We start from the raw sequence: 132,234 nt of genomic DNA, 5'->3' as shown, positions 1-132,234 counted from the left end.
ATAATAATAAAGAAAGCGTGAGGCTTATCCCCCCCCCCATCTCCTTTATGGTGTCTCTGCAACGGAAGCTCCTAACATGGCGTGTGTACAAGCTTGTCCTTCAGCACCCCGGGGGCACTTGGCAAGCTTTGCTTTTAAAGAATCTTGCCACCCCGAGGTCAGAAAGACACTCCGCCCGCCCGCCTTTTACATTTCATTCTTTTACCCTTTGGAAACTGAGAAAGGAATGCCGTCTCTTCCTCCTTCACTCCCCTCCTTTCTTTCCTGTGTGGATAAGCCAGGCGCCCTGGCCCTCCTCCTTGGGCACCCTCCCTTCTCTTCCCCTCCCCCTCCCCTGTTACAGAGGCGGCACTGTAAGGGAGCCCGGCCGGGGTCTGCTCCTCTGGTTCCTTTGTTTCTGTCGTGGCAGAATCCGCACTGTAACAAAACCACCACATTTTCCAGGTGCTCGCGGTCAGCTGTGCAGCAAATAGGCCCTGCATCTTATTTCCCTTTGAGTTTTGACATCTTTGCTTGTTCGTGTTTTATAATCATCTTGTCAGAACCCCTAAAAAATAATAATAATAAAACAAGACAATCTTTGGGGTTATTTTTACTGGAATCTATTGTATCTTGGTAGAGAACAGACATCTCTCTTGATATTTTATTTTCTATCCATGAATATATATTCTTTCATTTATTTATATCTTCTTTAATGTCTTTCAATAAATTTTTATAATCTCCTCCAACTATATCTTGCATATTTCCTTGCGATGTATTCCTTGGTGCCAGATACCTTTTACTGCTGCTGTAAATGTCTTTCTTCCCCTAACTATTTGTTGCTGTTATGGAATGTAATTGATTTCTGCACGCTGCTCTATTTCCTTCGTCTGTCTTGCTAAACTCCTATTATTTCTAATAATTTGTCTATAGATACTGAATTTTTACACAGACAATCATATCATCTCCAAATAGTGCCAATCCCATTGTTTTCCCATCTTTATGCCTCTGATTTCCTGTTCTCACTCTGCTGCAGGGACCGTCCCTAAGACGTCTAGTGTAATTGGCGTTCGTTTCAGTGATATAGCAACCCCCTGTCTTACTCCCGCTCTCCAAAGTTCAGGATTTCACCATTAAAAAACAGCATTCAGTGTGGGGATTTTTTGATAATGTCCCTAATCAGCCTAAGGACACGGCGAACTCTTTCCTGTGACAAGGGCTTCTGATTGTGAATGCGTGTGGAATTTTACCAGATGCTCTCTGCGTTTGTGAGGGAGCCTTTGAATCTGGGGATGTGGTGAGCGCAGTGATGGGTTTCTCTGTCGCCACCACTTAAACCCGACATAGACATGGCAAGTTGTCTTTGCTATATCGGGTGGCACTTTACTAGCTGGCATTTTATGTAAGGATTTCAGCAGCCATACCCCCCCCCACAAGAGATCCCTCTCCCAGGCTCTCTTTCATGTTTCTTTGTCACTCTGTCCTCCAGTGGCTTTAGGGTCTTTACCCTCCAAGTGTCCCTTCCAAAGAAGCAGGGCAGGCCTGTGGAAACCTTGGCAACCTGTCCACTTAGATCATTCAGGCAGGTTCAACCGGTGACCCACTCACTGGCTTCCCATGGCCAAAAGTAGTTATGAATGCCATACAACACAAAATCATCATTTGCTTTTAAAATATTATGAAATTCTTTAAAAATGAGTGTGTGTGTGTGTGTGCGCGCGCGCAGACATACGCATGTCATGGTTCACGTGCAGAGACGGCACGCAGGAGTCGGTATTCTTCTGCCTTGTCTCTGAAGCGGGTCTCTCTTGCTTTCGCTACACACTAAGTACCCAGGCTAGCCGGCCCCTGAGCTTCTGTCTAGGAGACCCCCCCATCTCAGCCTCTCATGGCATCGTAAAGAAGTATCCCACCTTAGGGGTGCTGGAATGACAGATGCTCACCACACACAGCCACCCTGGTCCTGAGGCTCTTACGCCTTTCCAACTCCTTTTCTGTGACATCCCCTGTGTTATATATAGAGGTCCCAGTTGGTTGCTGGACACCCTGAAGTCGCCTATTTTCTGCATTTTGAGTCATTTTGGATCTCTCTAGCAACCTCTGCCTTGCTGCAAAGGGAAGCTTCCTTGGTAAGGAGCGCTTATCTCTGAGAAGAAAAGGTGTTTTAGGAGGCAATGTTAAGAATGTTGCTATATTAATATAAGAACGCAGAGGCAGTGTTTTCTCCTCTGGGATCTAAGCCCTCTCCAGCTACAGGTTTTTAGTGAGATTTACAGTAACAGGCATGAGTTCCTTCTAACTGAAAGGGCTTTAGGTCAAATAAGACAGTTGTTGGTTACCCCCAAGACGTAAGAACCACTATTGCACCAATGGGGATCTCTTTCCAGTCTTGTTTTGCATCTGGTGTTCTTATGTGGGTTCCAGAGACCAAACTCAGATCATCAAGTTTGTGCAACTAGTGCTACCACCTGCTGAGACATCCCTGCATCCCAAGAATCATGGAAGAATTGGAAGGGGAGAGGGGGGATGGAAAGGATGAAAATAAAGTGTACTCACGCATGAAATCCCCAAATAAAAGTTTTTAAAAGCTGGATGTGGTAGTGAGCATCTGTCATTCCAGCACCCCTAAAGTGGAATACTCCATTATGATGCCATGAGAGGCTGAGATGGCGGGATCTCCTAGAAGCACAGAAGCCAGCTAGCCTGGGTACACAATGTGCATCACATGTCAATATAACACACACATTTGCACAGTTCTCAAGCATGAGCTTTGTGGATGACTCATGTGTTGCAGTGCCAAAAGGTTGGACATACCAGAAAGTTTTGTGGATGCTGACGATGCCAGACATTCATTAGCGAGTCAATTTCCCACCACTCTTTACTCTTTCTCCTCTGACCTTCTTGCAACCACACTTTGCCTTTTGCTATCGGTTTGTGGAGTGACTCTAGGCACCCTGGTATTTCTGTAGGTTGATGGGGTGGCCCCAGACATCAGGGGATGACTACAGGTTGGTGGAGTAATGTCAGGGATTGGGGCATCCCATGAGAGAAGTCACTGAGTTGAGAATCTGCTAGCAGGCTTTGCTGATGTGTTCGGCATCCACTCCTAGCACGTGCTGAATCTGGAAGTCAAGACTGGCTGCCTCCCCATCATCATGCTAAGACGGCACCAAGGAACTCAACCTCCGGTTCTGGGCAATAGAACCGTGGTTGGTAGAACGGAGATGGCCAGGAATACTGACGTGGAAGGCAGTGTGTGTGAAGTCTCTGCTCAAAGCTTTCCACTGCTGGTGAGAGAAACTACACCATAGCTTTGCAGAATGTGACGACGAGCCTACCTACCACGGGCACCACACCGTAATGAGTTGTGTCTTAGAGAGCTTTCCCAATCGCCAATAACAACTAAGTATTTTAGGCTGGGTGACTCTGATCCAAGATGGATCTAATTTGTTAGACTGAATGCCAGGTGTGAGTGTTTGTTTAAATGTGCCTTCTTTCTGGTGAGAGGGCTACCCACCAAACTGAACCAACCTGAGGAAGCTTTATAGCTCCCACGTCTGCCCTTGGTCGTAAGACCCAGACCAAATGACAGGTTGTTCCTTCCACTACCTCTTGGGAATCACACTGAGGGACTCTATGTCTGATCTCTGGTGGAGGTTATCTATAAAGATGCTGTGGCCTTCTCGGGTGGTGATGGCGCATGCCTTTAATCCCAGCACTCAGGAGGCAGGGGCAGGCGGATCTCTGAGTTTGAGGTCAGCCTGGTCTACAGAATGAGCTCCAGGACAGCCAGGGATACACAGAGGAGAAATCTTGTCCTGAATGCATGCATCCCTTAGCATGTTTTTGTTTGTGTTTTCGTGGGGTAAGAGGGATATTTACAAGCACCCTCCCAGCTCTTTAGCAGCTCTAGGATGATTTAGAATAGCTGTAGACAGATATTACTCACCAGCTGTATTTCCGATCGCACTTGGTCTCCAGGGTAGCCCTCCCTTCTCCCCCGTGCTACTGCCCTCCCCCCCCTCCTCTTCCCCCCTCTTCTCCCATCTCTGTTCCTTCTGTTTGTTTTTGGTTGAGTCAGAGAACCAACACAGAGCCCATTCCTTCGCTCTTCAAAAATGTGTTTCCTGCTTTATTGCTCTCTGATTTTCGCTCTTATTATCTTTTTCATTTCCACTACCTTTGCTGTACTCTCCTTTCCCAACTCTTTATATTGGATGATAATTGTCAGCCTTCCTCCTTGCGAACATAAGTACCTCAGCCCACAGGCTCACTTGAAAGCGCCACTCTCCGCGGGCTCTGTATCCCACAAGTGTTGGTGAATGCTGACTTCCTTCCAGGATCTGCCCTTATGTTCTTCAGATGTTGATTTTTTCATTGATACTCTTTGTGTCTTGGGCATATTTTTTTCATTCCAAAGCACAGAAGAATTTTCCAATGTTTAATTTTTTTCATTATTGTATGTGTATTTGTGTTTTGCCCACACATATGTACATGCACCACATGTTCACCTGGTGCCCATGGAGGCCAGAAGAGAGCATCTGGTCCCCTGGAACTAGAGTTACTGATGGTTGTGAACTGCCATATTGGTTCTAGAAACCAAGCCAGTGTTATCAGAAAGAGGGGCTCTTAACTACTGAGCCCACTCATGTAAAAAAAAATTAAAAATATCTTCCTTACTGACTTTTCATTGGCTTATACTGTGACCAGAAAGGCATCCTGCATGAATCTACCAAGTCTTCAAGACTCACTTTATGGCCTTTCCGGGGTTGTAAATATTGCACAGTTTCAAATGTAGGAAAGCTATGCGTATTCTGAGTACTGGGCACTGAGACACACGTGCCTGCCTGGGTGTATTGTTCCAGCTTTTTTTCCCTTGTTGTCCTGATAAACAAACTATCCTAGCAGAAGCAAGTTAGGGAAAAAAGGGCATCTATAGGAAGCAGGTCCAGGTTACATACAGTCTGTCAAGGGAAGGAGGTGTGGCAACGGGAGCTCGCAGCAGCTGGTCACATTGTGTCCTCAGTCAGGGAGCTGAGATGGACGCTTGCCTTCTCCTTTCAGCTCAGCCTGGGGAGTGGCCCCGCCCACGGTGGGAGAGTGCTCTCGCTTCGGTTAACCTGATCAGTACAGTCACTGGTGGACTTTCACAGGTGCACCTGCGGGCTGACCGCCTAGGAGACTGCGGACGCTGTCAAGTTGGGAATCAACACTGGCCATCAGGCTTGCACAACACATGGAGATGTGTCCACAGACACGTAATGGAGCAGATTATTCTTTTCTCACGTTTTAACACCCTTTGTGCCGTTTTCAGTCTTTTGCCTACTGATGTGTACACAACCGAGAAGCTAGCCTTGTGGAGACTCGGTGCCTGGTTTGTGTGAAGCCCCAGGTTCAATCCTCTGCCTCAGACTAAAGACGTGTCCTGCAGTCTTCCTTCAGAGTGACGATGAGTTAAGACCTCCCTAGGCCTGCCGCGATCTTCGCGCCTTGTGTGTCCCCATACTCCCTGTGACTTTATCTTCCTGGTAGATTGGACCTTTGGTACAGACACCACCGCGTGCCCAGTAAAGCTTTCGGTTGTACATCTTACTTCTGACGTTGATGCAGCCATCGTTTCCCCCCTTATTAGTGTGCAGTGTGTTTCTTTACTTTCTGCCATTCTGGGTCTCCCCGTCTCAAGAGTGTCTGCTGAAAATATCACAGAACTGGCGTGGGGAGGAGAGTGAATCCAATTTCTTCATCTCCTTAATAGGTGATCAGACCCAGTCCCATTTATCTGATTTGTTTCCAAACAGCCTTTATTTTCTGCAGATTGTACTTCATAGATTTACATCTCTCTCCGGGTTCTAGGGGTCACCTCTCCAACCCTCTTTTGACCTTTTGTTTTGAGACGAGGTCCCACTAAATTGTTCAAACTGACCCCAAACTCCTTCTATACCTCAGGCTGACCTTGAGCCCACAATCCTCCTGCCTCACCTTCCCAAGCAGCTGGGATGATAGGTTGGATCTTTCAGGATCAGCGTGAATGGCTCTTTCCTTTTCTTTCTTTTTTCTTCTTCTCTTTTATTTTATTTTTACTTTTTGTAATATTTGGGGGCTGGTCTCATCGTCCCTACTCTTTTTGTTTGTTTCTCTGAGTTCTGGGGATCTAACTGAAGGCCGCATGCATACACAGGACGTACTTGACCACTAAGCTGTATCTCTGGATTCTTTTTACGGTTTGTTTTGAGACAAGATCTCACCAAGTTGCTCATGCCAGTCTTGAATTTTCTGTCCCCTGCCATTACCTCCTAAGTGCCTAAGACAGCAGGTCCAGCGCCCACACTGCTGGAACTGTCCTTTCTCTTTCCGTCTTCTGATTTGGGGTGACACAATGCTTGTGTGTAGCTTGTGCCTTGTTCTGTTTTGTTTTGAACATGGTGTCACTGTGTAACCCTGGCTGACCTACGGCTTTCTACGTGGACCAGGCTGGCCTAGAATTCCCAGAGATTGCCCCTTCCTGAGTGCTGGAATTAAAGTCATGCACCACTACACCCTGATGATTTACAACATTTTAACATTATTTACCCATTCTTCTGCTTTAAAAATCAATATTTTCACTATACTCTAGTTCTCTTCTCTTAAAAGCCTACCCCACAGCCCCTTATTAATTTTCTGGCCTCGATGGTATTCCAAATGGCACACACACATCTGAAGATTCACAGATGACTCCCACATAGGAGACAAAATAAATGACATGTGTCTCTCTGAGTCCGAATTCTGTCACTCAGAATGACTGTCTCCAAACCCATCTGTTTACCTGTGTTTTTCACACTTTTGTATTTATTGTTTCTATTTTTAGACTTTTTAATTTTATTCTATGTGTACAAATGTTTTTGATGGGGGAGGTCCTTCTGTATACTGTGAATATATGTTTCTCTAATTGGTTGATGAATAAAGATGTTTTGGCCAATGGACAGGCAGGATGTAGCCAAGCAGGAAGTATAGGCAGGACTACCAGACTGGGAGAATGCCGGGAAGAGATAGGCAGAGAGTGAGTCGCCAGGGAGACATCATGTAGCCACCAAAGAAATAATTAGCGGGAACATAATGGTTAAGCCACAGCCTCATGGCAAAACATAGTTTAATAAAAATGAGTTAATAATTAAGAGAGAGATAGGCAATAAGAAAGAAGCCTTAGTCATTGGCCAAAGAGTCTATAATTAGTATAAGTCTATAATTAGTATAAGTTTATGTGGGTCTCAGCAGCAGTGGGACTGGGCAGGACAGAAACCTCCAGAAGCATGTTTTGTGCACATGCGTATTTGTGTGCCATTGCGTGCCTGGTGCCCGCAGAGGTCAGAACGAGAGTGCTGTATCCCTGAGACTAAAGTTACAGATGGTTTCCAGCCATGGAGTGGGTGCTGGCAATGAAACCCGGGTCCTCAACAAGAGGCAGTACTCTTAATTCCTGAGCCATTTCTGCAGCCCCGATTTTGTTGTCCTTAATGCCTGGAACATTTTCATAATAACCACATTTTCATTGCCCTCTCGCCTGCTTCCAGTTTCTAGCCATTATGAATAGAGCAACAACAAACACGGATGAGCAAGGGTCCCTGTAGTGAGATGCAGAATCCTTTGGACACAGGCTCAGGAGGAGTGGCAGAGCTGGATTTTGAGGTGGGTCTGTTCCCAGTGTTTTGAGAAACCGCCACACTGGCTTCCAGTCTGCACTCACTCCAGCAGAGGACACACGTCCCCGTTCCCCATAGCCACCCCAGACTTGGTCAACACTTGCTTGAGGGAGGTTATTTTGTTTGTTTGTTGTTTTGTTTTGTTTTTATCTTAGCCATTCTGACTGGGGGAAGATGAAATCTCAAAGCAGTTTTATTTTGCATTTCCCTGAGGATGACAGACATGTTTTGAAGTGCTCCTCAGCCATTTGTATTCCATCTCTTGAGAACCCTCTCTTTAGACCTATGCCCCATTTTTAATTGTGTTGTTTTCATGATTTCAAGTGTTTGATTTCTTTGTGTATTCTAGGTACTAACCCTCTGCCAGACGTAAATGTAAAGATTTTTTCTTCCACATTCTGTAAGCTGACTCTTCACTTGAATGATGGTGCCGTTTGCTATATATACAAAAGCTTTTTCGTTTCATGAGGTACCATTTGTTAATTGTTGGTTTTAACACCTATGTTATTGTGTCCTATTCAGAAAATGCTTTCCTGTGCCAAGGAGCTCAGGCATATTCCTGCTTTCTCCTCCATCAGGTTCGGGGCTTCTTGACCCGTTTGGAGTTCAGTTGGATCCAGTTCCATTCTCCTACGTGTAGCTAAAGGTCGGAGGGGAATGATGGATCGGAAAGGGTTAAACTGGGTGGTGAATAGGAGGCCATGGTAGAGTGGTAGAGGAGGAAATATGGAGAGGGATAAATAGCCCAGAAAACCTTTCTGAAAATTTGTACAAGAACCTATTCCTGCAGAAGCTTCCTAAAATACATACATGTATTATATATATATGTATATGCATATGTATATATATATATATATATATATATATATACACGTATAATAAGAGCTAAAACAGGGTTACCATGATATGGTGCAGCAATAACCCTACCAGAAAACACAGACTAACAAATAAAAAGCCCAGGGCTAGGAAGGAGTTACCTCCTTTGGAGCTGTTGACTTGGTGAGGTCCCATAGAATCCCAAACATTTCAGACTATTGCCAATGCTCCTGGTTGCCCTCCAGAAGTTGATGATAAGGACCCTATTGATGAAGGCACCACCATGTGTTTGAGTCACAAGAACATGAATGTATCAAGCTGGTTCTGACCTGAAAGCGTCATCCCGACTAGCTAGCTGTCATAGGTTGTAAGGTCAAGTGTGTTGCGCAAGACACCAGAGGAGAAAAGGAGTCACCAGCTTGATCCAGCTATGAACCTTGTGAACTACAATAATGACCAGCCTGGCAAGACATAGCCATCTGTGCAACAGTGGCACAGACATCATAGGCACAACCACCCACTTTCTAATTGGTTTTAAGCCCTGTTCCACAAGTTTAAGCCCATACCTGGCACCACTACTCAACCAAGAACCCGTGACCTAAACAAGCCATAGGTCCTAACAGAGAAGCTACTACTATAATTCTGGTAAGTGAAAAACATTAAGTTGACTCATAATTACTTACTGTTGTGTCCAGAGATCAGGGCATTCATTGCTCAACCCACATCAGAAAAGCCACTATTTGCAGTAGGGTGGCAATTAACACAGACTTCTGCAACTTGTCAAGGGGCAGAAAATGCTAGCCTGTGGCATGCTCATCCCTAAGTGGGACACCTGTGTCACACCTTCTCCACCCGAGGCTAAGGTATCATAGCAGAAGAGGGAGTGGAAAGTGTGGAAAGGGCATTAAGAGCCAGAGGCAGTTGTGACAGCATGCACAAGACCTGTGCAAACTCCAGTCAGACCAAGTCCCAGCATGGAAAAGGGGGTGGGGCACAAAGTCCCAGCCCTATCTGAGGAGCTATTGGCAACTGACAGTTGCTGGTGGAGGGAGAGTTGGTTTTCTTTGAGAGTCTCCCCTTAATAAAAGTTGATCACAGTTCAGTGAAAGGCCACGCATCTGAGAGTATATGAACAGCACAAATTGAATTCAATAGGTTTATTAGACAAAAAAAAAAAGAGGACACAGAATTGGGTGGGTATGGAAGAGAGGGGTAGATCTGAGAAGATCTGGGGGAGGGATGATTGTGATCAACACACATTGTACAAAATTTGTGAATAACTAAAATATTTTTGAAAAGAAAGCACACTGTCTTGGGGTTTCTGTGGCTGTGAAGAGAAACATTTAATTGGGATGACTTACACTTATAGAGGTATAGTCCATTATCACCATGGTGTGACATGGCAGCCTGCAGGCAGATATGGTGCTGGAGAAGGAGCTGAGAGATCTACATCTTGATCTGCAGGCAACAGGAAGTGAACTGTGTACCACACTGAGTGTAGCTTGAACATAGGAGACCTCAAAGCCCATCCCCACAGTGACACACTTCCTCCAACAAGGCCATGCCTAATCCAACAAAGCCACACCTCCTAATAGTGCTACTCCCTCTGGGGGCCATTTTCTTCCAAACCACCGCATACATACACCTACACACACACACACACACACACACACACACACACACACACACACAAAATACATCCACACAAAAAACTGTAATAAGGTAAAGGACAATCATTGAAGACACTTGACATCAACCTGTGGTCTCCACACATGTCCTCCTACCCCCCAACCCACCACACAAAGTCAGACCATTCACAGCAGGCATGGTTGTGCGCGCCTGTTGTAATCTTACCATTTGAGAGACGAAGGCAAGAGGAGTGCACTCAAGGTCAGTCTCAGTTACACAGGCTGGATGCCAGCCTGACAAAAGAAAGAAGAAAGAAAAAAAAGGAAGAGAGAGAGGGGGGAGGGAGGGGGAGGAGGTTTTTAAAATCTTAAATCAGACTTTTCTTCTTGTTAACTTTCCTCCTTCATGAATTCCTTTGACTAGAGTAGCAATTTTCAACCCATGGTATGTGACCTCTTTGGGGATGATGACCCTTTTACAGGGGCGGCATATCAGATATTCTGTATGTCAGATATTTACATGATGATTCATAGCAGTAGCAAAGTCACAGTTATTAAATAGCCACAAAATAATTTTATGGTTTGGGGGGTCCCCTTGCAGGGTGTCAGCATCAGGAAGGCTGAGAATCGAAGGCCTAGAGGTGAGGTGGTAGGTTCTTGTTGATTGGAAATTTTCCCTGTTTTGGCCCCTGCCCTTGGGAATTGTTTTAGTGGGCATGCAAGTCTGTGAAAAATTATCTGCTTCTTCCTCTTGTTTTTGGTGTTCTGCAGGCTCAAGTATTGATTTCTTTTCATTAGTCTTGCTTGGTGCTCACTGCACCAGTGGCTTGGTGTCCTTTGTCACTGTCCTTTGCCATTTTGAGAATTTATCAGACTTTCCCCTCCTTCCCTTCTGAGAGGCATTGCTTAGTCTTTCTCAAGGAGCATCCTTTGTCTTTCATCCCTCTTTGTTTAATTTCCTGTCCTTCTATTTCTTTTCTGGCTTTAAGGCCATTTCTTTATAGCGGTCTCCTGTTTTAATGATCTCCTTTCAATGGTATCTAATCTGTTGCAGAGGGCAGTTACATTTTTATTTTGACAACTATACTTTTACTTATGACGTCGTTGGGGGTTTTTCATATTTTCTTAGTGATTTTTTTAGGCTTGTGTTACTTGCTCAGCTTTCAAGTTTTCATATCTCATTTCATTAGGAGTATCATACATATCTGTATGTATTCTGTGACATAGAATTCCAGTAGCTGGTGCTCTTTGGATGTGTGCCTTTTGTTTCTGGTAACCTTTGCTCTACATGAGATGTTGACCTGTGTCTTTGGTGATCCTAAATTGAAAACTCACATTTTCGTAGAAAATCTTGAACTCTAAAATGGTGGTGCCTCCCTAAGAGGCCACTCATGTTTGCTTCTTCCAGGAGCCAAGGGCACTGGGCACCTAAGACTGGTCTAGCCCTGTAGCCCGTCATCACAGCATTTCCATTTACCACCCCCAGCAGCGTTTTCACAGCTCCCATTTCAGGGTTCTTTGGGGTCCAGAGTGTTGCAATGATTCCCCTCTCTTTAAAAGAGTTGTTTAGATTGTGTTTAACCGTGGGACATTGAGTCCCTCTGAATATTCAGATCACGTTTGCAGAGACAGAATGCCAACTCACACTACTCAGTGCTCTAAGAGAATAAATTACAGGTGCCTGTGTGTGCGCGTGTGGGGAAAGCAAGAGGCCGTTGCAACCCTTCAGCTGGGTCACAATAGGGGCCTGAGTGAGAGCGGTGTCTGGAAAGATACGCAGAGGAATAGGCCCCAAGAGAAACAAAGCAGCTGCTTTATTTTTATGTTTATGAACTGCTGCCCTTACTTAGCTGTAGACACAGAACAAAATGTACGACTAACCAGGGGCTGTAATTTCTTTTCGCCCTCATCTGTTAGATTGGCAGACATCTAAGCATTGTTTTGGAATGCGATGGCACATGCCTGTTATCCCAGGGAGCTAAGGCAGGAAGATAGTGAGTTCGAGCCCAGCCTCAGAAACCCACTAAAGTCTTATTTCAAAAATAGGTATGCATCACATTTGCATTCGACGGTCTCTGATGTGGCCAGAGGTGCGTTTATGTAGCTATGCTCACACATCTCCAGTGGAGAAGAAACCAAAGCAGCGTTCCAGGAAGACAATGTGGCCACAATTACTAATGTCCATCATACATACAGCTTCTTTGTGAGGAGGAGAATTACGACACACACAAACTGTTACCCCAAGAAACGCTGAGGAGGCGATCCAACATATTGTTCTTCATAATAGGAAAAAAGCAAGAGCCAGAAGTAGGAATGGCCCACAGTCTAACAGCCACCAACAGAGGAACAGTTCGTTAAGTCAAGATTCCTCCAGATGTTATGATTTTGTGCCTCTTCCACAGAGAGATGAGTCTAAAATGAAAGGCTGTCTCTGATAATTTAAGTGTAAAGAGCAAAGGGTAGAACTATATGTATGAAAAGATTGCATGCATAAAACTATTTTAATAGCCAAATAAAACACACACATACACACACACATATATATAGGCAGGGATGGGCAGAGAGCTGTTTTTCTGAGAGGACAAATGAGAAACCATGAACGTGATTCACTGTACGCACTGTCAGGGGCCTTCGGGGAGAGGCTCGATGCATGACGTTCACTTTAAACCTATTGCCTTGAAATTCCACTGCACTGCAGAGCACACTCGGCTTTTGTTTGGGGCGTCCGAGCCGTGTTTATAGGGCTCTTCTTGGTGAGGGTTCCTGCTTCCCTCAGCCGCTCTATCCCCCATCTCTGCTTCTTCATTAGCTCAGATTCATCCACTACTGCCATAAACAAATATTCATTAGTCCCTCTACCTAAAAACAAATTTAAATAAATAAAATGAGAACCTCTGCAAAGATCTCTAAAAATCTGTTATTAGACTAAGACAATGGGTCTCAGAGTGATCCATCTTATACAGACTTTTATGAGTGCATTGTATGTGTATAAAAAAAAGAAAAGACTAAAAAGGTTTATTCATTCAATGAAAGCAAATGGCTCAGTTTCCAAGATTGTCACTACGGAAACAGGGCTCAGAGATGGCCGGACACCCTTGCCACAGGCTCTGCCAGGGAGCAGGCCCACTTGCTATTTTTTTTTTTTTTTTGCCTATATTTTCTGATTGCCCTGATATGGGCACAAAATAGCTTCAGTGAAAATAACAAGCCACAGAACACAATGTTCTTTTCCTGTGCCTCTGCTCTGGTCTGGCTCCTCTGTCTCCCAGGTCACTACATCCCTCACCTATGCACATTTGGGACAACAAGGCCAGAAGGTTTTCCAGTCGGGCTGAAGTAAACGGCCCGCGTGTCACCTGCAGTCCACTTATCAAAGTGCTTCCTCTTCCTTTCTCCATTTCTTGACGATCTCGCCGCCCTTCAGGGTTTCCAGCTGAGGGAAGATGTCCCCAGCTGCTCCGCCACACTCTGTTCTCACCCGTGTGTGTCTGGGGACAAGGTCCAGTCCCCAGCCTGTGCCTCCTCAAGTAGCACATCCCCCAAAACAGAACTTGTTCCAAGCTCATCTGAGGAACAGCACCCCGTGATCCCTGGCTAAGGAAGCATGTGCACCCCACACTACTCGTTGGGTTGTTTTCCTGTCTGCAGCCTCTGCCTCTCTGTCCTGTGATGGCCTGGACCCCAACAGATAGACCACGTCATCTTTAACACGAGCAGCAGGGCCTCAGAGCCCTGGCCTCCAACCACCTGTGGCTGTGGACAAGCAAACCAATTTGATCTTCTCTGATCATTGCTGTCCTAAAATGAAATCAACATTTCTCTTCCAATCAAAGAGCTCATTCTCACTTAACTTATTTTTAAAAAATAATCTATCAGTCTCCACCTTCACTTCGTCCTAAAACCACCCCAGGCTGGATGTGGTGGTTAACAAATGGAGTCGAAACAGACAAGAAAGTAATCAAATGCACAGTGTCCATCTGGTCCCCTGGAGTCATAGCGGTTTGCACGACACACGCCTGTGCCCGCGCGCACGCGCGCACACACACACACACACACACACACACACACACACAGGCATTCACATACACCATGGGCACAATGTCCTTTAGAACACAAGATGTTTGAGAACACACTGATCTTCCCCTACTGGCAGCTTCCCTGCCCTGGACACTCCAGAGCCTGGACCCCCAGCAGCCCCTCGTCTCTGTGCCCTCCCCATGACAACACCCACAGCTGTGCCCAGCTCAGGACTAATTACATGCTCCTCCGTTCCTGTGTTCTTCACACCTTCCTGCCACCCTCACAGCTCTGCCCAGAGAGCCCATTACCTGCTCCTCCATCTGTCAAGCTGTTCCCGTTTACGTAAGACCCTGAAGGGACAAGCAGTCACTGAATCCAGACCCACAGAACGCCTTCTCTGCCTCCTTTCGGCAAACTGGGCATGCACGAGGCAGGATGCTCCAAGACAATGGTCCGCCGCCTGACAGTGGTTCACCACCTGACTAGGAACCCTGACAGAAGCATGTCCACTATGTTGTAGACACACACACACAACTGAAGCCCATGGGTAGCAAGCACAAGTGGCTGTGGTTCCCAGTGGCCTGGATTTGAGGTAGGACCTTTCTGTTGACATTGTCATGAAAAGAGCCAGGTCTCATGAGACTCTGCTTTCTGACCTGTCAGCTGGTGGCAGACAGAGTGGGTAAGTCAACTGGGGCCGTGCAGAGCAGCACTTTATAGAAACGGGCGCCATTTTGTTCCGATGACAACTGTCCCGTCCCTGATTACTGATCCCCCTTGGTTATCCAATCGTCGCATGATGTCTCCTTAGCCAACCCTGAGCTCTACTGCCCAGGATGACAACCATCCAGAGTCACAAGGGAAGGCAGAGTGAAAGCCTTGCTTATTGAATATTTAGGAAGCCAATGTATTTCCCAGTACCATGTCTACAACATTTAAGCCAATATTTGTGTCTTCGGGATTCTATTTGTATGGTAATTTAAAAAACAAGGTTCAGACACTCTCCTGAAATTGAAAAGTGTATTAATCTTCTAGATGGTAAAATAATACCATAATTAAATATTACTATTTCTCTTTAAAAAATCTTGTGACTCCTAACAAAATGGGTTTTTCAAGCATAATTTAGGTTTTCCCACAAGTTCGTACTCTAGGGATATTCTTTATTTTGAATATATGAAAGAGACCACGAACTTAATCTCAACACAATGCAAGAAAATTTGATTTGCTAGAATCACCATAATTTCCTTGCATTTTAATTTTCTGTGCTTTCTGACTCAAAGTCCTCCAACCCCATCTTCTACGCATCTTTGGGGGAAAGACTCGAGGACGGGAGATGTTTTGTTTCACTGTTTATGGAACTTGCTGAGTGTTCTTTCTTGTTTCATTTGTGGCTTTTGTTCTGAGTTGCCCGTGAGTCTGGAAGAAGACAAGGCTGGGTAATTCCATTAACCATCCCCTCCAATCTCAAAGTATGTCCTCAGTGCATTCCATATGATGACCCTTAGCGTGGGAGAGAGCATGAACCCCAACACTGGTCTTCCATAGGTCTTACCCAAAGTCTGGGAGGAAGCCAGGGAGGCTTATGGTCCTCGGCCCTTGGCCAACTCTGGAAGAGGCGAGTTCTGGGTTTCCACCCAGACTCCCAACTACCCCAACTGAAGCTCAAGAGGTCCCCCTTGTGGGGACTCCCAAGAACAGCCCAGCCTATGGCATGTTTCCCCCAACGCTGGGGCGGCTCTCTGTCACCCCCTATGTCTTTGAGAGCTCTCTGGACCCAAGATGCCTCATGAAGACCTCCAATCTCCATATTCTCATGAAGACCTCCAACCTTCTAAATATTTCTGGTAGACAAGAAGGTTCTTGGTCCTTTAGGAGAAGACCAGATGGCCACCAAGTTCCCGAGTCTTTAAGAAGAACTCCAATCTTAGAGTTGCTTGTCCAAGGATCCTTCTGAAACACTCATTCATGGTTCATTGGGAAGCCTTCACCACCATCCACTCAGATAGATGTCTTATTTCTTATGGAATACACCACAACCTTGTGACATTCATGCCAAAATCCTTTTCTACAGAATAACAAAACTTGGCTCTTCTGCCAAGAAATCCAAAAAGGATTTGTTGGTGCAATGAAGACTTCCAGACATAGATCTATTCAACAAACACTGTTTCAGAGCTACATCCTTCAGGGCAGACAAGACAGTGTCCATCAAGCATGGCCATCCAGAACTAACCAATCACTTAGAACCATCTCCACCTGCCCCCCCCATGTCCATGCTGAATGTCCATGGTTTAGGGTAGCATGGATTATGAGTAAAGACCTACCTAGAGGTTGGAAATGTGGCACTGAGGAGGCAAAGGAAGCCAGGCTGACAAGGCTTTGTCTGCAAGACTCCACATCTGGTGGTGAGGGAAAAGCTCCCATCAGTCACCCTGATGCCTGGGCTATTTTGAAACAGCTGGGCTTTGGCTAGAATTTTCCAGTTTTCATCTGGGGGAAGCCCCAGCCCAGAGCAGAGTAATTAGCATTACCATGGGGCCAAGGGAGAATTTTGATGGGAAGGTTTTGTACTGAAACGTTCTTAAAAAAAAACAAACAGAAAAACCTGGCGGTTGGGCTGGCTGAGTGGGCCAAATCTTGTCTCCCCAAGTCCCTCATTCCTTTCCCATCCCAGGAGCCATGAGCTTCCTTTTCCCTTAGCAGGAAATGCTAAACACGGGAAAGATGTCCCAACGGCAACCCTCTCCCCTTGACGAGGGACTTCCCACGCACAGGAGCTCATGGCCACAGAGTATCACCAATGATGAGGCCAAGCTCCATCACTGAGGCCTGAGTTCTGGGGTGCGTTAAAGCTGGGCAGACATGGGGGAGCCACGCTGCTGCTGGCTAGCCTTCTGATAGGGGCCTCCATGCCAAGCCCTCCCCCTCCCCCATGCCTCTTCTGTCTGGGAATCAAGGCTGCTGCAGGTGTCCCGATCCTCCCGAGGTCCTCAGGGCAGCCGTCCGCTCTGAGGTCACCCAGCAGAGAAGGACGCATTCCAAAAGGCCTGAGAAACTGCCAGGAGTGGGAAGAGGGGGCTTGCTCATTCTAGGACAACATTATTTCTGAGTTTCCCAGGGTTGAAACTCTCTCTCTCTCTCTCTCTCTCTCTCTCTCTCTCTCTCTCTCTCTCTCTCTCTCTCTCTCTCTCTCCCCCTAAGCACAGAGGCCTTGGATTCGATGGATAACAAAGTTCCAAGATTATGGCCAAATGAGAGACATGTGAGGTGGCTGAATGGGAGCCAAGCCCGGCAGAGGGGCCCACAGGCTCTGGGGCGTCCAATTTTGTCTTCGTTCTCCTGCGATTGTTGGAGTTGTCATTACATGCCAATCTTAAGACCTTCTCCGGGGACATCTGTTGGATGCTCTTCATGCCTGTGTGTGGTGATCTCATCCCAAAGCACAAGGTTTCCGTGGCCACGGTGGGGGCTGCCCCGCAACAGCCAGTTTCTGGGGCTTTCTGAGCATCAGCTGCCGGCACGTCCCAGTGCGCACAGGCGGGCCTCCTCTAATCAAGAGCTTATTGCTTGGGTGGGACCCGTTGTTGACACTCTTATTTAAAATGTGCGCACACTTCCAAGCCCAAGCATTCCAGGTGAATGACCTCAGACTGAGGGTTTGAAAGAAACCAGAGATGTTCTGACTTTCTGTTGGTTTCCTTTTTAATCAAGTACTTAAAAAAAAAAAAAAAAGCAAATCAGCACTTAGGAGGTGGAGGCAGGAGGATTAGCAGTTCAAGATCATCCTTGGCTTCATAGTGAGTTCAAGGTCAGCCTGAGATACATCAGACCCTGCTTCAAAAAAAAGAAAAAAAGGAAGGAAGGAAGGAAGGAAGGAAGGAAGGAAGGAAAGAAGTCTGATTTATACACAACACAGGGTAGACTGCTGAGCCGAAGTCTAAGAAAGAGACTAGACCCCATCATTGAACCCCCCTGTTGCCCAAAGATGACCCACATTCCATGCCTAGCTGAGGTTCTGTCCCGTGCAGGAGCCCACCCATCATTGGCATGTGACCAACCTAAATCCAATGGAGTTGTTGACTGTGAAATACATACCACCCAACTTTGAAGTCCTGCTGTGAAATCTATACAAAGGGTGCACATCAAATGTCTCCTTCATCATTTGTATGTAATGTTGGAGGCTGGGTAAAGGTGCTAAAATTAATTTCACCTATTTCTTTTTAGCTTTTTGACTGTGGCTCTTAGAGGGCATTGCTGCACCCATGATGTTGTATGGGTGACCTTACACGTGTGGTGTGGAGGCATTTGGTGAGCCACACAGTGGGGCTATAGGACACTAACCGAGAGAGGTTGGCTTCAGGTTGGAGGCTGCTTACGCCAGGGCACATTCCTAGGTACAGCAGGCTCCAATGCTAGCAGTGGGCGTTGGGCTTGGAGACAGATGCAGCCCTTGGCCTGATCCAATGCTCGAATGTCATCTCCGTCCAATTGCCTCTTTTCCCTCTCGGCTTGCCTGGGTCCCAGATCCTGGGAATGCTATCTGCCCTTTCCCACCAGCCTTATCAAAAATCCCAACAGCTGCAAATCTACCTCCAGTCTGGCCCTGACAGCCACTTCCTGAGCAGGGGGAGAGAGGTGGCCACAAGGCAGTGGTGCTGGGGGCGGTGCTCACAGAGTGCACGGTCACTCCTGCACTTAACTAAGAGGAGGCATGGGAAGGAGAACTTAGGGAGTGTTGTTCTAAGAACTTTCCAGGATTATTTTTAGGACATAGACCAGGCTTTGCTCAGGAAGGGACACGAAGAGCAAAAAAAAGAGAACCTGGTCCTAGTGGGGCAGGCAGACTAACATAGAGACTCTGTAGGAGGGAGGGAGGGGGAGAAAAGGAAGGTGGGAGAAAGAAGGAAAAAATAAAGGAAGAAGAGAAGGAATGAGGAAAAAGAGGGAAGGGAGGGGGTCTCGGAAGAAATGAAAGGAAGAGAAAGGAGTCCAGCAAAGAGGGAAAGTGAGGGATGGGGGAGGGGAGAGGGAGGGGTAAGCACTGAGCCCATGTGACTCCCACCAACAGTGAGCGCCCAGCCCCTGACCCTGATGTCCTCACATTTTCCATTAAAAGAGCATAAGGGCCGAGTCTAAGAAGACTCAAAGTGAATCCAGAAGATCTTTTGCCACCTGGGAAAAGTTATAAAACACCCAGAACCACACACACACACACACACACACACACACACACACACACACACACACCGAGAAGGCGTGCGGAGCAAATGTTAGAGACGAACCACAGACACACTCAATGTCCAAACCAGTGGGAATTTGGGGGGGAAAAACCAATGAAAACTAACATCCCTCCTTGGGGGTAGGTGTGAGTAAACAGCCGTACCGTCACATGGAGAAGGGACAGTTCTTCCTGGCGGCACAAGCCCAGTCCATAAACTCACAACAGGCAGTGGCCTCCCAGAGGACATCCCGAGACACACAGGGCAGGACTTACTAGAGTGGATTGACAACAAAGGCAAGGATGTCCCCGGGTCTCCATGACGATTTCCAGGAGGCCTTGAGGCCATGATATAACCACCAAGACAACCTCCTCATCCTAGTCCTGCCTCCACAGTAGGGAAGCCAGGAAGGCACGGTAATGAAGTTCCAACGCCTCACAGAGTGAACCGAAGTTAGTCATTACAGGTCAAACACAATCATAGGAAACTCTAGTCCCAGACAAAGAGACTATATGAAACACTGGCCAGTGTTCTCCAAAAGCGTCAAGGTTGGGAAAAGATAAAACCGAAGACTTGAAGAAGAGATGTGGCAATTAACTGCTTTGACCCAGAACTGTCATAAACAAGACAGTGGGCGGACCTCAGGCAGGCTGTTGACTACATTCTACTTCCTGGTTTTGATCTTCGTTGGGGGTCCGAGTAAATGACAACCTCAGAGAGGCCAGCCAGAGGGTGTACCAGGGCCCTAGTCCTTCGGCAATTCTCTAAAATTGCTCCAAAATGGAAAATCAAAACACAAAAGTAAATAGAAAGCAGGTAAATAATTGCAGGTGCTCAAGGGCTGAACAGGAGCGAAGAGCAGGACAGAGAGCAGAGGGCTGGGCCAGGCAAGGTGCTTCCTGGAGGTGTGGGCGGAGTCACAGGGTCAGCCTGTGGGCGGAGTCACAGGGTCAGCCTGTGGGCGGAGTCACAGGGTCAGCCTGTGGGTGGAGTCCCAGTGTCCGCCTGTGGACCAGCACCAGAGCCAGGTGACAGACCAGGCACTGTGACAACCCTTTGGGAATACCCTGAGAGTGGTGGGTGAGAGAAGAAAGGGAAGAAAGGATGGGCTGACAAGGACACTGGGGAAGCCTGGGAGGTTAGGAGCCATTGGTGTCGTGTTCCTTGAAGACCCTCAGGATCATGGCAGCTCTGTGTAACTGGTATCAGCATCTCCAAGAGGGAACTCTAACTCTCTTGGGAAGTCTTATAAATCTAGAGCCTGCAACTCTGTACGTGTGTGTGTGTGTGTGTGTGTGTGTGTGTGTGTGTGTGTGTGTGTGGTGTGTGAGAGAGAGAGAGACAGAGAGTGAGAGTTGTGTGTGTGTGTGTGTGAGAGAGAGAGAGACACGTGCACATGGGGCGTGCGTGTCTGCGAATGTCTGTGTGTGACTGCATGTGCCCACACTCATGACGAGCAGGACGCCAGCTCTCTTCCTCGATGGCGCTCCACTTGATTCCCTTGAGAAATGGTCTCACTGAGCACAAAGCTCACTCAAGTTTTACTAGACTGACTGGCCAGTGAACTCAAATCAACTTCCTGTCTCCAACCCCCCCTCCTGCCCCCCAGCACTGGGTTTACAGAAGCACCAAGCCACATCTGGCTTTCCACATTGTTCTGGGGGCCCAAACTCACAGCTTTAAGTGTGCTTAGCTCACTGAGCCCCCTCTTCACTCCCCACATTTTCCTTTCTGATCATTAGGCAGCCAGAGCAGAGAGGGTCCCTGCCCTCCTGGGAGCTCCTGTAAACACACACACACATGCATGCACACACAGGCATGCACACACGCACGTGATGCACACATGCACACGTGCGTGCACAAACACACGTGCACACATGCACGCATACACATGCATGCACACACGCACACACAGGCACGTGATGCATACACACATGCACACACGTGCACACAGGCACACACACGCGCGCACACACATGCGCACACACACATATGCATGCATGCACACACACGCACACATGCATGCACACATACACACACACACACACCATCTCCCTGCTCTCCAGGAAGGACTCCAGTCTCAGGGCTGGGCTTGCAGGCTCCCTAGACACCTCCGCTGCGTATCTGCCCAGTGACCTTGGGTCCTCGGGATGACGTTGGGTTGGTGAGAAACAGGCGAGCACAGTGAATTCCATCCATGGGAAACATATGGACAAGGTCCATCTATAGTAACAGTGAGACTGCAGCTGCAGGCTCTGAGCGAAGGGGCGTGGCAAACGTTGAATGCAAGCTTCCTTACATGGTGACTGGATATTCTGGAAACCAGACAGAGATTATGGCTGCCTGGTGTTGGGATTATTCTAAATGCCACTCAATGGTGCACTCATGAAAAATGCCTGAAGGGATAAAGCTGAAGTGAGCTGTTTGTTCACGGAGACAGAGTCTCACTACATAGTCCAGGCTGGCCTTGAACTTGTGAAGAGACGTGCACACGCCACTGTGCCTAACCCTGATTATGGCCGTAGATACGTTTTACTGCATTTTTTAAAAGCTTGTCTAATTCCTTAGCACCTTAGCACCCATGTTTTTAAAAAGAGAGTTCAGCTACTTGGTGAATTCCAAGCTATGAGACATGCCAAAAAAACAAAACGAAAAACAAAAACAAAATGAACAATGACTAAAGAATTACAGCCAGGGTTCCCTCTGCCCTCCACACGTATGTCCTTTACGCTTGTCCACACACATGGAAGAGCTGCCTTTCAAACACGCATCTACCCTCCCAGCACTTGGGAGACAGAAGGAGGAAGATGGTGAGTTCCAGGTTAGCCATGGCTCCAGGGGAAAACCCTACCCCAAAACCCCCACAAAAAATGGCCGGGGTTACAGCTCAAATGGAGCCCTTGCCTGGCGTACGTGAGTTGGCACTGCGTTCAGTTCTTGTCACCACAGCCAACAAGGTTCTTTAGGAGATGACATCCTGGGAGTGACAACAGCTAAGTCCCTCCACCCCTCTGAGTCTCTGGTTCTTCAACTGTAGGATGTGGATGGAGCTGAACTCCAGATGGCCATGCAGATTTCAATCGGCAGTCCCCAGAAATGGCCAGGCAGAGGATGATGTGCCCCCAGGGCACTGAGTCTGTAGATGTGGGAGCCCAAGTGCCTCTCTAGAACCCCACAATTGGGGTCCGGCAAGCATCCACACTCCCCGAGGCCACAAACATGCCCCAGATGGTGTTTGTGGAAGTGGCCCGTCCCCGGTGCTCTGACTCCTGCTAACACATCAGGTTGTGGCAGATCATATTTTCAGCTATGGGAGCCTGGTCTGAGCAGTTGGGTACTCTAAATTTAATTCTGCAGGTAATTTGAACGATGCTATCTAATTTCAAATGTCCCTACACTTATGAGTGCGAAAGCAGCATAATTTTTAATTAGTGGGTAAACAGTAAATACTGAACGGCAGTAAAGTGGACAGCACTGTTAATTAAAAATCCATGGTTGATAAAAATCAATTTGGTCCTTGCATTCAGGTCCCTGCAAAGAGTTGCATGACCCAGCCATGGCCCCATCTGCCGGCAGTGGTTCATCTAGTTAAGGCTTTCCTGGGAGGGGGGGAAGAAAGCGGGTAGAAGAAAGAAAAGAAAATCGAGGTCTGTCCCAAAGCTGTGAGGGGGCAACATCATGAGACTATTTCTAACTATTAAGTTGGGTTGGTTGCTGATTTTTTTTTCAAACAACCTTTACATTGAGGTTATGGGAAGACGGCACGGCGGGGCCCTGGGGCTTGCTTTTCTTTCTTTTTTCTTAAGAAGGTCTTATTCGTGCTGGGCTCTGTGTGCATGTGTTCGTGTTCTGAAGACAAAGAGGCCTGACTGTGTCTCACAGTCTCCTAACGTAATTAAATCCTAATTTCTCACAGAAAACAACATAAACCAAAACACACTTAGGGGCAAATAACATCTGAGGCTTCGTGACAGAGCGTGACATCTCTTCTCGGTGCCTTCAGGGAGGGGTGCATGGAACAAAACGATGACTTCCTTCCCAACAGAGAGAACATCTCTTCAAGAGCCAGAGACTCTAATTTTCAGAGCCCGGTGCTATTTCACTGTGAAATGGAAGCTTCATTTCCCAACCAGGCAAATAAGGCTGACCCTTCCTCATTCTTCTTTGCTCCCATCTGTTCACCAAATCAACACTTTGTGACAGGTTTCATTGACACTGGTGATGTTCAAATTAACCTGCAGAATTGAATCCAGAGAATCCAGCAGCTTCGGACCACAACGGTGGCTCAGAGGAACCAGAATGTGTTCAGGTTGACAGCGTAGGAGAGTCTTGTCTCCGCTCAGGGAGCATGGGCTCGGCGTGGATACCCATGTGCCCACCGTAGTGACCTGGCTCGGGTTCCTTTGGCTTACTGGACGTTGTACCAGATTAATTCTGAAAAACCCACCTTCTGTCTTGCAAGTCTTTCATCAGCCTTGCTACCCCGGTGACAGTGTCCGTGTTAAGACTCCCTGTCCTGGTTAGCTGTTGAATTCTGTTCCTCTTACTTGTCTGACCGCGGTCAGCCTATCCGTCGACCAGCGGGACCAAGGGCCACACTCATATCTTCACCCAGTCACTCTTAATTTGTGTCTTACACTCTGTTCTATACTCTGTCTGTGCTCCAAATTAGTCCCTGGTGTTCTCAGTGGTGACCCAAACAAGCCATCGTCAATGCTGGGCTTGAATGCCAGCATCCTAGGCTCTGCTAGCTCTTGCTTTTCTTGACAAGTGCCACAAACCCATGGAGCTGAGTCATCAAGCCACAACCAACTCCTAGGGTGGCTGCCAAGATCGCAGGGTACACCCCAACGCCACCTGCGTCCCTTACTTGACTGACGACACCATCATCACCAGCTACACCACTCATCTAGTCACAGGGTCCCCAGGGACCCTGCGTGTTACCCCGAATCCCAGAAATGTAAGCTTTCCCGAGAGATCACTGGGCAAAGAGAGTCTGAGGTCTAAGTATGAACCAGCTAGAGCCGAGAGGCAAAATGGGATCCCCCGCGGCCTCCCCGCACGCCCAGCTGGGAACGAGTGAGCCAGCAGCGGGGAAGGGATGGGAATATGGCGTGGGAGTTTCTCCACTCCGTCCACAGCCTTCCCTGGAGGCCCTGGCTGGCCAGAGCTCTCTGAGGCCCTCCTGACCCACTTCAGCCTCAGCCTCAGTGGGAAGGGCTGGGTAGGCAAGCCTGATGCAGTGGCTCACAGCCGGGGTCAGGGGCCACTCTGAGGACAGTGTCTGCTGTGAAGCTTGGACGTTGCTCGCACTCGCTAGCATCCTGCCATCTGGGCTGTGTCAGCTGTCCTTCTGAGTGGGGTGAGGGCTCTGAGGGGATTACAGTTCCTCAGCAGCTGAAGGTTTGTTTTTTTTTTTTCTACTCAATCTCAATTCTGAGCAGCAGCTGGGAGCTGAAGGGAGTTGTCCCACGCCCTTGCCAGCCTATCCTGGGCCGAGCGAAGAGGGCCAGGCAGGATGTGGTCTACGTGGCTGGTCTCCTGCTCGGGCTCTAGGTACCCACCATGCACTCAGTGAACAGTGACGGCCGAGTGCTGTGTGCTAGACTCTGGTATGTGTCCCATGTCCAGAGGAGGGGACAGTGGCAAGGCTGCTGTGTGCAGTCAGCAAGCATCTGGGTGCTCTGGAGCCTGAGGTGAGCCGTGTAGCCTGCCCGAGGCCCTGGCATGGGAAGATCGCATGGGTCAGGCAGTATGCATGAAGCCTGTGGATCTCTGAATGGATTATTGCGCCTCTGCAGCTAGCATCATAGAAACAGGTGGAATTTCAGGAGGTGGCCATCTACGCTGGGATCCCCAATGCCGACAGTCGGTGCCTAGTGGTATGCCCATCACTATGGTCCCTGGATCTCCACTGGATAGGTAAGACTGCTGGGCTGGGAGATGTCTCCCTCTGAGTCCCAGCATCGACCTCAATGAGGTTAGGACAATGCTCCCAGGCCCCCGGAGGCTGCCTGCCAGACTCAGGGCTTGCTTTCTCCCCTCTGGAAGAGGCATCTGGAGCAGAAAACCGTCAGGCATCGCATCCAACCAACATGGCTAAGCTGAACGATGCACACTGTGGAGGCCCGTGGCGGACATTCAGGCCTCCCTCTTGCAAGCTAGCGCTCAGGACGTGCGCTAAACAGGCAAACAGGGAAGTGTGTGATGCAGATTTGGCACTAAACTGAGCTGCAAAGAGAAAACTCACAGAGTGGTAACAAATGTCCTGGAAGGTTCCTGGAGATGCTGACATTCTGAGCTGCAGAGGAAGAGTCAGGCAGTAGGCAGGGATTGGCCGGCCAGAGAGCATCTGTGTCCCCACCCAGTCCTCCTGACCTTGCAGACACACCCATCTCACTGCGGGGGTGGGGGGCTGGTCTGCACCCCTCCTCTGTGGCAGCCTTCGGGTCTCTCTTCCTCCCAGGGTGGGAGGGAGCAGAGGGGGAGTTATGACTTCCTCCCTCACTTATCCCCTCAGGTCTCCTCGTCAGCCCATTCCGTTCCAAGGTCAAGGACTGAAGTTTCCATGTGTGTCCTTCATGTGTCTCTTGAGCTCGTGGAGAAATCTGCCTGCCAAACATCTGCTAGAGCTTTGGTTGCTGGGAGGGGGCAGGGCGCACGCGCCCTCTCAAAATCGCCTGTAGCACTTTTCCCAGGCTCCGGGCCTGCAGCCCTACCTCCTTCAGTCCAACTGGGACCCGGGCGGGGTCACTGAATGCTCACAGGGGGACACTGAGCCGTGAGGCTCCTTCCTCCAGCAACAACACTCTGGAGCAGTTCTAAGAAATTTCTAGAACTTTCCTTCCTAGAAAGTTCCCACTGTACTTGCTGCTTTCTGAGAGGAGTGTAGAAGAAGGGTCAGTAGTCTGGAACTGTGGGATGACACCCTGAATGCCCTGGAAAAGCCATTTTGTGCTGCAGGACTGTCTGAGGCCGTCGGGTACACAGGCTACCTTTCCTTATTCTAGCCGAGGCCTGGCCTGTTAGCCACTTACTGTTTTCCTTCAGACCAACTTACTCCTGTTTACTTAAACACATTCATGCATTTTTACAGCCTTATTGGGGGTATAATTGGCATACAGTGAACGGCACACATTTAGAGGGTGTCATATAATTATTTTTTAAAGACGCCTAACACAGCTCCGTGCACAGAACAGCCACTCGCCATAAATAAGAAGTAGCTGCGGGGAGACTCGGTGAAACAAAACCCCATAATTGGGTTCTCTCCAGATTCACGGCCCATCTCAGGCTCGGCGTCCGCTCTCTCTGGGAGAAAAGGAGCTGAGGCTTAAGACTCATTAGCTCTCAGCCAAGGGTTTCTCCTTCATGTTAGCGGAGAGCCTGGAGGGGAAAAAGGGAGCCCTTTCTGCTCGGATGATAGCAACCTAAGTACAAAATACACATTAAGGTGGCAATCCAGGTGGGCACCAGGGAACGAGGGGGCATCCCCCGCCCCCCCGCCACAATGAGCACTCCACAGGGATGGCTTCCACCTTTGCCCATGACTGTGGGGCCAGGAGCCATTCTTTTCCCTTCTGTACACGCCCTGGACATGTTTACATTGCTAACAGACTAGATCCTGGAGGCCAGGCCAGCTGACTGTATGCGTGTGTAGAGGTGGATGTGAGTGTCTTCCTCAATTGCTCTCCACCTTATTTTTTTTTTGAAGTAGAGTCTCTTACCTAAGAATCTCCATCAGGCCTTAAAGATGCCCCTGCCTCTACCAGAGCTAGGGTTACAGGCACACGCCACAATTGCTTTTTCTTATTTGGATACTGGAGATCAAACTGGGGGGGGGGGGGACATCATGCTTGTGTGGCAAACACCCACTTGGCCTATCTTCCCAGTCTGGCTTGGGTGCAGCCATTCTCCCCCATGACGATGCAAGAGAACCACTAACCAGCCTTCAACCCACAAAGTATGCGTTGTTCAACCCCTTTCCAAAAGCAGCTTGCTATTATCTGAAGAAACCAGGGAAAGGAAACAGCTCACTGAAGGGGAGACACTTGAGAGATGTCTCTCTGCTCTCCTTTCTCTACCTCCCCTTCGTTCAGCAGGATGTCCAGGACGGAGCAACAGGGTCCTAGAACTCATTGGGGGACGAGGCCAGGCTTCCTCGGAAACTAAGAATACAGAGTGGTAGATGGTGGCAACATTCCCCGTTAGGACCACGGGGTTGACCAGAAGGAGAACAGGAGAGCTTTTATGAAGGTCACAAGATTGAGAACTTTTGTGAAGTTCACAAGAGCTTTTATGAAGATCACAAGCTGGGGAAACAGGCGTGGGGCCCAGGCCTGAGTGAAGGAGGCTGGAGACATGGGAGCCCAGCCCAGAGGGAAAGGGACACCGAGGTAGGTTTTCATTTCTCTGTTCATAACCCATCTCCTCCAAGCATCTGTGAGGTACATCCAGGACCAGAATTCCTCACCCACTCCTACACCTTCTACTCCAAACGCTTCTTCTGAACCTACCAGTTCTAATACAGGGACCCCGCTGCCAGGAGCCTGCCCACTCGTTGCTTACCAAGGGCAAAATCCGTCTGCATCAGGCCTCCTGGATCACCCAGGGTGCCGCTGAGGCCGACTACCATCTTCATAAGGTGGGCATAATCTTTCAAGACACCATGCATGCCCTGCTTGGCATTGCCAGGCCCAGGCTAGCCAGCACTGTACAGGATGGCTACCCCCGGTCCAGGCCTGGATGCTGGGGACATTGTATGAGCTGCTGAGCTCCCAGGTACCAGGTGACTGCATGCCAACACTGGGCTTCAACATGCAGGAACCCGGTCTACTGCGCCTGCAGCGTCACATGCAACAGCAGCCTGGGGTGGTACCCCATGTAGTCAAGGAGTTGTTCGTTCCTTGGGACAGGCAGAGAGGCGGTACTGTGGTCCCACTGGATACCAGTGCCCCTTGCAAAGTGTTCTGGTGAGTGTGGGCCTCTCTGGGCGTGTTCTGGCGTCCAACCCAGCGGGTGCTTTAGAATCTGGTCCTGCTGAGGGTCTCTGGCCTATGCTTCTCGATGCCTTCAGCTCTGGCCAGCTAACCTCAGGGCATTAGCGCGCTCTATCATGTCTGCCTGTGCCGTCCTTTCTCAGCTTTTGAGACTGGACAGTATTTTTGTAGAGAATGACATAGTTCACCCTCCCCAGCCTAGTCATTCTCAGCATGCATCCTCTAGATTTGGGCTTCATGATTCTTGTAAGACCCATACCTGTCCCTGCAGGGCACAATGGCTCTGGCTGGTTCCCCCCACTCTCTCCTTGGTTCTCAATTTTCCTGGTTCCTCTATCTGCCACTCTACACACCCAGCACACAATGCTGTTAGGAAGCCCGCCTGTTACCTCCCGAGTTGGGCGCCAAGCACTCCATCAGGGGAGGTCTTTGGCATCACCCAACATGGAGTCTGGCACGTGGCTAAAGTCAGCATAATGTTGGCACATGCGATGGGAACACTCTGCTGGGACTGCAGTGCCCCCCTTAATGACCAGGGAACAAACCACCGATGCACGTGTGCGCACATGCTGATGTTATAATGTGCTGCATCAAACCCCGAGAACATTATGGAGCTGGCATAATGAACCAAGATGGCATGAGCACTAACTGTCCCTACTTAAAGCTCGGTGGAAACAAAGGACTCTGTTAGGGCCTGAGCCTCTGTGGCCACGCGGGGCTAGGGCGGGGCCTACACTCCTCATTTCTAACATGTGCCCTGGTGGTCTATGAGCTGTTTCCCCAGAGGCTCCAAGCACAGTGCACTGCCCCTCCATGAAACTCCAAAGGGACCCTCATGGGAGCTGCACACAACCTTAGCTGTGAAGGAAGCAAGGATACTGTCCCTACGCTATGAAAGGGTGGGGTGGGTGGTGCTGAGGAGGCCCTGTCTGATAGCTGGTAATGCACAAGCGCACCTCCTCAGAAAAACGTTGAGGAAAAAAAACGGAAGACATAAAAGGCATTAGCTTTAAGTGGAAGCCAACCCCACTTACACAGCCTGAAAATGTGAAGCTGTGACAAGGATGGCTGAGAGCAGGGACTCTTTCTTCACCCTCAAGTCCGAGCAATGCTCCCAGTGTCTGGGGCACTGTCAGTGGGACAGGGGTGACACACAGGGACAGTGATGCTGGCACTTGCTGCTTGTTGTAAATGGAGAAGAAAGTGGGTTAGGACTCTGGGTTAGGAACTTTCTGGCCAGTGAACCCCATATAAATGTCCTGAAAAATCAAGCTGAGCATGGTAGCTCCCATCTGTAACCCTAGCACTTTGGAGACAGAGCCAGGGAGATTTTTGAGTTTGAGGCTAGTCTCAAAAACCAACAAAGCAGCAAAGAACGAAAAGGCATATTGAGAGAAGAAGGAATAAGTTCTACCATCCTTTTCAAGTTCTGTTTGAACCTTGGTCCATCCTCCCGTCATGCAGCATGTATTGAGTGCCTACAGTGTACTGTACACTCAAGCAAAGTCAAATGGGGCAGCTTCTGATCTCTGGTAGCAGCTGCTTCCCAGAATTCCAAGGGGTGGGCACTGGTGATAGACCACACCCATTTGCCTGCCTTACACTTTTCAACTGTCCCCAAAACTCAACATCTGGGAGGCAGAGGAGGAACATGCCAAGGTTCTCCTAGGAAGGGTCTTCCTTGTTTCCTTCCTTCCTCCCTTCCTCCTTCCTCCCTCCCTCCTTCCTTCCTTCCTTGCTTCTTTCATTTTTTTTTTATTTTTTTCCAAGACAGAGTATCTCTGTGTAGCCTTGACTGTCCTGGAATTCCCTCTGTAGACCAGGCTGGCCTTGAACTCACAGAGATCCGCCTGCCTCTGCCTCCCCAGTGCTGGGATTAAAGGTGTGCAGCACCACCGCTCCTCAGGGTTCTTTTTAAATGATCTCAAAATAGATCCCTTTGAGGACTGTCTGTGATGCTCAGGACTTTGATCCTGAGGAAGGCCATACAGGGTGAGTTGATTACAGCGCACACCTTGTTCCAAGGGACACCACAAGGGCTGACAGCACCCTCTCTCCTGGGCAGAGCTCAGAGGCCACTATCCCTTCCCTTCTTGCCACGCAGCCAGCTCTGGTGGCCTACGCAGGCTGGAAAAGTGATTGAGAAACAAGACACACAGAAGCCTGTCATTGTAGACCAGTGCCAGATGTACAGACATTAAATTAAAGGTCTGCTCAGCAACTCCCCTCTTGGGGAGAGGGAGGAAGATTGTTTGAGAAAAGGAAATGCTGCAGTCAAATCCCTAAATAGCACATCGTTCCTTACCTTCTGCTCTCGGGGCCTGAGCCTTGCCCGTAACCCAAACCAGATGGTAAACACGAACGTTTTTAGAAGTTAATTTAAAACCTATTTGGTCCCCAAATTTATTGCCCGGATATAGAATATTAATCAATCAGTGCGTTCTCCACCACAGTCATCTAGAAAGGCATCACCTCTGGGACTTAATTAGAAACTGGTACGTGCCATGGAAGAAATGGTTTGGTGAAATAGGCTCATGTCAGCCTGAAGTTGGCAAGTCTGAGTCTAGGGGCTTTGTCTAGTAACACAAGGGTCTCTGGTCTCTGTTGGGGGCACTCTGGAGGTGTTTCATGGGGGCAGGAGCTTTGTGTCACCTCCTTGAACTGTCCCTGAGTGAGAAATGCCCTTTCTGTCCCCTCAACCACCTTTAAAGTTCTGCTATGCCCCCAGACCACTTGCCCCAAATGACAAGTCAGCTCCTGTAATGTCCCTGTGCACAGGGGATCATGCACACGTGAGGCCATGAGTGTGTGTGTGTGTGTGTGTGTGTGTGTGTGTGTGTGTGTAGGGAAAGAGCCACTCTGGGACTATTTCAATGCTGTGCATTTGGTCCTGTCAATACACATTAGTGTGAACATAGTTCAGAATGTGGGTTAAAAGGCCTAAATTAGAGGGAACTCTTATCAGCCGGACGCCCAATTACTGACACTCTAGCTAACTGCCATTGCTCCCTCCATCACAAACAAGTCTGCCGCCATTTACCGGCGTTTCAAAGCGCCTTCCAGTTCTCCAGCTCAGAATCCCCAAACAGCAAGGCATCATAGTACTTGCCTGTTATCTGAGTCCTTTGGATGCTGGGGCGAAACGGATTGTCTGGAGTTTGAACCCAGCCTTGGCTATACAGCACGACTCTCACTCTCTCTCTCTCTCAAAATAATAATGCTCATAAGAATAATATCCAGAAATAAAACATGATATAGGGTCATGTGCTGTAGAAATAGAAGTCCAGCTTCCTCACAGGAATAAATATTAATAGCAAGAGCTTTAAAAGTATGACAATCCAAACAAAAGAAAAAAGTACCCCCCTCCCACTGCCTATTCTGCTTGGGCTTCAGTTCCCAAGTTTCCCTCAGGAACGGCGGGAACAGGGTTGTCTGCTGGCTCTCAGTCAGTACTGAACAGTGGCTATTCCAAGGCCATCACGTTTGCCGAAAAGAAGGCTCTGTGTTGTGGCAGCAACTCCCTTTAAGGAAAGGAAGAGAAGTGGGTAGGGAAGGGAAGAGGGGAAGGGGGGATGGGAGTCTATGTCTAGCCCTTTTCTGACCTCTTCTAGATGTTTTCACTCCAAAATGTAGACCAATTAGATTCCATGTCTGTTTCCTGTTGTTGGCTTTTACTCACCTTAGCAAAGTCGAACCTGGGACGGTTTCTAGCAATCCAAAGCCGGAAGACACCAGTGCACACCCTGCGGCAGCAGAGGGGTCCTGCAAGCCCCATGACTCTGGGGCAGCTGGTTTTGTCTGTTATAATTAATGCTGGAGGCTGGGCGGGGTGCTACATGCTCACGGTGCTAGCACCTTAGAGCTGTAGAAGAAGGAGAATCAGGAGCACAAGGCCTGTCCAAGCCGAAAGGGAGCTCGAGTTTCGTTTGGACTACATAGAAGACGTTTATCTCAAAAGAAGGCCAGGGTGGGAGAGGGTTGGGCAGAAGCTCACTGTTCCATGCAATTTCAGAGGAAGATCGAGGACTGGAGTCTGGGTTCCCAGATGTCGCTTACATGCTGGGCGGGTGTGGCAGCCTGTCTGTAATTTCAACATTCAGAAAGCAGCGGCAAGGGGAGCCCAGGGCTAGCCGGCTAGGAAGATTAACCCTATTGCAAGTTTGAGTTCAACTGAGAGGCTGTGCCTCATAGAATAAAGTGGAGAGTGGTCCTTTGTTGACCTCCAACCTCTACGTGTGCCTGCACACACAGGAACACACCTCCACACCCACACCTGCCCCCAACACACACACACACACACACACACACACACACACACACGCACGCACACACCACATGTACAAAGCAAAAATAACCATCGCAGCCTCGCAGAGAACGATCACCCCGCACTGAGGCTTTGGGACAAGCTCTGCAGGGCTGTGTTGAACTATGGACAGCTGTGGCAGGCTGCCTGGCCTCTGAGTTTCACTGTCCTTGGTTGAACAGTTGCAGGAGAGGGGTCAACACAGCCCCCAGCATGTGAGGAAGCTTCGAGAGAGAAGGGACAACAGTGGCAAGCCAGGAAGGTAAACTGGGCGGGGCTTCTTCTAAATCAGGGGACCTAAGACCCCGCCCACTTCAGCCCATTTCTCAGTCATTCCACAAGTGAGTGTTTGCTGGGAGCCTGGGCTTGGTAAAGGTCAGGGCCACAGCCTAGAAAGCTCTTGCTACTTCTAGTCTGATGCAGATGTGAAGGCAGGGAGGGAGGGAGGGAGGGAGGGAGAGAGGGAGAGAGGGAGGGAGGGAGGGAGGGAGGGAGGGAGGGAGGGAGGGAGGGAGGCAGGGAGAGACGGAGGGAGGGAGGGAGGGAGGTCTAGGAGGAAGTGATGGGACAGGCCTTGAGTCTGCTTTGTAAGTCCCAGGCCTATACTGGACTGAGGCCCAGAGGAGGAAGGAGCCTGGACCTTCCTCATGACAGGTGCAGAGGCTGGGGGAGGACGTGCCTTTTCTTCTAAACCCCAGGACATCCAGGAGGCCACCTGCTGGAGGATAAGAGGGCAAAGAGGGCTGAGCCACCGGAAGGGGGGGTCTCACCTGACTACTCATGGGTTCCCCCTGCCTTGGGAGTCTATTCCAGCTCCGGGACTGGCTCTGCCTGGCGCCCAACCACTCCACTTGAGTTTGGCAATACCGCACTTGTCCCTGCCCGGCTTGCAGGCTCATGGCCCACTCGGACAAGCACCACCCACCTGTGCTGCCTTCCCAGCAGCCCTGCTGCTGCTCCTGGGGGGCCACTGGGTCTGCGAGGCAAGGCCAGCTGTGCCGTTCCTCACTCGACTCTCCACCTTCGATGACCGAAAAGGTTCCTGGGAAGGGCATTACCCCGTCCCCCAGAGTCCATGGCGGCGCTGAGCTGATGTTTGAGGTTACACGGGCCTATGTGACCCCCCCACACCATGGACCAGGTCACTACAGTCATACTCAGCTTCTCCAAGCCAAGCAGCTGTGGAGGCCCAGGGGTCTGGTCAGTAGGTACTGAGACGGTTGGTGCCCACTGTTGGGTATCAGGCTCGCACATGCAGAGTATGAGCTGTTCAAAATGGAGCACGGCGCCGGTGGGCAGAGCCTGGTCTTCATTGGGCAGAGGCCCACAGATGGGTCCAGTCCTGATAATCCCGAGAAAACCCCCCACCTCCTTCCAGGCACCCCTGGTGCTCTGTAAGAGATGGACCCTCACAGCGCAGGCCTCCAGTGCAGAACCCCCCTCCCATTGGGGTGGACCCCCGTTCCTACCCATTATTCCTCTCCCCATATTACTCCTGGTTCAAGGATTGGTCCCCTTTGAATGGCTGTGACATCGGGCTTTGGCTTCCAGGTGGCTTCCTTGGACACTATGTAGCCCTGCAGATGTCCACCAAGCTCTGCGCTATGGCACCACCATGGCGAAAGAAGGGACAGCCCCGCACCGCCGCTGTCTTGAATGGACACATGGCCCTGCCACCTCTGGTTCAGCCCGTATCCCACGGGACTCAGCAGCACTACAACGCCAGGGGTTCCCAGACCACGGGGCAGGATGTAGCCACAAAACATGTCGCGTTTCTAAAACCCTACTGCTAGTTTCAATTCTGCCACTGTGGTTAGTGTGAGTCTACTTGCCCTTCCTGGCCTGGGATATTGAGACAGAGAGGACAGGCTAGTATGCTGCCCAAGGGTGCTTCCTGCCGTCCGGCCAGGTTCGGGGCTGCGGTGTAGAGATCATTAATTTGAATTTAGCAATACAAGCTCAGCCAGGGCATGAATTAAAGATGCCGCTTGGGCTTTCAGTGCTTCTCCGCTCTCTGGCAGAGGGCTCGTCTCTCTGGAGGCAGTCGGCTTTTCTTGAGTTCTGCCTGTTGGCATCTTTGGGCATCTTGCCTCTCTGTAAGTCAGACTTCAAGCTGGCAACACAGCACACGGATAAATCCAGTCCTCCAGGGCCACAGAGCACGAAAAGAGGGCTCGATCTGAGCCGAGACCTTGGCCTTTCCCCCCCACAAGCTGCGGCCTCTGAGTCTCCCGCGCCCACGCACAGAGCCCACAAGCTTAGGGCTAGCCAAGCGGGGCATGGTCCATGGAGGGAAGAGCATTTCTGCCTTTGGAAACTAATTAATACTAATGATAGCTGCAGCACGCTGTGCTCTGTAATTAGCCCTGAATATTCTTCCAGAATCACTGCTGTCAACAGAAGGGGATGAGGAGGCCACCAGGATGCACAGCAGCATCTGGGGGCAGGACCCAGCAAGCCTGGCCTCCCCAAGTCCCCACACTGGGACACTAATATGTTGAGTTCTCATCTGCTCAGGGGCGCTGTCATCACAATGGGGACCCTGCTCGCAGGCCTAGAGCCTCATCTGCACACTGAGAGATTAACTGGTGTCCTGATGGGCTCAAGGGTTTTCAGGACTGTGAGTGACTGGTTCTCAGCTCCTTCCTCCTCCTCCCGCCGTGTCTCTTATCACAGATCTTGAACAATCCTATATGAGGCTAATGACGCTCGCAGAGGAAAGCCCTTGGCCTCCCTGAGACTGTGTGGGGTTCAATCAGTCCAAGGAGATTGCTCTAACTTATTATCCATTCTTCTAAAAAAAAAAAGCACCAAGTTAATATTCTCCGTGGGTTTCAGACAGCTATGAGTGTTCCTGGCATATTTACCAAAGTACAAGAAATAATTAGATTATTTACAGTCATGGACTACTTGGCAGTGGGGAGAGAGGGTAACATGTAGGGATGACAGTAGGTGTCAAGAATACAGCCATGGCTGAGAAACCCTTGTATCTGAGGCTTGGAGCAGCCATGCCAATGTTCATAATCAAATTTAAATCAGTTAATAAAGTTAAACAGCCTGAAAAATGTTCTTATTGGTTATTAAAATCAACCAGCGGGATTATAGTTCCAAAGAAAAGATGCATATGAGGAGAATAAATCAGAGAGGCAAACTCAGCCCTCCGGACCCTCCCGATGCCCTGCCCCCTCCGCCCTCCATAGTGCCCGCTGTGCTCAGAGCACCCCAGCTCTGGCTTAATGTTGTCTGCGGGGCTCATCTGGGGCTCCCCACACCCTGGAGACACCGGCTCTAGGTCACACTGAGCGGTTCCGTCTGGGGGCCTTCGCCACCCGTCCACCCCCAGACCAGGAAAAGAGCTGAGTGACAACTTGTCACTCAGATCTCAGACTGAACATCACATGCTCAGGAAGGCCCACCACGGGCACCGTCCCCAAAGGACCAGTCTTCTCTCTTCCATCCGCCATTGTGGCACATGGTGGCCAAGGTTGGAAAGGGTTTCACTCTGTATTTATCTCCTGGCTCCTCCAGAGAACGTAAGCTCTCAGGGAATCCACAGGACCATCTATCTCTACATCTTCCCATGGGGTCAGAGTACCTGGTGGGAGGGGCCTCAGTACATGGATGTCTCTCAAAGGCACGGAAAAAAAAAAACGGTGAAAGCCACAGGGCACGTGTGTCATCCCTGGGAGGGGAAAGACCGAATCAGAGATGAGTTGACCCCTCCATCTTCTACATGGAGACATGGAGGCACAGAGAGGGGGGGCTAGGCATGGGGTCATGCAGTAAATGAAGCCTTGGATCCAAATGGGAACAGCTAGACCCGGAGGAAGCCAGAGGCACATGGGGGATGGGGAGGGGGCTCGTTGCTCAGCAAGTCGCGGGCTGCCTGGTTAGGTAGCTGCGTCAGAGAGCTGCTTTGGCTGGGCTGGGCTGAGCGAGGCCCCCTTTGATAGAAGAAAGCTAAATAACCCTCTCTTTCAGGGAGGAGAGGAGGGCTAGGCAGAGGCCAGGGCCTCAGAAACCCCCAGGCCCTTCCACCCTTCCAGAGACCCAAGAGTACTCTCCTTAGCAGAAGAGCAGAGCCTACTCTTGGCTGTGAGCAAAACAAAACAAAATTAATGCTTCCACCGTATGCGCAGTCACGTTGAAAGGGGGGGCAAAGCTCGTGCGGTTGATAATTTCACAGTGCAAGTCCCAGGAGAGCAAAGGAGCTTTTTTTTTCCCTTTTTAATAAAAAGTTTAGATTGTACACAGCTCTCGGAGGCCCATTAACTACCAGGCACTGCTTATCAGAAGTTATTTCTTTGCTTTTCTCTAAGCGAATGTGTTTAATCTCCCAGCGGTACCACCGAGCTGAGAAGCAGCCTGTGCTGGTGACGAGGCCCCTCTCTCTGTGTGTCCTCTCCTGGGAGCCAGGGTGACTCAGGCGTTGGCTGGAGCCTCTGACGCAGGTGGGGTTGCATTAGGGCCCTGGCAGGGGCAGATGCACAGGCATTAGTGTCACTGAAGGGGGGAGGGGAGTTGCTCCCACACACAAAGGTGGGATTGGAGCAGCAACCGTCTGCAAAGGCCAACACTGCAGAACTCTCTTAATGTCCAGGCAGCCATTTCCTCCCTGCTGGCCACTCTGTGGTCATCGCCCCCCACCCCCCACCCCCGCAGTCAGCGTTCAACCCACCCCATCTCCTCTAGCCTTTGCCCAGTTGGACACCCCCTTCCCCCATCCTCATCTCTACTTCATCAGCAACATCCTGTTTATTGACATCCTCTTCAGACCCAGCTTCAGAGCCCCAGGCCTCCGGTCAGGGTCCCTGCTGGGCCTCCAGTATGCAGGGCCACCTGGCCCAGTGGGAGCGTAATAAACACTGGCTGCGTGGATAAATGACTGTGTCCTGTTTGGGGGGCGGGGGGGGGGAGTTCAGAATGCAGCCAGTAAGTGTCAGCTACGCCCTCCCCATGCTGGCTCCAAGCACATGTGCTATTGCTTTTGCCAATAAGGTGGGCAGAGCCGAACTCAAGACGTGGGCACTGGAGGACACTGTGCTCTCTCTGGACAGTTGTTTCTATGGCGTCAAGAGGAAGTTCTGCCTCTGAACAGGTCACAGGGCCTAGCACTGTCCCAGACACACGTCAAACTTCTCATACCTCAAGGGTACTGAGAGAAATGCCCTGAGCCCCATGAAGGAGTCATAAGCCACACCTCCAGCCCCCCCCCCGTAGCTCCACCCTACTGTTTCTTAATGGTGGTGACTGGGGGGGGGTGTGGAACACTCTGGGCCATCTACCCTGAGTTTGTGTCCTAGAAGGCAGCCACTGTACATAGACTCGTTGAGGGGGGTCTCCTCCTCCCGGTGCTGTGGCACCTCCTGGGGGCATTTTAATGGATACCTCTTAGTCCTATATATGTGGTATCTCTTTAATGCTTTAGATGAAGGAAAAAGGTAAGGAGCGAAGGTAGTTGCCTCATCTGTTAAAACTAATTAGGCTGCTTTTGTGAAGAAATGTCAAGTGCCTGAGGAGGAAGGGCTGGCTCTCAGACTCTGAGCTGAAGAGAGTCACGACTATGTTCCTTTCCTTCCACTTCTTCCAGAAATTCTGATAAATTATGGGGAAATAATTAAAAGGGACAGAGTCTCACAGATAACTAGAAAAGGAGAGGAGAATGTGGCCAGCAAGAGGGAGCCTGTGGTGGACTGGCAGCAGGCCTCAGAGTAGGACGTTTTCACTTCAATCTCTTGTCACCACACCGGGTGGTCAGGGTGAGGCTCAGAAGTAAGCTTGTGCCACAGGTCTGGGCTTAGAGATCTGGTCACCTGGTCAGCTCAGGAGGCAACAGAGCAGAGGAGCTGAACTAGGTGCTTCCAAGTTTGTAAAAGGGGCTGTAACCACTCAAGACACTCCCTCACCCAGAAAAGAACCGAAAGTTCAGCCCAGGAATCTTTGACTTCACTAACAGCCAGGAGCAGAGTTATCATGCTGGAAAAAATATGGGCTGTGCATAAAACCCTGCGTGTTAAGTGGTGAGTGCAAGCCTCCTGCTGTCCTTGGCTTCCACAGAGGCAGTGGCCAAGAGCTGCCAGGTGGCAGATGTAAGATTAACCTTTTAAATACTGCACAGCTCTGTTAGACCACAAAAAACAAAACAAAACAAAAACAAAAACAACAAAACAAAATCGTGTGGCCCTTAGCACCACAGAAAACAGACCAAAGCCTACCTTTCCCCAACTCCTCTGTCAGGAAGAAAAAAAAGTAACAAAGAACTATTATGTCTCTAGTGGGAGAAAAAAACTACATCTGTTAATTATAGTGATGAGGCAAGAGTTCAAGACCAACCTTAGGCACATAGTGAGCTGGAGATCACCCAAACACCACACACACACACACACACAAACACACACACATGCGCGCGCGCGTGCACACACACACACACACACACACACACACACACACACTATAAACACAGAGGCAGGTGGGTTTCTGTGAGTTTGAGACCAGCTTGATGTATATAGAGTTCCAGGTCAACCAGAGTTACATAGTGAGTGAATGAGTGAGTGAGACTTATCTCAAAAAAAAAAAAAAAAAAAAAGCAGAAAAGTCAAAACATTGGAAATTAAAGTTGAAAACTTCCCCAGAATTTTGGGTGGCCTTGGATTTTAAGGGGACCATTAGAAATGAAGTGATGTTTTCAGAGTCCTCACAGGCACTTTTAGAAGGTCTTTTTATACCCAATACAACTATCCAATTAAGTGGGGAGGACAGACTAGGACAATTTCGGGCTCCCTCAGAAAATTTATGTTCTGTATGTGCCTTTCTCAAAGACCTGCTAAGGGATGTGCTTGTTCAAAAAGAAGCAAAATAAGCAAGGCAGGCCTAGGCATTCCACTGCTTGGCATTTACACAAAGAACTCCACATCCTACCACGGGGATATCTGCACAGCCATGTTTTCCCTTCCCTGTTTGCTACAGCAAAGAAATGGAATCAACTTAGATGTCTGTCAACAGAGGAATGGATAAGAAACGCGTGGTGCACACACACACAATGTTCAGCTTAAAGGGAAATGAAGTTGTGGAATCTGCAGGAAAATGGGTGAGCCTGGAAAGCATATTAAGCAAGGTGAAAGAGAGAAATGCATGCCCTGCCTCATATGCAAACCTAACCTAAATCATACACACGTGTGTGTATGTAAACGGGTGCAAGTATGAGCACAGATGGAAGGTGGATGAAGAGACACATGACAGGCTCTAAAGCTCATTTCCTTTTTCCCCTGGTTCCAATTCATCCATGAGTGCTCTGTCTAAGTGAAGCTGTGACTTTAGAACGGCTACTGTTCCCCGAGGACTGTAAAGAAGTTTCAGGAGAAGCGCCTAGGTTGGTTGGGGCTGAGGTGTGCGAAGGGTCTTTAACCCTGCTGGCCTCTGTTTTCATTTGTGAGTTAATTAGAATAAAGGGATTAAAAATACCCTAAGGAAATAAATAAATAAATCCATCAAAAGAGGAAGATGTAAAAGAGAACCCCCCCCCAAAAAAACAGAGCAGAGGAGACCTGACAGTGGCAGGAAACCAAGGGCACATGCCACAAGCAGCACGGGGAGGGGGAGGGGGTGGGAGAAGGGGAGGGGTAGGGGAGGGGGAGGGGGCAAGGACCTCTGTAGACACCTGTGGAAATCATCCATGTACTCCAGGGTGGAGACTTACCTTGTCAGGGTTTGGTGCTGAGCTCATCACACAGTGAAACCTCAACCAGAAAGACTCCAGGGAGAGGCATGGGTTATGAACAGGAGGCTGTCAAGAGTCCTGTCAACTGCCAACACTCAGTCATGGGGACAGGACAGAGACAAACCAACTCTAGGGCCTAGTTCTGTGAAAGGGAAGGGAAGCTGTGCTTGGGACAGGGTTGAGAGTCTTCGACTCCATATCTTTCCTAGGAGGAAATCAGTCAGTGAGATCTAGGCTCAAAGACCATGCACAGGAGCATGTCACTTGGAACTGGGAATGGGAGCATCAGAAGCAAGGGCTCCCTGGCTACCCGAGGGCCATGGAAGCCAGGGTGACACTAGCTGTTGAGTTTCACTGTGAGGTCATCACTAGCTGTTGATTTTCACTGTGAGGTCATCACTAGCTGTTGATTTTCACTGTGAGGTCATCACTAGTTGTTGATTTTCATTGTGAGGTCATCACTAGCTGTTGAGTTTCACTGTGAGGTCATCACTAGCTGTTGAGTTTCACTGTGAGGTCATCACTAGCTGTTGAGTTTCACTGTGAGGTCATCACTAGCTGTTGAGTTTCACTGTGAGGTCATCGCTAGCTGTTGAGTTTCACTGTGAGGTCATCACTAGCTGTTGAGTTTCACTGTGAGGTCATCACTAGCTGTTGAGTTTCACTCTGAGGTCATCACTAGCTGTTGAGTTTCATTGTGAGGTCATCACTAGCTGTTGAGTTTCATTGTGAGGTCATCACTAGCTGTTGAGTTTCATTGTGAGGTCATCACTAGTTGTTGATTTTCACTGTGAGGTCATCACTAGCTGTTGATTTTCATTGTGAGGTCATCACTAGCTGTTGAGTTTCACTGTGAGGTCATCACTAGCTGTTGAGTTTCACTGTGAGGTCATCACTAGCTGTTGAGTTTCACTGTGAGGTCATCACTAGCTGTTGAGTTTCACTGTGAGGTCATCACTAGCTGTTGAGTTTCACTGTGAGGTCATCACTAGCTGTTGAGTTTCACTGTGAGGTCATCACTAGCTGTTGAGTTTCACTCTGAGGTCATCACTAGCTGTTGAGTTTCACTGTGAGGTCATCACTAGCTGTTGAGTTTCACTGTGAGGTCATCACTAGCTGTTGAGTTTCATTGTGAGGTCATCACTAGCTGTTGAGTTTCATTGTGAGGTCATCACTAGCTGTTGAGTTTCATTGTGAGGTCATCACTAGTTGTTGATTTTCACTGTGAGGTCATCACTAGCTGTTGATTTTCATTGTGAGGTCATCACTAGCTGTTGAGTTTCATTGTGAGGTCATCACTAGCTGTTGATTTTCATTGTGAGGTCACCAGGCAACCTAAGCTTTTTGTATTATGTATACAAAAGGCCTTGGCAGTCTATCTTTACACGTGTGTGTATGTCATCCCAGTTGCTTCCAATGATGCAAAGGGTAGACTCTGGTGACAGGGATTTCGAATGCTCTGAAGGAAGCCAGACAATAGGCTCATGGTTTGCAGAGAAGGAATCCTGCAAAAGGGACGTGGCCTCCGCCCTGAGTTTATGGGAAACACAAGAGAAAGGAAAAAAAAATGGGCCAAGGACAGGAACCTGGCCCTGGGCCACCAGCCCTTCCTCAAAGGTTGGCTGGCTCAATATTGGTAGCTGGTTTTATCATTACTAATGGAAAATACTTCCTGTGGTCAGGAGCCACCCTTTGGAGCAGCCACGTGACTGCAGGGAGGGGTAAAGACAGTGGGACTTGGCTTTGAAAAGCTTCCTGCCTTCCTACACATTTTTAAGGTTTTTGAAGTAGCAGAAAGGTCCATTTTTCAAAAAGCCCATAACACGGACTTTGTGTTTCTCCAAATTTTTTCCTCTTTCTTTTCTTCTTTGAAGTGATTTTAGTGGTCAAACACTGCTGAGAAAAACAAAAAGAGAAGTTCTACTTGAAAAAAGAAAGCCTGGATCGTAAGTGCCATTCTGTGTTTTCTGTGTCTGATGGGCACCTCACTCCCATTAGAGAGCGCGCTCAGTGAGTCTGAGGGCAGCAGCTTCATCTACAGCACCAACAAAAGATCCTGAGAGCCGGGATGGTGACTCATGCAGGATAGCTTTACTCCCCAGCTCCTATCCTGTCAGGACCCCACCAGCAGCCTTCAATTCCCAATCTTACTCAACACCATGGGGAAAAAGACCCAAAGTGACATGGGGACATGCATGCACACGCGCACACACACACACACACACACACACACACACACCTATGCCCTGGTATGCAGTCTTCCTGTGAGAATAATGAACACTTCTTTCTACAGTCACAGGCTGCTTGTATAGATGACGTCTGTTCTCCTTCCTTCAACCTGGCCTCACTGCTGGTCTTCATGCGCTGGCATGTCCTGTTTACTCATAGGCACCCCAGGCACAGGTGACCCCAACCCACCGAGTGCACAGAGAGTCGTATGCACAGCTGTGTGACCCTGTGTCCTCATCTGCACCCATGCACCCACGCACCCACGCACGTGTGTGTCTTGATGCAGATGTACCTGGTTGGTGAGAACCAATCACTGCTGGTTGTGACTGCAGAGAGACCGCAGCAGCAGTGTCTTCCTGGAGGTGGTGGGGCCCAAATCCAAAATACAGGCTTCCTTGTCCATTTTTACCTGCTAGGGGCTGACCCCATGGTATCAGGGGCTCACTTGCACAGATGTGTATGGTGGCAAGGGCAGAAACTGCTTCAAGACACCTCAGCTGGCTGAATTCTGAGTGTCCTAGACCGAGGGAAAGTGCCGAGCAATGACAGCAATGCCGTGTACACTGACACAAAATGGTCTCCAGGACACAGTTCCAAGAGGCCAGCCACATGACAGGGCAGGTGGAAAAAAGTTCATACTGTCTCCAGAGGAAGGGGGCTTAACTGCCTTGGCACGGTATCCTGCGGTCCGGTGTGACAGCTTAGCTTTTGCCTGTGAGCCAGAGAACTGTCCATCAGGACTTAAGAAAGACAGGCCAGCTCATCTAAGCTGGTACAGGCACACTGCAGACCAGTGCCACTGGCCTCCTGCCAACAGGAAACCCTGAGAATGCCTGAGGACCCTGTGTAGGACTCCCACCCTCAACCCCTCCACTCTCGGGTGAAAGTTCCTCAGTGGCAAAATGAGGATATTGACCTAACTCATCTTTAAGTCTGGTTTCTGGTGTGAAGACCCAGATTTTCATTTAATCCAATTTCCTCCTGCTAAGCAGCACAGGGAGCAAAGAAATGATTCTTGGTACATTCTCCGCAGCGCATAAAACACTCTCAAGTCATCCATTCAAAATAAATGTCACACAGAAGCATCCTTTAAATATACTCAGAGCACAGAATTTATTGAACGTTCTACAGAGACAGCTCACATGAAAATTTATACCCCAGCAGGGAAGGTTTCATCAGACCAACACAGAACACATGAGAACTCGCTGTGAATGGCTCTTTCAGTCTGGACACTGCAGAAATACGTTTCCTTCCGTCTGGGAAACATGAAGTCAGCTGTAAAACCAGGATCTATCGCAAAGAGTCCTTTCCTGCTTCGACTTTGTAAATGAGTTCCATATTAGAACAGGAAACACAGATTAAGTGAATAAAGGAGAGATCATGAAAACAAGGACACTCTGAAACACCTCTCAAAATACTCAGTCCCTAAAATGCTGACGTGCACTGGAGTCGGGATGAACACACACAGTCACGGGCTACAGAGGTCTGTGAGAACGGGTGTGAGGCCTGATGGGAACAGCATGCATTGCAGCGGCTGTTTCTCAGGTGGGGAGGAGGGGGCCGTGACGGGAACATTATCTTGTGTTTGTTATGGGAAATTCCAAATACCAGAAGTTCATACATTGCCTTTAAGAGACAAAACATAACAGCAGCAAAAGAAACGCCAGTCACAGAAACGAGGCCCGTTGCATTTTGCATTTTTCTACATAAGAGCAAAGACCACCACACTTAGCAGTGAAACACAGCCAAATGATTCCTGCAGATCAGTTCCCCGGCACCTCTTCCGGGGCAGAAAATAGAGAATGCACTTTGGAGACGTCTGCTATACGGGTCACAAAAGAAGACAGCTCCATGCACGCGTTTCAGTATCACAGACAGTAAACTCTGACCTTTGAAGCCATGTAAGAGACTCAGTGAGAAAGGACTTTTTTTTCTGAAAAATAAATGTTGAACTAACAGGCTAGCAGCTGAATTTAGTATACGTCTAAGAAGCAAAGAGGCGGGAATGCAGGCAGCTGTCCACACACAGGGACGGAGGCCTTGTTGTTTTAAAGTAGGAACTGGTGGGTCGATGTGTGGAGCGTGCGTGCTAATTCATCGTCTTCGTAAGTCATGTAAGTTCTACATTCTTGTTAGCAAGGAGCCTTTAATGAGATTGTGTTAAAAGATCTGATTTGTCTCCCGGAGTTGGTGTTTTCTGAAGGGAGACGGGAAAGTAACATGTAATCTGCTTTATTTCAGCCAGACGTGGCTTTTGAGCATTAGGGAAACGGAACCATGGCTGCAGCTCCACTGTGCAATGGCCCTGCCAGCCCCCGGAGGCTCATCAGGATGCAGGCAGTGTGCATCCATCCTACACCCACATCCATTAGCGAGATGATTAAACCCGCATCAGCCCCTTGCTGCAATACAGCAACTGTAATAGGGCATTGTTACAGGATCAGTGCTTCCTGGTTCAAAATAAACGTGAGCATTTATACCGCGGGGGAACTTGGTGGCCCCGCAGCTGTGTCTTCTTCCCAGTGACATCTTTTCATCAGTGTAATCCACACTGTGGCAACATTCCAAGGCATCATAGCTGCAAATATCATCTGTGGCAAGTTGGATAATGGCTACGCTTCTGTTGCTACCTTTCCTTCCTCTTTTGAAGAGTGGATGCATACATATTCTAATAAATTAATCCCATTAAGGAGGAAAAAAAGATATCTAAGGTAATTACTGCATTCATTCCCTCCACCTTCCCCCAGATCTCTCTTAACCATAACACACAGATGCTTGTATGTGATGTCCCTTTGGAATTTTTACATATACCTCTGTAACAGGAATAAATGAACTGGGGTGAAAACTACATACACACAGCTGTGGAAATGGCTATAACAACCCCCCCGCCCCTTGGGGGGTCTGGCTCCCTCATGTATCCCAAGCAGTGGATATTCTTGGTGTCTGATCCTCAGGTGCTGAGCGTGCAATGGCCATCGCAGGGCGGGGAGCCGGGCGGCAATGCACTCACAGCTCCCGAGCTACCTGCACCAATGCTCCTGTGCAGGTCGGGTCACATCTGTCACTTGCTCATGTGTTTCTCCACAGGTTCAGAGAGAACCCAGACACCAGCTCGGCTGCTTTCAAACCTCAATAGGCCACTTCTATGACGCCAGTTTTAATGAACCTCACTCACATTTAATTTACTAGGTGTAAGGAGCCTCCAGATAAAGCAACCCTACCTAGCTGAGATACAGTGGTAATTTTCTTTCTACAGCGCCCAGTTCATCCCCCAGGCACACGGGCAGTGAGAGGAATGGAAACAGCCACATGTATTCATCATGTGGGAATGCGTTCAGGCCATGCCGGAGCCCTGGATCTCCTGGGCTCAGCCTCGAGACGCCGGCTGGGCCAGGGTGGCAGACGAGACACCACCGGTGAGCTGAGGTGCCCGGCAGCAAATACCCCCCTCCACCTTGTTCCCACCATTGGTCCCCAGACCTCAAGCGAGCAGTGCCTTAGCATGCACGAGCAGGCTAGGGTTCATTCAGCTCAAAAGGAAAAGGCTGCCCAGCTTTAAGGTACTAGAGCTTCCGCACCCCTGTGTGCAGGGCAGAGCCTAGTGTGAGGGTTTTGGGGGGGGGGGCTCTGCAGCCAGGATGGTGTTGACAAAGGTTCCTATCTCAGTAGCTCCACATCCAATCAGGCCGGGGAACCCTGGGGGAGCAGTGATCTCAGAGCTACCCTTTGTGTTCCCAGAGTGATGGCGGGGGCCTGGCCGCCCTGCAAACAGCACTCATCCATCCGTGCTCTACGGGGGACTTTTAAACACAATTGCATTTCTGCTTGCTTGGAAAGGCACTCATTCTCAGTTACAGCCAACACGGCCAAGTGTAATTAGGATGGGTCTGGTGCCTTCCGGTTACTTGCAAAGTTTTACTCTTCCTCTCAGTGACAGGAGACAGGCTCCGAGAGACACAACAGGCAAAGGACCACTGACCTCTGTCCTGGAGGAGGTCTGGGAGACAGAACGTCACTCCGGTACACAGGATGACCTAAGTCACAGAACGACCTCTCTGTGTCCCTGTCTCTCCCTTACAAATAAGGGTTTAGCAAGCTATAACCAGAGATTTGCACTTGGGCCAGTTATTTTGAGGAACTGAAAATGACAAATGGCACCGCATTTTGGCAAGGAATCTGAGTTTGAAAACACCAAGATTTGTGTGCAAAAAAAAAAAAAAAAACCCCAAGAAACCTCCACAGGCACCATTTGGGAACTGTCAAGCTGCTACACATGGCGCACATGCCACACACAAGCACACGCGTGCACATACAGGGCTTGTTTTCAAATTAATCTGAAGAGTTACTTAGTTCTGAGCCCTCGCCGCGTTCAGTTCTGACTGACTCAACACAGCCTGCAGGCTGGGTACTGCTATCTTCACACAGCACTGCTGTTCCTAGGATTTGTTTGAAAGCAGTTAGGTTTTCACGGCTCACTGGAGGCTCTTCATTCCCCTTTCTGTGTTATGTAGGTATAAGCCGTCTCTCTAGGCATAAACTGTCCACTGGTAAAAAAATCAATTTTGATTTTATCAGTATTTATTACTGCTGGTGCCAGCAGCTTAAAAGACCAGAGAGGGAAAACATGCAAACTAGGAGGAGAAAAAAAATTAAAGCCAGGGTCTCACACCGACAGATAATAGTGCCTGCTGTCTTTAAGAGCTGCTCTGTATCACTGCAAGCTTAAATTATCAACTTAGAAATTCAATCAATAGCAATTGACGGGACTCTGCTACTGAGTCCATCTGTGAGCACTGTGGCGGTGCTTGCAAAGCCAGGACGCCTAGCGAGGAGGGGCAGCGGGCCCAGAAACTACAAAGGGCCATCCCACCGGGCTTCAGCTTTATCCCTCCCAGAGCATTTGACCCCCTTGGAACCTGCAGACTCCTGGGACAGAGAGAGCCACTCATCTCCATTTGGCCTTACTTTTTTTTTTCTGAAAATTTGAGAAAAGACACCCCTAAATGTGCACACCTCTCCTCAGGGGCCCTAATATAACACCTCTCTTCCAGTGCAGTCTTTACTGATGGGTGACTCGGAGAATTTCCCAGGTGTGCCTTGCTAACCTCCCTACAGCCCCACCAACTGCCATGCCCAGACAGTCCTCCAAATCTCCCCAAAGAAGGGCTTCCAGGGGCAATGCAGAGGAGGAACATCTGTGTATCCTGAGACATGTTGCTACTACAGCAAAAGTGTCTGCAACCGCTGGCCAGCTAAAGCATTCTCACCGCACACAAACAATCGCCTTCCACGGCCCACACAGTGGCAGCTCCCGGACAAGCTTTAATCTCGGCATCTGGCCGTGCCTCTGAAGAATTTTTTCCAGCACACACAGGCGTCCCTTAAGAACATGTGCAGACCCTGGCTTTCGTGTCATGGATCTAGACGACCCCCTCAGGTCCTGTTGGAGTAACTCTGCTCTCAAAGCCTCAGTCCACCATGGAAGGTCAGGTGGCAGGTCAGACTGCTCAGCTCGGTCTGACCTCCCTTCCTTGGGTACTTGGAAAGGATCCCAGAGACTCACTGATGGATGGTGAGACCCGGGCTTCTGGGCGTTTCCCGAGAACACCCAGGGTCACTCAAGAGATAGGAAGCTAGATGCTCAGGGCACTCAGACTCCCCTAACTGTCTCAGGGCTCCGGCTGGCCAGTCAGGCACAGCAGCAGTGTGGCTCGCCTGTCCTGTCAGACCCAGGCCTGCCACTGAAGGTCACGGGAGAGAAAGGACAGCAGGCCTGAGATGGCAGCAGTTTTATTTTCTGTACCGCTAGCTGAAGCTAACCAAAGCTGTAATAATAAAAGTAATAGTAATATATGTGTGTGTGTGTACACAGATGTGTGTACAGTCAAATCATTAAACATGTGTTTCCCACTGATAGAGCTCATTTTAAAATCAACCTTCCATAGCATACTAACGATGATTAATAACAATAATCCCACACACAGCAAATGTGACAAAATGACAAAAGAACTCTTAATTTGGGGCTTTATTTTAATTTCTTTGTTTAAGATGCTACATAGTCGAGCAGAACTGGATTGGTCTTTTACGGCATGAAATTACTTCACAGTCAAGACTCTTCATTACCAGCGGATGGGCGTGCGGAGGCTCGCTCCCTCCCCACCTGTGCCCCTCACCCTCCTGCAGCCTGACTCATTCGTCCTGAGAAGGGCAGGTCAGACATGCCCTGTGTTCTACAAGGATGAGGAGTAGCGGAGAGTAAGGAAAGAACAATCTAGAAGACTGGGTAACCAGAGCTGACTGTCACTGCAAAGGCTGTCCCTCCTCAGGACAGCTGTTACTGACCTACAGCAAAACACTTCCTGGCAGCTGTCTCCTCACTCAGACCCTCCCCACCCCTGGGGCCTCCGGAGACAAGCAGCCACAGCAGCGCCACCTGGTCGGTACTCCGCAACACGGGTGAGGTGACGTGCAGGCCGCAGCACTGCCTACACCCTGGTGACGGTGGGGACGCATGAGATGAAACACTTTAAGTAAGTTCGATAGGCATTGCACATCCCTGGTGACAGCTCAGGGTCACTGCATGAACCAACAGTAATTGAGCTTGGTCCCTTTGAGAGAACAGAGCACAGGCTTGATTTCTAAGTGTTGAGTCAGTCAGTCAGCCTGTGGGTCTCCCCCATGGCCTACGGGTGCACTAGAAGTGGCCACCATGCAATGCTTTGGCTTCTGCAGCTCTGCATGCCTGAGGAGCCGGTGGCTAGGACAGAGCAGCAGGTCTGGGGACGCTGCCTGGGTGAAAGAGGCAGCGCAGAGGGCTGTGGAGGGGACAGCACACCCCACCTCGCAGGACTCCCGCTGACACAGACCAGCCCCAACGCGTGAGGAAGGGCTTCGTGCTTTAGGAGAGGTGATCTAGGAACATGTGCCAAGGCCTACCCCAGTTTAACGTGACAGCTACACTATGCCACTGTGGTTAATCGTGATGTCCCTCAGTAACAGACCGTTCTCCCCCATCCACTTACTATACAATTTTTCACTTTCTAAAAGATCATTATATTATGCTATATTTGTGTGTGCATTTGTGTGTGCATGGGGAGGGGTATTTAAAGGCAAGACCTGTGAGATGTCATCATACATTAATTTCTTTTTACGCATGGTTATGATAAATTTAAATCCCATGATGTGGTGGATCCATCAATCCAATCTGCCATCCTTCGCATGCGGCCTCTACAAGGCAATCTTCCCTATAATGACACCGACGATAAAGAATAAAACCACCAGAGCCAGCAGCCGGGCGCTGAGGCCTTCCTCCTTCCCGGTGGCAGCCAGAGCCGCCATGGGACTGTTGCTCTGCAGCGCCTTCCGCACCCGGAGCCCGTCTTCTTCCTGGGGGGAGTAAGCGCACATTTCAGAAGTGCATCATGGCTTGGCAGACATGACCCGGCCGCAGCGCAAAGGCACATGGAAGGCCTGCAGAGAAGCCACTGCCAGGGCCCTCCTGGCCTCGGCGCTTCTCCTACAGAGCTGCCGGCTCTCTCTCTTAACACCAACCTGAAGTGCACCCTCAGCTTCCCATGAACCACAGGAAAAGCCCTTGGGGGGGTAGGAGAATGGGCTCTCTGGCTATGTCTTGACCTCACCTCTGCCTACCTCCAGATCTGACGTCTGCCCTGTCTGAACCTACAAGCACATCCAGTCCAGTCACCTCATCACTGCCTGAAATCCCAGGGACTTCCCAAGACACAAACCACAACCAGCTATGTGGGGACCTGTGTAGCCGGGGCTCCGAGAGACCCAGGCCCACCACCGAATCAAATAGCCCTTGGAAACTGAAACACGCACTATGTCACCCGCTGCCACAGCTGGCAAAGGGAGGACCTCCACTCGCCCCCACTCGCTCCTTCTGATAGTTCCTGGCCTCTCACTTCCAAAGAGAGCTCCAGCCACACCCACCACACCCCGAAGACAGGTCTGGGGTGTCTGTCTTCCACCTCCCCTGCCTGAAGGACCTGCAGGCTCCTCCAGTGCCCTTCCCCGGGCCCCACGACTACACAGGGCCAGGGCCCCATTCTGAGGCCTCCCACGGAGCCGACTCTCTCCATCCTTCCTGCCAAGTGCCAAGGGCAGTCTTCCCATGATCTGCAGCTCTCTGTGGGCCCACTAAGGACACGGGCTGTAACCATCACTGTCTCGTCTCTCCCTCAGCCCCAGTAACAGGAAGCTCCCCAGGGCAGCCCTCTCATGGCTGAGCCCACAACGCCTGGCACACGGCAGATCTCACTGAACAAGAAGCCAATGCCTGGCAGGATAAGGCATGCCGCCCTGTCGAGATGGCTCTGATATTATTTTAGAGCTATCCCGCTCATGGGCAAGGCCGGCCCCGCAGCATGGTGATGAACGAGCTGCAGCGTTCGATTAACTTTTAAAAAATGGGCACAGCAAAAGACAGCATTTATTTTATTGGGTTTACATAGAAGCCACCCCGACCTATAGATCACTGTAAATGGTGCAGAGCTCTATTTCTGAGGAGAGTTGCACTCAAAGAAGAGCTTTTGCAAAGGAAGATGCCGAGGCCACTTCCAAAGTATCACCTCCTACGTCTACCTCAGAGCTGCGATGCAGGGGAGTTGGCTTAAGCGAGTGGGCTGTGTACGTCTGCTGCCTCAGCAGACAACGAGGGGAAACCTATTACATGCTTGGCTGGCGTCATCAAGATTAAGAACAAATAGGCCTCAAAATTCAAGCTGCAACAAAAGCTTCTATAATCAGATGTTCAGGTATACCCACATCCAAGACAGACAGATCCACAGTTCTCGAGCTAGAAGGCAGCCAGCCAGATGCTCAACAAAGAGGCCCGAGAAATGGCCTGGGGTGGACAAGACTGCAGGCACACTGCATGGCTGGCCGGCAGCATGGCTTGTTAGGCTGATGGTGCCTCTGCCTCCCCAGCAAGGCCTGGCCAGACGCCCTGAGCGAGGCCCTGGCCTCTCCTTCACACCTCCCCTCTCTATGGGGCTGACACAGCTTTCTTCTCACCACCCCAGGAGCAGCCTGAGGAGCTTCTACTGCCCCGACCCACATCAGAGCTTTAAAACTCATTCGCCTGTGGTAAAAACAGTACGGGCAGGGATAGGCCCAGTGGGGCCCAGCAGTGCATATTAAAGAGCTGGCTCAACTTAGACGGGCGGGCGGGCAGAGAGGGGAGTGGGGGTGGGTTTGGCTCCTTAGGAGGAGAACAACAGTTGGGCAGGGACATCCCATCCCAACACCCTGTCAAGAGCCCCAGAAGAAAGCGTTGCAGGTGGGTGCCCCGGGGAGCAAGAGCGAGCTAATGCAAAGAAACAAACCAAACCCACACTGCCCAGCGCAGGTGCTCAGCAAGGGCGGGGCGCGGGCGGGGTGCGGCGGGCGGGCGGGCGGGCGGGCACGGCCTTACCTTGCGCTGCCTGCCCTCCTCCCGCAGCCTCTGCACCTCCCCCTGCAGCCGCTTGCACTCCTCCATCACCTTCTTCACCTCGCTGTCGTCCAGGGACGATGTCAGGGACTTAGCAGCTGCCGGCGCTTCTGGCTTGGATGCACTTGTAGGTATAATTTTATTTATTTCTACATCATGCTGTTCAGAAATAAACGAAAGCCCAAGGGTCACCAACTGTGTGAGGAAGGGTTTTATGCAAAGCAGTTCTCAGTACACACTACATGAGGCAGCGTTCATCCACAGTGTAAAATGTCACATTTATTTTTTAAATGTATCACTTTATCTAGTATCTTGATAATCTAAAGCTACCAGGCCCTAGGAATTATGAATAAGGGCAAATAATGAAGTTGGGCTGAAGCTAATACTTCAAGGAGGAGAAAAAGGGCTGTGCATATTGCACGATCAAATTCCTGCCATGCAAAAATTAGCATACTGCAATTGTGCAAGCTCAGGAATTACCAGCTGCAAATTACCTTTGCAGGAGAGCTGAGCATCCCAGGCCGCTGGGGGGTGGGGGGAGCAGGAGGCCCAGAGAGGACTACACATGGACCACCTTACAAGCAGGGGTGAGGAGGAACAAGCTCCTGTGTTCCCCTGCATAAAGGGGTCATGGTACCCCCTCGGAGGATGAGCCAGGCAGTGGAAGCGAGGCCAGGAGCACTCAGAATGGTGGCCTGCGGTTCTGGGTGGCAACCTGAAAATCAGACATCTAGCTCCAGCCTCCTTCACCTTCCACAGAAGAGAGAGCCCTGGAAGCCAGAGCCCAATTATCATGGGGCTGGGGTCGCGATCCATGTCTCCCCGCTTCTAAGTTAACTTTCCTACAGCAGGATGATGCTCTCTCTATATTCAAAGAACCAGGATGGCAGCAGCTAATGACGGGCAGAAGAAACCAGACAGTTCTGACAGCAATCTACAGCATCCGGGGCTCCTCACAGTCCTGTGTAGCGACACTGCGTCCCTTGCCCGCTCCATCCGTCACTGCACAGGCCTCAGATCGAGCATGCATGCGGGGCTTTTGCTTCTTGGCACAATTTTACCTTTTCTGGCTACTCTGAAGGCAAGTGTACATCAGTATTTGAAAAGTCGTCTCCTGTCCCCAGTGAGGGCCCAGAGCCGGGCAGATGTACAACAACGCCTATGAAAAACTGGGGTACTGCTGGTGTCTAGGGAGCGGGGTCTGGGACGGCGGGTGCTCGATACTCAGTACCCCATGGAGCACGGGGTGCGTGCACACGCTAACAGCAGTGAGGCCAAGAGAGCCTCACCTCAAGGCAGACCGGCACTGAGGGATGGGTGGGGCCGGGTGAGTAGGGAGCGGGTGCTGAAGACAGCACTGACAGGCTGCTCTGAGAGTTTGCCACCTCTCCGAGCGAGCGCCATGACAAAGGGCCCACCATCCCATTTTGGTCTCCCCACTTCACCAAGCAAAGGCTCCCTGGGATTCATGGCTGCAGCTGCCAACAGGTTACTCTGCTCAAGGGGAAACTACTTCAACTGGCCGTTCTCTGCAGGTCTTTGCCAAGGTTGATGCTATAATACTAGCTTATCTGTTGACTTCAGCTGATTTTTTTCTTCATACATTAGAGGGAGGAAAATAATTTGCCAGCTTAAATCTTTGTTTCACAGGAGATGGCATGCAAATGAGTATCTGCCTGCAATGTTCGATTACTGTTAACTGGAGGCATACTTACTGGTTTAGCATTATCCGCTTGCAACATTCGATTACTGTTAACTGGAGGCATACTTACTGGTTTAGCGTTTTCTGCTGGTAATTCAAACACACATCTAAGTTTTGAATCCATAAGGTCTTCTGGTTTTGCCTCCTTCCACTAAAACAATTTAAATTTAATAATCAGGGTATTATCAAGCTGCTGGAAGAATAATTCTCCTCCTATAACTGACAATCTCAGAAAAATACTCTTAATGAGAAAGCCCTGATGTATATCAAATAAAGAACTTAGGTCTGCTGAGACTTCAATATTTTTAACATGACAAGATTAAATGCATTCGCTCTCCTGAATATTTATCACACTTTGCAAACCCTGCAGTCTCGCTGCCTGGCTCCTTAGAGCCGCCTGCTCAAGCTTGCCCATTTCTACTTCACGGGCAGCCCAGGCCCAGGAGGCATGGCTGAACAAAGGTGGCCCCTTCCCCAAAAGCAACCTCAGTTCTCCTTAAGGACCCAGAAGCCACAGGACAGGCCGCACACTCCCGGGAGAGCTGCAGGATGAGGACTGAGCTTCCCCCTGCCAACCACCCGTGGGGCACATCCACCACAGAGCCCAGTGTAGCTGCCTCAGGATGGCCCCGCCCAAGCCACCCCACGCACCAGTGAGGGGTGTGCTCCTCACTGATACCCCCGCTAGACACGGGGGCGGGTTGAGAATGGCAGGTCAGCAAGGCAGAGAGGTAACAACTGAGAAAGGGAGCCACCCGCCCCCACCCTTCTCAACCACGCAGAGCAGCCAGGGCAACCAGTTTCTCTGGCACCAGAGCACCGTCACCCTAACCAACCACGGCAGAAGAGGTCGACAAGACGGCACCCTGGCTCTCACGGGACACCTGAGAGCAGTGCGCTACCCAGAAACACACCAGTGCTGCTCTGTGCACGTGTGCCCATGTGTGAGTCACAGAGGATCATGCAAGGACCAGGTCGGGGCTCTTAATGCTGGGGACCACAGAACACTCAAGTCGTCTCTGAGAACTGCCTACAAGCCATAGGGCAGACAGACTTCCGCAGCACCTGCGCCGGCTCATCAAACCGCACCAAGAACAGGACTAGCCAGCAAGCAGTAGCACCACCTGACTATGGCCATTCTTGTCCCCCAAACCTGAATCCGAGCTTTATGGTGGCGACCTGAGAGGTGAGGTTCCCCCTCCAAGCCGCACGACCTGGGCCCTAAAGCCATCAAACCCAAGGTCCTGAGGAAAGGGCCACTCTGGAGTACTTAGAGCCCTCCGTAGGCTACTGACAAGCCCAGCTCACTGCATACGGCACTGTGTCAGTGAAGAGCGCCCATGCTCTGCCGGGCTCGGGGTACTCAGTGACCTTCCTCCTACAGGCAGCTAGCACAGGGAAGTCTGTGGCAGCTCAGTAGCAAATGCTCACACAGGACATCAGGGCCAAGGTGACGAGGCCCTGCTCTCAGCTTCCTGCACACTGTCAGCTCAAGGGCAACACAGGCTCTCTCTCCTACTAGTCAGACCCGGTGTGGGAGAACTGGTAGTCATCTCCAAACAACTCAGCTCTCACTCAGGGGGCATGTCCACAGTGCCCGACTCAATGTGCTGCCCAAACACTTACAACAGTTAGAAAAACAACCTGCGAGAGACAGAAGGCCCCTTTGTTACGCTGCGGCAGCGTCTGCCCATAATTACTCAGGTGAAGTGTCAAGACATGAGCACTCTCTCCTCAAAACTCTATTCCCAAGTCACAGGTGGCTAAAACCTCAGGAGGAATCAACACCACCTGCCCAAGGCAGACCACAACGTTAGTGAAGGCTCTGCTTCAGGTCAGGCAGCCAAGGCCCTGCCCTGCCTCCCGGTATGCCACAGCAGAAGCCAGACCAAAGGCACGGCCTGTGGACGTCCACCTTCAGTGCCTGTCACGTGCTCCCTTTATTACACAGACTCACACAACAAAGTCAGGAAGTGAAAGGGCAGAGGAACGTCTCCAGGGTCAGTCTTATGACAAGGTCTTGCTCCGGCTCAACGTGCGACTTAACCTTCTCTTTCTGCCCCCAAGCTGCAGGCACCAAAGAAGGCAGCTGGCTCTGCTTTCCCAAGCCCAAAGCAAAGCTACGTGGTCACAAGGGCAGGAGACAAGCTTGGCACAGCACATCCTGATACCATCACCACTCTGGGTTGGCCAGATCCTGAGGACCACTGCCTGTTGGGCGGCAGCTGTCAATAGGCAGCAGTACCTTTGGGGAGACTCGCCACTCTAATCTCTCTTCTTCCAGAAAATCAATACTATAAAACACTGTTTATTTATAAAAACAGGGGCATCTTAATTTTACCAAGATTCGAGACACTGTCACACATGTACTCATATAGGGGAAATGATGGTGAAAATGGAGGCAATTAGAAAACATGGTGTGAAGGGGCTGCGGGTGTGAACCAGGCTGTGGGTGTGAACCAGGCTGTGGGTGTGAAGGGGCTGTGGGTGTGAACCAGGTTGTGGGTGTGAACCAGGCTGTGGGTGTGAAGGGGCTGTGGGTGTGAGCCAGGCTGTGGGTGTGAGCCAGGCTGTGGGTGTGAACCAGGCTGCGGGTGTGAACCAGGCTGTGGGTGTGAACCAGGCTGTGGGTGTGAACCAGGCTGCGGGTGTGAACCAGGCTGCGGGTGTGAACCAGGCTGCGGGTGTGAACCAGGCTGTGGGTGTGAACCGGCTGTGGGTGTAGCTCAGAGACAGAGCAGCAGCTTAGTGTGAGCGAGAACAGAATTCAATCCTCAGAACCCAAGTAACTATCAACCAGAAGCAAGCGGAAGAGGAAGGCAACACGGGAGTGTCACTGGGAAGGAGGGGGATAGTATTCAACACAAGCACACCCTTTTGGGTTTGAGGGGCGGCAGACAGGTCAGGGAGCACTCTCCTGTAGTGCAGGAGGGAGGGAGGGGCCCACGAGAGCAGAGAATTGCAGCAAGTGCAGTTCATCGAGTCAGAAAAGGAACAGCCGCGCAAATGTTAAAGCTATTCATCAAAGTTAGGGAAGCCGCACAGGGATCAGAGTGCACACCTCCCTGGCAGCACGCTCCCGTCAACAGTGGAGAGGCATGCACACTGGAGAGGTTTGTACCCGCCATGCCTGCCCTAGCGGGCTGGGGAGAAGAAGAAGCGTTCGTACTTACTACTGCCTCCATGTCAGAAGTGTCAGGCGGAGCAAACATAGACTGAACCATAAACTTGTGTTTACTTTTCTCATTGGGGTCATAATCGAAAGGCTGTAGCATCACTGAGAAAGAAAATAGTTCATTAGGAGGGTCAGAGTGTGGCCATCCGTCGTCCGTCACGCTAACATACTCTGTAGTAAGGACTTCCCAGTCCTCCCATCTGGACCCTGTGGAAGGACATGAGCCAGCAGGACGGACGGTCTTTCCACGACTCCGCAGGTCAGCAGCTAAGACCAGAAAGCTGGGCCTGCGACAGCCTGACGGTGGGTGCTGGCTGAGCTCGGGGCTGTGCTGAGGACTTGGTGCCTATGTCCTGACGACCCAGGTCAGCACTCCCACAAAGCCGCCCCAACCTGTCCTACTGCCCTGACTGAAGACACAAAACGGGAGAAACGCCAAAGACCTATTTTTTTCAGGAAAATGTTGCCAAATGACCCTTTCCAGAAGGAAAACAGAGTAACTCAAGATGTTTCCAGAAGAAAACCAGAGTAACTCAAGATGTTTCCAGAAGGGAAACAGTAACTCAAGATGTTTCAGGGTGGCTTTTGCTTCTCCCCACCCCATTCCCCACGCAGCTCATCAAGGTAAGGCCTGAAATATGATTCTGCCAACAGAATCCTGGAGATGGCTTATAAGCTGCATTTCCCACAGCAGGAAAAAACAATTCCACCTCCTGCTCCAGCCCCCACCCAGAACCCGAGGAAAGCTCACCCAAGGACCCAAGTCTTCCATTCTGATTCGTTCCCTTGGACCTATTCCCAGATGACCCAGGCCAAACCCTGTTACCTGAGGGTTGCTCTGCAATGCCCTCTTTGCTGCACAGCTTTAATAACCCTCACACTGAGTGACCTTCCCTGAAACTAAATTCACAAGCAGGGCAGCCCTCGGAGAGTCAATGTGGGCCTCATAGTCCATGGGCCAGAAACCGGGCTGCGCTCTTGAGCACCGTCCTTACCTCACTCAATCTGAGGGTGGTAAGGGCTGCTGGGGAGGGGTTACTATTCAGTTGTCTGTCTTCCAGATGAGAAAACTAGAAACAGCAGCTGGCTTGCCTCACGTCACAAAGGCTCACACACTCAAACCCAATGGGGTCTCCTTCACAGTCCCTACTCTCAACACATCAAGGGACGCCAGCCCTGCCCTCACAGTCTGCCTCCACCTTCTAGATGGGAAGGCAAAGGCTATGGGTGGCTCTGACTCTAGGCTTACACAGTTCCACACTATGGTTCCTCCCAAATCTGCCTATAGATGATGGCTCATGCCTTTAATCCTAGTGCTCTGAAGGCAGAGGCAGGTGGATCTCAATGTGAGGCCAGCCTGGTCTACGGGGCATGTGCAAAGCCTGGGTCAACCCTGGCACAGAAGAAAATGAAATGAAACAAAGAAACCCTACTTGTCTGCCACAGAGCTATCCAAAGACTCTATTAACTTCCTGTCTGGGTGACACATCCACCAACACAGCACTACAACACGCTGAGTGAGGCAGACATGAGAATTTAGTCTATTAAGATGTCAATTCTGCAGGAGCTGTCAACAATCCGAGCCTTCTAATTTCTGGAGAATAGCTACTTCCATAAAAAAAATATTACCGCAAACATGTAATTGCTGGATCGTAATTTTTAAAGAAATTAGTCATTTTTGAATTTGTACTGCAATAAATATCACTACAGCTCACAAAGACCCACCCTCTTGGGGTCTTCAACTGTCAGTAACACAAGTTCAGAGACCACACGCACGAGGACCCACCGTGCCCACTGCCTTCCTGGCCCTGCCCAGAGACGGCGATTCTTGAGACAATGGAAAGAGCGAAGAGCTGGCTTTGCCACGCTGGAACCTAAAGCCAGCACTGCGGATGGAGGTCCCTTCTCCTCTGAGCAAGCACACACAGCCATCACCAGCCCCACTCCTGGCTATGGCACCCCACCTGCTCGGCCCCGGCGGAGACCTGAAAGAGTCACCTGATGGGCAGGACACACAGGGCAGGGGCTAGTGGCGGCCAATCACACCTCTGTGTGTCCAGGGCCCTGGTGGGGCTGACCAGAGAACCCACCCCGGGCAGGAATGGGGGCCATGGCCTCTGGGAGGGGGTCGTCTGGGAAGCTCTGGGCATAACGTGGGGGCCTGGCCCTCCTCCACTGCAGGAACCAGTGGAGAAGCAGCTGCCTGCCTCCCGACGGCTGTCCTTTGTGCGCACGGCACTCCACACACCCGCGGCACACCTGCTTCACACAGCCCCTCACGTACTCGGCCGAGTTCCTGTCCCTCAGCTGCCACCGTCTCACACGTCAAATTCAGTTTCAGCTGACACTTTATGAGAACATGACGGAATAAATGGTGGTCAGCGCTAGTTCATTGCAAAGTGTGGCACAAATTATGTACTTTTTCCATGACAGGCTATAAAAGAGCTTCCCATTAACTTAATTTATTTCATTTAAATACCAGAGACACTGATGATAAAACCCTGAGTGAACCGTCCCTCCTTTCAGAACGCATCTGCTGACAGAACACTAAAGAAGCCTGTTACCAGGAGACGACCTGGGCGCAGTCACCCCTCACCCACACCGAGCTCCTGACACAGAGCCTGCTGCATTAGACACAAAAGAGGGGCCCTGGTGAAGAACTTCAGGTCAGGAAGCACCATCGATCAGGCCAGACTTCCTTCAAAGGAAGAAAACACGCAGCTGAGAACACACACTGGCTTGGAAAATGGCTACCCAACCAAAGGGGCACAAAAGCCACTTCCGGGCACTAGACAAACGCAGACCATTCTCATCCGCACCACGGCGAGAGGGGCGAATGGGGAGTCTAGAGAGCAACCCTGCTCAGCGACAGTTCCCATCTGGAAACGTCTCCATCCATGGTCAGCTCACACACTCACTCGCTCACTCACTCACTCATTCACTCACTCACTCATTCACTCACTCACTCATTCACTCACTCATCACTCACTCATTCACTCACTCATTCACTCATTCACTCACTCATTCACTCACTCATTCACTCACTCACTCATTCACTCACTCACTCACTCATTCACACTCATTCACTCACTCACTCTCTCTCTTCCTCCCAACCAAAGGCTCTGCCAACTTTCTCCCTGTCTCTTTCCCACTGGATTAGCCTGTGCACTAGTCCCTTCTAGACCCAGGAAGGCACGCCACAAGCCCCCCACAGCACTCAGATCACAGCCACCTGTAACAGCAGCTACTGCCCAAGCAGAGGACGGCCAGCCCGTCAGTACCTCCCTCATACCCCTGGGCTGTCTTTCTGCAGGTTCTGGACCAGCAGGCATGCATCGAGCTTCATGTCCTATACCATGTTCTCCACCATTCCCAAAACCTACCCTCAGTCCTGTGGTGCCCCTCACCATACTTATATCCTAGATGCCCTTCGAAGGAAGGTCAGCCACTTTTGGCATGTACCAGAATTGCAAAGGAGCCAATCAAAGAGAATCTGCTGGAGGGGGTCCCGCTGAGAACCTGTCCCTGGAGAACTGGGCTGTACTCTTTTCCGAAAGCCACGGCATGGTTGGAAAGCATCATGCCTGTGTCCCTGCCAAGGGACCCTCACTCACCAAAGCCACTTTCTACAAACCCCATGTGCACCTGCTTGCCCACTGCCTCCCCTAGTTTCAGTGAGCCAAGGACTGAATGTCTGTGGAGCCTACTCAGGCGATCATGCGCTCCCACCGGCTGGTGGTGTGAACCCTCGTCCCCCCTAACTTCAAAGCACCCTACAACACACTCCCTTTAGAAACGTTTGAGGGAGCTCAGCGGTGGTCACACACGCCTTTCGTCCCAGTAACTGGGAGGCAGAGCAACTGAGTTCAAGACCCAAGACCAACCCGGTCCACAGGGCCAGTTCCAGGACAGCCAGAGCTACACGAGAGAAGCTTTGTCCTGAAAACCCCAAAATAACACCAACAGTAGTATTAATAATAATAAGTAAATAGAAGCGCTCAAAGGAAGAGACGGCCCTGCCCTCACCCAACAGGCTCTCTTCCCTGCTCTCCCTTCCTCCTGTCTCTTCTTGATGCCTGCTCCCTCCTTTCACAGTCTGCTGGCTCGTCAGAAGACCAAGGTTTAGCTACCACACTGCATCTAGGGGATCACTGAGGGCGCCACTGCTCTGCTTTAAAGAACCAAGACAGACACGAGGCTCCCGTCAGCTGAAGGGACGGGCAGGTGGGGCTGTCAACAGTTGGGACTCCAGCCTGAAACACAGGAGCGGACACTGCGGCTGACCCGAGCCCTCACCATGAGTATGTCCATCGTCTCCTTCAGGGCTCTCAGAACGCTGACCTGCGACTCCTTTTCCTGCGCCTCTACTACCCAAGTCTAGCAGGTGGAAAATTAATTTCTCCTGCTTATAAGAGTGCTGCCGATCTAACTCTGCATCCCCCATGGGCCTCTCGGCTCAGGGAGCAAGCACCTGCCAGCCTGCTCCGCAGGGCACACGCCACCCTTTCTTCAGGACCAACAGAAAGGAGGTATGCAGCAGGCTGTTTGGGCCACACCAAGGCTCACTCACCCCTCATTATTATGAAGGCTTTCTCAGCGGCCTTCCTGTGCTGTAACTAACAGCAGGACACAGGCTTTAGGCCTCCCAGTGTAACTGTATACCCGTCACCTACATGGCCTCTCCAATAAGACCTGTGCGCCTAACCTCTGCGGGCTGACCATCTGAAACACGTCTCTTTGACCTGCTCTCTGCGCGCTCACGACCACTCTACAGGTACTCTTGATACCTCCTTGTCCAAGGCTGTCTCTCAAGTCTCTGCCCTGCCTTCTGCAATGAGCTAGAGACCAGAATGGAGTCGTGAGGTTACAAAGAGCAGGGTGGGGCTTCGAGGGGAGCAAAGGCATCCCCGGAAGGACCAGACTGGTGAAGCATTTACACTGCACTCCTGAATCACCTTGCATCGGGAAAAGGTACCCACCAGCTGAGTATCCCCTGCCCAGTGTTCTGGGTCCTACCCCTTTGATCACATCCATAAAGATGGGGACAGTCTTCCTAAGAAACCTGCATCCTATAGAAACCTTCAAAAGGTTTTAAGCCCAATTAAGCTGAATTTTATTGGTAAAATTTTTTAGGCCATAACCTAATCTGGTGAAAAGATTAGGGATTTATCTTAAGCAGCAGTGTAGGCTGTTCCTATTTCAGCGTAGAGAAGACTTCTCATTAAAAGTCACACTTATCAGAGCCTTATGGAGCAAAGATGGGTCCAAGGTAAAGCCCCATGGCAGCCTCTCCTGTGCAGCAGGCTCCTTTGTCAGCAGGCTGGGCGCACCTTTTCCCCCCGAGGCTCAGCGCCCAAACGCTGCAGCCCACAGCTGGCTAGTCCAATGCCAGTAAACAGCAATATCCACCCAAGCCAGGACCATCTTAAACGGCTTAATAATCAATTCCAATACTACCCAATTACATTAATTGACCAATGTCTCCAACCCAGGAGATGCTGATGTCCGTTCCGTTACTGGAAGAACTTTATGGTTTCAATGGGATTAAAGAGTCCTGAAGGGGCTGTCAGAAATCTACGCTGCCCCTCTGGCTCTGGATTTCAGTTTAGAATACAGACTCAGACACTGGGAGACCTATGTTTGGCTCTAACCCACCTTCAACCCCAGGGTACACTGAGTAAAGAGAGTCTGTACCTAAAGGCTGGCGTCCGTAGTGACTCTATCCACACCCGCCATGGACGCTCTGCCTGTGTAACGCACTTGGCACAGGGGCGGGCAAGGGGGTAACTGAGCTGCAAATGAGAGCTCTCACCACTTTGTGGGATTAGAATTCACAGAGGTTATACAAATACTAAACTTAACGTCGTATTACAGCAAGCCTAAGTATTTTTGATGGGCTCATAATTCTACCACTTCACCTGCTGAACGTGCTGGCAAACACGGTTTGGAATATTAATGGAAAAGTCCCTCATTACTAAACTGCAGCATTAAAAACAAAATCTGCCACCGCTAACAGCCTTCCACAAAGACATCTTCAGAAATCACACACGTTAAAAATATTTCCCTACCATACAGCTTGAGAGATAGATAGTTCTGTAAAGCTAGAAGGGGCCTCTCCCACGGGCTCCAGACTGGTGATGAAGGCAAAGGCCCTGCCCTCCCTGTGCCTACAGTCTCTGGGAACAACTCAATCCCCCTCTAGCAAGCCCATCTCCACATGCCTGGGCTGCCAAGGTACAGGGTCACGTGTGCAAGCCCAGACCACAGGGTCAGGGTTCACCAGGAACGCATGTTCAAACTCAGGCACTCCGGGAGTGGCCGCCAGCCGTGCTGCACATCACTGCAAGCAGACTGCGGAGTTCCACAGGCGTGGAGACAAAGGAAGCTCCAGGGCACCTCTATGGCGATGTCCACGTGGCACACTCCCTGAACACAGAACCTTGGGGGCTACGCCTCTGCCCAACTGTGACTCGGCTGCCCCGGCTAAGGGAAGGAACCTCATGCACGTGGGTTCACTGTGCTCTGGAGAGAGCAATGTGGCAGGTCAGGGCCCGAGCTTCTGAAGCATGACGTAAGGTCCCTTGAACGTCAGGTTCATTGGGAAGGCAAGCACGGCAGCACAGGGTGTGCCTGGGGACCACTGCCCATGCCTGTCGCAGCCAAGATGCAAGATGTAAAACCTGTTAAGTCCCAGCCCTACCATCACCACCCCCACCCCTCCAACTCACTCTCTCTCTCTGCTCCTCTCCTCCCCATCCCTCCCCCCTTTTTTACAGGATGATTTATAGCCTCCTCTAATAACTAGGGCCTCCCAAGGGTCTTAAGAAAGGGAGGGGTACACTAGCCGTGTCCTTTCCAGATGTCCTGTGACGTTCTGGGTGCTAGGTAGGACCATGGTGGCAGGTTTAAGTTCATTTGATGGTCACCATTTTGTAAACTGCAGGTGAAAATTCACTCATAAACGTGTGTTTTATAAGAATTCAGGAGGGCCACACGCGCATGAAATGCAGAGAATTCCTTGCTTTCTTAAGGCAATGCGAATAATGTACAATTCGTCTCCACCCAAGCCTGGCTGGTTTCACACTTACAGGGGCAACACCGGTGTGTACAGAGGAGACCAGGCTGACAAATGTCAGTCACAGGCACAAGGACAGACCATGTGAGGCAACAAGCAGGCGAGAGCACACTGAGGACAGCGGTCTGCCCGCGGACCTGCCTTCTCTCGGGACTCACTCACCATGCTGAAACCCCAGTTCTCCTCAAGGACCCAGGCCTGGACCAGAACAGTGCTTCTCCACCCAAGATGTGCATCCGTAACCTAAGGTATGGGTGTCTCAAGTGTGACATGTGCACACCCAAAACCCAAGACATGCATTCTAAAGTGTGACATGTGCACACCCAGAACCCAAGACATGCATTCTAAAGTGTGACATGTGCACACCCAGAACCTAAGACATACATTCTAAAGTGTGACATGTGCACACCCAAAACCCAAGACATGCATTCTAAAGTGTGACATGTGCACACCCAGAATCTAAGGTGTACGTGTCTAAAGTGTGACATTTGCACACCCAGAACCTAAGGTGTGCATGTCTAAAGTGTGACATGTGCACACCCAAAACCCAAGACATGCATTCTAAAGTGTGACATTTGTACATACAGAACCTAAGACATGTAGGTCTAAAGTGTGACATGTGCACACCCAGAACCTAAGACATACATTCTAAAGTGTGACATGTGCACACCCAGAATCTAAGGTGTACGTGTCTAAAGTGTGACATTTGCACACCCAGAACCTAAGGTGTGCATGTCTAAAGTGTGACATGTGCACACCCAAAACCCAAGACATGCATTCTAAAGTGTGACATTTGTACATACAGAACCTAAGACATGTAGGTCTCAAGTGTGACATTTGCACACCCAGAACCTAAGATGTGCATGTCTAAAGTGTGACATTTGCACAGACAGCACGGACTGTATGGCTTTCCTGGCCCTCAGGCCACCACCAAGGACAGACAGCAGGGTTTCCACAGAAACTTCTGTCATGGGCCACCCTATCTCACAGGGGAAAGCTGCAAATGTCTCCTTATTCAACCAATCCTCCTGTTCTCCCACCCCCTACGATGGGTCACATCTCAGATTCGTGCTCCAGCAGCCACCCCTGACCTGGTGAGGCAGCAGCATAGCACTTGGCAGGCACGTGACAGGGAAGGGTCACATCCATGCCGGTTTCTTACTTCCTGATCTGCAGAGGAAGACACAGCAACAAAAGCAGCCTTCCCTGAGGAACCTGAGGACTCTCAGAACACTCCCGAGACTGGGAAGGACTTGCTCCTGGTGAAAGGCACGCACACCTATAACATCAGCAGGCACGCCTACACTACCTATCTGCTGAGGTTACTTTACTCAGAAAACCAGGCTGCTGTTTTCCTATGAAAATTGGCGATTTTCATCTACTGATAAACTCAAAATTTTCTAAGCTGTGTTATGGATAAGGAAATTATGGGATGGAGGTAAAGAAAGGGACAGGGTTTAGACAGCTCACCGACACAAGGCCCTCTGGCAGCACACAAAACAGGGACAGGACACAAGAATCCAGCTGCGCTGATCTCAGCAAAATGTTAAGACACATGGAGGAAGCAGAGATCACACCCTGACCATTCCCTCCTGCTAGCACACCAGTCTCAGAGCACTGGCTCTGCCGCAGAGCAGCTTCAGGACAGGGAATGGACAGGGGATGGACACGCCACTGCACCCCGCACAGTGCAGATGATGGCAGTGTGTAAGCTCTGCAGTGGGAACCCTTCCACCAGCGCTGGCTGCCAGCTAACTGCTCCTGACCGAAGATCTGACTCAGGAGTCCAGACCAGGCCCTGCACACTCAAAGGGGAACACGCAGGGGAGCCGGGGGTGGGCGCTCTATGATGAGAGGCACCTACGGAGGCGAGGAATCAGAGTCCGAGATAATGAAACACCTTGTATCTTTCCAAAGAGGTGAGTCATTTTCTCTTAGGTGTCAAATGAATACCCAAACGCATCACAATCAAAACCTATCACGGAAAAAGCCAGACAGGTGCCCGCTTCCAATGAGAGAGAAGTGGCCTCTATCGATGCTGAAGCTGGGGACACTGAGTCATGGTGTCTAAAGGGCACATCCTCCCCCATAGCCCTCTGAGCATCACCGGTTCTAATGAGCTGCAAACCCACCATTCTCTAGTCTAAACTCTATAGCTCACACCTCAATTCTGAAAAGCAGCTCTCAATTTGGGCACTTCATCAGCCTCTTTCCAGAAGCTGGGCTTTGGAAAATATGTGCCCTGATTGGGGTGGGGGGGCATCAGAACACACAGGGCCCACAGCCATGACTATATCCTTCAGCAGATAGAGTGCACCTCCAATACTAGACATGAGCACCGTCGGAAATCCTTTAGCATAAAGAAAATAACTCCTATCTTGTATTCTCCCACAAAGTAAAATTAAGTTTACTTAGTTCCTTTCTACTTATTGTCAAAATGCAGATTTAGCCTCCAGGAGCAACTCAAGGCAGGTCTACGGCCACCGCTTTGACTCTGCTCCGCCTCTAAGGCGTAGGCACTGCAAACATTAAAACAAACAGACGTGGGTTACGGAGAGCCGGAGGTGGTGTCAACCAAGCCTTCACCCAGAGTGGGATGGGAGCGGTGGAGGAAGTCTGCGACCTCCTGCACTGTCCTGAACACACCTGCTCTGACAAAGCCTGAGGCACGGGGACCTCTGGAACCCACCCGTGGCCCCCTGAGCCAGCACTTACCAGACACATTGAGAGAGGCCCCGGCATCAATGACCCCGCTGTTAGGCCGCACGCAGTACCTGCGCGGTGCTGTGGTCTTCACTTTAAAGCACACGTTTCTGTCTGTCGGGTTGCCAAGCTTTAGGCTGGTGGTGACGACATCAGTGAAGGGACCTGTGTGGACAGACGGACAGCTGACTGGGGTCCTGTGAGGGACGTGTAGGAGACAGACTGGTCTGGTGGCGGGGATAACAGACAGGGTGCGGGAGGAGGCGAGGGCCATCACGCACTATGGGTGCCGCTGCCGCTGTAGTGTGGGAGAGAACACAGCTCAGGAGACTCCTGTGACCTATGTGAATGAGGGGATCTAGACCCAGATGCTCCAAATGCAGCGACAGGGGCCTGTGCTCAATGTTCGCTTCCACAAAACCCCCGTGGGGTCTGGCAGACACTACACGAAGCACCAGGCATGGGTCCCCAGCGGCCGCCAAGAGCGGAGCGCACCAGGAGGCCTCTGGCGAGCAGGGCTCTGTAGAGAGGAAAACCCCTCACAATGTGCTGCAAGGACAGCTGGCCTCACCCAGACGAGCCCTGCTAGCAGCTCTAAGCACTGGGCTCCTGAGAAGCTCTGGGTTATTGTTTATTACTATTACTTATTCATTTCCTACCTTATTAGATTTTTTAATTAAAAAAGTAAAAGATGCTTCTTAAAACAAACCAAACAATGAAAGATGTATAAAGAGAAGTTAATAAGCTTCATCTGTGCCTAAGGTAACTAATATTAACCACGTGGGAGCTCCTGCAACCATCTAGACTTAGCAGCAACATGCATGGTACATTCTTCCTGCACAAGTGTTTCCCACTGGCTCAGCGGTGGACACCTGATCACTGGCTTACGAGGGGGTCAGGTCAGGGAGGGACTGCAAGACCCCCTCGTCACGTGCTGGTGTCTGTGTGTTGCTACCGGGCAAACCCGGACCTGTGCTGCGCAGGCTCTGAGCTGCATCCCCAGCCCTAGATCCATTTCAAGTTTACCCAGGTTCCCCAGGAGTGCCAGACCTCTGTTTCCTACAGGCGGGCTATTCAGTGCTACCCTCACATCCATAAGGAAGCGGGGAGGGGTGCGTTTCCGTGGTTACAAAGAGTCTCCACTGGCTCACCTGTCACATGTCAGAGGCCCCAACAGACTCTCAGAGATATGCTCTGAAATGCGTCCTCTGCTGCTGAGGGCAGGGTTATCCTTTGTCCATCTGTTCCCCGCACCGTGCCTGGGCACAGTAAAGGTCTCAGGACACACACACACCAAGAAGAAAACTACTCACAGATTATCTCCAGAAATGCGAGTGCCTTAGTCTGGCTTCCTGAGGTACTCAGGGTGTGAAAGAGACACAAATGGTGGACTGAGGGGGAGGGGCTAGAGCACAGAGCCAAGCCTACTGCAGCCAGTGCAGCTTTAGAAAGCACCAGTCTGTCCCAGGGGGTACATGTGCACATGGGGGACTCTGAGCAGAAGACCATTTTCACATTTGCTAGTGCACAATCTTGTCTGTGAGGGGCCCCAGACAGTTGGTACCCGCTGAACCTCACTGTGCAAAACACACTGTCCCTGACAGCCTCCGACGTGGCTACTGGGCTCTGCTCCCTTCACACAGGTCACCTGTCACTCAATTTCAGCCTCCCTCAAGCACATAGTCAGTAACTGGGGGCTGGGAGCCCAGAGCCACCTCCATACGGGGACCCCACCCGCGTAGGCGCCCTCGGCGGTAGTGCCTGCTGTTCCATTAGCCCCTCCTCCCCTGCCCTGTGGCTCCATTTCACTGCTCTCCACGGTGTGGGGGACTCCGGGGATGCACGCATGCACGCACTGCACCATCACCACTGAGGACCGCTTGTCCTGAAAGCTCTTCTCATTTATGGGGAGCACCTTGGAGATCAGAAGGCCTGAAGACAATGTCTCCATCTGCCTACCTTTCAGGAAGTCCTGCTCTGGCTCTAGGAGCCAGGCTGAAAGCCAAGAGGGGGACTTCCTGAAGGACCTGGCCCGGCTGCCCGCCTGGGAAAGCATGGGAGACAGTTAACCTGTGTGTAGAGGTTTTCAGCCACAGGGAGCAAGAGCTGCGTACTGACGAGGCACCATTCTTGCAACAAGTTCTTGGCCTCCAGGGAGAAATGAGACACTTCGTGCTGAGAACATCCAGGGACTTAAGAGAGTTCTACCGTACCCCACCTCCACCGCCCGCTGGCTGACTCACGGGAAGATGGGAAGGTTGATCCCCCTTTACTTAAGGTGGGGATCCTTGCAAGTAAGCACAGTCTATAAAAAGGAGAGCTAAAAACAGCCTTAGTTTTCTAAAGAAAGTGGTAAGCCCTGCAAGCCTGCATGGTACAACTGGCCAGGCGGGTATTTCATAAACACACCCAACACTACTCCGCAAGTGCAGATGCTCAGGCAGCCAGGGGTACGTAAGACAAAGCCACACCCTCCCTGTCCTAAAGGGCTCGTTTCCAACATCAACAGGCCTATGGGGAAGGGCCAGGCAGAGTGGGTCGTCTGGGAGGGTAGAGGCAGGAGGGTCGGAAGCCAAAGGTCATCTTTTGGTGCATCTGGGACACAAAGGTGAGCCTGTAGAGAGTGAGCATCTGAACATAACCCGGGAAGGAGTAGGCGGCAAGGCTGAGGAGACCTGTCTCAAGCCCAGACACACAACAGACGGAGACAACACACGGGCAGCAGGGCCCTGAGGATGCCAACCCCAGCTCCTAGCGTCTTCCTCCTCTGCTCCCCCAGACGGGGGCTTCACCAACCTCTTCTAGGACTCTAGACACTTGAGCCAGATTCCACTGAGCACACCGTGGCAGGTTCTCTGGGCCCGCCTAGTATGTGGCAATCTAAATGGTGTTTCAATTTACATGAATCACATAAAAGATGGTCTAAATTATTAAAAGACGAGCACTATTGGTAACAGTGAGTGGGATAAAATAAGCAGCATTTCTCCCTTAGCGCCCGCCTTGGGCCTGGGCACTCATTTGTAAAACTCTAGAGGGAGCCATGCTGGAAATACATGCAGCACAGACATCATTGACAGGGCAGCAAAGTCTCATGGGTAGAAATCAAGGCATTTTGTGAAAACAGGCCAATCCTCCTCGCCCCACTCTGGGCAATTTACTCCGAGAAATTTATTGAAAATAAATTCGATTTGAGTAATTACAGGAGATAAACCGTGTTAGTGTTCTCCTTTCCCCTGTACTAATGAATTAGAGCGCACAAAAACCTCAATAAAAATGATGGGAAGGCTTATGAGCATCACTCAGATTTCTCCTAGTCACTTCCATTTCATAAAACTGCCATTCCCATTAAAGCACTACGTAAAAAAATGGGATTTTACTCTGCAAACATGCATATTTATCACCAATGAATTTAAACATTGCTTATAAAATACAAAGTCAATTTTACAAATGAAATCTTCAAAGTTAAGTTTTTTTTCTTTTAAGAGATGAAAAAAAATGATTTGCGTCTCTAGAGCTGGGACACATCGCTTCCTTTAATTACTTTCTTCTGTGCCATCTATCCCTTGGTCCAGATGTCTGTGTGAAATTAGAAACTACACATCTCCAGCATGAATGAGCACGGAGAAGCAACCCCAACCTGAAGTAAATTCCCAGAGTGCTTTGACATTTCTTTCTTCTCTGTAACAGGCTGAATGGGCTCTCCTTCCCCGTCACGGCTGTGTGCACCTGCGGGCATTTATTAAGGTTGGTAAAGACGCTCATGAAACAGCATTAACTAACAGAATATGAACTCCTCCACTTGTTCTCACAGGGATTAGGCCCAGCAAAGCATGGCATAAACCACCCCGTGCCCTCCCCAGGCCTTGTAGCTTGCTTCTCTGTCTTTCTAAATTACTTAAGAAAGTAAGGTCTGGATTCCACTCCACTTGTTTGAGGAAGCAAAGAACATAGACCCAGAAATGTTCATATTCACAGAAGCAGATGGGGAGAGTGGCTGCTCTGCTGCAGACCACAGGACACGAGCTCAGACTTCAAGCACTATCTGGAAGTTCCAGGTGCTGAGATCTCTCCAGAGACAGTCAGATTCAAGTCAGGCACCGTGCAATCCCAGAGGCCCAGGCAGGAGGGCTGTGAGTTCAATGTCAGCCTGAAATACACAGTACAGGTTATGGTGTGAGATCCTGTCTCAAACAAAACAAGAGAGCTGGGTAAGTTTACGAATCAGGAAACACCCAGGTAACATCTAAGCGCTCCCCGAACCTTTGCAAGGTCTGATCACGTTGTGTGACACAGAGAGCATCATTAACACAGAATTCCTCCTGTCAGGAAACCCAAACTCCAACTCAGCAAGACAGCAGCTAAAGAGTTCGCATCTGGCTACGGTAAAGGCCAGTGTGAAAGGTGCAGGAACTCAGGGCTCAGCCTGGGACGTTCTCACCTGCAGACTTACATGTGTCTTAGGATTCTTCCTGGGATGTTCTCATCTGCAGACTTACATGTGTCTTAGGATTCTGCCTGGGACTTTCCCATCTACAGACTTACATGTGTCTTAGGATTCTGCCTGGGACTTTCCCATCTACAGACTTACATGTGTCTTAGGATTCTGCCTGGGACTTTCCCATCTACAGACTTACATGTGTCTTAGGATTCTGCCTGGGACTTTCCCATCTACAGACTTACATGTGTCTTAGGACTCTGCCTGGGACTTCTCACCTGCAGACTTACATGTGTCTTAGGACTCTGCCTATTAAGTGGCAAGACCACACGCTGAAGTTGTAGAGATGCATTTTATTTTTAACACAGCGATTCAATTCTACTAGAAAATAAAGATGGGCACGACGGCACACACCTTTAGAATCTCTTTGAGTGAGTTCAAGTCCATCCTGGTCTACACACTAAGTTCCAGGCCAGCCACGACTACAGATGTGACACTGTTCCGCAATGAGTAAGTAAACAGATCCTAAATAAGACTCCTGGAAGATAACACAGAAGAAAATCTAAGTGACTTGGGACTTGGGTGGCTTTTTAGGAATAACAAGCATGGTGGAATTCATGGAAGAAAGAAGCCATGGGATGGACGTCATTAAATTCCCAACCTGTGGGCAGGGCTGGGGCTCCACCAGAGCAGTGCTGCCTAATACTCAACGAGTCCTGGGTCCCGTTTCCAGCACTGAAAAGTCAAATACATGAAAACAAAGACATCTGCTCTGCAAAAGGCAATCAAACAGGCTGGAAGGACAGGCCAGTTGTGGAGCAGGACGGGTTACCTGCAGCAGTGGGCCTGATAAAGGATCATCTGCAGAATGTAAGGAAAACTCTTAAACGCACCAGTATGAAAATGCACCACCTGGGGTGAAGATAAGCCGAAGAGATGTGGACGTGTCCCCATAGACAGGCAGAGGGCAAGGGGCACACAGGAAGACGCTCCCAGCTTACTCCTGGGAAAATGCAGGCTGACGACGACGTGTCACTTGCTTCTCAGCCCAGCTGAAGCCAGTGCAGCCTCTCTGAGAGGCAGCCAGGCTTCTCTCCTCTTCTCTTCTCTTTGTGGTGCTAGTCACACACATTAGGCAAGGGCTATAGCATGGAGGGAGCCCAACACCCGGTCCTGTAGGCGTTTCCTTATCTAAGGCAGCCATCGCTCTCCTTGGCACTCCCCAACTTAAAGTGGAGACTCAACGATCTCACCAGAGGCCAAACCAAGTCCTTCAGAAAGCAGAGACAGAAAACCGTGGCACATCCAGACAGGGGGATAATATTCACCAAAAAAAAAAGTAATTAAGCCATGAAAAGACATGGCAAGACCCTAAATTCATAAGTGACAGTCACCATGTGGCATTCTTGAAAGGGCAAAACTATGGAGATGGTAACCGGGTCCTGGGCTGACAGAGTGAGGGGGTCAGCAGCAGTGAGAGCCTGTGAGCCGCCAGCAGAGCCCAGGGCAGACAAGGGACGTGAGCAGGTGTGGGGGTCCCAGGCTGTGAGAAGTGCAGCAGCACTGGAGTGGGAGCTGTTCTGTTGGGGGCTCCCCTTTCTACGCCATCTTGCAAGAAGCACAACTGTCTATACAAGAGCTTTATTTTATAAAAGAGAAAGGCGTGGCATGCTACACCTGCATGTGCAGTGCCAACCAGCAACGGGGGGGGGGGGGGGTGTTAACTGACAACTCTGGTTTTGCACAGAAATCTTCTCTTCCCCTTCCAAAAGCTCATGGAATGTTAGTTTATGGATACAGTCCTTCCTGTGTAATTTATCTACAGGTACAGCCACAGCCTTTGGAACCCACACTGCCTGCGCTGCCACACAGGCTACACAACGAGCTGACAAGTGCTCCACCAGGCCTCAGCCTTCCAGACTGCAGCTGATGTTATTAGTTTGGCTGCAGCTCTTGAGTCTGCACGAAAAGGTGAATCAGTTTACTGTCTTGCAAACACTGCGACTCCCCTCTCCATGACCCTCCAAACAATAAGCGGCCACATTCACTTCAACCCTACAGAGAGCCTTCAGGCAGGAGTGAAGACTTTTGATGGATGTTGCTGGGACAATAAAACAGTCCTTGAGGTCTCAATACAATAGACTCTGTACATGGGAAATATATTAAAATCGGGAGACACACACCTTCTGAAGTCAAATCTGCTACTCCTACTTACTTATTCTGCCACAGTCTGTTTGCACCAAGTACCAAGGCCCTGCTGCAAGCCTTCCCTTCCTGACTGCAATGCCGTACTCGGTCCTCTAGAATGGAAATCACAAGTCATGTGACTTTGTTCCCTGCTCGCAGCTGGTGGTCAGCACCTAGCATAGTTCCTGGAGCAGGGTAGCCACTGGTGTGGCTTGAAGAGGAGGCCGAGCAGAGGCCTGAAGGTTGGGTGCTTTCCCTGGGGTCCTCTGGAGTCTGGCTTTGCCCTTCAACCTCACAGGGCCTCCTGTGCCGTCTTTGCTTCCTTTGCCACTGACTGACCACACCCACTGTCACATCCAGGCCTACAACAGGCACCACCAAGAGCAAAAGGGCTGGATGAATGCGGGCCTGGCCAGGGTGAGCTTCCCCGTGCTGCCCAGAGTGCACCAGCAGGGCCAAATCTCAAGACCTTTTAAGTGTGTGCTGTTCTCACCAACAGGTCGCTCTGCTAAGATTTGTTCAGTTTTTAACTTTCCTTCCTTCAAAAGAAACAAAGGGTGAGCAGGCGTAGTAACACATGCCTGTAATCATAGCTCAAGGGAGGCTGAGGCAGAAGGACCAAGGTTAAGGTCAGGGTTGCAAGCGTAGGAAGAAGATCAAGAGTCACACAACACGTTCAGAGAGGACCAGCAATTCAACCACCATGAGACCTCCAGTAAGGGCACAAGAAGTCACTGATGTTCCTAAATCTATCCTCCTGATTGGATATTAGCTCACACATTAACTCAATCCTTTGGAAACAAAACCAGAGCACTGTAACCAGAATGTTTTTTAACAGCACAGGCTGAAGCCCAATCCTACGGCTCTTATTTTGAAATAATCACACAAAGAACCCTACATATAGACAAAACTGTTCCAAAGAAATTTTAGACCCAAAGTATCCTAAACTAATAAAGCATCCCCCCCCCAGCATCCTCACGAGACAGGCGGCTGCGGAGAAACGTCACACCCATTATTACAGCCGAGGAACCAACACCCAGAGCTGTCACCGACAGCGACATCAAAGACCTAGGGCCAGCTTGGCAGAAGTAGATGACAACCCCCCTACCGGAGGCTGGCTGATCCGAGCCTTTGAGTCCCTTGAACTGCCTGTGGTGGAGTCGTCCACAGGTGGGGAACACCAGCACTGTCATAGCGGAAGGTTCCAGTGACTCTTAAGGAAGGGCCTGGACCAGTCTCAGGAAGCCACCTAGGAAACATGGGATGTGACGCAGGAGGGCAGCGGGAGCTTTGGAACTGGGGCGAATTCGCCTTTTGTCACCTAGGTGCCACAGTTCTCTGAAGGACTGTGGCACAGCAATGTGAGAGAATGAACTGGATCTGTATCTCAGTGCCTGAAAACCATGCTGAAGGTCATATGGATCACAGCTACGATACAGGAAGGGACCATACCAAACTCTGCGAGTAAGGGAAATCCAGACACTATGGCGCACACCTTCAATCCCAACACTTGGGAGGCAGAGGCAGGTGGATCTCTGCAAGTCTTCGGCCAGCCAGGAATACACAGTGAAAAGCAGGCTCAAAGGAAAGACTATGCCACACCTCTGCGTGCAGGCTCATGCCCAGGACACCCTGTGGGGCACAAAAATACTGTCCTACCCGTGGGCTGTCACTGTGACATCATTTTTAAAAATCAGAGCTACTGCTCAGAACACGCTCAGAGCAGGGCTGGTCTCAGCAGCTCGAGGAGGACATCACGCTCGGCTCTGACAGAAGCTGTTGGCAGATTAGGAGACCCCTTCACTTCCCTAATGGGAAGGCACTGCTCAGATGGTGTGGTAGGTCACCCCAGTGATCACAGCACTTGGGAGGCTGAGGCAAGAGAATTGCTATGAGTTCCAAGCCAGCCTTGGCTACAAATCACACACACACACACACACACACACACACACACACACACACACACACACAGAGAGAGAGAGAGAGAGAGAGAGAGAGAGAGAGAGAGAGGGAGGGAGGGAGGGAGGGAGGGAGGGAGGGAGGGAGAGAAGGAGGGAGGGAGAGAGAGAGCACCTCTCTGGGATATTCTGGGTTTTTTAAAAAGTAGAGCAATGGCTGACCACATACAGCACAGCCCCTTACACTTATGACACCCAGCAGGGCAGATCCAGTGCAAGCAGAATTTTATATATCCATCCAAAAAAACCAAATGGTCCTGTGCACAACCTTTACCGCATCAACTCACGAACATCCAGTAAGTTTCCTCTACTTAAAAGACCAAAAGCCCATGCTCACTGCAGCCACAGAGAGCAAGTAATTTCACACAGAGACAGTCTGTGCACACAGGGGAGCCAGCTGGGGACACCCAGTCCAGGGGCAGGGGCCCCAACCTCTCTGGGTTGCAGCTACTGCAATGCAAACAATGGTTCACGGCAGCTTCCATCTCGCAGGCTGGACTCCCCTAAGCTGCCCCCTCTTCAGTACAGATGGGCAGAGCCTGTGAAGGACACGGCTGGCCTTCTGTGTCTCTGCTCAATGGGACTTCTCATTTCACTGCTGTGAGAAAGGCAGAGCGTAGCTGGTCAGCTAGGGTAGATTCTGGTCGGGTTTCCCGGTCACTGAAGACCCGAAGCAGCCATCCCAGTGAGAGGAGATCTAGGTGAGAGGGCCTCCTCTGCTTTGGGAGGCATGTTCCTTCTTCAAGGCTCTGCTAAGTATCTTCTGTTTCAGAAGGGCTAGGGAGCCCCTCCAGCCAGGGGAGGCTGCTTCTCTCTACTGCACCTAACAATGCGCCGTGACTTCCACATCTGCTTCCTGGCCCTGGCTTCCAGGTCTCCAGCCCCACTGTCCATCTCCCAGCTCTCCTGGCGTATGTCCTCACATTTGCACTTGCCACAGAGACCCAGCCTGTCTGAGGCCTGATCTCCCCACGCTGCCCCTCTCCAACTCTCCAAGCCGATCTTAAGTTTCCTTCACTTGGCTGTCAGTTGGCAGATTCTGGAGCCCCACCCTCAAGACGGTCAGAATCTGAGCATCTCACCCTTTCCCTCGCGGCTGCCACTCTTGTCCACTGCACCCGTCTTCCTTGTCCTGAGGCCTACATCACCACAGGAGCCATAGGGCTCCCACAGGGACTCCAAATCACCAGCCAAGCCGTTTTAAAATCAACCCCCCCCAAGCCCTCCTCATCCCCACCGCAGCACAATTCCATCTCTCGGGTAACCTCCCTGTCTGTGCCCTTACGAGCTCATCTTTCCTTTCTGACACTCAAGGCACAAGGCGGCTGTCCTCAACCTTTGGGGCTCATGCCGTCCCCAGGGTCTATCAATGCTCCTCCCCCATCAGCTCTGCACAGTCGGCCTCTCAGCTCAGGAGTCACCAATGCCCTATCTAAAAAAAAACGGAGCCCAAGGGTCAGGATGCAGTTCAGTGAAAGCACACAGGCCGAACACGGGTGTGGCTCCAAATTCCATCCCCAGAGCCACAAAACCTTTTTACATGTTTTAAAGTGCAGAAACAAAAGACAAAAATATGTTTAAAATTTTAAAATAAAAACACCAATAAAATAAGCAAAACACATAAATAAAAGAGAGCTATTCCCAAACCCTTTAACTTGTACCAACTGTCTTCACTCAGATTAGCCCCCACCTTACCGGAAGACGAGCTCTAAGGATTCCCGGTTTTTCCTCCCCAACAGCACTGCTGTCAGCGGGGACCATCAGTGATGGTCCTGCCCAGAGAGAGATGGGCACCACTGCCTCCCACCCTGAAGACTGGAGACAGTAAGCACACTTGGACGATTATTCCAGGGCCCACCTACCCGGAACAGAGAGCAGTGTCTGCAACTGAGACCAACACGCCGTGTCTCTAAAGCATGGTAATAAGCCTGAGTCTATTACAAAGCCCTGAGGTCGACTGTAAGCTCTTCCAGCACAGCTGGTGGGCAATGCGACCTTGCAGGAGCCGACAAATGCTTTCAAGACAGAGAAGGCTCGTGGTCACATTTCCATTAACAGGAATTTCCTGAGCCAGGCCTGGTGGCACAGGACTGTAATGCCAGCAACTTAGGAGGTTGAGGTAGGAGGGTAGATAAATTCAAGACCTGCCTGGGCAGCTTAGTGACGCCCTGTCTCAAAATGAAGCTACCCTTTCCCCCACAAAAAAAAGGGGGGCTGGGGATGCAGCTCCATAGTAGGAGAGCATGCATGAGATCCTGAAGCAATACCCAGACTAGAGACAGCAAAGCCTGCCAACTGTATACACAACAGTTCAAAGCATGACAGAGCAGGCAGAGCGGGCACACCGCTGCATCAATCCCCAAGGGTGTGTGCAGTTAGCAGGCCAGAGAGTCAGTGATCCAAATGGCTCACAGGTGTGGGAACAAGGAAGCTGGGACTAGATGATGTTCTGTCTCACTGGGACATTCCCGAGACACAGGAACACACTCAGGGCTGAGAGGGTAAATCACTGAGAAGGGGAACGGGTGGAGTCTATGGCTTCCGTGACATTCAGATTGGCAGGAGGTCTGGCCAGCCCATAGAGCCGAAGAGCCTCCTGGAGCCACAGAGTGGACAGGGCATTGTGTGAAAAGAGCTGAAGGTGTTATTAATGAGTAACCCAGGACAGACAGCACAAGGGGAGCTAAAGCCAGAGTCTGGATAAAAGGAAACGGAGGCGTCCCATAGAAGACCCGGAGGAGGCCAGCAAGTCCCCAGGAGAGCCAAGGACAGGCCAGGTGTCCCAGAGAGAAACGTGGTGGTGGACAAGGTTCTCAGAGGAGGAAAGGGAGGGGCGCGAAGGCCAGGAAAAGGCATGGAGCCGCATGCCACACTCACCGTATCCACAGCTGGCGTGAAGGAAGATTAGCCAAGTGAGGATGGAGAGAGGAAGGCATTCTTCAGGGGAGAGCACCACAGGGACAAGGATGGAGGAGACAGACAGGAGAGAGGACACAAGAGGCCGGGGGGGGGGGGGAATCCGGGAGCATGAAGCATTGTGTGTTGGTGAGGGCAGCCATCTTGTGCCCTTGAAGGAGGGAGAAGCCCCTGGGCTTTCCAGAAAACACTGTGCCCAGTCAGTGGGCTGCACACAGCAGGCCCTGCTGTACAGACAGGAGGCTTGTGGAGGAGAGAGGCGGCCCCCAGCTGACACGGTACACTAAGGAAAACACGCGGTGACAAGTTAAAGCCTCGTGCTTGAAGGGTCTGCAAAGGGGACTTGGAGCAATGAGGCATTTACAGAGCCTCGGGAGTAAGCAGGGAGGAGCCTTACGGGGGTGGGGGGTGGGGGTGGGGGGAGACAGTGTGTGCAAAAGTCCTGTGGCCGAGGAGAATGAAGGCTGGAGATGGAGAGGACGCTGCTCAGAGGGAAGGGACAGCTGGACATCTCCCTGCTAAAGGACCTAATCTCTACCCTCCCGGCCATGGACCGCATTAACAAACTTATAGGCAAGATATGATCAGACCCGCATTTCTGAAAGCTGTGTCAGTGTGGAGAAAAGTCAGGCCTCAGACGGGAAGACCTGTTAGGAAGCTGTTAGTCTGCCAGGGGAAAAGGGGAAAACAAGCCCACCCCAGAGGGAGCAGGGTGGAAGGGGCCCGTGGCAGTCACAGCCTTCTGACCGCTCAACTGTGTAAACAAGACTGCCACTCAATGACCTAGCAGGGAGAGATGAGGGCAAGGAGAATCGATCAGGGGCATGAACGGTACGAAAGAAAGAATGCCCGAGGACCACAACTGTGGATAAAGGCCCGTTACACACATACCCACAGCAGCTTCCAGCAGCCCAGGGCACATCTCACACAGAACCTTAAGCTGCCCTCTCCCCAGAGGAGGGATGTCACTGGTTACGAGGTAACCCACCCTGCCCAAAGCTAGCACACAGGACAGACGGCTCAGGGCTCCACTGGGAAGGCTGCGTGGAACCCGGAGGCACCATTCGCCACTTTAGATGGTGCACACTCACCTCTCCAGATTCCCACTTCATCAGTCTCTGCAAGCGGAGGGACCCTCCATGGCGGACGAGCTCTGCTGAGCTCCAAAAGAAGTGGGCGGAGCCACGGCCTGCTTGGAGTCAGGGTTTCTGGGGAGGCAGAGTTATAAACGCCACAGAGCCTGACAGGGTGAGCTGGTCTTCAGAAGGGTCAAAGGATGAAATGGCATTAGGAGATCACCCCAGTCTCCTCCCTGGCTGGACATCCGAAGGCACGGCTGGAGTCACCTTGAAAGCCTGAGTGGAACCCTCGCTGGCCCCTGCTGAAAGTTCAGGAAGGATGGTCTGGTGCCCGCAGTGCCCCCTCAGTACTCAAAGGGCACAGGCTTCATTAAGTTGGACCACGACCTTTCTTGAGTGGATTATCTACTCAGCAAAGGCGAGCATGCTAGTCTTTGTACATAAAAATTAAAAGGTGCTAAGGCCTTCAAAAACAAAAGAAAGAAACCACCCTGATGGCCATGCGTACCTCCACCAAGGCTGTAAACCTGCCGCCTGTACGACCTCGCACTGGGACTAGGGGTGAGCGAAGAGATATTTTAAATACCCCTTTAAATATCAAACCGGACAACTGATCTTAAATAGTGAATGTTTACTTTTATTATTATATATAATAAGAATCTTCTTATGAGACAGCAGACGCCCCGTGGGAGGGGGGCAGAAGCCATGAGGATGTCTTTAGTCAGTAACAGATTCTGTGCAAAGGGTATACTTAACATTTTGAAAATGGAGGTTTTTAGGAAGTATTTTATCGCCACATAATTACTTTTTAAGGTAATCTTGGGATGACTGTCAAGTTCACTAACTCTGTTGCTAGAGCAAGGCTCTCTGAGCCACTTTCGCGTCTGAGGCGGCAGCCCAGGTTCCCAGGTAAGGGCTTCAAAGAACCCTGAACAAGGGCCAAAGCCATCTGGGAATGATGGAGCGACAACGGCCTGAAAGGGCCTGAAATGACAGAAAACGAGGGGGCAGCTGAAAACCATAATGCGACTTTGTTTTAGCACAATTCAAGGCTTTTATTTTGTGAAGGACTCCAAGGCGAGCTCATCTCGACTAATGGAACCCACATTCTGTGTTCATCTTCTGTCATCTCGCTGACAGCCCTGCTCCTTCCGGACGGGGTCATCCTTCAGATGGCAATTTTTTTTTTTTTTTAACCAAATGAAGGGACAGATGAAGCAGCCTGGGAGGCAACTCTTCACCTTAAAACTCCAGTCTCTGTGGCACACAGATGCCTGCTAAGGAACTTATTCCCTTGCTCCGCCCCTAATTTCCAACTACTTAGCCTAAGACTGCAGGCCCAAAGTACGTCTTTCTGGGAGAAAGACGCCGTCTAAGGGTAATAAATAAAAGATGGTGTTAATGCCGCTTAGGAGTCGGTCTCTTAATAAGCATCAGTTCAGACTAATTACTCCGATAAATCAACATGGGGATGAAAACTTATTAGGGAATTACCAGGCTGCCCACCACAAGCCCTCCCTCCCGGAGAACCGGCCCTGCCTTCCAAGTGCAAGGCCAAGGACTGCACAAATGTTTTTAAGAAAAAGAAGAAGATAAGAGAAAGTTACCTTCTAGCTCCCATTTTTCTCCCAGGGATAAGGTTTCAGAAGTAAATAGTACCATCAATGAAGATTTACGTTTGACTCGAGCCTAGTAAACTTAATGCCGCTAGCTTTTTTGATGAGCAAGCTGGTTAATAATTGAGCACATGAAGATGATCTATTCAGGGTGGATTTAAAGCAAGGCCATAAAAACCTTTAAGCATGCGGCTGACATTTTGGTGTGCTGTAAAGCACAGCCTGCCGACAGTCCCGCGACGATGGCGCTGACTGAGCGAGCAGTGGGAAGGCGGTTCCTGCCCACAAGGGACCCCCGATGGGAGACTGTTCTCAACTCCATCCATCTGATGCCACGCAACATATGCACACACATATACGTGCACACCTGCACCTGTTCTCTCCGTACAAAAGACAGTGTCGACCCACAAACTTGGCAATGCTCAAAGTGCCCTGCCCAAGTCACGGGTGCTGTTGCTACTGATGTCTCAAAGGCTTTAGTGCCAGAACCGGGCAAGGAGGCGTCGAATCCACACCCGGCTGGTGCCTCAGCAATGAGGGACTTGGCGAGTATCCCCAGCTGTGGTATAAAAGGCGGGGGGAGATGGACTCCTGGACAAAGACCCAAACAGACAGACACTACTTACCACAGAGGAGATTTGACTGGAGAGAAAAGAAAGCCTTGGGAGGATGGAAGCAGACACAGGTTACAGCTCCCAGGAGGAGGTAAGCAAAGGCCAGGCCTTGGAGGAGAAAGACCATGAAAAGAACACTCCTCCACAGGCCTCTGAACCCTTCCACGCTCTCAGGAGGAGCCCTGGCCTGAAGCTTCTACTCTGACTCCACAGAGTTCCTAAGAGATAGGAGTCCAGGCAAACCCCACGCACCCTCATCTTCCCATCATCTCCTCTGCGTGTTTAATCAGGACAGTGCAGCGTGGTTCACAGAACTAACAAGGACATAGGAACTGGTGTGTGTGTGTATGTGTGTGTGTGTGCGCGCGCATATACATGTACATGTGTGCGCATGTATTTGTGTGCTTGTGTGCATGTGCATATATGTATGTGCACATGTATGTACGTGAGCATGCATATTCATATATGTATGTGTGTATGTATGTACACGTGAGCGCGTGTGTGCATATATGTATGTGTGTATGTACGTGCACTTGAGTGCATGTGTACATATGCATATATGTATGTGTACATATGTGCACCCATGTGTGTACATATGAATATATATGTGTGTACATGTGTGTGTTGCTGGGAATCAAACCAAGGACTCTGACCTACATCACACTCCAGCCTTTTTTGGGTTTGGTTTTGGACTTGGTTTTATTTTGTTTATATGTTTTCTTGAGAGGTAGTCCCACTTGACCTTGAACTCACAATCTCCCTACCTTAGTTTCCAGGGTACTTGGATTATAGGTGTGAGTCACCACATCCAGCCCATAATATATTTAGATTTAACACATCACTAAGATTCCCAGGATTATAACCAGTACTAGATCTACACCATCGTCTTCAACTGCAGTAAAAGTCTGAGGATCCCCTGAATGGCAAGTCCTTTGATCAGCTCACAAGTGTAATTTGGTCAGAAGAACCCAGAAACCACAGTCCTTATTCTCAACAACATGGAGGACACCAGTTAAACCTGAAGCTTCTCCCCCTTGACCCAATGAGCCAACTGCTGGGCCTCTCAATTTTATTGTTTCAGCATTAAGCTTAAAGCAAACAAACCAAGAAACTAAACACCCCAGCTGGGCTTGTTGTCCCCACCCCCAACCCCAGCAGTAAGGGCTAAAGCAGGGCATCCACTCACCCCTGAGCAGCCTGCATGGCACAGAACGCAAGACTTCACCTCCAAGAGAGGAGGGCTCTGTGCTAGCCACACAAGGCACTCACAAGGCCGGCCACAGCCCCACACCTCCCGGGACGCCTCTTCTAGAGTGAGGACGTCAGTACACCAAACTTCTGGACCATCTCCCTGGCAACCAGTGATGTTGGCTGAAGAGGTGTCGCCATCATAGCACTGCTCAAGGGTCAGAGAACCAGGCAGCAGCCCAAGGTCACACACACTTAACACTTAACTGAGACAGGCGGACACACAGCTGTCTCCTTGGTCCACACACCAGAGGACAGTGGTAGGGGAGCTTGGGGCTTCAGGTCTCAATCCAAGGAAGGACCAACCTAGTCATCACACGGTGGTCTTCACCTGATGGGTGTGCGGGCCTGACGCTCATGGACATGCCAGAGTCTGGCCTTCCACTCTACACCGCACCTCCTACCCATGGCACCCCCAAAGAACGAGCAGCCCAACTTTCGGACCTCTGCACTCACCACTGGCCATGCCTGAAAACAATCCCGCCTGCCTGCTTCCCCCCTGCTGTCACCAGAGCTTTGTGACAGTCGTGTGTGTGTGTGTGTGTGTGTGTGGTGTGGTGTGTGTGTGTGTGGTGTGTGTGTGCATGTGTGTGTGTGTGGTATGTGTGTGTGGTGTGTGGTGTGTGTGTGTGTGTGGTGTGTGTGTGCGTGTGTGGTGTGTGTGTGCATGTGTGTGCATGTGTGTGTGGTATGTGTGTGTGTGTGGTGTGTGGTGTGTGTGTGCATGTGTGTGTGTGGTATGTGTGTGTGGTGTGTGGTGTGTGTGTGTGTGTGGTGTGTGTGTGCGTGTGTGGTGTGTGTGTGCATGTGTGTGCATGTGTGTGTGGTATGTGTGTGTGTGTGGTGTGTGGTGTGTGTGTGTGTGCATGTGTGTGTGGTATGTGTGTGTGTGTGGTGTGTGTGTGTGGTGTGTGTGGTGTGTGTGTGTGGTGTGTGTGCATGTGTGTGCATGTGTATGTGTGGTGTGTGTGTGTGTGGTGTGTGTGTGTGTGTGGTATGTGTGTGTGTGGTGTGTGTGTCCCCGTCCGTTCTGGGCTGCTCTGTCCCACCACACTCTCCAGTCTGGACCACCTCATCTGGCCCCTTCTTTCCCTGGATGTAGCGGGTGGGCGGGCGGGCGGGCGGGTGTGTGTGTGCTGAGGAAGAGCAGGCAATGAACCAGACTGGAATTTTCCTGGGTTCCAACATATGGATGCGGACCAATGTGTCAAGTCACACAAGTCACACAAGTCACAGGCTGGCACCTGGATGAAGAGCTCCAGACGACCCCAGCAAAGCCACTGAATTACCACAAACACTTCGGCTATTTGGCTTCCAGTCGCCTCCTTCAAAGAAGCCAGAGACCATCACAGAGAGTCAAACAAAGATGTCCCTCAATGAGGTTAGATCCTGACATCCCCTAAATTGAAAACACGCTTAAGTAAAAAAAACACATTCAATCGACTTCACCTTTCTGAACACCACGCTGACCTCAACGTGCTCCCGACTTCCATCGTCCCAGAGATGCGCGGAACCATCTAGCACAAAGCCCGTTTTATCATAATCTGCTAGTCAAATATTTGTGGAGTCGGTAATCCCAGCACTTAGGAAGGAGGAGGATCATCTTGAGTCTGAGGTCAGCCTGAGCTACACGAGATCTCATCTGAGAGAGAGAGAGAGGGCCAGCGGGACGGCCCAGCAGGCAAAGGCTCCCTGACTCTACAAGACAGGAGCTCCACATTCCATCCCTGGCACCCACATACACAGGGAGAGAAATGACTCCCCCAAGTTGTCTCCTGACCGCCACACGTTCACTGTGACCCACAGACCCCCCAACACAGAATAAATAAATGCAAAATAAGTTAAACGCATGCTAAAGAGCTAACAGGCACGCACGCACGCACGTGCGTACACACACACACACACACACACACACGGATGCCTTGGTAGACAGGGAAGGACACAAACACACGAAACATGGCCGAGTTGCAGTCGTAACCGGAGGCTATAATCACTGCTACGTAGTCCCAGAGAAGATCACGTGACACACCGTTATCCTGGAAAAGGATCAGAATTTGAGAGTCCAAATAGCTGCTGCCAAACTTCACCACCATCAGGTAGAATCCTGGCACGTGGGTGACTTCCCCACACCAGGCTCCACACTGAGTGGAAATTTTTATTTTAAACTATCTGTGCATGTTGTCTGTGAGTTTGTACATAAGTGTGCTGGGCGTGGGGCGGTGAAGAGGACACCCTGAGGAGTCTTTCTCTCCTCTGATAATGTGGGTCTCAGGGCCTGAACTCAAGCCATCAGTCTCGGTAACAAGGGCCGTTGCAACTGCTGAGCCATTTCTACAACCCCGTGTCAGGCTTCCTGGCTTCCATGTGCACGGAAGTCATTACGCACTCTGAACCTGGGCGGCAAGGTGGACAGCTGCAGCTCTGAGATGTCTCCCGAGAGTCGGTGGTTTTAATGGCTAAGTGTGTGAAACTTCGGGAATCACAATTCAAGTGCCCGTTATGTGCCAACTGGGTAAGAGCCGCGCGCGATCCTATACAACTTCCCGACGGCAGAGAAAACGGGTGACTCTCAACACCCCAAATCGTGAGCAGCTGCTGTGGGCTACGTGTGGGTGAGATTGGGGCGATCGCAGCAGCCGACCTGATGTCCACCTCATTCTTTCCTTCCCAGCGATTGCCACCGCCTGCCACCATCTTGCATACTGGCTCTATAGGCCTCCAGTGCCCACGACGGTGACTCAAAACACGCCACGAAGGAAGGGACAGGATGGACATGGTCCCTGATGCTTCACGGCCCTTACATTCGGTGAAGGGAAGCATGCATACATACATACACACACATGCACGCACATACGTAGATACGTGTGTGCGTGTGAATGTATGCATACACACTGTAACAGTGCTTAGACTGTGCACACATACGTGTATAATGTGCCCCTTCTTATTCACGTGTGCATGCTTGCATGAACAAAGTGCACCTTTACACACAAATGTACACAGAAAGTGTGTGGACTACACAGAAAGTGTGCATGGGACTCCTGGGCTGTGGTTGGCTGCCTCGGGTGGGGAGGTTGGGGGGGAGGGCTGACGAGAAGGGGGGGCTCGGGCAGATTCCACGCACTGACTCCACACGCATGCATTAGGCGCCTGGTGCATGCGGGCCTCAGGCGGACGGCGTCCTGCCCTCAGGGCGCGTCCCTTCCGGCGCCGGGCGCTGAGTGACAGCTCCCGGGCCGGCCGCCCGCCCGCTTACCTCGGAACTTGAGCTCGTGCTGTGGCTCGAGGCTCAGGACCTGCTCCACCTTCGCCATGGTCCTCCCCGTCGGGGGCGGCGGCGCGGGCGGGGGGGCGGCGGCCGGGGCGGCGGGGCGCAGGGGCGGAGGGCGAGGCCGCGGTGCCCGGCGAGTTTACGGCACGCACACACGTAGGCACGCACGCCCCCGACGCACGCACGCACGTAGGCACGCACGCTGCAGAGGCCCGGCTCCGGCGCTGGCCAGGGGCTCCGGCGGCGAGAGGGAGACTGCGCGTGCGCGGAGTTTTCCGGCCCACTGCGCAGGCACGGCCGGGGCGGCGGGGGCGGAGCTTCCTCAGCAAGGGGCGTGGCCTCGCACGGCTTGGGAGGAGGGGCAGTCTCTGGCTAGACTGTTTAGTTAGAGCCTGCGGGGAGAACTGTTGTTAAGTGCTCTGCTTAATAATAATAATTAACAAGAATAAACTTCCACTTTCTTCCCGCACGTGTGGTGCCAAGATCTGCTGAGCCTGAATATAATAAAGTACTTATTATTCTCACAAACACGATGTTTATGGGTTACTGATATGTGCTAGGTCTTGTGACAGTTCATAAATAGCAATTATAAATATAATAAACAGGCAATTATTGTTTGCTTATTTCGTGCCACTCTGCTGAATGCTTTCAGTAACTGTCATAAATAAGAGCTATTCTGCATTCTGTGTTTACCAAACCGCAAAGCACCGCACTGAACCGTTTGCTAATAGATACCATTATTTGTTTGTGCAAGAAATATTTAGAAATACAATAACCAGAAACCGACCCGTCTCACACCTTAACTGGGACCTCGTGGAGAGAATAAATTGGTTACGCATAACTCACATGGTTAAATAAGTCACATGATGAAAAGTATCTGGGAGCCTAGATCTGTCTAATGCCCAAAACTGGCATTCTATCCTCTTACCAGCATGTGACTAATGTTTCACTGTGTAACATATACTATGTGAAATCGATCTTAGTAAACTCCTCCTCAGACACACGTATATGAAGTAAACACGGTCAGTTGTTCACCGTGGTCAACCACATATGTATGGCGAGAATAATGCTCACGTCTCTCATGAATTTGCCTCTTTCTGTGCACTTGAACTTACTTTCCTTATAAAGGTTTTTGGGGGCAGTCTTTGTCTTTTAACTTGTGTATCTAGTCCATTTATACTTATTGTATTTGCTGGAGTGCCTGGATCTATGTTACCAGCTTGCGCTGCTTCCCCCTTGGTTTACCGTTTTCTTTTTGCCTCTCGTGTCTTGCTTCTTCGGGGCTGTTTTCGCTCCTCCTGGCCTTTCCTCTCATGGTCTGCTGCTATTGCTTCCATGTTTATTTTCATTCTGAACACGTCTACTGATTCTATGAAAGTCTAGCCTTTATGATGTTTTGTCTGATTTCTTGAAGCAGTTCACTCTAGGCACCCACTCCTCAATTACAGGCCTTAATTATTATTAATCATATTAATCATGCGCCTTTGAAAAAAATGCGCGCTTCCCTCAGTCTGTTCCGTGTCTCGCCACACTCTCTCTCTGCATTCGTCATGCTTTGAACTCTTTGTGCTTCCTAAACTGGTGGACTGGGTGTCTTTCATCAAGCACGAAGTTTCTCAGTCAACATTTTTCTTAATTTTACTCTTTCCGTTGCTGCTTGCTTGTTCTGCTTTGGCTTTAAGACAGGATCTCATATCCCAGTCTCTGCTTGAGCCCACTGTGCAGCCGAGGCTAGCCTTCATTCTCCAGCCTCCACCCACTGAGTTCAGGAATTGTGGGAGTTAGCCATCACTTCCCTTTCACGCGGGGCTGGAGTCCAAGGCTACGCGCTAGCCAAGCCCTCCACCAACTGTACCATGTCTCCCGTCTCTGTTTATTTTATTTTTGAAGCAGGGTTTCATTACGTAGCGCAGGCTAGCCTGGAACTCACTGTGTGGAGACCAGGCTGGCCCCAAGTCACATTATTATTATTATTGTTATTATTATTGCAAATTATACCTAACTGACCACTGTCATGTTGTCTGTAGCCTTCCGGCTCGCCCATCCCCAAACTTGCATCTTGCAAAGCTGAAATCCATCATCTCTTAGCCAGTAAGTCTGAATTCCCCTTGCCCAGCCCCAGCCCTTAGCAGTCATGGTTCTGATTTCTGTCTCTGAGTTTGAGTGTCCTCTGCTACCTGTGGAAGGGGCATCACGGTAAGTCCCTCGTGACTGGGCTGCTTAGCTCCGGGGTAGGGAGGCACTGGGCTAGAGGTGGGGGTGAGGGGTGTGATCAGGAAAGAGCCCCCACCTCCCTGGGACGTCATTGTCATCTCTCGCTACGAAAAGTCAAGACACGGCTCTCGCCGCCCAGGACTAAAAGAGGTGACTATTCTGAGCCTAACGGGCGTGCCCGCGGCTGTTTCGCTCTCCCCAAATGCCACGTCCCAGTGAAGTAGTAACCCCATGTAACAGAATGAAGAAAGTCACAAAATAACATTCTCAAACACTTAGGTGGGGACATCGGGTAGGCAGGTTACAGCAGAGAGCGCAGAGCTCCCCTATAGGCCATAGATAAAGCATCCGTAGCCCTTTGATTGGCAGAAACTAGGGACTGGTTCATATACTCCTAAGGACCTACATGATGATTACAAAAGCTGTTAGGCTGGGCAATAGAAGAGGGCACTAGATGGCTATCAGGGGCACTAAGATGCCCTGTGGTGATTTGGCTCTGGACTTGCAACATTCCAACCCCTCCACATCATTACAGCTCTCTGCTCAGTCCACCAACCTTTGAAGACGCAGCTTCTGTGCAAGAATTCTCGTTCACCCGATGAAGCCAAAGTTCCTGGAGACGTCATGTGTGTCTCCCTGAAGGCCTCTTAGACAAGGGTTCAAAACCTGCTGGCAACTGTGAGTTTTACCGTACCAGCACCCCTCTCTCATCCCTAAATGGCAACAGGCAGCCCCTCTGACAAAGCATAACCCTTTAAGTAACCCAGCTTGAATACTGTTTGTACTTAACTTCAAACTCTGCTTAATCTTTAAACTTTGAAGAACGCAACTGAAAGCCACAGGATCGTGGCATCGAGACACCGGGGAGGCGCCCAGGCCTTGGCGAACGCGGTGGTGCACATGCTCAATCCCAGCACTCAGGAAGCAGAGGAACGCAGACCTCTGTGAGTTCAAGGCCTGCCTGGTCTATACGGCGAGCCCCAGGCCATCTGAGAGAAGCCCACACCCATGCCTTGAGTGCACGCTGCCTTTTTCCTGCAACTCTGTCCAAATACTTAACAAAGTCCCTCAGTTTGCCTTTAGTCTGGTTCAGCTTGAAACTCTCTTCTGTGCCACAGCCAAGCATATGGCTTCACCTGGGCAGAGGCCTCTAAGGAGGGAGGGAGCTCTGCAGGCTGCTGGCAGCCATGTTGGACTGTGTCTCCCTGCCGCCACTGCTGACAGCATGATGTCCCTCAGGGCTCATCTATTGTGCAGCATGTGTGACAATATCGCATTCAAATGCCACCTCAGCTCACCCTCTCACTCTTAACACCTGGAGCTCTGGTCGGCATTTTTATTCATGATGTTTTGGAAGCTGCAGGTTGTTTTTCCAACCGCGGCTTGTGAAAGAAGGTCCAGCGCTTTGTTACCAGGGTCTGGAAAGAAAGAACAGGATGTGCTGGGGTGCCTTCTGCTGTTCTGGAAACTTCTATTTGGCTTTGCTAAACTGCTTGCACTCATATCTATGCACGGTGTCACAAGCATTAACAAGCCACATTTATTACTGGGGATTGTTCTACAGAGATTGATGAAGGAAGGGAGGAGTGAGGGGGGGAAGGAGGAGGGGGAGGGAGCCAGTGAAATAGTACCCGGTCTTTTCATACCAGCCTTCGTGTCTCTTAAGAGATTTGGTCTTTCTGTGCTGCTCAGTTGGTCCAGAACTCACTTCATAGTCCAGGCTGGCTTCCAGTTCCTGATCCACCTGCTTCAGCCTCCTGAGAGCCAACATTGCGGCCACGAACTGCCACCCTGGAGTCTGTGCACCTGCTTGGCTTGCTTTTCTTCCCACCGTCTTTGGTGCAGGAGGCTCTTGCATGCTAGTGAGTGTCTTGTGGCTTACAGCCCAGCCCTCTGGATTCCACCCTGACCTTTCATCTTCATGCCCCACATTACAGACAGATCTAGATCTTCCTGTCACCCCTTAGGCTGCCAGTGAGCCTTTCAAGTAGTCTTTCATGGGTCTCTGTTTAAGGCTACAGCTATGCTATGTGCCTTTATATGCCTGCCTGGTCACGTGGATTTGCAACAGACCTCACGCCCTGCCCCTCAGGCATGATGCCACACAGATTTAGTGTTGGTTTCTCTTCCTGACTTTCTAGGCACTCAGCAGTAACACGACTTGGGTCAATTTGGGGAAGGAAAGTTCATACAGAACCCCACAACCCGCCGTAAGGCCACTTTGAAAATGGACCCACTGAGGAGGCAGCGGCACAAGGGAAGCAGAGCCTTGTCCACAGAGTGTGTTGTCTGCTTAGTCACTAGAGAACCACAGCTGCAGAGGACAGCCATCTCATGGGAATGCCCCATCTTGAGAAGCATCCCCAGATCTGGTGACCAGACTTGCACAACTCTACTCTCTGTCCATGACCATTCACTGATGATGACCACATGCATCCCTGTGCTCCTGCCCATGCAGCTGTGTTCTTACATGCACCTGTATTCGTGCCCCAAGCACCTGTGCTCCTGACCCGCGCACCTGTACTCCTGACCATGCACCTGTGCTCTGGGTCCATGCACTTGTGCTCCTGACCATGCACCTGAGCTCCTGACCATGCATCTGTGCTCTGGGTCCATGCACCTGTGCTCCTGACCATGCACCTGTGCTCCTGACCATGCACCTGTGCTCCTGACCATGTACCTGTGCTCCTGACCCATGCGCCTGAGCTCCTGACCATGCACCTGTGCTCTGGGTCCATGCACCTGTGCTCCTGACCATGCACCTGTGCTCCTGACCATGCACCTGTGCTCCTGACCCATGCACCTGAGCTCCTGACCCATGCACCTGTGCTCCTGACCATGCACCTGTACTCCTGACCATGCACCTGTGCTCCTGACCATGCACCTGTGCTCCTGACCATGCACCTGTGCTCCTGACCCATGCACCTGTGCTCCTGACCATGCACCTGTGCTCCTGACCCATGCACTTGTGCTCCTGACCATGCACCTGTGCTCCTGACCATGCACCTTTGCTCCTGACCATGGACCTGTGCTCCTGACCATGCACCTGTGCTCCTGACCCATGCACCTGTGCTCCTGACCATGCACTTGTGCTCCTGACCCATGCACCTGTGCTCCTGACCATGCACCTGTGCTTTGGGTCCATGCACTTGTGCTCCTGACCATGGACCTGTGCTCCTGACCATGCACCTGTACTCCTGACCATGCACCTGAGCTCCTGACCCATGCACCTGTGCTCCTGACCATGCACCTGTGCTCCTGACCCATGCACCTTTGCTCCTGACCCATGCACCTGTGCTCCTGACCATGCACCTGTGCTCCTGACCATGCACCTGTGCTCCTGACCCATGCACCTGTGCTCCTGACCCATGCACTTGTGCTCCTGACCATGCACCTGTGCTCCTGACCATGCACCTTTGCTCCTGACCATGCACCTGTGCTCCTGACCATGCACCTGTGCTCCTGACCCATGCACCTGTGCTCCTGACCATGCACCTGTGCTCCTGACCCATGCACCTGTGCTCCTGACCATGCACCTGTGCTTTGGGTTCATGCACTTGTGTTCCTGACCATGGACCTGTGCTCCTGACCATGCACCTGTACTCCTGACCATGCACCTGAGCTCCTGACCCATGCACCTGTGCTCCTGACCATGCACCTGTGCTCCTGACCCATGCACCTGTGCTCCTGACCCATGCACCTGTGCTCCTGACCATGCACCTGTGCTCCTGACCATGCACCTGTGCTCCTGACCCATGCACTTGTGCTCCTGACCATGCACCTGTGCTCCTGACCATGCACCTGTGCTCTGGGTGCATGCACCTGTGCTCCTGACCATGCACCTGTGCTCCTGACCCATGCATCTGTGCTCCTGACCATGCACCTGTGCACATGACCCATGCACCTGTGCTCCTGACCATGGACCTGTGCTCCTGACCATGCACCTGTATTCCTGATTGTTTTTGCTCCTTTCCATGAATTTATGCTCCTGACTGTCTGTCTGTGTCCCTGGTCCTCTCTCAGCCACCCTAAGTAGATAATCACATATATTTCTTGAGATTCTGATAAATGTCGACGTCCATTTGAGCTGTTACTATGCAATCCAGTTAAATCTTGGGTGTGATTTTCATCTAGGTTGAAAGGGCTGCTTTTCTGTGAAAGCCCCATTCCTCTGGCTGTGATTCAAGCCAAAAGTACACAGGCTGGGGCGTGTCATTTGCTTCCCATAGTTGCCCATGGTCTCAGAAGCAGCTGTCCCTCCCCAGGTTCTCTGGTCCTCATCACTTCATCAGCACAGCAGCTGCAGGGCTCACCACAGCTTCTGCGGCAGGTGACTATGTCATGCTGTTGGCAGTGGTGTCAGTCCTCAGTGTTGCGCAGAAAACCGGCTTCCTAGTAAGCAGAATAACTCTCATTTGTAGCATAAATACTCCCGCCATGACTTATTTTAAAACAACATCAATCAAAACAAGTAGAAAGTAGATGCGTGTGGCTGGCTCTCATTAGCTGTGTGAGCTGCTGCTGGTGTTCCGCTCAGCCCATCCCTATTCCTAAAGCTACACAGGAATCTGGGGGTATGAAAAGGTGGAACTCCAGGGACACTGCCATCCATGGGGCAGGAGAACCCATGGAAGAGAGCTCAGAGGAGCCTCATGGAGGTGGACAGAGTCCCAAGCAAGAAGTGCTGGCTGGCCAGGGCAATATTGCTTACTATGGGAACACCGTGAGGCTATGGTGTACCACTTTTCCTGGGAAGGTGTGAACAAACATCCATTCATCCTAGATAGCACACCCACTCTCACACTGGCAAGTCCAGCCAATGACCCAGTGAGCTTACAGTATTTACTCACAGGAACATACATGAGGGGCCACTTACAAGGACATGGCTGACTCAAGTCCACCCCAGAATGGGTGACAACTCAAGAAAACTGCATCCCTGGAGTTCCTTATCAAAATTTCAGGCAACCCCAAAGAAGAGGCTCCTCTCCCTCAGCAGTTTCTCCATGCTTCTTTAACCTTAGAGGCCTTGTGAATCATATAACTTTCTGACCTTCCTGAGGCTTGTAAGTTTCATGGGTTTTGTGAGCCTTGTATGTTTCCTAAGACTCACGAGACTTCCTTGTCCATCCAGAGGAGACTACTCCAATGTGGAGGGGGAAACTGCACAACAGGTTACTTCTGGGACTGTAGGAAGCATCAGGAGACTGGGACAACCACAGTGCTGGATAATAGACCATTGCTGAACTGACAAGGACAGAACACAGGCAGCAAGGCTTTCCCGTGCCCTCACACCTGCTTTGACCCCTTTCTTAAGTACCTGTCCTGGTGGACCCCGGCAGCAGCTTTACCTAACAAGAAATGACAGCTGCAGGATATCAGTTTCTTGTCTCCCATCCAGGTCCCTTTCTTTAAACATGGCAAACACAGGTTTATTTGGTTTTTAAATTTGAGAACCTGCCTTGCTGGGGTCTTGTGCTTCCCCATCCCCCCGCCACAGCCTCCAGAGTCCTGGAATTATAGGTGTGGACCTATAATCCCTGACTGCCACGTAGCTAACCAGTCGGGAACCTCACTTTCCAGAAACCCAGTTATGTTCTTCCTCGCACACTGGCAAAGGCCTGGTGACGCTTCCCATTCAAGGGCTTTCGTGGCTCTAGCCCACTGTGTTGAGGGAAGCGAGGTGACGGGCATGCGAGGAAGCTGGTTTCGTATCCACAGCAAGGAGCCAGTGAGGAGGGAGCCGGATTCTCAGCTTGCGGAATGAAAACTCCTGGGAAGAAGCCATCCCACGAGGACTGACTGGATGATTCGAAATCAGTACCGGCGAGAGACGGGATCATTGCAGGTCCAAAGGCTAATTACCTTGACTCAGGCTAGTTCCAGCCCTCTGGGACAGCCACCCCTTGTCCATCTCTGTGTCGGAACTAATGGCAAACAGATAAAAAGCTTTTGGGACCTAGTAACTTAGCAGACTGCTGGCTTCCACCAATCCAAAAGCTAAGAAGGTCATCAGATGGCATCGTGGGCATGTAGAAAAGCTTCCTGCATCTCACGGGTCCAGCCTCTCTGATGTACCCACCAACACATTTTAAACTTGCTGTGGTATGTGACTCTCTTTGTTTGGTAAAACTTTAAAAATTTAATGAAACTGCTTTCACACTGGGACATGGAATCTGTGGGAAGCCTAAATCTGTTCCTGGGATACAGTTGGTCAAAATGACTCCAAAATAAACACCCTCTTATTTTCTTCTAGATGAGAGCTGTGTTTTGTATATTGACACTTGTTTTCTCCTTTTTATTCAGTCCAGGGCCCTAGCCCATGCAACAGTGCCCACATCAGAGTGGGTCCTACCCCAGTTACCCTGTCTAGAAGTTCACTCAGAGATGTGTCTCCCAGGTGACCCTAGAGCCTGTCAAGTTGACAATATTAACCGCCATAGACTCCAACGGCACGTTTGGTGGTTGTTTTGTTATTGTTGTTAATTTTTAAATTTATTCTTATTTTTAGATGTGTGTGTGTGTGTGTGTGTGTGTGTGTGAATCTGTGTGGTTTTGTGCATGAGTGCAGGTATCTGCAGATGCCAGAGGCATCAGAGCCTCTGGAGCTAGAGTTCAGGTGGTTATGAGACTCCTGACATGGGTGCTGGGAATTGAATTGGGTCTTGCACAAGAAAAGTATGTGCTCTTAACTGCTGGAGTTATCTTTCCAGCCCCTGGTGTTTTCCTAAAGACACCCACGGGCTTAAGAATTCTTTAGACTGAGTGAATGGAATGTTTTTTTTTCTTTTGTCATAGTTATCATTTAGAATGTGGAAAAATGTTTGACCCCAACCTTGGGGCCAGGAAACTTGACTAGGGCTCTGAACAGGGAAAAGAGACTTTGCAGGGAACTGAGAGAGTAGAGCACTTCTGATATGGCAGTAGAAGGGGGACTGGGTGTAGTGGGACACGCCTTTAATCCTAGCACACAGGAGGCAGAGGTAAGCAGACCTCTGTGTGTTTAAGGCCAGCCTGGCTTACATGAGATTTTTAAGCTCAGACAGGCTGCATAGTGAGATCCTGTCTTAAATACACACACACACACACACACACACACACACACACACACACACACACACACACACAAATGGGAAGAAAGCAGAAGGAGAAAAATTAGAGGTTGAAAAGTTTAAGTGGGAATGGGGGAGATGAAGTTCTCAGAAGGGACAATATTCTTGTGACATTTTGACAAAGAGTGTGGCTGCTTTCTGTCATTGTCTTTAAAATTTGCCTGAGGTTAAATTGAAAAGTAATGGAATAATTTCCTTGGCAGAGGAGATTTCGAGACAGCCTAATATTGACTCTGTCTTGTCATTGTCGTGATCAGTCTTACGGCGGTCGGTCTACGGCGGGACAAGCGGGGGCAGAAGGAAATACAAAATGTGCAGACAGGTGGGCACCAGGAAATTTAACGCTGCAGCAGAGGCTTGTGCTGGCCGAGATAAGAGGAGGGAGACCTGAACCAGAGAAAAGGGAGGGGGGCCTGAGGGCAGGACCCCACCCACCCCACCCACACACAACTGAGCTCAGAAGACACAGGACTCTTAACGGTGTTGAGGCTGTGGAAGACTATGGGAGTGCGGGGGATTTGAATGAGAGCAATCCCTATAGACTCATATGGTTGAGTACTTGGTCCTCAGTTTGGGAAGGATTAGGAGATGAATTGCCCTGGCCAGTTGCTTTACTACAGCAATAGAAAAGTAACTGAGATAGTGTTCATGATAAAAATATTTTCTTGCTCATAGGCTTCTGTTCTGTGCTCCTTTCACCACTCCACCGCAAAGACATCTAAGGCTCTTGAGAAAAAAAGTCAGACCTGAGGTAGCATATAGAACCAGGGAGCAAGGAGGCTCCTGAAAGCTGAAACGGGGAGGAAGGCCTAGCTGATGAGGACCCCAATGGCCAAAGCTTAGAGAACCTGAGTAACAAAATCACATGACATAGCAATGTCACTTACCGGGAAATGCAAAAGAAACAACCTTTTGTGAGCTTGAGGCCAGCCTGGACTACAAAGCAGACCCTGTCTCAGAAATAAAAAATACATGACTCAGAGATGGGGACACATAAAGGCATGCCGTCCCAGGCCTGATAAGCTGAGTTTGACCCCACGTAATGGAAAGAGACAGGAGACTCTGGTAAGCTGCCCTCTAACCCCTGCCCAACACTAAATGAATAGGTAAATAAATGTTTCAAAAGCAAAACAAAAAGTTAAAAAGAAAATAAATATACATGCACATCTAACTACACAAATAAAAGGCTGGGCGGTGCCTGGCTTCCTATATTCTAGATTGTGACCCCATATAGGTCCATGTAGTTGAAGGTGGGGGGGTTATGAGAATTTTGGCATCAGTAAAGGATTTCTGAATTCAGAATCAAATGCAAAATGAACCTGAGGTGTTTCTGGTGTCCTGGCTTGTGTCGTGTCCCGGGGCCTCAGTAGATCTTTGGGTCTGAGAACAGGGTCTTCACAGCTTAATCTGCCCTTTGCACGCTGTCCCAGCACTCAGGACGGCTACTGTTACCTAAAACCCAGCGCCTCAGATTCAAAGCTATGAAATGTTACAAGTTTCAGTGTTTTTGCCACATGCACAAAATTATCTGTTCTTGTAGAAACAGAATGGTTTAATTAAGAAAAGCAATATTTAATATTATCTAATGTCACTCCTCAGCCTATGAGTGCCAAATTAGTATGTGTTTGGATTGTATCATGCTAGAAAGTTTGATTTTAAAAATTGCTGTCATGCCGAATGGTGGTGGCGAATACCTTTAATCCCAGCACTCGGGAGGCAGAGCCAGGCAAATCTCTGTGAGTCTGAGGCCAGCCTGGTCTACATAGTGAGTTCCAGGTCATCCAGAGCTATATAGTAAGACTTTGTCTTGGAAAAAAAAATTACCTGAAGCCAGGTATGTCTGCTCACGTCCATTGTACCAGCATGAGGGAAGGGAAGCAGGGATTTTTGCCATGAGTTTAAGTGAGACTTCAGGGCTCCAGAATGAGATCTTGTCTCCAAACAGAGCCACAAATATTGCTAACTGAATTTTGTCTTGAGGTCAGGACAGATTCCAACTGCTTCTGAAACGGCCTCAGACACACTCCCTCCATTGCTACTCTGTATCTATGGACAGCATATTCTCAGCCTTGACAATTATAAGATCAAAGTATCAATCTACGCTGGAAAAAGCATCCTATGGTAACAAATACTAATAATTCATTCTTTTAGAAAAAATCAGAGTATGCATGCATGTGTGTGTGTGTGTGTGCGTGCGGCATGTGCATGTGAGTACAACATGCCATGGGTCATGTATGGAGGCTAGAGGACAATATCTAGGAATACTCTTCTCCCATCACGTGGGTTCTGGGTCACCAGGCTTGGAGGCAAACACTTACATAAGCTGAGTTAGCTCTTCAGCTCCACAATTTAATTCTTTTTTTTGGAGGGCCATCATATGTTTTTGTTTTTAATTTCTTTTTTCCATTTTTTCCTCTTTTTATTAATTTATTTTTTACATTCCAATCCCAGTTCCCCCTCCATCCTTTCCTCCCACTCCCTTCATTCCCTCCCTCCCCCCCCCATCTGCTCCAAGGAGAGGGTAAGGCCTCTCATACGAAGTCTACTAAGTCTGTCCCATCATCTAGTTGAGGCAGGACCAAGGCACCTCTCCACTCCCACACCCCTGTGTCTAGGCTGGGCAAGGTATCTCTCCATGTAGAATGGGCTCCACTAAGTCAGTTTGTATATTATTGTTAGGTATTGGACCCACTGCCTCATATATTGTCCCAGTCACACCATTGTCACCTATATTAAGAGAGTCTAGTTCAGTCTTATGCAGGTTCCCCATTTGTCAGACCTGAATCAGTCTCTCATTAGCTCGGGTCAGCTGATTCTGTGGGTTTCCCCATCATGGTCTTTACTCCTTTGTTCATATTTTTGCTCCTCCCTCACCTTGATTGTACTCCAGGAGCTTAGCCCAATGGTTAGTTGTGAATTTCTGCATCTGCTTCCATCTGTTTCTGGAAGAGGGTTCTAGCTTCTTTGGGGTTATGGATTGTAGGCTGGGTATCTTTTGCTTTATGTCTGGTATCCACTTGTGAGTGAGTACATACTGTATTTGTCTTTATGGGTCTGGGTTACCTCACTCAGGATGCTTTTTTTCTAGTTCTGCCCATTTGCCTGCGACTTTTAGGATGCCGTTGCTTCTTACCTCTGAGTAGTACTCCATTGTGCAAATGTACCACATTTTCTTTATCCATTCTTCAGTTGAGGGGCACCTAGGCCTTTTCCAAGATCTGACTACTACAAATAATGTTGCTATGAACATAGTTGAACAAATGTCCTTGTGGTGTGAATGTGCCTCCTTAGGTATATGCCCAGCAGCGGTATTGCAGGGTCTTGAGGTAGGCTGATCCCTAATTTTGTGAGAATGGCCATACTGATTTCCACAGCAGCTGTACAAGTTTGCACTCTCACCAGCAATGGAGGAGTGTTCCCCTTCCTCCACATCCTCTCCAGCACAAGCTATCATTGGTATTTTTTTTAACCATTCTGATCAGTGTAAGATAGAATCTGAGTGGTTTTTAATTTGCATTTCTCTGAAGACTAATGATGTTGAGCATTTCTTTGTCTTTCTGACATTCAAGATTCTTCTGTTGAGAATTCTGTTTAGATCTGTACCCCATTTTTAATTGGGTTATTTGGCAGTTTGATGTCTAGTTTCTTGAGTTCTTTGTATATTTGGAGATTAGCCCCTCTGTCAGATGTGGGGTTGGTGAGGATCTTTTCCCATTCTGTAGGGAGCTGTTTTGTCTTGTTGACCATGGTCTTTCCTTTACAGAAGCTTCTCAGTTTCAGGTTCCCTTTATTAATTGTTGCTCTCAGTGTCTGTGCTACTGGTGTCATGTTCAGGAAGTGGTCTCCTGTGCCTATGTGTTCAAGTGTATTTGCCACTTTGTCTTCTATTAGGTTCAGTGTGGATGGATTTATACTGAGGTATTTGATCCATTAGGACTTGAGTTTTGTGCATGGCGATAGACATGAATCTATTTTAATTCTTCTACATGTTGACAGCCAGTTATGCCAGCACCATATGTTGAATATACTTTCCTCTTTCCATTTTATATTTTTAGCTTCTTTGTCAAGAATTAGGTGTTCATAGGTGTGGGGTTGATATTGGGGTCTTCGATTCGATTCCATTGGTCTACCTGTGTATTTTTATGCCAATACCAAGCTGTTTTCATTACTATATCTCTATAGTAGAGCTTGAAGTCAGGGATGGTGATACTCCAAGATGATCTTTATTGTACAGGATTGTTTTGGATATCCTGGGTTTTTTGTTTTTCCAAATGAAGTTGAGTATTGCTCTTTCAAGGTCTGTGAAGAATTGTACTGGGATTTTGATGGGGATTGCATTTAATCTGTAGATTACTTCTGGTAGGATTGCTATTTTTACTATGTTGATCCTAACTATCCAAGAGCCTGGGGGATCTTTCCATTTTCTGATATCTTTAACTTCTTTCTTTAAAGACTTGAAGTTCTTGTCACACAGGTGTTTCAGTTGTTCTGCTAGAGTTACCTCAAGATATTTTATGTTATTTGTGGCTATTGTGAAGGGTGATGTTTCTCTGATTTCCTTCTCAGCCCATTTGTCATCTGTATATAGAAGGACTACTGATTTTTTTTAGTTAATCTTGTATCCTACTATATCACTGAAGGTGTTTATCAGTTGTAGGAGTTCTCTGGTAGAATTTTTGGGGTTACTTATGTATACTATCACATCATCAGCAAATAGTGACAGTTTACTTATTCTTTTCCAATTTGTGTCCCTTTGATCTTTTGTTGTCTTATTGCTCTAGCTAGAACTTCAAGTCCTGTGTTGAATAGATATGGAGATAGTGGGCAGCCTTGTCTTGTTCCTGATTTCAGTGGGATTGCTCTGAGCTTCTCTCCATTTAGTTTGATATTGGCTCTTGGGTTACTGTATATTGCCTTTATTATGTTTAGGTATGTTCCTTGTATCCCTATTATCTCCAAGACCTTTATCATGAAGGGTTGTTGAATTTTGTCCAAGGCTTTTTCAGCATCTAGTGAGATGATCATGTGTTTTTTTTCTTTCAGTTTGTTTATATAGTGGATTACCACAATTTAATTCTTAATGTAAAAATAAAAGAACACAGTTACCTCAGAACCTAAGTTAGTTTTCATCTTTAATAAGTGGTTAAAACAAAGTTTATGTGTACCAAAGAGGTTTTCATCCTTTTTATTTTATTAAATTTTTATGTGCTGCTGTGTAGGTGTCAGACCCCCGCCCTGGAACTGGAGTTACAGACTGCTGTGAGCTGCCATGTGGGTGTTGGGAATTGAACCTGGGTCCTGTGGAAGAACTTAACCACTGAGCCATCTCTCCAGTCCCCTAGAGAGGTTTTTTAATTCACCTCCTTGCGGTTTACTTTCAGTCAGTTTGGTTTGTATGCCAGGCTCACACACCTGTCCACCCAGGAGCACATCATTTCCCAGGTATCAGAGGATTGTGAAAGGACACTTAGGGGCTTCTCCTTGGCGGAGGTGGGCAGAACCTTCCTGGGGCTTCAGCCACGGTTGAAACTAGCTACAAAGTAGCTTTCCAGTGGAGAAACCTGGGTCCAGGTGAAACTCGCTCCACAAGCCCGGCTGATGGAGTATGCCATGGATGGCAGAGTGTGGTAGTCAAACACCTCTCGCCCCTGAGATCACTGCTCTGGCATTGTCACAAGAGTGGAGTCACGGACCTGCATTCCCAGCTTCTTGGAAGGCTGAGGCAAGATCGTCCCTTGCGTCTAGAAGTTCAAGGCTAGCTTGGCAGTGAGACCTCTGTCTCAAGAGAAAAAAATACTCAAATAAATCGTAAGAAACACCTCTGAGAGTTTGAGGACAGCCTGGTCCCCATAAGTAAGCTCCAGGATAGCCAGAACTACATGAGACCCTGTCTTCGGAGGGGGAAAAAAAAAGGAAAAACAAAAGCCTTGAACTGAAGAGCATCCTAAGAGCACCCGGGCAGACCTCCTGAGATTGCCAAGGACACGAAAGAGAAGCCTGCGACGCTGACAGCCCAGAGAGTGGAAGGCGATGTGGTAACTGATGGTTGTGAGAGAAAAGGACATCCGGGGACAGTGGAGGAAATGGGTGTAAAATCTGGAGCTCAGAGAACAATAACATATTGCTAGTGTTAATAATGGCTCATTAATTGTGATAAATGAGCCGCCCTAACGTAAGCTCCTAACAATAGGGGAAATGGGGTGTTGGGTAACAGACTCTCTGTTATCTGTAACTTTGTTGCAGCTCCAAACTCCCAAATTGTAAAGGTCTCATTTATTTTCTCACTTCGGGGACCAAAGCGTGCCAAGGCAGGACTGCACTGATGAAGCCAGACACCCCCCAACCCCCAGGGAGGAATAAAGGCTTTTGAGACAAAGCCTTATTATGAAGCCAGACTGGGCCTTCAGTCCGCAATCTTCCTACCACAGGCCCTGAGGTGATGGGATTGCAAGCCAGCACCACCACATACAGACCCCGATTTTCTTGCTAATTTAACTATATGCGCACATGGAAGCCAGAGGACAATTTCAAGTGTCAGTCCTCAAGGGTGGCCCACCTTCTCATGGGCCATGGGCTCGAAACTCACCAGGTCTGCTAGGCTCTAGTCAGTGAGCCCCAGGAATCTGCCTCTCTCTCTGCCTACCCAGTGCGGGGGTTATGAGCATGCCTCAATACACTTTCCCTTTTTTAAAAAAGGCTATTTTAATTTCTTTTTTCACAATATCATAAGTACACATATATATGTGCATATATATATTGCGCTGATCACATTTCCCCTATGAGACTCTTATTCCCGTCTCCCTAAATCTCCTTCTCTCCTTCAAGTCTCTTGCTGTGGCTGTGGCTGCTGCCGTGGCCCTCCACATTTCACTATGGCTGCTTTCATGGCACAGTGTGGGGTCATTTACTCAAAGCAAGGGAAACCGACCAGTGGCTATAACACTAAGAAATACACGACTGCCTCCCCGAACAGTCATTAGCAACCACTCCTTGGGGAGAAGTGGCCCCTCCCCCGTCCATGGTGGCGTGCTGACCGGCCCAGCCTTCTGCAAGTGGCCTTTGTGCCTGTGGGTTCATGGGTACAGCAGTCATGTCAGCTACGCCCAGAGGCCAGCACTTCACAGCACCCCCACCTCATCCCCCAGCTCTTAACATGCTTTCTGTCTCTGTTTCTCCTGTTCCCTGAGCCATGTAAGGGGGTGGTGTAAGCGTCCCGTTTATGGTTGAGCTCTCTCCCAGCATCTGGCCAGCTGTGAGCCTCTGCACTGACTGCCGCTCACCACAAACAGAGGCTTCTCCGACTAACCATGAACAGCGGTAATCTATGGGGATGCACATAAATATTTAGAAAGCCATTGGACACCATGCCCACTTGGCAGAGTAGCAGTGGTAAGAGCCCCGCTAAGGTTTGTGATCTCCTCCAGCCCTGGGTTTTTTGGTTTTTTTTTTTTTTTTTTTTTTTTGGTGGGGTTTACATTACCAGGCACAGATTCCTCTTTTGGGGCAGACCTCAGATTGAATCAGAAAGTGATCGTCATACCACGATTGCCATCAAGGGGCACATCTTTCCTAGCAGGTTGGTGTTGTTTCTCTTAGGGCTCAGAGGTGTAAGACCCTAGACTTCTCTTCAGGCCCTCCCCCATGGTACCTCCCTAGCTTCCTGTCCTCTACAGTCACTCCAGGTTAAACACCGGATCTAAAAATTCAAAGCTAGGCTCCTCCTACAAAAGAGATCGTGTAGTATCTGTCTTTCCGGGCCTCACTCTGCACAATATTTTCCAGCTCCATCCAGTTTCCTGTGGATCTCTTTTTCCCTTACAGCTGAGTAAACTTCACTGTGTGCGTACCACATTTTCATTACCATGCGTGGGCTGATGGACATGTTGGCTGATTCCAATTCCTAGCTATCATGGACGGAGCAGCAATGAACATGGGTGTTCAAGGACCTCTGTGGTAGGATATGAATCCTTCAGGTAGCACGCCCAGGAATGGTAAGGCTTGGCTACTGGGCAGTTCTGTTTATTTTCTGAGAAAGTTCCACCTTGGTTTCCATAGTGACCACACCAGTTTGTACGCCTACCAACAGTAAATGAGAGTTGCCTTTTCCTACATGTTCACCAACATTTGTGTCAGTGTTTTCTTGAAAATAGCCATTCTGGCTGAGGTGAGACAGAACCTCAAAGTAGTTTTAATTTTTATTTCCTTGACTACCTGGGCTCTTTGATCTGCTTGCTGGGGACCCAGCGAATGTTGGCATACTCATATAGCAAACATTTCACTGACTTAAGCAACTCCCCAGCCCCTAAAATGTTTTTAATTGCATTTACCTTCTCCTACAAGGTATTCTCTGCAGTCAATTTGTGACTATTGTGACTATTGCCCTGTGTGGACCTGTGATACCCCAGAGCAACCAGCGCTGAATCATGTCAGGGAGTATGGTGACTGTTGAATGGGTATCATTGATTTCAACCCATTTCCTCCTTCAGAAAAGCTACTCCCATCATTCATGACATCATCCGGTTAGCACCCATTCAGTCATTCACTGGCTCATCTACTTGTCTAAGATTTTTATTTGTTTGTTTGTCTTGAAACAGGGTCTCACTCCGTAGCCTCAGCTGGCCTGGCCAATGCCATGGGGACCAGGCTGGCCCCACAGTCAGGGGAATCCTTCTACCCTCTGCCTTCTGAGTGCTGGGATTGCAAGTGCACGCCAGTGTGCGTGCTTGTCTTCATCTAAGTTTTAAGTAAGATCTTAGACAGAATTGCATGTAAAGTGTGTATTCGGTGTGTGTGGAGGGGGTCAGAGGATAACTTTGGGTGTTATTCTGTATGCTCCACCTTGTTCGCAGCTCCTTATGACAGGCTCTTGATCTCCCGGTGGAGGGTACATTGTATACTGTTGCACCTGCCTTTGAATAGGTTCAGGGACTCGCACGGAAATCAGGCATGCACAGCAAGCGTCTAGCCCACAGAGCCCTTAAGTAGAATGTTCTCACCACTGCTCCTATGTCGTGTTTGTTTATCTGGCTTGTTATTTATTGTTTGCATTGCTCCAGAATCCACTGTTTGAACATCCTGCAGTGCACACATTTATTGTGCTTATTTTATCCTATTTTTGCAGTCCTGGGAATTGAATCTAAGGTCTTGTGCCTGTAGACAAATGCTTTTCTACTGAGCTGCACCCCCAGCAATAGTAGATGTGTTTAGGCTTGGCTACCGGTGAGAGTTCCCGTGAAGAAAAACACCAACATGATTACAATCTGTGATGAATGACAAAACAGATGAAAAGAAAACTAAAAAGAATAAATACACTTCACCTTGGAGTCTGGGAAAAACTACAAGCTCAGGGGATATTGTTTAAAAAGGCTTAAAAATTGCAAGAAAGGGCTAGAATGATGGCTTAGCAGGTAAGGTTCTAGCTGTGCACACACCAAGTACAGCACACACACATGTGCATGTACACACCCACACATGCGCACACATGCATATACACACGCACACATGTACATGTGCACACACACGCGTGTGCACACACACTTATGTTCTACATGGTGCAAAAAATGATCGATAACACCTGTGCTTTTGGTTTTGAGTGAGTGAGTTTATTAAGTCTATAGCAAGGAGCAGATAGAGTGAGGCAGCAGAGAGACAGAAACACCATCGAGTCAGGAGTTATGGCATCCACATGGACAACTGGAGTAGCCCGACTGGGAGAGCAAACAAAAGGGAACATCACCAAATGGCAGAAACTACTGGGGAAGCATGCTGAGGCCGGAGCTGAGTTTTGGACTGAGTCGGGCAGAGCAGAGTTCTCTCTCCATGGGAGAGCTCCCCATGGCTTCTACTGCAGTATTTTTATATTGTGGAGTAGATAAATACGCTTTCAAAAATATTACAAGATAAGCCAGTCATGATGGCACAGGCCTTTAAACCCAGCAGGTGGGAGCAGACCTAGGAGGATCTCTCTTGAGTTCAAGGCCAGCCTAATCTACAGAGAGAGTTTAAGGCCAGCCTGGTCTACACAGCGAGTTCTAGGTTAGCCAGGTCTATACAGTTAGAGCCTGTCTCAGAGAGGTCTTGGTAGACAGAGAAGACAGGGAAGGGCCCTCCAAACAGAGGCGTGATGCATGCAAAGACCCTGGTTCAGGAGCTTCCAGGGACCTGTTTGAAGACAGCCAATGGGCAGCGATAGCTGTCGCATTGACTTAGCCCTGTTCTGTATCAAGTACTATATTAGCGTGTGTACTGACTTTGGATGGGCTTCTCGAAATGCACCAAACCATCTGCATGGCCTAAAGCCACTGCTTATCTCAATACTGTGGAGTCCTGAAGTCCAAGACTGTGTTTGATGGGGCTGAAACCAAGGTGCTGCCAGACTAGAGCCTGTCTGAGTCTCTAGGACACATCTGTCACCACCTCCGTGGTTCACAATCGCTTCTTCCACGTGAAAAACCAGGCACACGGCTACTCTGACTTTTCTATTACGTATATCCGATGACTCCATCCCCTACACATCCTCCCTTGCCTTGACCTCCCTTTGTCCCGGTCCCCACGCATGTGTGGCTGTGCGTTGGCGGTCAGAGGTCGATACTGAGTGTCTTCCTCTGTGACTCTACACATTGTTTTCTGAGAAAGGTCTCTCACTGAACCTGGAGCTCACCAATTCAAGTAGAAACAGTGTAGCCAGTGATCTCTAAGCATCCTGTTTCTGTCTCTGTAGTGATGGATGACAGGTGTGTGCTACAGGACTGTAAAGTTCAGGGTGGGAATGACACGCTCAGGGCAAGCTACAGTTCCCCTAATCTACACACGTGGCCTTGCTTTGGCTGCTACGCGTCCCATAATTGCTTCAGTGTCTGCTCTGCAGTCTAGGACATGAGGAGCCTGCCCGGTGCTGACACTAGCTTCTGCTTTGACATATAGGTGCCCGGTCCTCAGGTGTGCGTGCGTGCGTGCGTGTGTGTGTGTGTGTGTGTGTGTGTGTGTGACACACATGCGTGTTCATGTGTATTCACAGTACACGTATATACAGGACACATGTTTGGCTATGTGTGTGTAGGCTAAAGGACAACCTTGAGTTTTATTCTTCGGGCATCACAGCCCATTTTTGGAGACAGGCTTTCTCAATGGCCTGGCGCTTACAGAAGTAGACAGGGCTGATTGGTCTGGGTTCCCCAGGGAGACAGGTCCAGCTTGTGTGGGAGCCCCAGGGAGAGACGTGTGTTTATTCTCCTAGTGCTCATATCACAAGTATGCCGCTGCACCCTGCTCCCCTGCCGCCCCACACACACCTTTTAAATGTATGTTCTAGATACTCAAACGCAGTCTTCATGCTTGCAAGGCAAACGCTTCACTGTCACCTCCTAGCCCTCACCCCCTTTGCATATGGATGATCAGGGTCCCTCTCTCTACACCTCAAGACTCTGAATTGTGCCATATCTCCCACACATGTTACTTCAGTCATGGATGTGGGGATCAGAGTGGACTTGTCTGCGAAGCCTCGGCTATCAGCTCTAGGAACCCTTACAAGGATCATAGCCACACATACTTCCTTTTTACAGAAGCAGAAGCCAGGACGGGGGTGGGGATAGGGGGGAGGGGAATGTGGTAGTTTGAATGTAATTGGCCTCCATAAGCTCATGGGGAGTGGCACTGTTAGGAGGTGTGGCTTTGTTGGAGTGGGTGTGGCCTTCTTGGAGGAAGTGTGTCATTGTGGGGGCGGGCTCTGAGGTCTCCTGTGCTCAAGATACACCCAGTGTCTCAGTCTACTTCCTGTTGCCCTTGGATCAAGATGTAGACTTCTCAGCTCCTTCTCCAGCACCATGTCTGCCTACGCACCCCCACATCCCAACATGATGGCAATGGACCAAACCTCTGAAATGCAAGCCACTCCAGCTACATGTTCTCATTTATAGAGTTTCTGTGGCCATGGCATCTCTTTACAGCCACAGAAACCCTGACTATGACAGAAGCTGGTACCAGGGACTAGGGACTAATTACTGGGATAGGCCTGACCTTTGGTTTGAAGAAATATGAAACTTGGAAAGGTGCCTTGGAGAAGCAGTTGAATGCTCTAAATGCAGCTTAATGGGCCAGTAGTAGGACCATGGAAGACAGTGGTGCTGAGGGACTTTGAGCTGTGGGGGCCTCGCTCAAGAGGCTTCAGAGAAGAAGAAGATCAACATATGTCCTAGAGATGGTACCTGGTGAACTGCTTTCCGCCCTTGTCCAAAAAGTCTACCTGAGGCCAAAGTGAAGAGTTTGGGGTTAATCCCATTGGCAGAAGAAATCTCAAAACAGTCTAACACAGACTCTGTTGTGTGGTTATCACTAGTGAAGATTTACAATGGAAAGGAGCAAACTAAACAAGGAAAAACTTCAAAAAGTGCAGGTTGAGGAGGAGAGGAGCACCAGGAAGTGGGACGGAGCTAAAGTCTCTGTGTTCAAGGAGAGAAGCAGATCAAGAAAGGGAATACAGGGAGCCGTGACTTGTGGGCAAGATCCCACACAGCTAAGTTTCCAATTTGTGAAAAGGAATTAAATAAAAGCTTAGATCTGGGCTGTGGTGGCGCACGCCTTTATACCCCAGCACTTGGGAGGCAGAGGCAGGCGGATCTCTGAACCTGAAGACAGCCTGGTCTACAGAGCGAGTTCCGGAACAGCCAAGTTTAAGCAGTGAAAGAAAACATTGAAAACAGAAAGCTGGTGGAAAATGTAATTGAAGGAGGGGACCGTGTTCCAGTCCTCGCAAGTTCCTGCTCTGGAGTCAAGAATAGAAGAAAAGCATTATAGAACCTTCTTCCGTGACTAAGGAAAGCACTGGGGCCAAGCATGTGACAGGGGTCCTTGAATGGAGGCCTCAAGAGGCCGTTGAGTGCAGCCGTGAGGTTGAAGCCTGGATTACCCTGGAGATCCAAAGATGTCACAGAGGCCAGGGGCTGTGAGATAGCTGCTGAGGAGAGCTGCTAACAGGGAGTGGAAGCAGCCCAAGAGAAAGGAGTGTGCTGCAGTCCACAAAGCTGAAAGGAGATGGAGATCTGAAGAGCGTTCTCATGTCAGATACGAAAACACACAAAGTTTAGAGTTTGCCCAGCAGGGTTTTCCAGTCTTGCTTTGGCCTAATATTTCCTCACTGTGATCCTTTCCCTGTGTTTGGAATGGCAATGTATATCCTGTTCCATTGTACGTTGGAAGTATGCGATCTGATTTCTGATTTTGATTATATAGGGGACTACAATTAAGAGAGTGTCTGGCCGGGCGGTGGTGGCACACGCCTTTAATCCCAGCACTTGGGAGGCAGAGGCAGGTGGATCTCTGTGAGTTCGAGGCCAGGCTGGATCGACAGCCTCCAAAACAATACAGAGAAACCCTGTCTCGTAAATACCAAAAAAAAAAAAAAAAGAGAGAGTGTCTGAATCTCAGAAGAGACATTGAACTTTGGACTTTTAAACATTGTTGAGACTGTGATAGACTATGGGCACTTTTGAAGTTGGACTAAATGCATTTTGCGTTATGGTATTGTTACAAGTTTATGGGAGCCAGGGAATGGAATGTGGTGATTTGAATTTAATTGGCCCCATAGGCCCACAGAGAGTGGCACTATTAAGAGGTGTGTGGCTTTGCTGGAGTGGGTGTGGCCTTGTTGGAGGAAGTGTGTCACTATGCGGCTGGGCTTTGAGGTCTCAATATAAGCCCAGTGTCTCAGTCCACTTCCTGTTGCTTTCAAATCAAGATGTTGACTTCTTAGCTCCTTGTCCAGCACCACGTCTGCCTGCATGCCACCACGTCCCACCATGATGACAATGGACTAAACCTCTGGAAATGCAACCGACCCCAGTGAAATGTTTTCCTTTATAAGAGTTGCTGTGATCATGGTGTCTCTCCACAGCAATAGAAAGCCTAATTTCCAGTCAGGGGGTGACTTAGGTGTTGTGGAAGTTAAGGATACATGTTTGGAGCACCCTTTGGGTCAGAAGGTTCACCAGGGGGCTTTGTGTTCCCATTGTATTTTTGCAGTACAGCAGATGAAGTCCAGGATGCTGACAGAAGCAGCCCGTGTTACACTGCAAGGTGCGGTGCATTTTAATCTTGAAGATTTGACCTTCCTCTCCCTCCTCTCCCTCCTTTCCCTTTCCTGTGTGTTCCCTTCCCCTCTCTCTTTTGGCGTGTGGTGGTGAAGGTGGTCAGACTCGGGGCCTCTTGCATGCTAAGCACACCCTTCATCATGGAGCTACATCCTGGTCCTATCCAGTGTTTTCGTGCAGATAAGCAACACATAGATGGGTAAACAGACAGGCAGATACAGCTGGGGAGGCAGCTCCGTCGATAAAGTGCTTTCCATGCAAACAAGGGGACCTGAGTTTGTTCCCAGAACCCACATGAAGAAGCCTGGCATGATGATGTGTGCTTGTAATCTCAGAGTTGGGGGATAAAGACAGGTGGACCCCTGGCCGCACATTGTCTATCCTAAACGGTGAGCCCCATGTGCCAGTGAAATGCCCCATCTAAAAATCAAGGTAGAGCCGGGCGTTGGTGGTGCACGCCTTTAATCCCAGCACTTGGGAGGCAGAGGCAGGCGGATCTCTGTGAGTTCGAGGCCAGCCTGGACTACCAAGTGAGTTCCAGGACAGCCTCCAAAGCCACAGAGAAACCCTGTCTCGAAAAAAAACAAAAAAACAAAAAAAAAATCAAGGTAGATGGCCCCTGAGAATGACACCCAAGGTTGTTCTCTGGCCTCCACACCCACATGCACCTACGCATCTGCAAACAGATGTTTTCTCCAAGTAGTAACTTGTCCCTACCCTGCTTAGCTTCTAAGGTCAGTTGAGAATGGATACCTGTGAGGTGACAGAACCCCGAAGTCATCCCTGGGTTTCCTCTTCTGTTATACACCTTGGCCTGAATGCACAGCACAGGCCCCTTCCTGTTTCTCAGTTTGCTTCTCTGTGCAGAGGGCTGGAGCTTCGCCTGACCCCAGGCACCTCCCCTTCTCTTTCTGGTCACTTTTGTGTGATGAGTCTAGAAGGCCCTCTGTGTTCCCGGCATCTTCTACGTGTTAATGGGCATGTATGTGGGTTTTCTTGGCAAGAATCTAGTTGCTAACTTGCTACTTTACAGTCAAGTGGACTCCAGAGTCTGGCCAACGCCGCAGAAGCATCCGGTTTTGACCCTGTGTGACGGTTAAAGTGTCAGCTTGACGGGACCTAGAACTACCTAGGGGACAACCCGTGGACAAGCCCACGGGGGGGGGGGATTTCTGGTTGGGTTGGTTGAGCGTGGGAGACCCGCACTGAACGTGGACAGGGAGAGGAAAGTGAGCTGAGCATCAGACACACATCTCTTTCTGCTTCCTGACGATGGATGAATCGTGGCCAGGATTGCTCTAGCATCCATGGATTGGCACCTCCAAACTGTGCGCCAAAATAAACCCTCCCTGCTGTGAGACGCTTGCGGGAGACATTTTTTTGCCACAGCAACGAGGCGAGTTATCAACATGCCCTGTGGGCATGTGCGAACACTACCCGTTTCTTGACATCTACAGTACCACTCTTCCTGTAAGTCACCTCCATACTGAGAGGCCCAGAACCGTGTAGGTGCTCCTCCTATTTCCCTCCGTGTCCACCGTCTGAGATACGCTTCCATTCTGCGGTATTTTTACATCTACTGAGAAACTGAGAAAAGAGCAAAGTGTCTGGGCAACCGCGTCCCCCCCCCTCCGTGATCCCCCCTCCTCCCCCCTCCTCCCCCCCGTGTCTCCTCACGAGGTCAGTTCACACCAGCCGGTTGCATTTGCGCACACCAGGAAGCTCCCACTGGCCCTGCTATTGCTGGCCACGCGCCAGACTTTGGGTGCCAGCGGCTTGCCCACTGACTCTGAGGTTCTGTTACAGCGTTCAGGCACAGAGACTGACCAGGGTCTCTCTTGGGAAGACGCCTTGGGAGCTGACTTGCTGGATAAGGTCGTCATAACAACCGCAGCCGCCCACCACATCCGACGGGCTGTGGCTGCCTGAGAGCCTCTGCCCACTGGACATGCGTCTCAGCAGAGTGGGGATGGCGGTTCCTCCGTGCCGCACAGACAGGAAACTGAGGCACTAGGGGTTCCATACGTTGGCCTAGGGGAGCGAGGACCTGAAAGCAGAGGCTGAGGACTGGCCGTGACGGGCTGTGCAAGAGGGTGCATTTCTCAGAAGGAGAGCGCGTGCTTATGCGTCCTCTGTTTGTCCTCCAGGAAATGGGCTCCCGAGGGGGCCACTATCTTTGCTTTTAGCTTTATGGGGCAGAATTTCATGTATATAGCCCAGGCTGGTCTTGAACTCACTATGTGGGCAAGGCCAGACTTCAATTCCTGAGCCTCCTGACTCACCTGCGCACTGGGATTACAGGCGTCTGTCTCCATGCCTGGCTTCCCCGTCCTTGGTTTCGCCCTGCACCTGCAGCATAGAGTGAGGCCTGTGCCTCAGCAGACACGGTGGATGGAGAGGGGTGAGGAAAAGAATGGAGGACCCGGGCTGGGGGGAATGGCCTAGGCAGTGAGAGCACTTGAAACACAAACAGGAGGGCTCGAGCTCAGGTCTTGGTGCCCACATGAAAGGCTGAATGTGGCCTACAGAGCTCAGCTGTAAACCTCATCGGGGCTCGCAGCTGCTAGCTCCAGGTTCAGTGACAGACCCTGTCTCAAGGAAATGAGGAGAAGGTGACAAGCAGGGTACCTGAAATCACCCTCTGACATCTGTGAGAACATAGTACACACACACACACACACACACACTCTCTCTCTCTCTCTGAAGGAATGAAGGGGAGACAAAGATTTACAGTCCCTGTGTCTGTGCCCTTTCTCTCTCTCTCTCTCTCTCTCTCTCTCTCTCTCTCTCTCTCTCTCTCTCTCTCTCTCTCTCTCTCTACACACACACACACACACACCATTCCAGGCTCCCGGGGTTGAAATGTCATCGCAAACTTATGTACAGCGTTTGCTTACAGACCTAGCAATGCAAACCTAGCAGGCATACGAACCACTCTTGCTACAGGGGAGAAGACCTTCTTCGTCAGAAGAGGGTCTTGGTGGCCTAGGCAGCTGCCCAGAAGCTCAGCTCTGTCTCTGGAAGGACACTCTTCCAAGGTCCAGCTTTCTTGAACCCTTACTGCTGACTGAGCGAAGGCAGAGTCGGATTTCTGGGTCCCACCTCTGTGCCTTGCACGCAAAAGGTGTTCAATAAATGTTTGATGAATGAGTGAAATAATGTAATTAAGAATCAGAGAGGGCGGGGCGTGAGGGAGGGAGTCTTTCAACCCTTAGAATCTGTCCCAAATACCCAGAAGGCCACATTTGCATACAAACAACTGATATTCTAATTACAAATCATTCCTATTGATTTATTAAGCAGATCCCCCAAAGAATTTCCAGATGATAATTAGATTCTCTCTCCTTAGGGGTGAGGGTGGCATGTTTACCTCTGTGGTCCCCCTCCCCTCCAACAGAACTGCTCTCAGCAGCAGGGAGAGAGGGAGGGAGCAGGCGTGGGCATCCTTGTGGAGAGAGGTCTCAGGGTCCCACAGGTTGCCGTTGCGTTGGGAAACAGCAGATGAGCCCATGCGTGCATCTGTGACCTTATGCATAGTGTTGGTGCTTGAGGGGGCCTGTGTTCTCACAGGATAGAGAGATACCTGAGGGGTCCCTCCCAGTGGCTGGAGGCGACACCAAGACCTGTCCCCATGGTCTGTGTGTCCCTCCCTGTGCCACACTAAAGGCATGACAATAACACATAACGACTTGAAATAAAGATTACATCATCGGAGAGAGAATGAACCCAAGGAAACGCTCCTTGACACTCAGGTCAGGGAACTGAGGTACAAGGAGGTCCAGGAACTTGCCCAAGGAGAACGAGAGTCATTGATCCTACTGAAATCTGTCACTTATGTCTTCCTTACAGATGTCTCTGCACCCCTCACCTCCTGTATCCTGACTGGATGGCCACCCCGATGACCTCTGATATCAGCTCTAGTGGCCTCTGACCCTCAGTCTTCGTAGGGCAGCTGGAGTCTCGGAACCCCAGACAAAAACACACAGACATGGAGACAGGAAGGAGAGAGGCCATGACACACAGGTCATATGATGTGGTGAGTCATGCCAGTCTGATGCCCCTAGGTATGCTTAGATCGCTGCCTAGTGGCTACCACCACTGTCCCTTCTCTCCAGGAGTGCAGAGATGACGTAATTAATACCAATGCCAGACTGAGGAACAGGAGGCCCTGTCACGTGTGTCCTGGAAGAGCAAGAGTGGGTGCTAGCTGCCTTAGGTCCCGTCTGTCCTTGTGACTAATACTAGCTTCCCCTAGGCGGGCAGCTTAAGCCACTGCAATTCTTTGCAGACAGGGGGCCCGCTGACACACCTGTAGGTGTGTGGGCTGGTGTGTGACTCTGGGCCTCCCTTGGGGAGATGGCAGTGAGAGAACCCTGGAAATGGACTGCAGATTCTCTAACTGCAAGAAAGATTGGGAACGTAGAACTTTATTCAGGTGCAGACCCCGTGGGGATATGGACCAATATTCAGCATGGACCACTGAGGCCAGGGAAGAGCGAGATGGTACAAACTTTGAATCCCAAGCGCCGGGAGGTAGAGAAAGGCAGATCTCTGTGAGTTCGAGGCCAGCCTGGTTCACACAGTGAGCCCTTGTCTGAAGAAACGAATAGAGTGAGCTAGCGGGTGGCTAGCACAAAGATGGTAGCATCCTTTCTGTTGAGCTGTGTGGTTGCATTGGGTTCACCAATTCTGGTGGGTACCTCCCTGGGTCCCAAATACACCACCAGTATCCAGGCACCGGGGCATCGAGGGATGGGGTCACCGTTACTCTGACCATATTCCTCCTCCTCCTCCTCCTCCTCCTCCTCAGCCTTTAAGTGCTGTTAAGCAGAAGCAGACGATTCTTGTAGCAGCAGGAACCACAGAGTAGTAAATATCTTGTTATTTTCTTCTAGGGGAAAGGGCCCACAAAAGAGCTGTCTCCCTTTTCTTTATTTCTCAGAAGCCAAATTCCCCAGGGGGGGCCCTGATTTGTTTGTGTTCTGATAATGCATGGTGTCTGTCTGGACTCATGAAGCCCTGTCCTGATTTCTCATTTATTTATTCCTCTGAGCCCGAGATGTAGGACTTTGCAGCGGCAGGGACGTTCCAACGTTTGACAAACCAAATAATAAACGATGATGGATCAGCACAGGAGAGATGGTACCAGGGAGGGGAGGGAGGCGGCCTTCAGCTCTCAGCTGCTATGCCATCTGCACTGCTTACAGGGCTCCCCGCCTCTTCAGCTGCTCTGTCCCAGCTCTGAGCCGCAGGTCCCCTGATGACACCCTCCCCCTGATCCTGTTACTCTTTTACCAAAAAGAAAAAGAAAAATTTTTTGTATTTTTTTTGTCATTTTTCTCTGCAATTTAAACATTTATCTTTTCTTCATTTTGTGTTTGTATGTATACACAGGCCTATGTGGGTGTATCTTTAAAAAAAAGACAGTGTTATGAAAAATGAGGACAAGCTTTTATATTGTTTAAGCTCATATAGAACCAATAAAAACAGTCCCCCATGGGCTCACGGTGGAAGAGGCAGGTGCCCACTGTACATTGCTCAGTTACAAGCAATTGCATGTTAGGACTAAGAACAGAATGTGTGTGTGTGTGTGTGTGTGTGTGTGTGTGTGGTGTGTGGTGTACGTGTGTGCGTGCACTGGCGATGACACTGATTGACAGAAGCTTGCTTCTTTTCATAAAGTTTGTATCCTTCTCATTTAGCAAATAAAACCATCCACCAAAATTAGATGTGGTGGCTCATACCTGTAACCCCTCGCATTTGGGAGGCTGAGGCAGGAGGATTGCCACAAATTCCAAGCCAGTCTGAGTGACACAGTGAGTTCCAGAATAGCTTAAGCAACTGTGTCAAGTCCTGTCCCAAAAACCAAAAGGAAAGAGAAACACACACACACACACACACACACACACACACACACACACACACACACAATCATGTCACAGAAGAGGAAGTCAAAAGGCTGGGTGTGGTGGTATAGCCCTAATTCTAACACTCAGGGGGCAGGAGCAGAAGGAGCAGGACTTCAAAGTCATCATGAACTCTACCTCAGAAACAGAAGAGGGACCCGTCTGTATTAACTGCTCTAAAATGACGTACATGCTTTGGGTGATTCCTAGCCTGGCAGCCAACAGGAAAGGCCACTTGTGCTTGGGGTGGTTTCTGAGATGAGTGACAGGTCACTCTCCCATGAAGACTTTGCAGCTGGCTAGCTGAAGGGAGGGCATTGCTTGGTATTATGTTGGGTCCATGGTGTACTTGGTTTTTGAGACAGGGTTTCATTATGGTGTGCAGGCTGACCTGGAATTCACTCTGGAGCTTAGATTGCTGGCCTTTAACTCTTGGTAATCCTCCTGCCTCAGCCTCCCAATGTTGGGCTTACAGATATATACACCATACCTACCTAGCTCTTGGGAGGACCCTCTGTTGTCTCTGGTAGGTTCTTTCTTGGGGGAGAAGCAAATGGACTTCATGCTATCTTCATAGAGACATCCAGGCACCAGTTCATTCCTGGGCCATTGGTGAACCCTGCCTCTTAGCCACTCACATCTCCATTGCCTGTTACTTTCAGGAGGAATTCAAAAACAGGAAAGAAAGCCCATTTGGATCCTGATTCCCCTACTTGGAGATCATTAGAGTGGCGATACGATGTATGAAAATCAACTCAGGTGAAACACCCTGGGTGTGCTGGTTCATGACTGGGCAGTCTGGCTATTGACTGGTTCCAGCAGCCACCCAGCAGCCTGTGGATAGCATTCTGGCTGTCCCTACTACTAGGCTACTACACAGGCTTACGACAAATATAAACAAAACCAAACCAAAAAAAACCTCTGAAGTTAAGATGTGTTGTCATTTGTATGTAAACAAGCTGTGGCCTGACCCCCTCATTTGGGCAGGATGAGGTCTCCAGTGCTGATGATGGTATACCACAGGGGCCACGCTGTCCCGGCAAGGTGCATTAACCTCAAATTAACATTCTCAACTCCTCAATTTTCTCCTTAAAAAAAATTGCCCCTTTGTAATGGAGTGGAGCCCTGGTAGCTTTTCCATTTTCTTTTTCATATATTTGATTTCACAGAGGCCCGCAGCTCTGTTCTACACTAAATATTAATAAAGAGAAAAGTGACCCCCTGCTCTGCTTCCCACCCCATTAGCCGTGGTATTAGGGACTGCTGCACCTCCACGCACACTTCGCAAAAGGTGGTCTCCGAGTTCCTGCCTTGTTTCCTAGGAGACGCTGAAAATAAATCTGAAGTGACTGGAGGTCTGATTAAAATCATAATTAACCAAGTGATTCATCTTGACAAGGTGTTGGCTGTAAAGCCTCCGCACCCCCACCCCCTCCCCCCTTCTTCCAGGCTCGGCCAGCACCATAAAGAAAGGTGGTAACTTAATACTCCCTGAGAGTCAGTTCTAGAAGCCTGAAGATGCCTGGCTTCCCAGTGGGCTACAGCTATTTTCAGTGGGGGAAACTATGACGTCACTGACCATTATTATTAAAAGGGCATCCCTCCCACACACACACTTAAAAGATGCGTGTTTTGTAATTTATCATCTCAAAGGAAATACACTTAGGTTCCAGTGTAAGAAAAGATCTATCTGGGAGCTACTTCTGCGGTTGCCTAGAGACCTGGCAGGGTAATCCAGCTGCTGTGTGTGTGCTCTGAGGCCAGCTGCTTGTGGAGACATGGGAGCCATTGTTCTGTGCATCCGGCTTGTTTGGAGTAGTGCTAATCTTTTTTTTTTTTTTTTTTTTCCTTTTTGGCCTGGGCTCTTTCTACTTCTCTTGGCATCTTGCATAGCGCCACTCTGATGGGCCAGAGGCTAATTTGCCCTCTTCGTATGTATTTACACTTCCCTACCCCCTTTCTTCCATGAGGGTTTAAGGTAGCTTGGAAAGATCTAAGGCAAATATAGAAATGGAAACAAGTGTGCCCTGTAAAGTTCTACATACTGGTTCCAAAGCCAGCTCTAAGCTTAATAGAGAAACAAAACACTTTCTGTGTGTGTGTGTGTGTGTGTGTGTGTGTGTGTGTGTGTGTGTGTGTATTCATGCATGCATGCATAGAGGTCCAAGCATGACCTTGGTGTCTGTTTCTTTTGTTTGTTTGTTTGGTTTTTTGGGGGAGAGGGGACAGGTTTTCTCACTGACCTAGACTGTAGGCTAAGCTGGCAGAGATCTGTCTGTCTTGACCTCCCTAAAGCTGGGTTACACATAAAAAACACCACACCTGACTTTGTTAAATAGGTTCGAGGGATTAAACTCAGGTCCTTGTATTTAACTGAGCTGTCTTCCTGGCTCCAATGGTTTTTGTCTGTCTGTATTTTGAGACAGGGTCTTTTTGTGTAGCCCTGGCTGGCCTGCAATTCTCTATGTAGACTGGGCTGGCCCCAAACTCAGAGATCCACCTGCCTCTGCCTTCCAGCTTCTGGGATTAAAGGCGTGTGTCACCAGCCAAGTAGCTGTGGATGACCCTGAACTCCCCCAACCCCCCAGATTCCAACTCCTGAGTGATGAGGTGGGAGGTGTGTGGCCCATGTCTGGCTTATGCCTTGCTGTGTGTGGAGCCCAGGGCTTTGGCTCCACTTTCTGTGTATCCGCTGATTTTCATTAGAGCTCTGAAGGAAGGAGAGAAGTGCATGAGTTTATTTTTATTTGCTCTTTAAAGCTTGCAAAGTGCGGTGAGGACTTGGTCAACAGGCAAGAGCATTTGCCCTTTAGAGAGGAGAAAGTAAGTTTGTTCAGACGCTTCACAGAGAGCAGTGGGCATGGCAGTGACTCAGACGGCAGCCCCGATTTCTTAAAAACTCGTGGTTGTGTATGCAGTGGGTAAATGTGGGCGCATCTGCAGAGGTCAGAGGTCAACTTCTAGGAACGGACTCTCTCCTTCGACTGGCTCTCTTTGGAAATAAGGAAGATTATGCATACAGTAGGAGCTTGGACAAGTAGGGAATTATCTACAAAGTAACAGGTGTCTATCACCAACTTCTCTCTTCGGAAATGGCTGCTGCTGGCAGCTGGGTATGGACCTGTAGACTGTAACTAGGGAGACTGAGCGGTGGGAAACCTCATGTACCGCTAGTGGGTTCTATGAAGGGGCCACCTTAGAAAAACGTATCTAATAAAATAAAGAGCGAAAACTGTGCATAAACACCGCGTGCTTTCTGGGAGACAGGAATGGTACTCACAGGGTGTGACCATGAGAAATGTATGCACACAATGCTCATCACAGCTGGGCTCACACCCCCGATCCCAGCATGCAGAGGCAGATGGCCCTCTGTGGGCTCCAGGCCAGCCAGAACTAGAATGAATGTAAGGAGTCAGGCATCATGCTGGCCCCTGTCGGCTGGCAGAATGCACTCAGGCAGCGCCCTGGTCAGCTCAGGGCTCCACGATTGCATAGTCTGCACGCAGGTGCAAAGGACCCCTTTAAAAGAAAGACCCCGCCCACTTATGCTCTCTTTATGCTCTCTTCTCTTTCCTGCACCTCTCTCTTTTTTCCTCTCTCCCCCTGGGGCAGACAGGACTTTTCCTGTCTCCCTCTTCTCTTCTGTCCTCTGTCTCTGTGTCTCTTTACCTCTTTTCTTTCCTTCCCCCCTCCCTTCCCTTTCTAGTGAAACTTCTCACTTAAGCACTGTCTGCCTGGCAATGTTTGTCCCCCGCCTCAGTCACCCTGGACCACCATGGAATCCGCCAAGGTTCCTCATACTTTATCATAACAGTGAGTTCCAGGATACCATGGCTAGAGTGACAATCTGTCTTAAATCAAAAACAAAGCAAGTACCAACAAACCAACCAAACAACCAAGGATGTTTGTCAAGGTATATTCATAATAGCAAAAATCCGGGAGCAATCCAAACCTATGGACACAGAATGGACACATGACAGGAATCTGTTTGCAGGTAGAGTGCTCTACAGGGATGTAGGCAGGAGTAAACAAAAGTGTTTCACACTATTCTGACTCAAGGCCAGACCCAACAGCACACCCGCATGGTTTCACGAAGTCCACATCAAACATGGGAAAGCCCACAAGGCAGTTCTTGGCCAGAAACCAAGGGTTGGAGAGATGCTCAGTCAGTGAGGGGTTTGCTCTGCAGGCATGGGGATGTAAGACTGGTCCCTGGTACCCATGTGAAGGGCAGGGGTGGCAGAATGTGCCTGCAGTCTCAGTGCTGGGGAGGCAGAAGCTGCAGCACGGTGCGTGTGATTTGCTGACCAGCCCCTCTCACCGATTGATGAGATGCAGTCTTGGTGACAGACCCAGCCTCAGAAACTGAATCAGAGAGCGATATAGGGAGATATTCAGTGCAAACCTCTGGCCTCCATGTGTATCTGTGCAAGCAAACGCAGGCAGGCACACACACAGAGAAACAGAAAAAAAAATGGCAGAGATGTTTCCGGAATGTACATAGAACAGTTTGGGCTGGGCACATTTTATGTTGTCTTTTGAAGGTTGTAACATGATAAATAAAAGACCCAGAGACAGCTATTGGTGTTCAAGATTCAAGCTGGAGATCAAAGAAACAAAGCAGCCAAGCCAGTAGCTCTTACCTCTACCTCAGGCTGGAAGGGCTGATCCTGTCTGCACGAGCTCTCACCAAGCCTCAGACTGCTCTCCTCAACATGTCTGGAGACTAATCTCAGAATGCAGCCTGAGACACTGGGCTCCTGTTTTTTATATACCTCTCTAGGGCTGGGATTAAAGGTGTGAGCTCTGTTAATCTTTTAGACTGATTCACTCAAGCTGTCCTGGGTGGCCTTGAACTCACAGATCCACCCTGAGTCCTGGGATTAAAGGTGTATGCCACCACTGCCTAGCTTCTATAACTAACTACTGTGGTTGGTTTTGCACTCTGATACTTGAGGCAATCTTTATTAAATCATAAATAATATATCACCACAGAAGGTGTTTACATTTTACAAATGAAAACAAAGCCAGTCACCCAACCTGAATTAAAGTCACTTTGCCTGAGTCATATGGGGGCTCTCAACAAAATAGCTTGTAAGGATAGATATATTTCTGTGTGTTTACTCCTGGTTAATACATCAACCTACCACCTGAGAACACAGATACCCCAACCTTTCATCTGACACCACACAGCTATGCCAACATACTACCAGACAAAACAGATACACCAACCATACACCAGAAACCACAGATAGAACAAATGTCCACCAGGTACCATAGATACATCACTCTTCCACCAGAAACCACAGAAACACCAACCTTCCACCAGATACCACACAGACATACCAACCTTCCACCCAACACAACAGATATACCAACCTTCCACCCGACACAACATAGATACACCAACATACTACCAGGCAGCACAGATACACCAGTCTTCCACAACAAACCCCAGATACACCAACTTGCCATCACACACCACACAGTTACATCAACCTTCTACCAGAGATACACCAACATTCTATCATACAAAACAGACATACCAACCTCCCTCTAGAAAACAGATAAACCTACCTTCCATTAGACATCAAAGATATGCCAACATTCTACCAGAAATACACCATTCTATAGAGATACACCATCATATTACCAGACATCACACAGATACACTGGCCTTCAACCAGAAACTACATATACAACCTTTTCAGCAGGAAACACACAGATATATCAACCTTTTACCAGACACCACCAAAGACACACCAGTATACTACCATACACCACAGATATACCAATGTATTTCCAGAAATGACACAGATATATCAGCATTCCACCAGACACCACCAGACACACCAAACTTCCAGGAGACACCACAGATACGTCAATCTTCCAATAGACATCCCATCAACTTTGCACAAGACACCACACTACACACCTGTAGACTACCAGACACCACACAGATATATCAACCTTCCACCAGAAACCAGAAAAGCCCACCTTTTATTAGATACCAAAGATACACCAACTTTGCACCAGATACTACACAAGTATACCAATGTACTATCAGACAGCACAGATACACCAACCTTCCCCCCAAATCAGACATACCAATGTTCTACCTTCTACCAGATACCACAAATACACCAACTTGCACCAGAAAGCAGATACAACAACATACTACCATAAACCACAGATGAATCAATCAACACACTACAAGATACCACAGAGAGGCCAACCATATGTCAGACACCAGACAGATATATCAAAAATACTACCATGCACCACAGATATAGCAACCATAACCAGAAAGCACAGAAAAACCAAACTTTCACAAGATACCACAAACCACAGATACAGCAGCCTTGCACCAGATACCACAACAGGCACACCAACACACTACCAGACACCACAGATACATCAGCCTTCCACAAGATACCAGATATACCAAAGATCCAGCAGATACCACACAGATATACCAACACACTACCGACACCCAGACACCACAGATACAACAATCTTTCACAACACACCAAAATATATCAACCTTCCACCAACACCACACAGATACGCCAACCAACTACCACACACCACACAGAGACACGAAACTTCCACCACACACTACCACAGGAACACCAACCTTCCACCAGATACCACATAGGTACACCAGTCTTCCACAAGACACCACAGATATATCAACCAGCCACCAGCCACCACACAGATACACCAACATAGTGCCAGACAGCAAAGATATACCAACTTTCCACTCAACACAACATAGATACATCAACACACTACCAGACACTACAGATATACCAACCTTTCACCAGATACAACACATTACCATGTACCACACATACACAATATTCTACCAGACACCACCAAAGACATACCAACTTTCCATAAAACACCAAATATACACCAATATTAGATCCAACAACACACAGATACAACAACATACTATCAGACACCACAGATATACCAAAACCCACCAGACACCACACAGATACACCAACATACTACTAGATACCACACAGATAGACAAACCTTCCACAAGATACCATATCAACCCTCCACAAGACACTACACAGACACACCAACATACAACCAGACATCACACAGATAAACTAATATTCTACCAGAAACCATAGATACACTAACCTTCCATAAGATACCACAGATACACCAAACTTGCACCAGACACCACACAGATACACCAATATACTACCAGATGACACAGATACACCACACTTGCCCCAGAAATCACAGATACACCAACTTTCTACCCCACACCACAGATACACTAACCTTCCACCAGACATCACAAATATACCAAACTTCCATATGAAAGCACAGATACGCAAACATAATACCATAAACTACAGATGTATCAACATAGTACAAGACACCAACCTTATACCAGACACCACAGATAAGTTAAACTTCCTACAGGCACCACAGATACACCAATCTTCCAACAGTCACCACACAGATACACCAACATACTATCTGACACCAAAGGTGCATCAACCATCCACCACATAACACAAAGTTCCAACAGACACCACACAGATACACCAATGTAGTACCAGACACTACACAGATTCAATAAACCTCTACAAGACACCATTATAGATACACCAACATAATAACAGACACCATAGACATACCAACATACTACCAGACACCCAGACAAACCATCCTTCTGCCAGAAAACAGATATGCCAAAAATCCATTAATACCACAGACACACCAGCCGTTCACCAGACATTACAGAGATGCACCAACCTTCTACCAAACAGCAGCGCAGATACACTGGTCTTCCATCAGACACCACATAGATAAACCAACCTTCCACTAGAAACCACTAATATACCAGCCTTCAACCAACACCACACAGACACATCAACCATCTACCAGACACCATGGTAGATACACAAAGCTTCCATCAGTCACCACATACACACCAACCTTCTACCGTACTGCCAGACACCACAGATGTTCAGACCTTCAACCAGGCACCACACAGATACAACCACCTTCCATTAGACACAACACAGATACGCCAACATCTTCTACCAGACACTGCCATAAAGCCACAGATACACCAACACTGTGGTAGTTTGAAAGAGAATGGCCCCTAAAGTGGGGGGCACTATTAGGAGGTGTGGACTTGTTGGAGGAAGTGTGTCACTGTCAGGGTGGGCTTTGAAGTCCCTTTTGCGGAAGCTTCCCTCAGTGTGACTTTCTTGTTGCCTGCCTATCAAGATGTAAAGACTCCCAGCTTCAGTACCATGCGTGTCTGAATGCCACCATTCTCCCTGCCATGATAGTGAACTGAACCCCTGAAACTGTAAGTGAGCTCCCTTAGTTAATTGCTGTTGTCACCGTTTCTCTTCACAGCAATAAAAATCCCCAGACAGAATTTGGTACTAGGGACTGGGATATTGCTGAGAGGAGTTGGAGGAATTCGGACTTTGGTGCTTTGGGTTTGGAAAGCAGTGGAATGCCTTGAGCACTGCTTAGTGGGGCCACGCTAGTAGGAGCATGGAGGACAGTGGTGCTGAGAGCGATCTGAACTTTGGGACGCTCACTCAAGAGGCTTCAGAGGAGACGAATTTTAGCATGTTATATAGGTATTTCTTGTGATATTTTGGTGAAGAAAATGGCTGCACTTTGCCCTTGTCCAAAGAGTCTGCCTGAGGCTAAAGTGAAGAGATTTGGATGAATTCCACTGGCAGAAGAAATCTCAAGAGTCTATTATAGACTCTTTTAGGTAGTTATTAATGGCAACTCCAGTGCAGATTTATAATGAAAAGGAGTGACCTGAGCAAGGTAAATTGCAAAATGTGCAGATTGAGGAGAAAAGGAACACCAGGAAGTGGAATGGAACTAAATCCTGTGTTCAAGGAGAGAAACAGATCAAGACATAGAATAAAGGGAGTGCTGACCTCAGGGTAAGATCTGACCCAGCTAAATTTCCAACCTTTGGAAAGAAACTAAAGAAATGCTTAGAGCCAGGTGTGGTGGCGCAAACCTTTAATCCCAGCACTCAGGAGGCAGAGGCAGGCAGATCTCTGAGTTTGAGGTCAGCCTGGTCTATAGAACAAGTTTCAGCACACCCAAGTTTAGGCAGTGAAAGACAGAAATCTGGTGAAGATGTAATTGAACAAGGGGCTATGTTTCAGCCCCAGTAAGCAGCAGAAATTGGCAGCTTTGGCCATGTGGTTCTGGCTTTAGAGTTAAGGATATAAGAATTGGTTTATGGAATTTGCCTCCATGCCAAGACAAGGTAGAAGAGTCCTTCAAACAATTCCTGTTTCACAAAAGTCTTCAGATATTCTAGGTCTGTAAGCCAAAGATAGATTCCCCAATGTTGCAGAGGAACCTTGGGTGACTGTCTAGGCAGCCAGCTATTCCTGTCATTTCTATAGTTTTGGAAGTTGTTTGCTCTACATTTCCTGTTTACTCAGGTAATATTTTTTCCTTCTCGGATCTCAGATGGGGTTGAAGATTAGATATAGTGGTTAGGATAGAAAGAAAATTAGGTACACAACTTTTGACTCACCAAGATAGGATAGTGGAATTTTTCTCTGAAATTGCCAAATATAGATAGACTAGACATTGTGAATGTAATTCTTACCTGATAATTGTTCTTTTTTTTTTTCAAGACAGGGTTTCTGTTTAGTTTTGTAGACCAGGCTGGCCTCAAACTCACAGAGATCCACCTGCCTCTGCCTCCCGAGTGCTGGGATTAAAGGCGTGCGCCACCATTGCCCGACTCTGATAATTGTTCTTATTGTATATAATTTCACTATATTAGAGTTAAACCCTTTCCTTTTATTTAGACAAAAGGGGAAATGTGGGATATCTGTCCACTGTGTGAAGATGTGTTGCTGTGATTGGTGTAACAAAAAGCTGAATGACCAATAGCTGGGCAGGAGGTTTAGGTGGGACTTCTGGGGAGAGAGAGGAAGACGAGGAGGAATCTAGGCATGCAGCAAATTTGAGGAAGAAAACAGGAGGTAGTGTCTTCAATTCCAGCACTCAGGAGGCAGGGGCAGGTGAGTTGGAGCGAGTTCCAGGACAGCCAGGGCTACACAGAGAAACCCTGTCTTGAAACAACAACAACAACAACAAAAAGATAGGAGAGGTAATTCCATGTGATAGAACACAGATTAATACAAATGGGTTAATTTAAGTTGTAAGAGCTAGTTAGGAATAAGACTAAGCCAAGGCACAACTCTCATAATTAAGTCTTCTTGTCAGTTTGGGAGCTGGCTGGTGGGACAGAGAAAGACTCACTACACCTCCTCATCTAAACAAAGCAAGGGTCAAGGGTGTCCCTTAATGAAGGCGGTGTAGAGAGGTCATTTAGTGAAGCTGTGAAGTTGAAGCCTAGATTGATTTGGAGAAACCAAGATAATAGAGATGCCAGAGTCATGGGATACCTGCCAAGGAGAAGTACTAGCAGGGAGTCGAACCAGCTCAAGAGAAAGAAGTGTGTTGCAGTCCACAAAGTTGAATAGAGTTGGAGATCTGAAGAGTGTTGTTGACAGCAGTCATGGAGCTAGAGTTTGTAGTTTGCCCAGCTGGTTTTTGGTCTTGTTTTTGTCCAGTATTTCCTCGCCTCGCTCCCTTCCCTGTGTTTTGGAATGGTAATGTATATCCTGTGCCATTATATGCTAGAAGTATGTGATCTGCTTTCTGATTTTGAGTTTTCAAGGGGATTACAGTTAAGAGCTAGCCATGCATCTCAGAAGAGACTTTGGACTTTGAAACAAGTTTAAGACTGTTATAGACGCCGGGCAGTGGTAGCGCATGCTTTAATCCCAGCACTCGGGAGGATCTCCCAGAGGCCAGCCTGATCTACAGAATGAGTTCCAGGACAGGCTCCAAAGCTACACCGAGAAGTTCTGTCTTGAAAAAACAACAAACAGACAAACAAACAAATAAACAAAAAGACTGTTATAGACTATGGGACTTTGGAAGTTGGACTGAATGCACTTTTTTTTTTGCATTATAATATGGCTGTAAGCCTTTGGGGGCCAGGATCGGAATGTGGTGGTTTGAAAGAAAATGATCCCCAAAGGAGTGGCACCTTAAGGAGGTGTGGCCTCGTGGGGGGAAGTGTCTCACTATGGGGGTGGACTTTGATATCTCTTTTGCTCAAGCTTCCCTCACTGGGACTTTCAGTTGGCTTCCTGTTGTCTGCCTATCAAGATGAAAGGACTCTCAGCTCCAACACCATGTCTTCCTGCAAGCTACCATGCTCTCTGCCATGATGATAATGGAGTAAACCTCTGAAAATACAAGTGAGCCCCCTCAATTAGATGTTTTCCTTGTAAGGGTTTCCATGCTCATGGTGTCCCATCACAGTAACAGAATCCCTACCTAAGACAAATTTACTACCAGATGCCACAGATACACCAACCTTCAACCAGACAGCACACGGATACACCATCATACTACTATAAACAACAGAATATTAGCATACGACCAGAACCCACAGACACACCAACCTTATACCAGACATACTACCAGACACCACATAGATACATCAACTTTCAACAAAGGCACCACACAGACACAATAACCTTCAACCAACACCACACAGATACAACAACCTTCAACCAAAACCACACAGATACAACAACATACTACCAGACACCACAGACACACTAACTTTCCACCAGATACAAGAACTACACCTTCCTTACATGAGACATCACAGATAGACCAACCTTCCACTAGACAGCAAACAGATACTCCAACATACTACCAGATACCATAGATCACCAATATAGAACCAAACACAACACAGATTCAACACACTTCTACAAGAGACCACTGCAGTTACAACATACTCCCAAACAAAACAGACACACCAACCTTCCACCAGAAACCACAGATGTACAAAAATTCCAGTACCTCAGATTCACTAGTTTTCCACCAGATGTTACACAAATAAACCAACCTTCCACCAAATAACACAGATACACCAGCCTTCCACAAGACACCACACAGATATATCAATTTTCTACCAGACACCACCACAGATACACTAACCTTTCACAAGAAACCACAGAGATACACCACCATACTATCACACAACACACAGATAACATTTCCAAAAGACAGAACACAGATACATCCACCTTCCACCAGACAACATCATACATACTACCAGACATTAGGGATATAACAACACCAACATATTACCAGACATTAGGGATATAACAACATACTACCAGACATCAACAACACACCAACCTTCCACCAGAAACCACAGATACACTGACCTTCTAAAGATACCACACAGATACACCAACATACTACCAAAAACACAGACACACCAACATGCTACCGGGCACCACAGATATACTAACCTTTTACCAGACATCACAGATATACCCACCTTTCACCAGACATAACCACAGTTATACCAACCTTCTATGAGACACAACAGATAAACAACCTTCCACCAGAAACCACAGAGACACACCATCTTGCTACCAATCCCACAGATACACCAACCATCAATAAGAAACCACACACACCCCAACCATTCCACCAGACACCACAGAGATATATCAACCTTTTACCAGATACCAACAGAGATACACCATATTACTACCATATAACTCAAATACACCAACATGCTACAAGATACCAAACAGATAAACCAACCTCCCACCAGACACCATATAGTTATACCAACATTCCACCAGGCACCATAACAGATACAGCCTTCCATGAGACACTGTAGATGCACCAACCTTCCATCAGATACCATACCAATCTTCCACAAGACACCACGCAGATTTACCTTAGTGTACTACCAGACAACACAGAGACACCAGCTTTCTACCAGAAACCATCATAGTTATACCAACTTGCCATGAGACATCACAAATAAACCGCATCAGACATCACATATACACCAACCTTCCATCACGCACCACAGACACACCAGTCTTCCACCAGACACTACACAGAGATAGCAATCTTCTACCAAACACCACACAGGCACATCAACATACTACCAACCACCACAGATACACCTTCCACCAGAAACCAGATATCAATACCTTCAACCAATCTTGAAACCAATCTTGCATCACAGAGACAACCAATATACTACTAGACAACACAGATACACCAACCTTCCACCAGAAACCACAAACACACCAACTTTCCACCTGATACCACTTATACACAACCTTTCAACAGACACCATACATATACCAACTTTCTGCCAGATAGTACACAGATAAACCAACATACTACCATACATCAGCATACTACCAGTTACTACAGATACACCAACATTACACCAGACACCACAGCTATACCAACCTTCCACCAGAAACCAGAGATACACCATTATGTGATCAGAAACATCTGCTAAAACGTATTAACAGAAACATTCTTCTACCAGATACCTCCAGGGATACTGCATACTAACGTGACATACACCAACTCACTACCAGACACTACCCATACGCCAGCCTTCAACCAGACATTACAGATACCTCAGCCTTCCATCAGAAACCATAGATACAAGAACCTTCCATTACACACCAAAGATAGATCAACAACCCACAAAACACCACACAGATACAAATTTCTACTAGATACCACATACAACCAACACCACATATACATCAACATACTACCAGACATCACAGATACATTACCCGTCCACAAAACATAACACAGATACCACATACATCAGCATACTACCAGTTACTACAGATACACCAACACTAACTACATCAGACACCACAGAGATGCACCAAACTTCCAAAAGACACCACACAGATACACCAACCTTCCACCATCAAAACAGAAACTTCCACAGATCAACTTTCCATTAGATACCACAGATATGCCAAACTTCTACCAGATACCACTACAGATACACCAACATACTACCAGACACTGCAGATATACTAACTTTCCATCAGACAACTGTAACGTGAATGTTTTCTCTGGCCCGGCTAGGTCCGGCTGCCCTTCTTTGCCCTAAAGAAACATGCAGACGCTATATTAGTTATAAATACTGTTGGCCTTTGGCTAAGGTTTCTTATTTGCTAGATCAGTCTTAATTATTAACCCATTTCTAATAATGTAAGTATTTTCATGTGCCCTTATCTTACTGGAGAAAAGGTCTGGGCCTCTTACTCCCTTGGGGTCTACATGGAATCTGCTCAGCATCTCTGCAGAGAAGAGAGAGAAGACAGCAATTTCCTGTTTGTTCTTGCTTATATACTGTTACTGCCTGTTATATCACTTCCTCACTGGATCACATGGTGACGTCTCTTTACTACATTTCCCAGAATCCTCCTTGACTCCTAGTCCCATCTATTGGCCAACAGTGCTTTAGTCAAAAAACAATAAGATAAATATATGTACAGAAGACTTCCTCCATCAGACAACACAGATACACCAACCATTCATCAGACCCCACTACAGATATACTAACATACTACCAGACACCACAGATACACCAACCATTTACCAGGTATAAGAGATACATCAAAATTCCAACATATACTCACAGAGACACCAATATAGTACCAAATGCAACACAGATTCAACAAACTTCTACTAGACACCACTACAGATACACCAATGTACTACTAGACACCAAACATACCAACATATTACCAGGCACCACAGACACACTAGCCTTCCACCAGAAAACACAGACACACAAACATTCCATTAAAACCACAGATACATAATCTTTCTACTACATACTACACAGATATACCAACTTCCACCAAACACTACAACAGATACAACAACCTTCCACCAGAAACCACTGATACAACAGCCTTCGACCAACACCACATAGATAACATCAAACTTCCACCAGATACCAGATACCATAATGTTCCACCAGATACCGTAGAAACACCAACTGGCTCTCAGAAAGCACAGATATATACCAGTATACTACCAGGTACCACACAGATACATCAGCCTTCTACAAGACACCATCATAGATACACCAACATACTATATACAGCAGATACACTATCCTTCAACCACACACTACAGATACTCCAACATTCCACCAGACACCACAGAAACACCAACCTTCCATTAGACACCATAGATAGATCAATGTTCCAAAAGACACCACACAGACACACTAAACTTCTACCAAACACCACCACAGATACACAAACATACAACCAGACACAACATATACACCAACGTACTACCAGACACTAAAGGTACACTATCCCTCTACCCGACCCAACACAGATACACTGACTTTCCAGCAGGCAAGAAACCTCCACCAGAAAGCACAGATAAACCAACCTTTCATTAGACACCACAGATATACCAGTATACTATCAGAAGCCACCAGAAACCGTAGAGATATAGTCATACTACCAGACACCACCATAGGTATACCAACATACTACCAGACACAACAGATACACTAACTTTCCACCAGACACTACGGATGCACCAACCTTCAATTAGACACCTCAGATAGACCCATCTTCCACCTGACATCACAGATATACCAACCTTCCCCAAGACACCACCACAGATACACAAGCCTTCTACCAGATATCACAGATACATCAACATTCTATCAGACACCACACAGATATATCAACCTTCCACCTGAAACCACATATACCAACCTTCTGTTAGACATCAGAGATAGATCAATCTTCTGCCAGACATCACAGAGGCACGACATACTACCAGACACCGCAGATACGCTTGTCTTCCACCAGACATAAGAGGTCACAAGAGTAGAACTTTCCCTGCCCCTCACCAACTGCAACACTTGGGAGAGCTGGCCCTGCACCTCACCTGAGCAGCACAGGAGAGCTGATCCTTTTGGTGGTGTGGTTGAGCCAGCCCCAATGCTGTGAGCATGGCGGAGCTGTCCCCACTACTCATTTGTCTTGTGGTAGCATGGACAGGAGAGAAATCTCCCCTCCCTGCCTGTCAACGCCTGAGGCAGGTGTGAGAGCTGAACTCGCCCCCACCAGCTGTAGCACTCGGGAGGGTGGCCCCGCGCCATGCCTGGGCGGTGCAGCAGGGCTGGCTCTGAGGGGTTAGGTGTGAGAGAACCGACCCTGAGGATGTGAAAACAGGAGAAATGGACCCGTACCCTGCTTATCAACACAGGGGGTGACTTAGCCAGGGCAATGCTGGAGAGCCCACACTGGTGGTGAAGACAGGAGACAGCTGGCGGGCTGGCTAACCCTGCCGCTACCCAGGCCCAGAACTAGTATTATGTTAGCCCACCCCAACATCCACCCTATCTGTGATCTGCTGGAGCACAGGGCCATAGGGGGTGTCGGTCCTGTGTCCACGATGCAGGACAGCAACAGGATGTTCAGGAAGAGTCCCAGTGAGGGCCCAGCATCTAAGGTGTGGCAGAGACCAGGGGCCTTGAACCAAACCAATGATTCTTTCCCACAAGACCTGCATGTGAAGATGCATGGATAAAGGGGTTTACTGTGTGACTCACTGTCACAATGCAGCTTCTATGAGATTTCCCCTTCTTCCTTTTTTTTCTATCTTAAATTTTGTTTTAGTTTGAGGTTGGAAGGGAGATGCGTGGGATTGGGAGGCATAACAGGAAAGACACAAAGAATAAATAAAAAAAATCTAAAAAAAGGAAACCATGCAGATACACCAATATACTACCAGACAACACAGATACACCAACGCTACCAGAGGCCACACATATGCCAGCCTTCCATCATACACTACACAGATATGCCATAGACATACCAATCTTCCACCAGACATCACAGATAAAGCAACCTTCCACATCAGACACACCAGACACCACACATACACACCAACACACTAGCAGACACCACAGTTAAACCAACCTTCCACTAGAAACCACAGATATACCAGCCT

General features: G+C 49.3%; 2 protein-coding genes and 1 long non-coding RNA gene across 7 annotated transcripts in view; 2 read left to right on the top strand and 1 right to left on the bottom strand.

Moving 5' to 3' along the window:
* The window catches only part of LOC121134426, a 20,931-nt gene extending 3,041 nt beyond the window's left edge, over positions 1–17,890 (top strand). Inside the window, exons 3-6 of one of the 5 annotated variants that reach the window (XR_005871502.1) lie at positions 3,090–3,269; positions 7,527–7,641; positions 8,005–8,124; positions 8,234–8,303. This is a non-coding gene — a long non-coding RNA (uncharacterized LOC121134426). Of the gene's footprint in view, positions 1–2,403; positions 2,539–3,089; positions 3,270–7,526; positions 7,642–8,004; positions 8,125–8,233; positions 8,304–17,322 lie in introns of those variants that run through there. The other 4 variants (XR_005871504.1, XR_005871500.1, XR_005871503.1 and 1 more) reach the window with 4 other exon arrangements.
* A 9,803-nt stretch (positions 17,891–27,693) lies between these two features.
* On the top strand, positions 27,694–37,493 carry Apcdd1l (APC down-regulated 1 like). Its single transcript, XM_040733119.1, is given in 12 exon segments — positions 27,694–27,728; positions 27,770–27,867; positions 27,870–28,019; positions 28,022–28,258; positions 33,491–33,568; positions 33,571–33,691; positions 33,693–33,765; positions 33,767–33,848; positions 33,851–33,996; positions 33,998–34,028; positions 34,186–34,362; positions 37,327–37,493. Coding segments are annotated over 12 exon segments (1,395 nt in total).
* An 11,094-nt stretch (positions 37,494–48,587) lies between these two features.
* Positions 48,588–86,130, bottom strand: Vapb (VAMP associated protein B and C). Its single transcript, XM_005074476.4, has 6 exons — positions 85,996–86,130; positions 66,702–66,854; positions 56,910–57,013; positions 53,807–53,887; positions 52,017–52,193; positions 48,588–49,966 (listed from the first exon to the last, which is right to left on the bottom strand). The coding sequence occupies exons 1-6, from the start codon at positions 86,051–86,053 to the stop codon at positions 49,808–49,810; spliced, it is 732 nt and encodes a 243-aa protein (XP_005074533.1). The 5' UTR covers positions 86,054–86,130; the 3' UTR covers positions 48,588–49,807.
* Between the last annotated feature and the right edge of the window lie 46,104 nt (positions 86,131–132,234).

This window comes from Mesocricetus auratus, unplaced genomic scaffold (assembly GCF_017639785.1).
Source record: "Mesocricetus auratus isolate SY011 unplaced genomic scaffold, BCM_Maur_2.0 Super-Scaffold_100028, whole genome shotgun sequence".
In the NCBI taxonomy this organism is placed as follows: domain Eukaryota; kingdom Metazoa; phylum Chordata; class Mammalia; order Rodentia; family Cricetidae; genus Mesocricetus; species Mesocricetus auratus.
Note: the sequence above shows the minus strand (reverse complement) of the source record. Positions and strands in the feature narration are given on the sequence as shown.

Coding starts and splice junctions, on each gene's coding strand:
- Vapb (XM_005074476.4), bottom strand. CDS start 86,053: ATGGCGAAGGTGGAGCAGGTCCTGAGCCTCGAGCCACAGCACGAGCTC. Junction 66,855..85,995: donor GCACGAGCTCAAGTTCCGAG/GTAAGCGGGCGG, acceptor CTGTCCACACAG/GTCCCTTCACTGATGTCGTC. Junction 57,014..66,701: donor GGCCTCTCTCAATGTGTCTG/GTAAGTGCTGGC, acceptor TTTCTTTCTCAG/TGATGCTACAGCCTTTCGAT.